Source organism: Bos javanicus, chromosome 2 (genome assembly GCF_032452875.1).
Source record: "Bos javanicus breed banteng chromosome 2, ARS-OSU_banteng_1.0, whole genome shotgun sequence".
NCBI lineage: Eukaryota > Metazoa > Chordata > Mammalia > Artiodactyla > Bovidae > Bos > Bos javanicus.
The window spans coordinates 90421121-90544308 of NC_083869.1; the positions used below are offsets into that span (position 1 = coordinate 90421121).

Here is a 123188-nt window from a genome sequence, read left to right on the forward strand (position 1 = left end):
TTCAGCTTTAGCATCATTCCTTCCAAAGAACACCCAGGACTGATCTCCTTTAGGATGGACTGGTTGGATCTCCTTGAAGTCCAAAGGACTCTCAAGAGTCTTCTCCAACACCACAGTTCAAAAGCATCAATTCTTCGGTGCTCAGCTTTCTTCACAGTCCAACTCTCACATCCATACATGACTACTGGAAAAACCATAGCCTTGACTAGATGGACCTTTGTTAGCAAAGTAGTGTCTCTGCTTTTGAATATGCCACCTAGGTTGGTCATAACTTTCCTTCCAAGGAGTAAGCATCTTTTAATTTCATGGCTGCAATCACCATCTGCAGTGATTTTGGAGCCCAAAAAGATAAAGCCTGACACTGTTTCCCCATCTATTTCCCATGAAGTGATGAGACCAGATGCCATGATCTTCGTTTTCTGAATGTTGAGCTTTAAGCCAACTTTTTCACTCTCCTCTTTCACTTTCATCAAGAGGCTTTTTAGTTCCTCTTCACTTTCTGCCATAAGGGTGGTGTCATCTGCATATCTGAGGTTATCGATATTTCTCCCAGCAATCTTGATTCCAGCTTGTGCTTCTTCCAGTCCAGTGTTTCTCATGATGTACTCTGCATATAAGTTAAATAAGCAGGGTGACAATGTACAGCCTTGATGTACTCCTTTTCCTGTTTGGAACCAGTCTGTTGTTCCATGTCCAATTCTAACTGTTGCTTCCTGACCTGCATACACATTTCTCAAGAGGCAGGTCAGGTGGTCTGGTATTCCCATCTCGTTCAGAATTTTCCACAGTATATTGTGATCCACATAGTCAAAGGCTTTGGCATAGTCAATAAAGCAGAAATAGATGTTTTTCTGGAACTCGTAAATGTTAGTTACTTTTATGTGGACAGAAGGAGGTCGGGAGAGGGAAGGAGAGAGGGAGAGAAAATATTTCGTGCAAACTCCTGTCTCTCCACTACTGGGTAACATTGTTAAGAACAACACAAGTGCTCACTAGGTAGTTTTTGAATCAGTGAATGAATGGGTACCCTCTGGGACTATTAGTTACACTGTTACTCGAAGGCAAAGAGATGGACTAGATATCTTCAGCTCTCTTTCAGTCCTAGGGTTCTGTGGTTTCTTTGACTACTAAAAATTGGTTAGGTTGCAAATTTATTCTGTAGTCTTAAAAACAAAATACCTTCACATAAAAGGCAGGGAGAAAATATTCCTCAACATGTCCAGGAAAATCTAATAAATATCTTCAGTAATATGGATAAGCAATGCAAATTCATTAAAAAGGTGTGTACCAGTGGCACTAACTTGTGGCTGGAAGAACTTGAGTTGTGTCAAAGTTTATTCTATCCAACATTAGCTGTCTTGGTGTCCATTGTGCACATATGAAGGCAGGCGGCTGCCTTTCTGAGGTATACTCTCTTGCACTGATCAAGAAAAACTGCTGAAGTCATGAGGCTGCTCCAGGCAGAGCCCTCATGTGAGTCATATGAAAGCTCCCGCACTGCTGACCTCTGGCAAAAAAGGGAGTGAACAAGGACAGGAGAAGCAGAGGGAGAGAGGTTCAAGTGCCGGTGTTCTCCTTGAACCTAGAAGATTATGGGTCAAGAGCTGTGTGCAAAGGCTCTGCAGCCTGGATGCAGCTGCCATCGCTGTTGGGAGGGAGGCAACGCACACAGCTGTCAGAGGAGTGCGCCTGTGATGACGGAGGCTGCGATCGAGGTATTCATATCCCAGGAGCATCTCCCTCTACTGATAAACAGAGTTCAGAGGCTCCCTTTCTGTAGCAGGGTCTGCTTTTCCTGCATTAGGACTAAGGCAATAAAAAGAAAATTCTATTAAAGTCACAAAGAATGTGTGGCTGTTGTTATCAAATTCGGGGATTTTCTTTTAAGCCAAAAGGGAAAAATAACCCTATGCTTTGGGCTGCACGAAATTCACTTGCCTTGCAGTCAAGAAAGTTATTCTCTTGAAATCTCTGAAGTACTAAATTAGCGAGCTGAACCTCAAAAAACAAGCTGCGGTATTTGGTATCCTATGGATTAAAATTTTCAGTTAATTAGCTCATGGCTATCAGCAATGCTGTACAGGAAAGTTATTCCCCTAAAGAGGTAAATTAAAGGGACAAGAAAAAGAAAAGTCTAGGTTTAACAGAAAAATTGGAACCCATCCATCAGAGAAATTTAGGTTAACCTAAGTGTCTAAAGACAGATTTTTTAGGTAAAGAAAGAATGTTGTGTTTTAGCAGTTGATATCATTATGGGTTTTTTGTTTTTTTAAAGGAACTGATGTTCAAGAAAGGTACATTTTGAAAGTGTGGGAAGCTTAGAAAACATTTGAAGAGTTAACATCAGGCAAATAAAGAAAAAGCGGTTTATGCTAGCCGTTGTCTTGACTTTGCATAAATTTTATTCCTGCACTTTCCTTTTTCTCTAGCTAACAGACCTAAAAGAAGCATCATGTTCCATGACTTCATTTCACCCCAGGGGACTTCAGGCTGTGCATGCCCGGAAGTTCAAGAGTAAAAGGCCACGGAGTAACAGCGATTCTTTTCAGGAAGAGGATCTGAGGCAAGGTTTTCAGTGGGTGAGTGAGCAGCTGATGTTGATCAAGAGGAATTTAATGTGTACTTATCTAGGAAGGCTGGCCCTTTTTCCAAGACAATTACTGAGCAGATCTTCCCAAGCACATTCTGCAACGTTGTCTAATTTCTGTGGGGGAAAAAGTCAACACTAAAAAAATGCTCTTTTCTTTCCCCCCTCCTCACTCCTCATTCCCCTTATGCAGAGGAAGAGCCTCCCTTTTGGGGCAGCTTCATCTTACTTGAACTTGGAGAAGCTGGGTGAAGGTTCTTATGCTACAGTTTACAAAGGGATTAGCAGGTAAGTGACTCATTAGCTGGGAGAGACTTTAGAGATGAGGATTTCACCCCCAGGATTTGACATTATGAAGCCAGCTGACACATGGTAGAAATTCAGGACCTATGCAAGACCCCACTGTCAATATGGAATGACATAATGACTGAAGCAGCCTTGAAAGCAGACAGACTTCCCGTGCCCCAATTAAAATCAGCCCACTAAGATGTTTATCAGCTTTTCCTCCTTTTGAGTCAATTCAAATTAAACTTTCTCAATTACTGTCCATCACTTGGTGGGGAGTACAGTGGATAAGGTGTCATATCCTTCCTGAAACACGACAAGGGTTTCAGTAGCACCCTTGAGTTTGCTCCTTCCTTCTTTTACTTTGCCTTCTTAGAAGATACTGAAGTTGGTTTCTACAAAGTAAGACCTAGTACGCAAAGATTGATTTATCCTGGGTTTTCTACACTTGCAAATTACACAAAAATGGCTGGAGAATAAAAAAGACTGTTAATCCAGAAAGCGAATACCCATTTTGGTTAATAAAAACTATGTTAAACATATTTGAGAGAGTCATGAATTTCACTGCTTTTTCAAGGTGGGATAGTCAAGAAGGTCTGATTTCCTTAATTTACGTTACTCCAGTGGAGAAAAATAATGGCTCAAAGTGGTTTAATGTTAATTTTTAACAATTTAATATAAATACTACAAAACTAAGTATTTATTATGTATCTTAATACTTGTGGTATTGTTTTTACTTGTTAAAGGCGAGTTTGGAAGAGATACCATTTTAAATATTTTATGTAGAAACAAGATTTAACTCACTTCCATAAAGTATCTTAGGAACTAAGAATATAAAAAATTTCCTTCAAAATATTCATCCTAGTAACAGAATGAAAAAATACACTAGAAATATATACTCTGTCCAAGTTCACAGAGATGTATGTAACAGTATATTAATTGCAGCAAGACTTATAATAGAAAGAGTGAAAGCCTGGTTACCAATATCCATTAATGGAGGACTGGCTAAATTATTACTATATAGTGAAATAGTATGCAAACATCTAGAGTATAAGATAGACATATATGAAGAAAAGCAAGTTACAGAACAATATATGATCTCATTTAGGAAAAAAAAGCACTGTTCATGTATAAATTTGTATGTGCTTAGAGGCATCTGGAAAAGTCTAAAAGGGACTATTGAAAGTAGCTACTTTTAGTGGTTGAAACTGGAATGGAGGAAGATCACTCAAACTTTTCACTGTATTTCTTACCATAAAAGTGTTACATTCATAATTTAAAACAAGTTAAAACATACCATAAAGATAGATGTCAAGAAAGCATTTTATAAATTCAACATCAATTACTAGTTTTTAAACTCTGAACAAAATAGGAATAGAATGATAATTACCCATCATGATGTAGAGTAATTTCAGATCAACAACTTCTATACTTTTTCTTTGCTCAATACTAGTGACATCACCATTAAGTTAGAGTAGGGCAAGACTGCCCATTATTTTCTATTGTTAAAGATTATCAGAAGGATTCTAGCTCATGCAACAAGGAAAAAAGACTGAATATAATTTTTATGGATTATAGAATTGTCTACTTAAAAAAACCCCAAGAGAATCATCTAAGAAACTTGAAATAGTGAGATAGAACAACTAGGTCATCAGTTATAAAATCAAAATATACTTGTTAACAATTGCCTTATGTATTAGCAATAAGCATTTAATGGAAAATATTGTAGGGGAAATTATTCTTAAAGTAGCAACAATAAAAAGTCGTTAGCATTAAAAAATGGGCAGGATTTATATATAAGATTTACTAAAGGATATAAAAGATTTGCAAAAGCCAGAAAGGCATTCATTCTACTCGTATTTATTAAGCACTTACTATGTTGCTGCTGTTGGTTAGTCACAACTTACCAACTCAACCAACTTACAACTAAATTAGTAAGTCGTGTCCATTTCTTTTGCAACCTCATAGACCGTAGCCTGTCAGGCTCCTCTGTCCACGGGATTACCCAGGCAAGAATACTGAAGTGGGTTGCCATTTCCTTCTCCAGAGAATCTTCCTGACCCACGGATCAAACCAGCATCTCCTGCATTGGTGGGGTGGATTCTTTACCACTGAGCTACCAGGGAAGCCCTACTTACTATGTGCCAGACACTATTTTAGCCAATAAGGATTCATTGAAGAAAAAAAGTGATAAGTACGGAGTGTATGTTCTAGTGATGATGAGAGAGGCAATAAACAAACTCTTTGACCAAGTTTGTCAAAGAGTGAAAATGTTGGGAAAGAATAAAACAGGGAAGAGGAATCGGGAGTGCCAGCATGGGGTGGTGAATTACATTTTAAACAGAGTGATGAGAGGCAGGCTTACTGAGAAGGGAACACTTGAACAGAGATTCTGACAAAGGTGAGGCATGAACTGCGTGGGTGTGTAGTGGAAGAGGACCTCAGACAGAGGGAACAGCAAGCAGCAAACCCCTGAGGCAGGAGCATGCCTGGCATTGGAGGCAGTGGGTGGAAGGACTTGAAAGTAGGAGGAGTTGCAGATACAGTAGGGCCATTGTGTAGGATCTTGTAGATCATTCCAGGGACTCTGTAAGGACATTTAGATTAAAAAATCTAGTAATACAAAGATGTTAATGATTCTATAATTTAGAATTTTAATGCATTCTAAATATGTTCAAACGCTATAATAATTAAAATAGTGTAGCATGAGTACAAGAAAAGACAGATCAAATAAATATGATTTGTAAAGCCCCAAAGAGTCACAAATCCAAATATTAGTAAGATCTAATATACAATCACTGTTCATGGGGTTCTCATGATTGTCGGGAGAAATATCAATAACCTCAGATATGCAGATGACACCACCCTTATGGCAGAAAGCGAAGAGGAACTAAAGAGCCACTTGATGAAAATGAAAGAGGAGAGTGAAAAACTTGGCTTAAAACTCAACGTGTAGAAAATTAAGATCATGGCATCTGGTCCCATCACTTCATGGCAAGTAGATGGAGAAACAGTGAAAACAGTGACAGATTTTATTTTTTGGACTCCAAAATCACTGCAGATGGTGACTGCAGCCATGAAATTTAAAAGACACTTGCTGCTTGGAAGAAAAGCTATGACCAACCTAGACAGCATATTAAAAAGCAGAGACATTACTTTGCCAACAAAGGCCTGTCTAGTCAAAGCTATGGTTTTTCCAGTAGTCATGTAGGGATGTGAGAGTTGAACTATAAAGAAAGCTGAGTGCCAAAGAACTGATGCTTTTAAACTGTGGTTTTGGAGAAGATCCTTGAGAGCCCCTTGGACTGCAAGGAGATCCAACCAGTCCATCCTAAAGGAAGTCAGTCCCGAATATTCACTGGAAGGACTGATGCTGAAGCTGAAACTCCAATGCTTTGGCCACCTGATATGAAGAACTGACCCGCTGAAAAAGACCCTGATGCTGGGAAAGATTGAAGGCAGGAGAAGGGGACGACAGAGGATGAGATGGTTGGATGGCATCACCAACTCGATGGACAAGAGTTTGAGCTAGCTCCAGGAGTTGGTGATGGACAGGAAAGCCTGGCATGCTGTAGTCCATGGGGTCACAAAGAGTCGGACATGACTGAGGGACTGAACTGAACTGAACTGAAAGGAGTTGAAAAAGAAAACATACAAGAACTAGAAGAATAAACAAGGGAAGTCTATATAACTTTTGGACTAGAAAGGTCTGTCTGTACATAACACTGAAGTCAGAACCTATTAGGGAAGATTGGACATGTTCATGGTGGCCCATCTATCCAAGTACATTCTGCTGCTGCTGCTGCTGCTGCTAAGTTGCTTCGGTTGTGTCCGACTCTGTGTGACCCCATAGACGGCAGGCCACCAGGCTCTGCCGTCCCTGGGATTCTCCAGGCAAGAACACTGGAGTGGGTTGCCATTGCCTTCTCCCATGTGTGAAAGTGAAAAGTGAAAGTGAAGTCGCTCAGTCACGTCCGACTTGTAGCGACCCCATGGACTGCAGCCTACCAGGCTCCTCCATCCATGGGATTTTCTAGGCAAGAGTACTGGAGTGGCTTGCCATTGCCTGAGGACCCCTCAATTCTGAGGTACTTCAATAGAGGTTCACTGAAACAGTTACCATGGTCAAATTGACACAGGTAACCCTAGATCAAAATATAATGTGATCCTTCATCATAGGTGCTCTCAGCATCTTTAAAATGTTGATGTATAGCATGACTGTCTAAAAAAGATTAAGAAAAATTTTAAAGTAAAAGCATTTTCTAAACATATTTGACTTCCCTGGTGGTTCAAATGGTAAAGAGTCTGCCTGCAATGCAGGAGACCTGAGTTCAATCCCTAGGTCAGGAAGATCCCCTGGAGAAGGAAATGAAAACCCACTCCAATATTCTTGCCTGGAGAATCCCCTGGATGGAGGAGCCTGGAGGGCTACAGTTCATGGGGTTGCAAAGAGTCAGACATGACTGAGTGACATCATTTTCACTTTCATATTTGACCAGAAAATTTTTAGCATAGGGGGTGGGGAATATTTCACAGACCTATTCTCTGAGTAAAGCATTTTAGAAAATACTGAATGTCATAAGAAATTGAAAGTTTAAAATTTCAAAGAAATGATAAGGCAAACAAAAGAAATTGGTAAGAGGTATATGCAAAATACCTCCCCCCAAAATGGACAAATAGGGAAACTACAAAAAAAATAAAAGACCAATAAGCTTATTAAAATTCAGTTCCACAAGTAGTTGAAGGAATAGAAATTAAAATGGAATCATCCTTTTAATCTTTTAAAAAGACCAAAACTGAAGATAAAGGCATGCACCTGATAAACAAGCCCCACATTTGTGGAAGTATGTCAAAGGGACCCAGAAGCCAAGGAAAGGCTCCCAAGGAACAAATGTGGAAATTGAGCAACAAAATAAAATAGTATTGGGTTGTAAGCCAAAGTATAAAATGAGTACCTGTGAGTCCAAAGTGCTATGAATAAGTAGTTTGGTTGATTAATAAATGGGAGAGAAGAGGCCATTTCCAGACAATTTAAGTCACTATTCTACCTTCAAGCTGGCAGAGCATAACTTTCTACTCTTTAAGTGTGGGCTACTGAGAGTGACATTCCCCCAAAATACAGTATGGAAAGGGATTAGGGCGAGAATGAATTTACAGTGAAGAAACCTGATAGATATTACCTGAGCCAAGTGATTAAGGCCACATCAAAAGTCATGTATTATGATGACAGCATGTACCCCAACACAATGTGACAAAACCAAAACCCATGACCATGGTCTAATCATAAGAAAAACATCAGAAAAATTCCAATAAAGAGGTATGCTACAAAATACTTGACCAGTACTCCTCTAAATTGTCAGTGTCATCAAAAACAAGGAAAGTCTGGGAAAGTGTCACAGCCAAGAGGTGCCTAAAGAGACATAACAACTAAATGCAATGTTTGTCCTAGATGATATCATAGAATAGAAAAAGGACATCAGGTAAAAACTAAAGAAATCCTGGTAAATCATATTTCAGTACCGAAATGTATCAAGTCAACCTGTTGTATACCTTAAATTTACAGGGTTATATGTATATACATTGTATATGAGTATACAATGCTATATATCTCAATTTTTGAAATGACTAAGAGGTAAATTGATTTTCATACATTTATACATATCTAGAAAGAATAGTTTCTGTGAGAAAGCATTTTGAAATGAAATTGGAAAGTTGTAATGTTATTTTAAAAGGAAATATGCAACAGCAGATGAATTTTTTAAACTTAAAAATCATCTACTGTGTAATCATTCCATCACTTTGGCATAGCAATATGCACACGTGCATTTTGTCTTTCACTTGCACGTAGATTGTTTAGTTACAAATATGGTGTGCTTGCTGTTATGTACTCTATTTTTCATATTATCATAAACTTTATGACTTTTTAAAATTTAATTAATTTAATTTTTTAAAAGACCATACTGAGTCTTTGTTGCTGCGTGGGCTTTTCTCAAGCTGCGGTGAGCAAGGGCTATTCTCTAGCTGCAGTGGCCTCTCCTGTTGCAGAGCACGAGCTCAAGGGCATGCGGGTTTCAGTAGTTGCAAGGTGTGGGCTCAGTAGTTGTGGTTCCTAGGTGCTAGAGCACAGGCTCAATAGTTGTGGTGCATGGGCTTAGCTGCTCTGTGGCACGTGGGATCTTCCCAGACCCAGGAATCAAACCTGTATCTCCCCCTGTATTGGCAGGCAGACTCTCTACCACTGAGCCACCAGGGACGCCTCATGTTTCTTTCTATATGCCTCTGGACTTAACTTTTGTTATGAATGCAAAATATTCTACTATACTGATGTACCACAAATTTTTTAGCTGTTTCTCTAATGTTGAACGTTTCAGTTATTTCTTTTTTTTTCTATTGTAACTAACACAACAAACAATGTCTTTCATTACTTGGAATTATTAAAATCTTTGTTAATTAACATTATTGGGAAAAATCCCGAGTATGATAATCTCAAGGCTTTTCATATGTATGATCATGTTATGGTGGTGGTTTAGTTGTTAAGTTGTGTTTGACTCTTGCAAGCCCATGGACTGTAGCCTGCCAGGCTCCTCTGTCCGTAGGATTCTTCAGGCAAGAATACTGGAGTGGGTTGCTATTTCTTTCTCCAGGAGATCCTTTCCACCCAGGAATTGAATCCAGGTCTCCTGTATTGCAGGCATACGTTGCAATACTGAGCTATGAGGGAATCCCATGATCATGTTGCAAAGTGGAAGTCATTCAGTCATGTCTGACTCTTTGTGACCCCATGGACTATACAGTCCATGGAATTCTCCAGGCCAGAATACTGGAGTGGATAGCCTTTCCATTCTCCAGGGGACCTTCCCAACCAACCCAGGGATCAAACTCGGGTGTCCCGTATTGCAGGCGGATTTTTAACCAGCTGAGCCCCAAAGGAAGCCCAATAATACTGGAGTGGGTAGCCTATCCCTTCTCCAGTGGATCTTCCCGACCCAGGGTCTCCTGTATTGCAGGTAGATTCTTTACCAACTGAGTTAGTTATACTCTCCCAAATTTTACCAATTTACAGTGCAACCCACAAGAAGCAATACAATTTTACTGCAAAAAACCCTAAAGAATTCCTAATAAACTATGGACTTTAGTTAATAATTATGTATCAATATTGCCTCATTAATTCAACAAATGTATGATACTAATATAAGTACGATAACAACAGAAGAAAATGGATGTGAGGTATATGGGAACCTTTTGTACTATCTTCTCAACTTTTCTGTAAATCTAAAACTGTTCTAAAAAATGAAATATTGAAGCAATAACAATGAAAAGCAAGGAATCTGTCTGGTGTCAGTCAGTGGGTGCTAGAATGGCCAGCCTCATGACCAGTTAGTGGTGCGACCACTCTGTGACACAATTTGGGAACATGTGTGCAAAACAATAAAAACTTGTGTGCTACATACTCTGATTTAGCAATTCTATCTCAACCCTGAAAAAATAACAGAGGCTATGTGAAAAGACTTATGTGCAAATACAAACAAATATGATTGTCAGGGTATTTTTATAACAGTCAAAAGTTAGAGACAATATTAAAATATTTGGATCTGGCAAAACACATTGTAACATATTTATCTGATAAATGTTATTATTAAATATCACATAATACAAGAATGATTAGAAGTCAAATGGAGAAAAAACTAATAATATGATATAAAACCTACTGTATTAAAAAAAAACAGTATAGTTACACTTGCATTAAAATCGTCTCTGTTTTCTGGCATTTAGCTCACATCAGTAAACAGAACAATGAATAACTGAAGAGTAGGAGGCGATGGAGAGAGAGAGAATGGTGGGACTGGGCAGGTTGGCACCCCACTCCAGTACTCTTGCCTGGAGAATCCCATGGACGGAGGAGCCTGGTAGGCTGCAGTCCATGGGGTCGCTGAGGGTCAGACACGACTGAGCAACTTCACTTTGACTTTTCACTTTCATGCATTGGAGAAGGAAATGGCAACCCACTCCAGTGTTCTTGCCTGGAGAATCCCAGGGACAGGGGAGCCTGGTGGGCTGCCGTCTCTGGGGTCACAGAGAGTCAGACACGACTGAAGTGACTCAGCAGCAACAGCAGCAGGATCTGATTGTAAGAATTTGACTTTTATTCAGGATGAGATGTGGAGACAATGTTGGGTTTTGAGCACAAAAGTGACTTGTTTTGACTTTCACTTTAAAAAGATTCCCTGGACTACCGTTGGGAGAAGATAGTGGGGGTACAAACATATAAGCAGAAACTCTGTAGGAGTTCATTACAATAGTTCAGATGAAAAATAAGGATGGCTCAGTGGTAAATAAAAGGAACAATATACATCGGAATATGAGGATGGCTTTGTTGGGTTTGTCTTCTGTGCTTTCCTGAATTCTCCATCTTTTCTGTAATGAATATATATCACTTTGGTAAAGAGAAAGCAATGGTTTGATATATACATGTGACTTTTAAAACTTTTTATTTTGAGAAAATTGTACATTTTATATGCTGGAATAAAATTTGAAGCAAAGTTACTTTTGTTAAGCCATCTCTAGTATAAATTGCTACTATGAGGCATGTCGACAAATGTATGCCCTTTCCCCCGACTCTTCCAGGATAAATGGACAACTAGTGGCTTTAAAAGTCATCAGTATGAATGCAGAGGAAGGAGTCCCATTTACAGCCATCCGGGAAGGTAAGAACAGTAGAGTGGACCCAAGAGATGTTTTAAGTTTTTGATTTGATAAAAACACATTGAATCTATCCATTCAGCATCTAGCTTTTATAGAAGTAATGTTGTAATTGCAATTTTATTCTTCACACCAGTTTTCCAAATCATTTTATTACTTACTCTTGAAGAAATTAGAATTCAAAACTATTATATTAATTGACCCAAACTATGAACTCAGTGAGTATTTACTAAATATTGTCTGTGAGCTTGGTCCCATGCTGCGTGCTAAGGCCATATCTATAAAACCCTAGAAATATCCATACAAAGGAGAAAATTAATGTACTTACAAATCCTCAGTAAGCAGCTTACCTGAAAGTAAGTTCTTTAGATAGTATTTGAAAAACTCTCTGGAAAAACATGTATTTTTAGTGTTATGCCTATATTTTCTCTGAACCTCAGGTGGTAGAGCAAGTAGATGAGAAGTCTGGTGTCGGTAGGACTTGGGCTTGAATCTTAGAGGTCTACAGATTACTAGTGCTGTGACCATGGGTAGATTACTTTTCCTATGTAAGACGTCTATTGCAGAAAGACGATTTGTTGGTCAGTCTCTCAGTCGTGTCTGACTCTTTGTGATCCTGGGGACTGCAGCACGCCAGGCTTCCCTGTCCTTCACCATCTCCCGGAGTTTGCTCAAACTTCTCTCCATTGACTCAGTGATGGCATCCAACCATCTCATCCTCTGTTGTCCCCTTCTCCTCCTGCCCTCAATCTTTCCCAGCATCAGGGTCTTTTCCAATGAGTTGACTCTTCCCATCAGGTGGCCAAAGTATTGGAGCTTCAGCTTCAGCATCAATCCTTCCAATGAATATTCAGGGTTCATTGACTGGTTTGATCTCCAATACCTATTTCTTTGAGTTATTATGAGGGTTAAGTGACAATATGCATAAAAACACTAATCACAGGATTCATCTTCAGAGTTCAACATGTTGGCAAATATCATAACCTTTTTGCTCCTTTCTTTTAGTGATGTCTCGTTCGCTATCAAGATAACTAAAAATTTATAATTTAAAAATCAAGAAGCCAGTACAGTGAAAATAAATCATTAAAATGCAACTTATTAGCCTTCTTACATGAGCCATTTGAAATAAAATGATAATAGAATAGTATCTTTTTCATCAAAAACCCAGAGAAATGGCTCCTCTCTGGTCTTGCTTGTCCCCTTTTAACAACTTCATCTTCCCTTTTTTAATGAAGCACATACTGTACACAAAGCATACTGCAAGGTGTTGTGAAAGATGAGAAGAAAGATCTGATCTTTGCTATATATCTTTTCAGTTGTAACAGAGCAGATGGTTCAGGTTGTAAGCAGTGTTATGATGAAGGTAAAAAGGACCTTGTAAACTGAGATGAGAACCAATCAGTCTCAGTATGGCTAATTGAGTCAATAGATTTTGAAGTGAGCTTGGAGGATGGGTCATGCAAACAGGCTTGGGAAAAGCAATTCAGAAAATGAGTTTATAACTGAATTTGATGCCATTTTCAAAAGACTTCCAGAGCCCCTGGGAAATATGTCATTCTGAATTTCAGTAGAAGGACCAAATGGCTGTCTGATTAGCCGGGGCTTCAACCTGGTAGGATCAGGTGCATTCTGGAGGAAAGCGTGTTTTTAAGTGTTTAATATAATGGACTCTGTATTTACTGATGGACATATTAGTGGTCCCCATGAAAGGATGATCAGATTTAGAAAGAGATGTGTGGACAGGCTAAGGAGCATTTCTGAGCATAGTAGGCATCCTCAGGCGGCCAGCATCAGGCCTGGGTCTCTAGGCCCAGGTTCGCCCTCTTCTCACAGCGTTTCCTTTGCGAGGTGCGCTTGCCTGTTGCTACAGGCCTGCCTTGCTCAGATTTTCTCCGCAGCCAAGTTTTTTTTCAGGTTGACATTTGACTTTAAACAGCGAAAACTTTGCCAGTTTTGCTAACAGATGGTTCTCAGCATGGTTCAGAAATGCTGGATCTGCATTGTTCTGTATGCTAAATGTTTCTTTTATTTCTTATTTACTGAGAAAGTGCCTCTCCATCACAGGTGTTTGCAATTACATTTAGTATTCAACTGTGGACTTTCTTGGTTTGTTTTATGGACTTACCTTACTGAATGCTTTGCTTGTTTAATATGAAAAACCACAAAAGGATTTTTTTTGACACACTGGAGGTTGTTAGGCATCCAGTTTCCAACAACGCATGTTTCTTTTTTCACCAATGTAAATGCTGGGAGCCCTTGATAGAGGAGCCCTCTCTCTTCAAGAAGACAGAAGGCCTCATTTGAAAACTTTGGCACTGTCCCATTTTTCCTGTAAGAACTTTAAGGATGTGAGGCCAGGGAGACAGGAGGTTAAATGAGAAGGGCTGGAAGGCAAAAGAAGAACAGCTGGAGTTTGTTAGTTAAAATCCAGGGTCACTAGCTAAAAAGGCAACCGAAAGCCACGTGCAGAAAAACTAAATGAGCAATGCAGACTTCTCTAAAAAGCCTTGAAGTAGGAATTACTTTTCCTGAGCAGTTTGGCTGCTCTAATGGTGTATCAGCCAAAGATTCATTGAGTAGGATTTTATTCCATGTGCAGTCTCTATATGTATAGGTAGAAAGCATGTGGCAATTTATTAATCTGGTCATTTGGAATATTATTTGATTGTAACATGTAATATAATGAAATTAGCAAAAGTATGCACAGTACTAAGGGCAGTATACCTTAATACATGTGCCAAATATTTTTCATGTGTTAACCTCTTCCAGTCCTTTGGAGGTAGATATTATTATGATTCCTGTACAGAGCTGTGAGTCAAGCAAAATCTGAGTCAAAATCCATATGGGAGAGTGTATGGATTTTGACTTCATACACAAACACCTGGCCACCTACTATGGCTAGGTATTTTGCCGACTGCTATATACACAACAGTGGACACAATAGGCATATTGCCCATCCTTATTCCTTTGCTAGTTAAAAAGATTAACCACCTTCATTGAAACTTACAGAATCTTTCCCAATGGGCTCTATATTTTAAACATTTGTTTTTGCAACTAGGAGATAGCACTTTCATTGGAATAGGCTAATATGATGTTTTTATATAAGAACATGTTCCCTAGTTTTATTAACCTATGTATCAATGTCTTAATAATGTACATTATTTTAAATATCTGTCTATAAAAATAGAAACTGTTTAAAAAGCACTTCCAGGACTTTCAGCCCCTTAGCGGGATTCATTAGGAAGCATTCATAGAAATAATCTTTTTTGAGGACTGGGCACATAATATAATCTTCCCCCAACTTCAATCTTTTTTTTGAACCTTTACGTCAACTCTAGTTGGTAAAGTGTGTTTTTGTCGTAGTGATGAAGGAGTTTGAACTTAAGAGAGGTTAGATAACTGGTCAGAGGTCACAGAGCTAGTAATCAGAGGCATTACATATTCAAATCCATTCTATTCTATTCTAAAGCCTTTCTACTTTATTACAGTAAAGTTAGAAATCCTTAACTCAAAGGATTTTTTCCTTTTGCAAAAGTAAAACTAAAAAATCAAAATAGAAATCTATTTTATGAAGCATGTTGTATAAACATTAAGTAAATGCAAGAGAAACATTTTAAAGAAAATATACAATATTGTGTATTTATCAATTCTGATTCTTTCATATGCTCTATAGCACTATAATTCCAAATCTTTAAGTTAGAAAATGGTTTCAGCTGAGAATCTTTTAATATCATTCTCTAGTAGAAAACATTACGGAGTAATTATTTTCAGTCCATATATAAGAAAAAGCCAAAAACAGACAAAGGCACCTCTACAAGGTGATACAGTGAAGTCTTGTTTTTGCTCACTCAGTCGTGTCCGACTCTTTGTGACCCCACGGACTGCAGCATGCCAGGCCTCCCTGTCCTTCACCATCTCCCGAAGCTTGCTCAAACTCATGTCCATTGAGTCAGTGATGCTTAGTTGCTTAGTCATGACTAATTCTTTCCAACCCCATGGACAGAGGAGCCTGGAAGGCTATAGTCCATGGGGATTCTCCAGGCAAGAATACTGGAGTGGGTTGACATGCCCTCCGCCAGGGGATCTTTCCAACCCAGGGATCAAACCCAGGTCTCCCTAATTGCAGGCAGATTTTTTTTACCATCTGAGCCACCAGTTCAGTTAGTTCAGTCACTCAGTCGTGTCTGACTCTTTGAGACCCCATGAATTGCAGCTCGCCCGGCCTCCCTGTCCATCACCAACTCCCAGAGTTCACTCAAACTCAAGTCCATCGAGTTGGTGATGCCATCCAGCCATCTCATCCTCTGTCGTCCCCTTCTCCTCCTGCCCCCAATCCCTCCCAGCATCAGAATCTTTTCCAATGAGTCAACTCTTCACATGAGGTGGCCAAAGTACTGGAGTTTCAGCTTTAGCATCATTCCTTCCAAAGAACACCCAGGACTGATCTCCTTTAGGATGGACTGGTTGGATCTCCTTGCAGTCCAAGGGACTCTCAAGAGTCTTCTCCAACACCACAGTTCAAAAGCATCAATTCTTCGGTGCTCAGCTTTCTTCACAGTCCAACTCTCACATCCATACATGACTACTGGAAAAACCATAGCCTTGACTAGATGGACCTTTGTTAGCAAAGTAGTGTCTCTGCTTTTGAATATGCCACCTAGGTTGGTCATAACTTTCCTTCCAAGGAGTAAGCATCTTTTAATTTCATGGCTGCAATCACCATCTGCAGTGATTTTGGAGCCCAAAAAGATAAAGTCTGACACTGTTTCCACTGTTTCCCCATCTATTTCCCATGAAGTGATGGGACCAGATGCCATGATCTTCATTTTCTGAATGTTGAACTTTAAGCCAACTTTTTCACTCTCCTCTTTCACCTTCATCAAGAGGCTTTTTAGTTCCTCTTCACTTTCTGCCATAAGGGTGGTGTCATCTGCATATCTGAGGTTATTGATATTTCTCCCAGCAATCTTGATTCCAGCTTGTGCTTCTTCCAGCCCAGCATTTCTCATGATGTACTCTACATGTAAGTTAAATAAGCAGGGTGACAATATACAGTCTTGACGAACTCCTTTTCCTATTTGGAACCAGTCTGTTGTTCCATGTCCAGTTCTAACTGTTGCTTCCTGACCTGCATACAAATTTCTCAAGAGGCAGGTCAGGTGGTCTGGTATTCCCATCTCTTTCAGAATTTTCCACAGTTTATTGTGATCCACACAGTCAAAGGCTTTGGCATAGTCAATAAAGCAGAAATAGATGTTTTTCTGGAACTCTCTTGCTTTTTCCAGATCCAGCAGATGTTGGTAGTTTGATCTCTGGTTCCTCTGCCTTTTCTAAAACCAGCTTGAATATCTGGAAGTTCACAGTTTACATATTGCTGAATCCTGGCTTAGAGAATTTTGAGCATTGCTTTACTAGCATGTGAGATGAGTGCAATTGTGTGGTAGTTTGAGCATTCTTTGGCATTGCCTTTTTTTTGGATTGGAATGAAAACTGACCTTTTCCAGTCCTGTGGCCACAGCTGAGTTTTCCAAATTTGCTGGCATATTGAGTGCAGCACTTTCACAGCATCATCTTCCAGGATTTGAAATAGCTCAATTGGAATTCCATCACCTCCACTAGCTTTGTTCGTAGTGATGCTTTCTAAGGCCCACTTGACTTCACATTCCAGGATGTCTGGCTCTAGGTGAGTGATCATACCATTGTGATTATCTGGGTCATGAATATCTTTTTTGTACAGTTCTTCTGCGTATTCTTGCCACCTCTTCTTAATATCTTCTTCTTCTGTTAGGTCCATACCATTTCTGTCCTTTATCGAGCCCATCTTTCCATGAAATGTTCCCTTCGTATCTCTAATTTTCTTGAAGAGATCTCTAGTCTTTCCCATTCTGTTGTTTTCCTCTATTTCTTTGCATTGATCGCTGAGGTAGGCTTTCTTATCTCTTCTTCCTATTCTTTGGAACTCTGCCCATTCAGATGCTTGTATCTTTCCTTTTCTCCTTTGCTTTCTGCTTCTCTTCCTTTCATAGTTATTTGTAAGGCCTCCCCAGACAGCCATTTTGCTCTTTTGCATTTCTTTTCCATGGGGATGGTCTTGATCCCTGTCTCTTATACAATATCATGAACATGAATGTCCATAGTTCATCAGGCACTCTCTCTATCAGATCTAGTCCCTTAGTTCTATTTCTCACTCCCACTGTATAACCATAAGGAATTTGATTTAGGTCATACCTGAATGGTCTAGTGGTTTTCCCTACTTTCTTCAATTTAAGTCTGAATTTGGCAATAAGGAGTTCATGATCTGAGCCACAGTCAGCTCCCAGTCTTGTTTTTGCTAACTGTATAGAGCTTATCCATCTTTGGCTGCAAAGAATATGATCAATCTGATTTCAGTGTTGACCATCTGGTTATGTCCATGTGTAGAGTCTTCTCTTGTGTTGTTGGAAGAGGGTGTTTGCCATGACCAGTGTGTTCTCTTGGCAAAACTCTATTAGCCTTTGCCCTGCTTCATTCCATATTCCAAGGCCAAATTTGCCTATTGACTTCCTACTTTTGCATTCCAGTCCCCTATAATGAAAAGGACATCTTTTTTGGGTGTTAGTTCTAAAAGGTCTTGTAGGTCTTCATAGAACCGTTCAACTTCAGCTTCTTCAGCGTTACTGGTTGGGGCATAGACTTGGATTAATGTGATATTGAATGGTTCACCTTGGAAACGAACAGAGATCATTCTGTTGTTTTTGAGATTGCATCCAAGTACTGCATTTCAAACTCTTTTGTTGACCATGATGGCTACTCCATTTCTTCTAAGGGATTCCTGTCCACAGTGGTAGATATAATGGTCATTTGAGTTTAATTCACCCATTCCAGTCCATTTTATTTCGCTGATTCCTAGAATGTCAACATTCACTCTTGCCATCTCCTGTTCGACCACTTCCAATTTGCATTGATTCATGGACCTAACATTCCAGGTTCCTATGCAATATTGCTCTTTACAGCATCGGATCTTGCTTCTATCACCAGTCACATCCACAACTGGGGATTGTTTATGCTTTGGCTCCATCCCTTCATTCTTTCTGGAGTTATTTCTCCACTGATCTCCAGTAGCATATTGGGCACCTACTGACCTGGGGAGTTCCTTTTTCAGTATCCTATCATTTTGCCTTTTCATACTGTTCATGGGGTTCTCAAGGCAAGAATACTGAAGTAGTTTGCCATTCCCTTCTCCAGTGGACCACATTCTCTCAGCCCTCTCCACCATGACCTGCCCGTCCTGGGTGGCCCCACAGGCATGGCTTAGTTTCATTGAGTTAGACAAGGCTGTGGTCTGTGTGATTAGATTGACTAGTTTTCTGTGATTATGGTTTCAGTGTGTCTGCCCTCTGATGCCCTCTAGCAACACCTACTGTATTACCTGGGTTTCTCTTACCTTGGATAAGGGGTATCTCCTCACTGCCGCCCCTCCTGAGCTTGAACGTGGAGTAGCTCCTCTTGGCCCTCCTGCGCCTGCGCAGCCACCGCTTCTTGGACCTGAGGTTGCTCCTCTCGGCTGCCACCCCTGACCTCAGACATGGGGTAGCTCCTCTCGGCCACGCTTCTGTGAGGCCCATTGCAGCCAGCACTCTTCTGCCACCAGGGAAGCCCAAAAATACTGGAGTGGGTAGCCTTTCCTTTCTCTAGGAGATCTTCCCAACCCAGGAATCAAACCAGAACCTCCGGCATTGCATGCAGATTCTTTACCAGCTGAGCTACCAGAGAAACCCAAAGGGGCCTTTAGTGACCTAATAATAACCTGTTATTGAAGATACAAGAGCCAGTCCTCAGCCCTTCCCACTCATCCGGGCTCCCCAAGTTTGGCTCTCTCCTCTTTTTAACTTTGAATTTCCTCCTTTCCACAGGTTTTCAATTCTCCCGTTGTGAAATGGAAATCCCCTCCACTCTCTGTATTATGCTTCAGCAATCCTTCATTCCATGCTCCTGCCCTCCATCGATCACGTCCACAGGCCCTGCTGACCTCCTGTGGGACTTTGAACTTTAGAGTATGGTCACATCTTGCAGTCTTGCTCTAGAAGGCAGAACACCCCTTTCCTGGTCCTCCAATGGCCTCTATCTCTCCAGGCTTCCTCTCCTGTAGCTCTGAAGCAGAGTTGATAAGCTTTCCAGAGAAAGGCATATTCAAAGTGCTCTGAGTTGATTGGGAAAATGGAATCTTTTTTTTTTTTTTTGCAACTTCTCTGGCCTGTAAGAAAAATAAGTTACGTAAATGCAATCATTGACTGACCATTTACTAAATAATGAAGTTTTAAAAATAGTTTTAAATATTATTTCACAACAAGTTTTTTCCAGGCTTGAAAAATCAGAATGCTTGATTTGAAATGTTTAAAAAACAAATGGTGCTTGATATTTTTAAAGCAGTATTTTCATGATCAAAGATTTAATTAAATTTTTGTTTAATTTTTCTAGCTTCACTCCTGAAAGGTTTGAAACATGCCAACATTGTGCTGCTGCATGACATAATACACACCAAAGAGACACTGACATTCGTATTTGAATATGTGGTGAGTTGTCCCAGCATTTTACAAAGTGTAAGGGAAAAGCCTGGTGCTTATATGATGAATATGTTAATATTTTATGGCATGACAAAACTTTGATAACCATGTGAAAAGTGTCATGGAAATTTTCATTATTGGAAATTTCTCTATTGTTCTTATGCTTTTTTACTCACTATTTTTGTTGCCTTTTTCCCTCTCACGAACAAGAATAAACATTTCAAGTTTGCCTCCTAAATAAAACTTTTGCACTTATTTTTTAATCTAGTTTTAATCACTATGTGAGGAGAGACCAAAATTTTTTTCATTGAAAATAATGACATAAACCACAGGGTTTTAAAAAACTCCATATGAGTTTACTAAAGAATAAATCATTTTGTATTTTTGAAAGATAAAAACCATTCAAATATAACAGAAAGAAAGCATAAGGTATGTGTACACAACTTGCTTTTCAGGACACTTGGAGAGTACAAATATCCCCACATCATTGTGTTCAGTGGCAGTCATTTAAAATGAACCTCTCTTGTATGATTTCAATACCTTTAGGCCATGAAATTTTTACACCTTGTTTTACATTCCTGGATATGTTCCAGTGTCTCCAGTTTACAGTCTATGGAGATTTGAATAGAATTTGTATCCTACTGGTGTGTGAAAATTGTATAAATCTTAATTATGTTGAATTGGTTGACAGTGCTTATCAGGTCTACTATATCCTACTGCTTCTCAGTATATTCATTCTATTAATTTTTGAGTATGATATTGAAACTCCAACTAAAAATCTTCATTTATCTACTTTAAAAAATTATAATATATAGAGGAACTATATGTAATCTTGTTCTGTATTTTCCAAGTCTCCTATAAATGTGTTATCATACTTTCATAATTAAAAAAAATAATAAAAAAAAAATAAGTAAAATGAGCCTCTCTTGTGTCAAGAAACAGGGTTCCTTCTAAGAGCAGCTAATTAGAAAGACACACTGTGTTTGACTTTAACAGTGGTGTCTCAGAAAACCTGGTTGTGTACCTTTTGCACATTATTCTCAAAAATTCTAAACTTTGTAATGCCTCTGAGAGTCAAGTCTGTGGTCTGCTTTGTGACACTGACCAAGCACTACTAACATCACCCTCTCCACTATTTTGTGTAGCACACAGACCTGGCTCAGTATATGTCTCAGCACCCAGGAGGGCTTCATCCTCATAATGTAAGGGTAAGTACTTTGAGGGCTGGGACTCCCCTCTGGCTTGCCCACGGCAGGAGAATTTGGAAATAGACTGCCATCACAAACTGAAAGCCCATGATACTAGGTAAGAAGATGGACACCACTGATATTCTAGAGAAAAGTTTTAAAAAAAAAAAATCTGCCCTCAAGATATGGAGCAAAGTCCAGCTGCTTTCTGGGCAAGCTAACCCTGTCAGTCATCACCATCAAGCAAATGTGTCTTTAGAAGTATAATCCAATTAAAAAGAATCGCCTTAAAAGGAAAGAAGTGAAGTTAAGCTATCATAAAATAAATACTTTCTTCATAGCAGACTACTGTGCTCTGTGATAAAGTTCATGTTGCACTTAAAGTTCCCAACTAGGACTAGCAGACTACCTTGACTGGTTCTTTATCAGTTATCTGTTTGCCTGTTCTATAAAATCGTATTACATGCAGGACCAACTTCCATTTTTCCAGTTATTGGAATAGAAATAATATTAAACTCTTAACTAGCTATAATTCCACATTTGTTATAAATTTTAGAAACCATTTGTATACCATATTTTTCATTCTCTAAGGTTTTATTGGCATTAATTGATTGGCCCTTAACATAACCATATGAGATTTGTATATGATGTACCCATTCATTTAACTAATATTTATGTGTTCATTTATTCATTCATTCAAGATATATTAGAGTACTCAGTACCATATTAAATCCTAAGGTTTCAATAATGAAAAAGTTGTGTTTCTTATTTTCAATGAGCTGATGCCCAGCAAGATATATGGACTTAGATAGGTAGTGAGAAGCAAGGTGATGAGGGCTATGGCCAAGTTAATTAGGAATACTATGAGGACTCATAGTAAGGGGACTGCAGTCATGGAGGCAAGGGGAAAGGAAGGTTTGAAGACAGGGTTTTGAAGAGAATGAAAACATTTAAAAATACTTAGAGGAAACTGAAATAGAAAACTAACTAAGGAGACCAAGAAGGAATGTCTAGTAGTGTGTTAAGGACTCTGATGAGGATGGAATCCATTAAATTATATGCATGATGATGGGATTTCTTTTTTATTTTTTTAATGGCAGCAAATAGAGGAGCAGAGAAAGTAGAAAGTTGGACTGATTGAGACATTGGGTCTGTGCCAGACATGTGAGAGGAAAAGACAGTTGGGCCACATATTTGGAGACTATCAAGAGAGAGGCTAAAGGGATGGTCAGGGGCTTCTACGCTGAGTCCAATCTGAGGGAAGGAAGTGAAGACTGATAGCTAGGGAGAGAGCAGAAGAGTCAAGGAACCAGAAGTTTGATTAAATAGAACAGTTGGAGAAAGAGTAACTGTGTGAAAGATAGAACATTTTCAGACTTGAGGGACTCTTGTAGCAAGCACTATGCTAAGTGTTTAGCAGGATAGAAAGATGCAGAAGACATGATTCCTATCCTCAAAGGATGTAGAGCCTAAAACAGGAGGTAAGACATACACACCACCACTATTCCAGGACATTTGTGAATAATATCAAGTAAGAAATAAGACCTAATGTTGTAGATGTGCAAGGAAAAGATATCTTCTCATTTTAAGAGGTTTTGATAAGCCAGAACTTACAAGCTGCAATGCTTTTCAGAGGCTGGAATAGGGGAAGATGTTAGAGGAGGAAGGAATGTTTTCAGCGAAGGTTCAGAGCAGGGAAGTAGAGGGTGTGTTGAAGGAAGAAGATCCCAGCGCCACACTGACTGTTGGGGTCAAAGGGACTATCGTGTTTTTCACTCTCCAGGTGCTAGTCCATTAGTGGGTTATGAAATCAATTGGTAATCAGCAACCAGCATTTTTTTAAAAAAATGAAATGGAATGGGTAAGAAGAGAATGTGTATCTGTGTGCTAAATCAATTCAGTAATGTCTGACTCTTTGTGACCCAATGGACTGTAGCCGCCAGGCTCCTCTGCCGATGGGATTCTCCAGGCAAGAATACTGGCTTAGGTTGTCATGCCCTCCTCAAGGGGATCTTCCTGACCCACAGATCAAACCTGCATCTCTTACGTCTCCTTCGTTGGCAGGCAGGCTCTTTACCACTACTGCCACCTGGGAAACCCTCCAGAGAAAGGAATAGAAAATATTATAGTATGCAACACTTAGTAAGAACAAGTTTTATTTTGTGCAGATTCTTTTCCATTAGAAACTGTGCTCATTTCTATGCATGAATGTGGAAACTGGAAGCATATCTATTTCTTATTGTGCAATGCAGTAAGAAAAAAAAAAACTTAAAACACTGGGTTGGTCTAACTTCCTTATTTTGCAGAATTAGAATTCAAGTTTGAAAAGAAATATTTTTCCTGAAGTTATAGAACCAGCTTTTGCCATTGCTCAAAGAGATTCTTGGTTGAGGTTCTTTTCCACTACTGCCATCCTGAATCTCTGGTCCTGTTGGCCTGAAACAGATACTGTCTTAGTGACATGGAGTACATGAGTCTGGGGGAATAGATTGGGTAGGTGGCTGAGAGCCTTACTTTCTAAGATGTGGACTTTATTTCTTAGACAGGAGAGTCATTAAAAGGGCTTGATTGAAAAAGAATAGCATGATCAGAAGGAAATTTATGTAATTGTGGTCTGTGGGAGAGATTAAAGAGAGGTGACTGGAATCAAGGATTTCAGTTAGGAGTTTGTCAATGTGGGCTAGCCCAGTGCTTCTCAAGCTTCAGTGAGCACACTAATGACCTGGGGATCTGATTCAGTAAGTCTGATTCAAAGCTCGAGGTTTGTGTTTCTAACATACTCTAAGGTGACGCAGATGCTGCTGGTTGAGGACTAAACTTTGAATGGCAAGGTTATAGGTAAAAAGTGATAAAGGCCTAAATTAGGACAGTGAAGGTACGAATGGAAAGGACTGTGGAAAACAATAACAGAGAAGGGTTCGGCCAGGACACGAGGACAGCAGTGGTGTAGATGTGAATTGGTGGTGGAAGAAAGTGGACATATGGGCAATTGATTACTTCACCAGAATTGTTGGGAGATGGAAGAATCAACAGTGTTTTTTCTAGCTTTAATTAATTATGTGGATGATGGTACCATTCACTGAAATAGAGAAATAGGAAAATAGATTCTGGAGGAACACAGAGAGTTAAGTTCTGGCATACTGGGTTTGAGGTGTTATGGGATGTCCAGGTGAACTTCAGACTACATGGGTCCAACAGTTCCGGAAAGAGATCTGAAGTGAAGCTAAAGACTTTCAAATTATCAGAATACAGTCGTTAATTGAAGCAATGTTAGTGGATAAGATGGGTAAGGGAAGCATGTATGGTGATAAGAGAAGGTCAATGATGGAGCCCTAAGGAATATCACCATATTAGATATCAGTAGAGAAAGTGGAGCCTATGGAAAGTACAGTCAGAGAAGTAGGAGAAAAATTAAGAGATTTTGGTACCAAGTAGGGGTAAGAGCATCAGGAAGGAAGATAGAAGCAACAAAGCCAGATCCTGTAAAGTGAAGGATCCATTGGATTTTCGTAGCAAAGGACATTGGTGGGACTTCCCTAGTGGTCCAGTGGCTAAGATTCCAAGCTCTCAATGCTGGGGGCCCAGGTTTGATCCCTTTCGGGGAACTAGATTGCACATGCTGCAACTAAATTTCAAACATCACAGCAATGATCGAAGATCCTGCATGCCACAACTATGACCTGGCACAGCCAAAAAAATGAATATTTTAAAAAGACATTGGTGAGCACCGTGGAAACATTATGAATAAAGTGATCGCAGCAGAAACCATTTTGTAGGGGAAGGAATTTCACCTTTCAGAGGACAAACAGTTCTATATGATGGTGGGACCCAGTGTGTGACCATGGGAGCCAAGGGCTAAAGTGGGTTGGAGAAGCAGATCGTTGGAGCATGGAGGTTGGCTGGACATATTCACGTGAGCACTGATGTCAAGGGAACAACAGCTGTGATCCAGGTGTCCAAGTCTTGAGTGAATGATGGAGAGTGGTAGGAGTTGTGTGGATGACAGTGAGAAGAGGGGTAGAGGGGTAGAGAAAGATGGCATGGAAATCCAAGGACAAGGGCTTTTACATGAGGCTGGGTACACTGGAATCAAGTTGATGAACACCAGGGTCTGGTCTGAGAAAAGTGGGATCCTGGGCAGTTTGCCTCCCACGGCACAGCTGTGGCTGTGTGGGCTCCATACAGGTCCCATATCAAGGTCCCCAAGCCATTTAAGAATGTTAAAATTTTCTTGAGGCTCCTACTTCAGATGTTTGCTGCTTCTATGAGTCTTCTCATCACAGTTCTTTCTCTTTCTGGTACTTCAAACATACACACTGTTATTCATTTTTACCATTCACTTTTTATTCACTTGTTATTCATTTTTACCATCACTCAACTGTCAAGGCATAAAAGTCCTATACCGACATGTAAACACATTCTTAAATGGCTTGGGGACCTTGATATGGGACCTGCATGGAGCTCACATGGCCACAACTGTGCCGTGGGAGGCAAACTCTCCAGGATCCTGCTTTGCTCAGACCATGGTGCATATCAACCTGATTCCAATGTGTCCAAGTCTTTGTTAGGTCATTACAGGTTCTATAAAAGCATCTCTGAAGTTCCTAGTTTCCAAGATGTGATGGAAAAAGTGAATTTATCTGCACAACTTTGTGTCTTCTATTAGGTCCATGTCCCAGAAATGCTGGGGCTGGATCTTTCTTTTCAAAACTGCCAGAACATGTTCTCAGTTGGCATAAGTCTTTGTAAACACTAACGTTGGTGTTTGCATTCTCAGTTGCCAGTTGCACTGGAAAATAGCAAAAGACACTTAGAATACTAAGCTTTCTTTTTTTCCCCTTAGGCTTCTATATTGGTGGGAATCTACTAATGTCTTTGGTTTCTGTGCCTTGTAATCACCAGCAATGTTTTAAAATTTGGATCCAGGATGTATTTTTCCTTTTGCTTCCCCCCACCTTTTTTTTTTTTTTATTCTCTCTACTATTTATTCCTTATTCTCTTTTGATTTTTTTCTTGGTCTGATTTATTTTGGTGTCTTTTCCCTCTGAATCTATACTGTATATTTCCCTTGTTTTCACTTTGAACTTAAGACTTTAAAAATATGTTTAAAAAGATAATGGTTCCTGTATTTCCTAACACCATCTAAGGATATACTTCCCAGTCTGGACTCCCTGTGTTCTGTTTTTAAAAGGGTTTTATATCAGAGAGCCTGGAAAACTTAAGCAGTTGTAAACCTTAGAATATCATTTCCAGGTCAACTTTGATCTTGTATGCCAAGTTCATTGGTGGGAAAAAAATTAAATCTTTCACATCTAAATCAATAACTAGTGTTCCAAAGGAAACTTCAAAGTTTCACTTTAGATTTTTAAGGAAGGGTAATTCCTTCAGTATCAAAGAAATGAGATGTCAGGAAAAACCAGAATCCTTTTGTTTAGGACAAGGTCTACTTATTTGACTTTCCTTGTCCTTTTTCTTCCTCTGTGAATGTAAAATCTTCTTTTTTTTTTTTTGGTCTCTTAAGAGACACTTTTACTATATTCTTTCAGATGACTGGTTTTGATTTAGAGGAGAAATCAACACATAATGGCTCAAATCTGCTTAGATAAGGTGTTCATTCCTTCCAGCTTTTCATGTTTCAACTTTTGCGGGGCCTGGCATACATCCACCACCAACACGTTCTTCACAGGGACCTGAAACCTCAGAACTTACTCATCAGTCACCTGGGAGAGCTCAAACTGGCTGATTTTGGTAAGTTACCCCCTGAGTCTCTTTCTGGGCTATGAACAATGATGCTTTTGTGAGCAAGTGTTTAAAGTATCAATTAGGCCTGGACTTTGAAAAGTGGGGACCAGGGAACTTGACATTTTTTAAGGATATCAAACAACCATACAGTAAGAGTGAGGCAAGACACTGAGAGAGACTGATCGCTTCTCAGGGTCCCATCAAGCCTCAGTGTAATCAGATCCTAAAATGTGGGCACCCCTATTACCTCACTGCTGTTTTTGATGCAGAGACTTTTGTAGAGTGAATGGTACTTCTTAGGTTTCCCTAAATCTGGGTGGATGTACAAATTCCATCAGACTAGATCAAAGTTATCCCAGGATGGCCAGATAAAAAGGTCACCCCTAGACTCTAGGCTGGACTCTTGCTGGAATGGAGGTTCCAGAACACCTATGTATTTATACAGGTGGGACTGTATGGTGTGTGTATGTGTGTGTGTTCAGTCGCTTAGTCCTGTCCAACTTTTTTGACCCTACGGACTGTACCCTGCCAAGCTTCTCTGTCCATGGAATTCTCCAGGCAAGAATACGGGAGTGGGTTGAATACAGAAGTGGGAGAATACAGAAATGGGAGTCTTCTGCATTGCATGCAGATTCTTTACCACTGAGCCACCAGGTACCTGAGGCTTTCATTCCCATCAGAGTGATGCAGACTTACCCTGAGTGTCACTGTATCTTTCCACTCTAGCAGTTATCACCATTTATAATTATACATATACACATACATACTTACTTATATGATGGTTTTGTCTCCTCCACTAGACTATAAGTGTTATGAGGGCAGCCTGGATCCATTTTTGTTTATCATTATATCCCTAGTGCCTGACACCATCACAGGTGCTCAGTAAATTTTTGTTGAAAAACTGGTTCCATACAAGCTGAGAAGACCCTCTTCTCTGTTTGGCAGAAGTCAAATGACACTGCTATAACTGCAGTAAGCATGTAACAGACATTCGTTTATCAAATTCCCTACAAAAGTAAACTCATCTATTGAGATTTCATACGGCTATAGATCATGTGATTCTGTGAGATAAATAGCTAACTGACAAATGTACTGTTTTGCAGAGGAGCGCTTGAGAATGACTCATCTAAGTTCCTGCCAAACTAGCTAATGTGGATTAACAGTCCCTACCCTTTATCTACTAAACTGGGGATTCCTGAACTGCAGAAATGGAGGGTGGTCACATTAGTCATGAATTGATCTTCCCTTGCTGTTATAGAAACCTCCAATTACAGAGGTGTAAACATGCTTGAAGCTTAATTTTCTCTCGTGTAACAGCTGACCTAGGCAGTCAGAGCTCTGTGGAAGCCCCCAGATGTCTTGGCTCATGCTCCTTCTGACACGTGAGCCCCACCACCCCTAGGTGTTGCCCGCTGGCATATTTCAAGATGGCAGCCGCCTCCTCCTCACCACAGCCTGGAGGAAGGAGAAAAGGGACCAACATTTAACCCCTCCAGGAAGTTCACACGTCACTTTTATTCGTATCAAATAGGCAAAAATTTAGTTGCCTTGCAACACTTAGCTGCCAGGAAGGCCACATCTAGCTGCAAAGTAGGCTAAATTTAGAGAAATTAATGCGATGAAGAGGTACACAAGAATCAAGATAGTTGAGTAGTTCTATTAAAAGCACTGAAATTTGTGTATCATTTTAAAAATATTGTTTACTCTGCCAGTTGCACTCTCCTTGGCAGACTGTATCACTGTGCCTCTCCGGGAAGTCTCAGGACAACAAGTTCTGTGCTTTCCCCCTTCGCTCAGGTCTTGCTCGAGCCAAGTCCATTCCCAGCCAGACATATTCTTCAGAAGTTGTGACTCTCTGGTACCGCCCTCCTGATGCCTTGCTGGGAGCCACTGAGTATTCTTCTGAATTGGACATATGGTAAGAGCAAGTGCCAAGAAAATGTGAGTCATCCTAGCCATGAAGATTGCTTTATTAACCGTGTTACATTTTAGATAGTCATTCTAATGGCTTCCCAGGTGGCTCAGTGGTAAAGAATCCGTCTGCCAATGCAGGAGATGTAGGAGACCCAAGTTCAATCCCTGGGCTGAGAAGATCCTCTGGAGAAGGAAATGGCAACCCACTCCAGTATTCTTGCCTGGAGAATCCCATGGACAGAGGAGCCTGCCAGGCTACAGTCCATGGAGTTGCAAAGAGTCAGACATGACTGAATGACTGAGTATGCACACACAAACATTCTAATGATGACAATCACATTTGTATACAGAAATATAAGGTACTTTCAATACATACCTCATTTGATTTTTACAATAAGTTTTAACAGTTAAATAAGTTGAGGCTCATAGAGGTCTTGCCCAAGGCATCTTCTGGATTCTATCCTTTTTTGTCAATGCTCCTTCTTCTAGCTCTTCTCTTAATCCTTTGTCTTTTCCTTTGTCTCCAGGGAAACATAACATATGCTCCCAAACCACAGATCTCACACACACACACACACACACCTGCTTGTCTACACATGGCCAAACACAGTTCAGAGCCTGATGGAAAAAAAACATAAATACCAAGATTCTGTAGACCTGATTTTCATGTCAGTTCTATTTCTAATCATTTCTTCTGGATTATGTTATCTTCAAAAAACCATGTACCCTCTCTGTGTTTATGTTTCTTTGTTTTTAAAATAAGGGCAATATACTTTTCCCATGAAGGTTAAGGGGGACTGTGGTGTGAATATAAGAAATCAGACAGATGCTGTCAAGTAGAAACACATTGTTGGGAGGCTCTGGGATTGAAGAGGTGCAGTGGTGAGTGTGGGATATCAGTCACTCAACATCCCAGACCTGCACTGTTATGTTGTCTGCTTCTGATTCCTGGAAATATCCCAGTCATTTGTGTGGTGAATTTACAGTCACAGCCAGCACCTCAAAGGTAACAGAGTATACGGACTTCTTTCAATTCTTTAGACGGTCTTATATACACTGAAGGCCCTGTTTAAAAACACTAAGAGGCGAAACTAAGCTTTTGAATTTCCCAAAGTCTTGAGAAAAGTTGAAGAAAATTTCCTGCAGTGTATCTGGAGTTGTTGATTTCCCGATACCCGGTACCATGTCTCAGAATATCACCTGCTAGTCAAAACCCCCCTGAAACTGTCAGTACTCACTGCTCCATGCTGTCACTTCAAAGGCTTTCAGCGGGCTCTGGTTTTCTCAGTTTTTAATGATCACTTCCTAGTTGTGCTTCACAGACAGTGAAACTTCTGCTCACCACTTTTAAACATTGCTTTATTACTGAGCATTTAAAACATTCAAAATACATAAACATATACATCAGTGATTCTTCACCAGGATCAATTTTATTTCCCAGAGACCTTGGCAATGTCTGAGACATTTATTGTCACACTTGGGTAGGGGCGGGGTGCTCCTGGCATCTAGTGGGTAAAGGCCGGGGATGCTACTAAATATCTTACAGTGCACAGGGCAGCCCCCCGCAACAAAGATGTATCCAGCCCCAAATGTCAATAGCGTCAAGATTGAGAAACCGGATGTAGATTGAAAGCATAATGAAGCGAACTCCATGAACCCACTACCCAACAAAACAACCAGAGCATGGTCAGTATTGCCACATTGGACTTCCCTGGTGGTCGGTGGTTAGGACTTTGCTCTTCCAGTGCAGGAGGTATGGGTTCGACCTCTGCTCAGGGAGCTAGGATCCCACATGCTGCATGGCACGGCCAAAAAATATATTTCCACATTCGCTTGTGTCTTTTTTCCATCCACCAGAGCCTGCCCCTCCACCGGAGGGGCTCTACCCTGAATTTTTATTCTTGTTGTCCATCTCTCACCTTTTTTTAAATAATACTTTTACATTTTTATGTATTTTAAAAATATTATTTTACCTACTCTTGAGTTTTTATAAAAATTGTACTATATTGCTTTTAGTTTTCTGTGATTTGCTTTTTTTAAACTCTGTGTATTTATAGGATTTATCCACGTTGATCTAAGTTACACTTTATTTTCTGTTGATGAACATTTCAGTTATCTAACTTGATGTTTTTGGTTTTGCTATTTTGAATATACTTGGTACTTATATTTAAGGATTTCTCTAAGAGTACTTCAAAGTAGATTTGCTGTGTCATGGGGTATATGAATGTTCAACTTCATGAAACAGTGTCCAGTTGTTTTCCAAGTGGTTGTAACAATTTATGCATCAGCAGTATATCATAGTCCCTTATCCACATCTGTACTAGCTTTATAAAATCAGATTTCTTAATTTTTGCTAATCTTGTGGGAAGAATGGTAGCATGCTGTGATCAAATGTGCATTTCCCTAATTACTAATGAGGTTGGAAGTCTTTTCATGGATTATTCGTGGGTTTTCTCCTATGAAATACCTCTGTGTGTCTTTCATTTATTTTCTTTTGGTCTCTATGTCTCTGACAGTCTCTCCCTTTCTTTCTTTATTGATTTATAGGAGTTCTTATACTCTGAATACTAATCTTTTATCAGTTATGTGTGTTGCAAGAAGTCTCCCCAGTTCCTGGCTTACATTTTCATTTTAATGTTGTCTTTTTAAGCAAGAGTGCTTTGTTTTAATATTACTGACCTTAGCAGTCTTTTCCTTTATGGTTAGTCTTTTTGTTCCTTATTTTAAAAATCCTTCTCTCCCTGAGACCAAAGTGATATTATCTAATACATTCTTTTAAAAGCTGTAGAATTTTTCCTTTCACTTCAAATCTTTAGTATATGGGAAATTGACTTTCTCTGTACTAACCAATTGTCTCACCTCAATTTCTTCAGTGATCTGCCTTGCCAAATATCTCATATATCAGGTTTCTAAAGATGCATAGGTCTGTTTCTGGGCTCTCTACTCTGACTGGGGTCAGTTTATCTGTCCCTGTACCAGTGTCCCACTGTATTAATTTCTGTAGCTTTCTAATAATACTTGATTTCTGCTAGGACAAGTCTCACCACTTACTTCATCTTCTTCCTCAGGAGTATCTTGGCTATTTTTCCCCTTTGGTTCTCCATATAAATTTTACTGAATGTAAAAACCCTAGTGGGATTTTCTTTAGAATTACATTGAAATTATAGAACATTTTGAGGATAGTTAACACCTTTATAATACTGTCTTCCAATTTTAAAACAGTATAGTTCTCCGTCTGTTTAGTTCATCTATAATACCTTTTAGTAAAGGTATTATAAGCTCTTACATATCTAAAGTAAATGTTCTTTTCTTGTAAGTTGATTTCTGTTGTTTATTGTTTCTTTTGGTTCTTGCATATGGTATCTTTTTTCCATGCGTATTTAGTTGATTTTGACAATGATATGCTAATTCTCCTTGGAATTTTATTTGTGGGATTTTTTTTTTTTTTTTGAGGGCTTGAATAAAGTGTAGTCTGTCAGAGAGGATTTGCATTTGATTCTGCTAGGTACATTTTTTTAAAATTATTATTGTGTTTTACATAAGTGTGGGTCTCCTACTAAGATATTATTTCTTAATACCATTCCCTACTGAAAATAACTATGCCTTTTTGGAGAAGTAGCCAGTACTGAGACTGGGGCAGGAAAAGTTTAAGATGAGCTAGGAACATCTTGTTAGGCCAGAATATTTTCTAATAAAGTGATCAAAAAATGATGGGAATATGTCAAAAGGATGTGGAAAGCAGCTTGAAGAGACTCCCACTGGCCAAAGCCAATACCTTCTGAGCATCCTAATAAATAGTGCGGACAATGTATTTTAACACTGAATAACATAAGAATATATGTCTATATGGAAGATAGACAGATAATAGATGGATAGATTGGATGGCATCACCGATTCAATGGACATGAACTTGGGCAAATTCCAGGAGATGGTGAGGAACAGGGAGGCCTGTCATACTGCAGTCCATGAGGTCGCAAAGAGTTGGACCCGGCTTAGCAACTGAGCAACAACAGATGGATGGATAGATGGGTGAATGGATGGATGGATGGACCCATAGATACATAGGAAGGGAAGCTCCTTCTTACAATATAATGCCAACTAATAACTGGGGAAGAAATGATAGAATTCAAAATATCACTATTTTGTAGTATATATAGTAGTAATCGGTTCAAATGAGAATCATCAATCCTAAATTAGTGGGGAAGTTTTCATGAGAAATAAAATATTTATTTACATAGTCTCAAAGTACCTCTATACAAATTATTTATAACAAAAGAAAAAATAACAACTTTATATCAGAGGAACTTGGCAAACACCACCTTAACCAAGTGATTAGAGTCAGTATCATTAATAATGGGACTGACTACAGTCCATAGGGTCACAAAGAGTTGGACATGACTGAGCAACTGAGCATACTGACATCATTTGCCTCCTAACACGAATCAGAGGAGACAGTATCACAAATGTGGTTTTCCTGAAAAAAGAGCATAACCGGAGTCAAATCATGAAGCAGCATCAGATAAACTCATTTTGAGGAACATTCTATGACATAACTATACGGTACTCTTCACTTTATTTTTTAATACTTTTATTTATTTATTTGGTTGCACTGGGTCTTCATTGCTGCTCCTGGGCTTTCTCAGTTGCGGGGAGCAGGGGCTGCTCTTTAGCTGTGATGTGTGGAGGGCTTTGGTTGTGTCGTGTGGCAGGCTTCTCGTTGCGGTGGCTTCTCTTGTTGTCGAGCACGCGCTCTAGGGTACATGGCTCAGCAGTTGCAACTCTCGGGCTCTAGAGCACAGGCTCACTATGTGTGGCACACAGGCTGAGTTGCTCCACAGCATGTAGGAGCTTCCCAGACCAGGAATCAAACCTGTGTCTCCTACATTGGCAGATGGATTCTTTATCACTGAATTACCAAGGAAGCCCCTAGACTATACTCCTTCAAAGAGCTGTAGAGGAAGAAAAAAATTTCTTCTATTCTCTGAGGTTCAGTGGATGGGTCTGTGAAATAAGCTGACAAAAGACAGATGAACAGAAGAAAAGCATACATGTTTTATTTTATGTTAAAAGTTTTATGTGACATGGGGTAAGTGGCTTCATAAAAAGGAGAGAAAATCCCCAAAGAAACAGCTAGACTTGGAGGCTTTTATACCATTCTGACAAAAGATGATATACTCCTCTGTAAAGAGAAGTAACAAGACAAAGGAAAAGGGCTTCTGAAATCTTTAGGGTGATAACTGTGAGAAGGTAAATATGTGTATGGGGAACCCTAGTGGTGGATAAGGGTAACTTATCAACAACTGTTTACATACATTCTTCTTGGTGCCATCTCTGCATCTGGTGATAAGGTTTTTCTCCCCTCCGGGGCTGGGAAAGGGGTCATCTTCACAAGGGGATTTTATGTCCTCCTTATGGGCTTCCCTTGTGGCTCAGATGGTTAAGAATCTGCCTGCAATGCCAGAGACCCAGGTTTGATCCCTGGGCTTGGAATATCCCCTGGGAAAGGGAAAAGCAAACCATTGCAGTATTCTTGCCTGAAGAGTTCCATGGACAGAGGAGCCTGGTAGACTACAGTCCATTGTGTCGCAAAGAGTCAGACAGGACTGAGCACCTAACACTTTCACACTTTCAGACAGCCCAAGAGAAGCAAAATCTCATCCTGTGTCTGCTTTTTCTCAATTGCCTTCAGCTCATACTAATCCTTATACCCGAATGGCATATTTTTGGGGTGGTATTTTCTGTTCCTATATAGAGTCAATGTTTGAATAGACAAAAAAAAAAAAAAATTTAGGGAAATGTTCCAGATTAAAGAGACTAAAGAAGCATGTCTACTAAACATAATGCATGGTCCTAGATTGGATACTGGGGGAGAAGGAGCTAAAGAACCCTCCTGGGACAATCAGTGGAACTTAAACATGGACTGTAGATTAGATAGCAGTATTGAGATCAGTATTAACTTTCCTGATTTTGATAATTGCATTGTTGTTGTGTAAAAGAATGCTTTTGTTCTTAGAAGATACATGTGGAAGTATGTAAGGGTGAAGAACCATGGTATCTGCCACTTATTCTCTATTGCTTCAGAAAAAAATTAGATAATAGATAGATGGATGATAGAAAAAATGATAAAACCAAAAAGGCAAAGTGTTGGCAATTGGGAATCTGTTTGAAGTATATAAGACAATTCTTTCTACTGTTTTTGTAACTTTAATTTTGAAATTATTTCAAAATTAAAGGTTAGCAAAAAAAAAAAAGTTGAAAAAAACCTGGTGTTTCACCAAAGAGAATGAAGTAGCACTGGCTTTGTTAGAAGCACTGGCCCAATACATAGTCAATATTTTCAGTTATTTACTATGTGTTTGAGAAGGATGTGTATTCCCAAATTGTTGGGTACAGGACTTTACATATGTTCAAAATTTCAAGGTTGTTACTTGTGTTATTCACAATTTCTTTATATAATTTTTGTCTGTTTAAGCTATCAGGGGAAGATATATTGAAGTTTTTGATTTGTCATATTTCTATTCATTTTTCCTTTATTTACTTTGAAGCTATTTTCAAGTGAAAATAAATTTAAAACTGTTCATCATCCCCTCATGCACTTCAAATATGACTTTGGAATAATTTTCCTCTTTTGATACAAACCCTTTAAAGCTTTCTTTAGTTGTTGGCCTGTTGGTGTCAAACTCCGCTTTTGTTTCTTAAGATAAACTCTCATTGTTAAAGGTATCCCATTGCTGGGGGTGTAATTCTAGATTGACATTATTTTCTCTCAGACCTTGGAGGATCTTTCCCCATTTCGTCTTCCAGTGCTGCTCCTGTGAAGATTGCTTTTAGCCTAATTGTAGGGAAGTTTGCTTTTGGCCTTATTGTCTTTCTCTTTTACAGGTGATCTCCCATTTTCTCTGGATATGATAAAGAATTGTTTTTGCCTTCATTATTACGCAGTTTTCACTATAATGTGTCCAATGTGGGCTTCTTTTTACTTACCCTGCTTGGTGTATATTGTGCTTCTTCTAATTATGAATTCATGTTTTCCATCAGCCATTTTCTTTTTAGTGTTGCCTCTATTCCAGTCTCTCTTTCTGGAGCTCCAATGAAAGATTATCTTTCTATCATCCTTGGCTCTTATCCTCTCTTTCATATTTTCAGTCCCTTTAACTCTCTGTGCTACTTTTGGGTAATTTCTTCATCTACCCATTCTTTAAACCCCTCTTAAACTATGTATCCCTTAGTTTTTACTGAATATACTAAAGTGTATGTTATTCCACTGATAAGTGTTTCATTAATTTAATCAGGAATAACGATGTGATGCTCACAGAATAAAAACTCAGTCATAAGTTAAAATTATTGTCATTACTGTTATTAATTTGATGATTGTTGTTTGTCCAGTAAAACTCAAAAAGTAATGTAGAAATAGAATAATCATTATCTTTCAGTATTTACTATAATGGTTTACTCTACATAACTGTTAGATATTAAGTGTTTACATTGGGAGGAGAAGGCAATGGCACCCCACTCCAGGACTCTTGCCTGGAAAATCCCATGGACAGAGGAGCCTGGTAGGCTGAAGTCCATGGGGTCACTAAGAGTCGGACACGACTGAACAACTTCACTTTGACTTTTCACTTTCATGCATTGGAGAAGGAAATGGCAACCCACTCCAGTGTTTTTGCCTAGAGAATCCCAGGGACAGGGGAGCCTGGTGGGCTGCCATCTATGGGGTCGCACAGAGTCGGACACAACTGAAGCGACTTAGCAGCAGCAGCAGCAACATTAGGAATCCTCTTCTATTTTTTTTCTTTTCAGGGTGAGGAAAATGAGCAAGGAAAAGATTTCCAATTCACAATGGAAGAAAAGGCCATGCAACCCCATAGGGTACAAACTGAACGCTTTTGTAAGGAAGCAGGTGACAGTGGTTGAGCATTAGAGCCTTTGTCCTAATGAAACTAATTTAACAAGAGCCTCTCATTCACAGTAAACCCTGGGAGCAACAGAGTCCATGGCCCAAAGCAAACACTTAAAATATGGAAAATACACCAGTAAGACACATTGGTTATTCCCAGCACTTACAACCAACATCCTCTAATCTCCCATCATCTTTTCCTCTCTTTCTGATACTTTTTCAGACCTAAAAAGATTTCATTAGCAACTTCAGTGGAAAAAAAAAAACAAAACACCTCAATGCTTTAGGATGATTACACTTTTTGTTTTTAATTTTTGTATTGTGTTAAAATATATATAACAAAAATTACCATTTTAACTATTTTCAAATGTACAGTTCAGTGGCATCAAGTACCACCACCTCCACCATCCACATCTCCAGAACTTTTCATCATCCCAGTATGACTCTTTGTACCCATTAAACAATCACTTCTTTTTGCTCCCTCCTCTCAGTCCCTGACAACCACTATCGTACTTCCTCTCCCTGTGAATTTGACCACTCTAGTACCTCATATAAATGCAATCATACAGTATTTGTCCCTCCATGTCTGGCTTTTTTCACTTAGCATAATATTTTCAAGGTTCATTCATATTATGCTAAACTGGGTTTTAAACAAGAATTTCCTTTGATAGTCAACTCCTCTATTCAAAACTAACTGCAGGCAGATGCTGGATTTTGAACTACAGAAAGTTATCAGTGCCTGAGGGATTCTTTATGGTCAAATCTCCTGCTGCAAACTGCCAAATATAAAGAGTGGCCCAGGGAAAAGCAAATAGAAATATCATGTCACTGCCATATATCAGGCTGCTCTGAGTTAACTTCAATAGTGAAAAGTGAAATATTGACTCACTTCTCCCAACAATGTTCTTATAGACTCCTTGCATCTCCCCAAACCTAAAACTCCTGAGATGGTTTATTTCTCCAGAGATTGCCTGAAGAATTTGAGGAATCTTTTTCTCTCTTATGGGAAGAATTTGCTCATGCTCAGAATAGAGAAAAGACCAGGAAGAAAGCCAGAAAAAGCAGAAAACATGTTAGCTGTTTCTTCTAACGTGACTGAAGAACCACAGTTGGAGCAATAAAATGACCCAGTGCATCTCTCCCTTCTGGAAGGATTCACTGTTTGATGTCACCAGCTCTTTTTTCCCCTGCGTGTGAAGTTTCCCTTCATCTACATGGGCTGCCCCAAGGGTATCTCCACAGAGCAGAAATCCTCTGAGAAGCCTAAAGATACGTAGGGTAATAAGAGCCACAGGAATGAAGATTTAAGAACAAAACAGAGGAATAAAAAGAAATAGGAGCTGGCTCCCTATCTGGACACGAATGTTCAGAATACTTAAAATGTTTGCTTTAAGACTAGTCTGGGGTGGACAAAATAGATGATAGCCACACAACTTGCTTAAGAAACAAATAAAAACAATGAAAGTCACACAACTTGTTCACAAAGCAAATTAAAAAAAAAACAGTTCTGAGGAATAAATGGAAAAAATAAGAAAGTGAGTTGTACATTTTTTAAAAAACAGTACTTACCTGAAAAAAATCTTTCCTTCTGCAAACTTAAGGTGCACAGACTTATTTTCTTTCCAGTGCACTGATATTTATGATACAAATAGTCCAGCTTCTGAAATACAATTGATTTAGGAATTTTGTTTGTCTTGTAAGTACTCTAAGTGCATAAGTGCATTGCACATGCACACACACACACACACACACACTCACACACACACACACATATTTTATTAGTCTGCCAGGCTCCTCTGTCCATGGAATTCTCCAGGCAAGAATACCGGAGTGGGTAGCCATTCCCTTCTCCAAGGGATCTTCCCCACCCAGGGATCAAACCTGGGTCTCCTCATTGTAGGCAGATTCTTTACCAATTGAGCCCCCAGGGAAGCCCTTATAAAAAACCTTAGACTCTAGATTGGTAGGTGAGGAAGGTTTAATCTGTCCCTAAGTGAAACTTAAAAAGAAAGACTCAAGAAAATGTCTATATGGCACCAACCGCACAAATGCAGATACAAATGGAATTTCAACCAATATTAGCATTTTATTCTTTTATGCAAACATCTCGTGTTATTTTGTAGTACTTACACAGAAGCCTTAAAGTCCAGCTTTCTCCAGTATATTTTACATAATTGTGCCCACTGTCCTAGTGGTGTAGAAGATAAAGGACACTAAGAAATTGTGTAATGAAAAGGACTTCCTTTTTGGTTCCTCTCAGCCACCATTATAAAAGGACATAAAAAGGCAACAAGCTCTTTCTTAGCCATGAAAGCCTTTTGAGGGGAGGGAAGGCTCAGTAAACTAGCAATGACTATGGTTTGAACCTTGTTTAGAACATCCTCAAGCCTTCTGGTAATTTGTGAGCTCCTGGGGTTTCTGGAGCTGTTGTGATACTGGATGGAGAGTTGGTTCAAATCTTCAAAAGCCAGTACATTTTCATTTCAATTTTGTGTCAGTTAATAAATAATCACTTGTGTTTTATACCCACAGATACACAAATATATATTTGTGTGTGTTTTTCTTTTTCACTTCAAATTGAAATGGCTTGAGATCTTTCAAGAACGCAGAGAAAGCATGAGGGGAAGTGGGTGGAGACCATTTGATGGTATTCACCATCTCAGTTTTTCAGCTGGCTTGTCTCATAGTTGACATTGCTAGCAACCAGGATGTTTTTAAACCATTTGACAGTTTGCTATTACTTTCATTATTCTCCATGTATTGTTTAATTTACACCTTTTATATCTGTTGCTTTAAAGACAAGAAGTAAAAAGAATATGAATATTTAAAAGCAAGCCAGTAAGGAGTCTTAAAATGATAATAAAGAAATAGAGGAAAACAACAGAATAGGAAAGACTAGAGATCTCTTCAAGGAAATTAGAGATACCAAGGGAACATTTCATGCAGAGATGGGCTTGATAAAGGACAGAAATGGTATGGATCTAACAGAAGCAGAAGATATTAAGAAGAGGTGGCAAGAATACACAGAAGAACTATACAAAAAGATCTTCACGACCCAGATAATCACGATGGTGTGATCACTTCACCTAGAGCCAGACATCCTGGAATGTGAAGTCAAGTGGGCCTTAGAAAGCATCACTATGAACAAAGCTAGTGGAGGTGAGGGAATTCCAGTTGAGCTATTTCAAATCCTAAAAGATGATGCTGTGAAAGTGCTGCACTCAATATGCCAGCAAATTGGGAAAACTCAGCAGTGGCCACAGGACTGGAAAAGGTCAGTTTTCATTCCAATCCGAAAGAAAGGCAATGCCAAAGAATGCTCAAACTACCGCACAATTGCACTCGTCTCACATGCTAGTAAAGTAATGCTCAAAATTCTCCAAGCCAGGCTTCAGCAATATGTAAACCGTGAACTTCCAGATATTCAAGCTGGATTTAGAAAAGGCAGAGGAACCAGAGATCAAATTGCCAACATCTGTTGGATCATCAAGAAAGCAAAAGAGTTCCAGAAAAACATCTATTTCTGCTTTATTGACTATGCCATAGCCTTTGACTTTGTGGATCACAACAAACTGTGGAAAATTCTGAAAGAGATGGGAATACCAGACCACATGACCTGCCTCTTGTAGGTCAGGAAGCAACAGTTAGAACTGGACATGGAACAACAGACTGGTTCCAAATAGAAAAAGGAGTTCGTCAAGGCTGTACATTGTCACCCTGCTTATTTAACTTATATGCAGAGTATATCTTGAGCAACGCTGGGCTGGAAGAAGCACAAGCTGGAATCAAGTTTGCTACGAGAAATATCAATAACCTCAGATATGCAGATGACACCACTCTTATGGCAGAAAGTGAAGAAGAACTAAAGAGCCTCTTGATGAAAGTGAAAAAGTTGGCTTAAAGCTCAACGTTCAGAAAACTAAGATCATGGCATCCGGTCCCATCACTTCATGGGAAATAGATGGGCAAACAGTGGAAACAGTGTCAGACTTTATTTTTCTGGGCTCCAAAATCACTGCAGATGGTGATTGCAGCCATTAAATTAAAAGACACTTACTCCTTGGAAGGAAAGTTATGACCAACCTAGATAGCATATTCAAAAGCAGAGACATTACTTTGCCGACAAAGGTCCGTCTAGTCAAGGCTATGGTTTTTCCAGTGGTCATGTATGGATGTGAGAGTTGGACTGTGAAGAAAGCTGAGTGCCAAAGAATTGATGCTTTTGAACTGTGGTGTTGGAGAAGACTCTTGAGAGTCCCTTGGACTGCAAGGAGATCCAACCAGTCCATCTTAAAGGAGATCAGTCCTGGGTGTTCTTTGGAAGGACTGATGTTGTAGCTGAAGCTCCAGTACTTTGGCCACCTGATGCAAAGAGCTGACTCGTTTGAAAAGACCCTGATGTTGGGAAAGATTGAAGGCAGGAGGAAAAGGGGACAACAGAGCTTGAGATGGTTAGATGGCATCACTGACTCAATGGACATGAGTTTGGGTAAACTCCGAGAGTTGGTGATGGACAGGGAGGCCTGGTGTGCTGTGGTTCATGGGGTTGCAAAGAGTCGGACACGACTGAGTGACTGAACTGAACTGAACTGAATTCTAAAAATTCACCTCAAGATACTATTCACCAGATTTTTAAGAGACATTCATCTCATCAAAATTCTGTTTTCCTTTTTTTGGCCATGTAGAACAGCTTGCAGGATCTTAGTCCTTTACCAGGGATTGAACCCGGGCCCTGACAGCAGAAAGGTGGAGTCTTAGCCACTGGACCACCAGGGAACTCCCAAAATGCTTGTATCACACATCAGGATGTCTCTTGTACATGAGAAATCAGTAAAACACATACAGTGGACATTTTATCCAATTAGTTTTTTTAGCAACTGGGGATAAAGACAACCTGTTGTTTGAGGGAAAGGATAAAAACCTACAAAACTCAGTCTGATACCTCTTATTTATGTGTACACAAAATTCTAAGAATAAGTTAATTGACTATTTTACATGCAAACCAAATATTAAGTCATGAAAATTGTCTCTTGAAATGGTAAGATATGTTTAAATGTGCATACTTTTAAAAATATATATATTCTCTCCCCAAACTAGACATAACATAAAAATTATTCTTAAGCTTATTTATCAAGAAATCTTATTTCTGCTACACAAAATAAATTAAATAGCATGTGTCTATAGTCAGATGGAAAAGCGGAAATGTATCATGAAAAAGTATTAGTCACTCAGTTGTGTCCAATTCTTTGAGACCCCATGGATTATATAGGGTTCTCTGTGCATAGACTTCTCCAGGCAAGAATATTGGAGTGGGTAACTATTCCCTTCTTTAAGGAATCTTCCTGAGCCAGAGATCGAACCTGGGTGTCTTGAGTTGAAGGCAGATTCTTTACTATATTAATTTGAATAATATTAAAAACCATTTAAAATTAATTTCATAATAAACCTTTAATAATATGATGATAATCAGTTCTGAATATTCATTGGATGGACTGATGCTGAAGCTGAAACTCCAATACTTTGGCCACCTGATGCGAAGATCTGACTCACTAGAAAAGATCCTGATGCTGGGAAAAATTGAAGACAGGAGGAGAAGGGGACGACAGAGGATGAGATGGTTAGATGGCATCACCGATTCAATGAACATGAGTTTGAGTAAGCTCCGGGAGTTGGTGATGGCCAGGGAAGCCTGGCGTGCTGCAGTCCATGGGGTCACAAAGAGTCGGACATGACTGAGCTACTGAACTGAACTGAACTGAATATGACGATCTATACTAAAATGTTTTACTTAAATTTTCTTCTTTATCATGCTACAGCAAAACATCAAGATGATTAAGGAAGTTTGCAAAATTATGTGTTATGGTGAAAGAGATTTGGAGTCAAAAATCAGAAAGTATTAGACCATGGGAATAATCTCTGTAATCAGTTATTTGAAGTAAGTGAAAGTTGCTCAGTCATGTCCGATCTTTGTGACCCCATGGACTATACCATGGAATTCTCCAGACCAGAATACTGTAGTGGGTAGCCTTTCCCTTCTCCAGGGGGTCTTCCCAACCCAGGGATCGAACCCAGGTCTCATTGGGTTCTGCATTGCAGGCAGATTGTTTACCAGCTGAGCCACAAGGGAAGCCCCTTGAAGCATTCTCAAAAAAGTTTTGTGAGAGTAAAAATGTGTGTTACCAGCAAAATCTTACTTCTTACTGTTCCTTAGGAATTACCCTCCAGTTTGACTAAGCAGAAAAGACAATTTATTTTAAGATGCATGTGCCTGAGTGCTAAGTCGCTTCAGTCATGTCTGACTCTTTGCAACCCTATGGACTGTAGCCTGCCAGGCTCATCTGTCCATGAGATTCTCTAGGCAAGAGTACTGGAGTGGGTTGGCATGCCCTCTCCAGGAGATCTTGCCAACCCAGGGATCAAACCCACGACTCCTGTGTCTCCTTCATTGGCAGATGGGTTCTTTACCACTAGTACCACCTGGGAAGTCCTTTAAAATGTGCATTCTCTGTTTAAATCAGGATGCATTTCAGTCAGTAACATCTTAGAATAGCCATCAACCATGCTGCAGTTGTGACTATAGTTACCCTTGTATGTGTGTGGACATCAAACATGTCAGCATCAAAACTTGCTGAATGGGAGTCAGTGCCTTTGAAGACAGGAGAGCTTTATTTCTTTCTTTATTTTTTAACTCTTAGGAAACCAAATGGTTGTGGAGAATAAGTGAATCAGACATATTTAGCAATATTTTTTAAGCTGGAATCAAAAGTGTAACTTGTAATTGCAAGGTCAGCCTAGGAGCCCAGCACCAATAACTCTTAGTTCTTTTATTTTAAGAAATAAGGATTATTTTAAGAAATGCTGTATCATCAAACTCCTGGACAATACCATCAAAAGACAATATCATGGATATAAACACAGACATTAAACAGTCTTTGTCAAATGCTGAATGTGAGAAAGTTTGATGAGTACCTGAATCAATTTCTTTCATTTAATATTTTTCATTGTACAAGTATGATAGTTGATGAAATAATCTATCTGATTAAATTTGTAACAGCCCTTTCAATGAGTATAAAAGAAACATTCTGATGATGTCATAGTTTAACTTGTGGGGGTTTTTTTTTTTTTTGGTTTCTTAAAAGTACATACAATAATGATGCTTCTTACAATGATAGCACCTTAGATTCAGTGAAAGAGGGTATTCAGTTTGGAGACTCAGTATTTTCTCCCTCTCTCATAAAATAGATAGTTAATGAGCTTGAATGAACTAAAATGTTTGCTATCTACACTGTGATCCTAAATGCCCAATGCGTTCCATTTTAACAAAAAGCTGCAAGCTGTTCTTATCTTTGTTTAACATAGGGACTTTTTTTGCCAAGACTTTTCATAGTGCATGGCCCGTATTTAATTATCCTTAAAATATTTCTTAAGGGATGAAATGCTAGTAGTTCGGTTTTGCATGTATGGTTTCCTTGAAAGTATTGGGTTGACTCTTATTTCCTTTGTTAGGGGTGCAGGCTGCATCTTTATTGAAATGTTCCAAGGTCAACCCTTGTTTCCTGGGGTTTCCAACATCCTTGAACAGCTGGAGAAGATCTGGGAGGTAAGAGAATTCCTCTTAGGAAGAAAAAAATATATGCATATAAAACTTTGAACCAAATTTGCGTTAGAAACAAATGAAGCAGTCCACCTGCTTTGAGAGATTAAGCCATATTTTGAGGTTGCGGAAACTGTGGTGTTTGCCAGGGGCTTAAGCACCTAGGGAATGAGTGGTTAGGAACCCCCCCCCTTTTGTCCCATGGATGCCCTTGAGTCCTCCTGCTCCTGATGACTATTATCTTAATGTCCCAGGGCAATTTCTGCCATTACTAACCTTCCCTGCAACCCCCAGGTCTAATTCTACCACATATTTGGCCATGGATCTTTGTCAACTGAAGATAAAACACTACATTTTCACAGAGCCCTGATAAAACAAAATGTTAGCTTTCCATGTTAGTGTGAGAGAAATATACTACTTATGCTCCAAAACTAGATTTCTAAGGTGACAGGATCCTTATGTATGTGTGTTTCCACTTCTTTATTCATTTTTTATCCCTCCCTCATTTGCACTATTGGGGCTTCCCTGGTGGCTCAGTGGTAAAGAATCTGCCTGCAGTGCAGGAGACTCGGATTCGATCCCTGGGTTGGGAAGATCCCCTTACGGCTGACATGGCAACCCACTCCAGAGTGTATTCTTGCCTGGAGAATCCCATAGACAGAGAAGCCTGGCTATAGTCCATAGATAGGGTTGCAAAGAGTCAGACACAACTGAAGCAACTTAGCACGCACATGCACGCAGTTGCACATTATGTACTTCATTTTTATGTCCCTTGTAGCTTATATTTTTGGATTTCCCTGGTGGTTCAGTGGTAAAGAATTTGCTTGCCAATGCAGGAGATGACAGTTTGATCCCTGGGTCAGAAAGATCCCCTGGAGAAGAAAACGACAATCCACTCCAGTATTCTTGTCTGGGAAATCCCAAGGATAGAAGATCTTGGCAGGCTACCATCCATGGGGTCACAAAAGACTTGGACATGACTTAGCGACTAAACAGCAATAGTGATAGTCATTTATATATGGCTCTCTTTTTCTGATGATTTTTAAATTGTGGTTAAATATATATATATAGCATAAAATTTACCATTCTAACCATTTTTAAGAGTACAGTTCATAACATTAAATACATTCACCTTGCTGTGCAACCATCACCACCATCCATTTCCAAAACTTTTCATCATCCCCAACAGCAGCTCTGTATCCATTCAATCAGCCCCCCATTTTCCTGCCCCTAGCCACTGGTAACCTCTCATCTACATTCTGTCTGCATGAAATTGCCCATTCTAGGTTTTCATATAAGTGGAATCATACAGTATTTGTCCTTTGTGTCTGGCTTATTTCACTTAGCATAATGTTTTCAAGATCCATCCATATTGTAGCATGTATCAAGTACTTTAAACTGGGGTGGGTAGGGTATTCCTTGTATCCTGGATTCGGATTCCTTTAAGTTTGCTTGTTTCAAGCAAGCATCTAGAGCATTCTTGCTAACAGCCTCCCAATCAGGTATCTGGGGAAATAATGCAAAGTGGGATTTTTGTGTGCAGGTGAGGAAACTTATCTTTTCTCAAACTCTTTGTGATTTTGACTTAATGTCATCAAACATTTTGCCTTGCAGGAATAATATAAAATTTCATTTTTGAATTATGTTTCCACTGCGGAGTCCTTCATTTATTAAAAATTTTAAAAAACTGGGGATTTCCCTGGTGGTCCAGTGGCTAAGACCCTGTGCTTCCAACACAGGGAGCCCAGGTTTGATCCCTGTTCAGGGAATTAGATATCACATGCCACAACAAAAGATCCGTTGTGCTGCAACTGAGACCTGGCACAGCCAAATAAAAATAAATAAATAAATATTTGTAAAAGCCCATGTAAAAAACACTTATATCATTTTTTTAAGTTGAATTTTACAACATGAAGGTGAAGATAATCCTCAGGAAACTTTAGGAAAAGGGAAGAGTTAGTTGCTAGTGTCTGGAGGGACAATGACTCACATTTATGAAGATATTCTGTGCAAACCAGTCTAGTGCCACAGATTCATGACCCAGAAAACACAGTGTGTTGTGAACACTAAAATAGAATGTCCTTTGTGAAATTCAGATGTTTTATAGAGATTAATCACTGCCATTAAGCTTTCTTTTGGAAACACGGAGGATATAATGGAGGAACACAGGACAAATTGGGAAACATTCACACACTAAAAAAAATTTCAAGCCAAAAGATTTTTCTTCCTCAAAATTTCCCCGCAAGCACTGTTTATAATAGCCAGGTCATGGAAGCAACCTAGATGTCCATCAGCAGGTGAATGGATAAGAAAGTTGTGGTACATATACACAATGGAGTATTACTCAGCCATTAAAAAGAATACATTTGAATCAGTTCTAATGAGGTGGATGAAACTGGAGCCTATTATACAGAGTGAAGTAAGCCAGAAAGAAAAACACCAATACAGTATACTAATGCATATATATGGAATTTAGAAAGATGGTAACAATAACCCTGTATACGAGACAGCAAAAGAGGCACTGATGTATAGAACAGTTTTTTGGACTCTGTGGGAGAGGGAGATGGTGGGATGATTTGGGAGAATGGCACTGAAACATGTATAATATCATATATGAAACGAGTCGCCAGTCCAGGATCGATGCACGATACTGGATGCTTGGTGCACTGGGATGACCCAGAGGGATGGTACGGGAAGGGAAGAGGGAGGAGGGTTCAGGATGGGGAACATGTGTATACCTGTGGTGGATTCATGTTGATATATGGCAAGACCAATACAATATTGTAAAGTTAAAAAATAAAATAAAGAAAAAAAAGAAGTTAAAAAAAATTTTTTCCCTGCAAGACTGATAAACGCTACTGATGAATGCTACCTTCAAAAATTATTACTGGATTCCATAACATCATCTAAGCTGGAGGTTCAGTTCAGTTCAGTTCAGTTGCTCAGTCGTGTCCGACCCTTTGCAACCCATGAATCGCAGCACACCAGGCCTCCCTGTCCATCACCAATTCCTGGAGTTCACCCAAACTCATGTGCCCCGAGTCGGTGATGCCGTCCGGCCATCTCATCCTCTGTCGTCCCCTTCTCCTCTTGTCCCTAATCCCTCCCAGCATCAGAGTCTTTTCCAATGAGTCAACTCTTCACATGAGGTGGCCAAAGTACTGGAGTTTCAGCTTTAGCATCATTCCTTCCAAAGAAATCCCAGGGCTGATCTCCTTCAGAATGGACTGGTTGGATCTCCTTGCAGTCCAAGGGACTCTCAAGAGTCTTCTCCAACACCACAGTTCAAAAGCATCAATTCTTCGGTGCTCAGCCTTCTTCATAGTCCAACTCTCACATCCATAATGACCACAGGAAAAAGCATAGCCTTGACTAGACGAACCTTTGTTGGCAAAGTAACGTCTCTGTTTTTGAATATGCTATCTAGGTTGGTCATAACTTTCCTTCCAAGGAGTAAGCGTCTTTTAATTTCATGGCTGCAGTCACCATCTGTAGTGATTTTGAAGCCCAGAAAAATAAAGTCTGACACTGTTTCCACTGTTTCCCCATCTATTTCCCATGAAGTGGTGGGACCGGATGCCATGATCTTTGTTTTCTGAATGTTGAGCTTTAAGCCAACTTTTTCACTCTCCTCTTTCACTTTCATCAAGAGGCTTTTGAGTTCCTCTTCACTTTCTGCCATAAAGGTGGTATCATCTGCATATCTGAGGTTATTGATATTTCTCCCGGCAATCTTGATTCCAGCTTGTGTTTCTTCCAGTTCAGTGTTTCTCATGATGTACTCTGCATATAAGTTAAATAAACAGGGTGACAATGTACAGCCTTGACGTACTCCTTTTCCTATTTGGAACCAGTCTGTTGTTCCATGTCCAGTTCTAACTGTTGCTTCCCGACCCGCATACAAATTTCTCAAGAGGCAGATCAGGTGTTCTGATATTCCCATCTCTTTCAGAATTTTCCACAGTTTATTGTGATGCACACAGTCAAAGGCTTTGGCATAGTCAATAAAGCAGAAATAGATGTTTTTCTGGAACTCTCTTGCTTTTTGGAGCCCCCAAAAAATAAAGTCTGACACTGTTTCCACTGTTTCCCCAACTATTTCCCATGAAGTGATGGGGCCAGATGCCATGATCTTAGTTTTCTGAATGTTGAGCTTTAAGCCAACTTTTTCACTCTCCTCTTTCACTTTCATCAAGAGGCTTTTGAGTTCCTCTTCACTTTCTGCCGTAAGGGGGGGGCGTCATCTGCATATCTGAGGTTATTGATATTTCTCCTGGCAATCTTGATTCCAGCTTGTGCTTCTTCCAGCCCAGCGTTTCTCAGGATGTACTCTGCATAGAAGTTAAATAAGCAGGGTGACAATGTACAGCCTTAACGTACTCCTTTTCCTGTTTGGAACCAGTCTGTTGTTCCATGTCCAGTTCTAACTGTTGCTTCCTGACCTGCATAAAGGTTTCTCAAGAGGCAGGTCAGGTGGTCTGGTATTCCCAGCTCTTTCAGAATTTTCCACAGTTTGTCATGATCCTCACAGTCAAAGGCTTGGCACAGTCAATAAAGCAGAAATAGATATTTTTCTGAAACTCTCTTGCTTTTTCCATGATCCATTGGATGTTGGCAATTTGATCTCTGATTCCTCTGCCTTTTCTAAAACCAGCTTGAACATCTGGAAGTTCACAGTTCACGTCTTGCTGAAGCCTGGCTTAGAGAATTTTGAGCATTACTTTACTAGCGTGTGAGATGAGTGCAATTGTGTGGTAGATTGAGTATTCTTTGGCGTTGCCTTTCTTTCGGATTGGAATGAAAACTGACCTTTTCCAGTCTTGGGGCCACTGCTGAGTTTTCCAAATTTGCTGGCATATCGAGTGCAGCACTTTCACAGCATCATCTTCCAGGATTTGAAATAGCTCAACTGGAATTCCATCACCTCCACTAGCTTTGTTCGTAGTGATGCTTTCTAAGGCCCACTTGACTTCACATTCCAGGATGTCTGGCTCTAGGTGAGTGATCACACCATCATGATTATCTTGGTCGTGAAGATCTTTTTTGTACAGTTCTGTGTATTCTTGCCACTTCTTCTTAATATCTTCTGCTTCTGTTAGGTCCATACCATTTCTGTCCTTTATCAAGCCCATCTCTGCATGAAATGTTCCCTTGGTATCTCTAATTTTCTTGAAGAGATCTCTAGTCTTTCCCATTCTGTTGTTTTCCTCTATTTCTTTGCATTGATTGCTGAGGAAAGCTGTCTTATCTCTCCTTGCTATTCTTTGGAATTCTGCATTCAGATGTTTATATCTTTCCTTTTCTCCTTTGCTTTTCTCTTGTCTTCTTTTCACAGCTATTTGTAAGGCCTCCCCAGACAGCTATTTTGCTTTTTTGCATTTCTTTTCCATGGGGATGGTCTTGATCCCTGTCTCCTATACAATGTCATGAACCTCCATCCATGGTTCATCAGGCACTGTCTCTATCAGATCTAGTCCCTTAGATCTATTTCTCACTTCCACTGAATAATCATAAGGAATTTGATTTAGGGCATACCTGAATGGTCTAGTGGTTTTCCCTACTTTCTTCAATTTAAGTCTGAATTTGGCAATAAGTATCTGATCCACAGTCAGTTCCCGGTCTTATTTTTGCTGACTGTATAGAGCTTCTCCATCTTTGGCTGCAAAGAATATAATCAATCTGATTTTGGTGTTGACCATCTGGTGATGTCCATATGTAGAGTCTTCTCTTGTGTTGTTGGAAGAGGGTGTCTGCCATGACCAGTGTGTTCTCTTGGCAAAACTCTATTAGCCTTTGCCCTGCTGCATTCCGTATTCCAAGGCCAAATTTGCCTATTACCCCAGGTGTTTCTTGACTTCCTACCTTTGCATTCCAGTTACCTATAATGAAAAGGACATCGTTTTGGGTGTTAGTTCTAAAAGGTCTTATAGGTCTTCATAGAATCATTCAACATCAGCTTCTTCACTGTTACTGGTTGGAGCATAGACTTGGATTACTGTGATATTGAATGATTTGTCTTGGAAATGAACAGAGATCATTCTGTCGTTTTTGAGATTGCATCCAAGTACTCCATTTCAGACTATTTTGTTGACCATGATGGCTACTCCATTTCTTCTAAGGGATTCCTGCCCACAGTAGTAGATATAATGGTCATCTGAGTTAAATTCACCCATTCCAGTCCATTTTAGTTTGCTGATTCCTAGAATGTCAACGTTCACTCTTGCCATCTCCTGTTTGACTACTTCCAATTTGCCTTGATTCATGGACCTGACATTCCAGGTTCCTATGTAATATTGCTCTTTACAGCACCGGACCTTGCTTCTATCACCAGTCACATCCACAATTGGGTGTTGTTTTTGCTTTGGCTCCATCCCTTCATTCTTTTTGGAGTTATTTCTCCATTGATCTCCAGTAGCATATTGGGCACCTACCGACCTGGGGAGTTCCTTTTTCAGTATCCTATCATTTTGCCTTTTCATACTGGAGGTAGCCTAATGTAAATAACAGCTTTTAAGTTGCACATTTGAATTCTAGCCATTTTCCAGCTAAATGAATGTGTGCAAGTTATATAGTCCGTCTGAGCTTCAGTTTCCTCTTCTGTTACATGGGGCTGGTGATAATGATTTTATAACCTTGCTTTGAGAATTTTAAAAGAGCACGTGAGTAACAAGCACCACGTGCCCTACGTGCTCAACAAATGTTTGCTGTCTTTCTCTTTCTCTCTCAGAAATTATTTTCATAGTGATGTTTCAAAGACCAACCCAACTGTTGACAGGCATTTCCTAATATTTAACCTAATTGTTCTATTCTCTCTGTTAGTTTCTTGTCCACATTAGAGGAAGCAGAATTAACCCTGCCTAGATCTGACCCTGTGCAGCTGCTGCTGCTAAGTCACTTCAGTCGTGTCCTACTCTGTGTGACCCCATAGACGACAGCCCACCAGGCTCCCCCGTCCCTGGGATTCTCCAGGCAAGAACACTGGAGTGGGTTGCCATTTCCTTCTCCAATGCATGAAAGTGAAAAGTGAGAGTGAAGTTGCTCAGTTGTGTCCGACTCTTCGCGACCCCATGGACTGCAGCCCACCAGGCTCCTCCATCCATGGGATTTTCCAGGCAAGAGTACTGGAGTGGGGTGCCATTGCCTTCTCCGTCTGACCCTGTAAAAGTGATCTTTTACACACTTGAAAAGTTTTTCCTATTCATTTAATCAGGAAGCAATATCATTGGGTACTCATTATCTTATAAGATGTTACAAAACATTGGAAAAATGGAAAGAATAGGAAAAACGCATAACCTGTGCTTTCAACTGTTGTTCAGTCTAGGTGGGGTGATGGGTGGTATATAAGTAAATACATGCAAAACAAACATGAACTATGTATAGATGCAAAAGATGTATGTATAACTAGATAGTTAACAACAATTATAATAGTGAGATAAGGTATGCCATTAGGATATTTGAAAAGTTGTATATAAATTGGTTTTTTAAAACATTACTTCCTATTTTTAAATGATTGTGTTCTTAAAGCAATCATTTTATAGTTCTTTGCATTTAGTGCAGCCTTTAGAAATCATAGAACACAAAGAATGAGTTACGACACTTCCCAGCATCTGATGGTTTTCTAGTTATTGGTTCAGGTTTCCAGGACTGGTCTTGGTGACTGTCCCTGACCATGTGAAGGATGTTTTAGGTATTAATAACTCGGTAAGTGAGAAGTTTGGACTTGTATCTGGACATAAAATACCCAAACATGAGTGATGCAACTAAAGCAAGCACATCTTAACAAATGAGTCCAACAGGTCTTACCCAGGAAGCCATGTTCATGTCTAACATTATGCTTATCACACTGCAATAAATCAGAAGGACTTTATTTTGACATTTATGACAACTCATTACACATTTAAAACAAGTAAACACATTAGAAATAACACTGGCATGATGTTAGAGTCGCGAGTTCAGAACTCAGCTCTAACTTTAGGTTAGGAGGTAAAGCAAGCCTCACAACCTAACTTCTTGGGTCTTTAGTGTCTTCTGGTGTATTTGGTTTTCTGACTCCTGAACTTGTGACCTCTTTGAACAAAGTGTTATGAGACTATTGTAGCGCCTATCATTTTTAATCATAACATTCTTCTCTGTTTATTAAGTCTCCCCCTCCTCCACTTCTGAAGTTATTTCTCAAGCTTATTGACTTGCCTAGCTCATTGTTGCACTCCAGTACTCTTGCCTGGAAAATCCCATGGGGGTCACGAAGAGTCAGACACGACTGATTGACTTCACTTTCAGCAACAGCAGCAGCTCATTGTTGAGCTTCAGACTGTACTGATGAGGAGATAGTTCCATATTGCTTAGCTCTCCTTACTGGGCACCAGGAGGTCAGATTCATTATGTCTCATTTCCCCCCTTCTTCTGTCCAAGCAGGTAGAGACCCCAGTTTTGTTACCACATCTATAGTTTCATGCTCTGAGAACAAGGAAGAACCATATTCATCAGTGTGTTGTCTATTATACTATTACATCCCAAGTAGTTTGGAAATTCAAACACTACAAATGGCTCCTGAAGTGTGTTTTACTAAAAATGGTGTACATAGACAAAAAAGGAAAGCTGCTTCAGGCTCTGTGATATTTGATGTAGGGACTAGTGGGTATCTCCCAACCTCTAATCACAACTTTTCTTTACATGTGTTCTGAGATCTCATTCTTGAGAAGTCCTGAATCTTTACTTATCATCTTTCTGAAATACCCCTAGGTGTGTATGTGTGTGTGTGTTTACACCTGAATGGCTGTTATTAATTTTTGATCAATTTTTTAGAAATCTAATTCTTTCAATAAGTATTTTTAGCAAATAATACCGGATGTAGCTCTAAAATCCAAATAAAATAAACTATGCAGACTTTAAAGCCATTAATCAAAATGCCTTCAGTTTCCATTTCAACAAAGGCAGAAAACAGCCTCTGCAGCCCACTGTGGTTTCAAACATAGCACTCACTAACTGCCTTTTAAGAGCCTTCAGGGAGAGAGTAAATCAACTATTTTTGGTTTTCAGTTTCCCAGTCAGTGAAGTGGAGATTTAGTAATTTTCTCAAGTGAAAATGAACTCAATAATTTTCAAATAAAAACTGAGCATCAAATTTCCAAATAAAGGATATTGAATTTTTGTTTAAACTTTTAAAATCTCAAAGCTTAAAGCTTTTAGCACAATCTTCTAAAATTGTTGGTATCCATTGTTGGCTTTAATTACACAATAATACAAAGTAGCCAACAATTCTGGTAACTTTTGCCTTAGAGAAAATATGGATGTGGTCATTTTTATTTCCTTTATTGCTTTCTCTTCATTATCTTTGCTTTCTTGTCATTTTCTTGCTAGGCAACAGAGATGTAGGGGTATTTGTGAATCATTCTGCCCACTTGTTTACACACACATCTGTGCAAATACATAAGATGGCAGTTTAGCAAAGAAGAATTAACTCTCCATCCTTTGGCCCTCTCCCACAAAAGAAGAATTAGTCCAGTTGGTTTTTCAAAATGGATTCCAGGATTCTCAGTGTTCCCTCTGGCTTGGGGTGGCTGATAGGAAAAGCTCACAATCCTCTCAGTAGCTTTTCAATTTGTTTAGGGAATGGATCAAAGAAAGAAGCTTCTACTGGGTGGCTTGATTTTTTTTTTATTATTATTATTATTATTATATGAGGGAAAATGGCACTTTGGTATCTTTTGTTTGAGGACAAGCTTAACAGGCACCACAAAGTATACTTGTCAGCCAGAGTCCTACTCAGCTAACTGGTGGTTATTAAGAGGCTTCCAGATTCCTCATCAATTTTCATCAGTCGAGGCTTCCCAGATGGTGCAATGATAAAGAATCTACCTGCCAGTGCAAGAGACACAAGAGACACAGGTTCATTGGTAAGATCACCTGGAGTAGGAAATCAGTCATTGTTGGGCAGTTGATTTCCTGCCATAACAATTGGGCCAGAAGATGGCGGAGGAGTAGGACGGGGAGAACACTTTCTCCCCCACAAATTCATCAAAAGAGCATTTAAACGTCGAGTAAATTCCACAAAACAACTTCTGAATGCTGGCAGAGGACATCAGGCACCCAGAAAAGCAACCCAACTCTTCGAAAGGAGAGAGAAGAAATACAGCTCCACCCACCAGAACACCGACACAAGCTTCCCTAACGAGGAAACCTTGACAAGCCACCTGTACAAACCCACACACAGTGAGGAAACGCCATAATAAAGAGAACTCCACAAACTGCCAGAATACAGAAAGGACACCCCAAACTCAGCAATTTAAACAAGATGAAGAGACAGAGGAATACTCAGCAGATAAAGGAACAGGATAAATGCCCACCAAACCAAACAAAAGAGGAAGAGATAGGGAATCTACCTGATAAAGAATTCCGAATAATGATAGTGAAATTGATCCAAAATCTTGAAACTAAAATGGAATCACAGATAAATAGCCTGTAGACAAGGATTGAGAAGATGCAAGAAAGGTTTAACAAGGACCTAGAAGAAATAAAAAAGAGTCAATATATAATGAATAATGCAATAAGTGAAATTAAAAACACTCTAGAGGCAACAAATAGTAGAATAACAGAGGCAGAAGACAGGATTAGTGAATTAGAAGATAGAATGGTAGAAATAAATGAATCAGAGAGGATAAAAGAAAAACGAATTAAAAGAAATGAGGACAATCTCAGAGACCTCCAGGACAATATTAAACGCTACAACATTCGAATCATAGGGGTTCCAGAAGAAGAAGACAAAAAGAAAGACCATGAGAAAATACTTGAGGAGATAATAGTGGAAAACTTCCCTAAAATGGGGAAGGAAATAATCACCCAAGTCCAAGAAACCCAGAGAGTCCCAAACAGGATAAACCCAAGGAGAAACACCCCAAGACACATATTAATCAAATTAACAAAGATCAAACACAAAGAACAAATATTAAAAGCAGCAAGGGAAAAACAACAAATAACACACAAGGGAATCCCCATAAGGATAACAGCTGATCTTTCAATAGAAACTCTTCAAGCCAGGAGGGAATGGCAAGACATACTTAAAATGATGAAAGAAAATAACCTACAGCCCAGATTATTGTACCCAGCAAGGATCTCATTCAAGTATGAAGGAGAAATCAAAAGCTTTTCAGACAAGCAAAAGCTGAGAGAATTCTGCACCACCAAACCAGCTCTCCAACAAATACTAAAGGATATTCTCTAGACAGGAAACACAAAAACGGTGTATGAACTCGAACCCAAAACAATAAAGTAAATGGCAACGGGAACATACTTATCAGTAATTACCTTAAATGTGAATGGGTTGAATGCCCCAACCAAAAGACAAAGACTGGCTGAATGGATACAAAAACAAGACCCCTACATATGTTGTCTACAAGAGACCCACCTCAAAACAGGGGACACATACAGACTGAAAGTGAAGGGCTGGAAAAAGATTTTCCATGCAAATAGGGACCAAAAGAAAGCAGGAGTAGCAATACTCATATCAGATAAAATAGACTTTAAAACAAAGGCGGTGAAAAGAGACAAAGAAGGTCACTACATAATGATCAAAGGATCAATCCAAGAAGAAGATATAACAATTATAAACATATATGCACCCAACACGGGAGCACCACAGTACGTAAGACAAATGCTAACAAGTATGAAAGGAGAAATTAACAATAACACAATAATAGTGGGAGACTTTAATACCCCACTTACACCTATGGATAGATCAACTAAACAGAAAATTAACAAGGAAACACAAACTTTAAATGATACAATAGACCAGTTAGACCTAATTGATATCTATAGGTCATTTCATCCCAAAACAATGAATTTCACCTTTTTCTCAAGCGCACATGGAACCTTCTCCAGGATAGATCACATCCTGGGCCATAAAGCTAGCCTTGGTAAATTCAAAAAAATAGAAATCATTCCAAGCATTTTTTCTGACCACAATGCAGTAAGATTAGATCTCAATTACAGGAGAAAAACTATTAAAAATTCCAACATATGGAGGCTGAACAACACGCTGCTGAATAACCAACAAATCACAGAAGAAATCAAAAAAGAAATCAAAATTTGCATAGAAACGAATGAAAATGAAAACACAACAGCCCAAAACCTGTGGGACACGGTAAAAGCAGTCCTAAGGGGAAAGTTCATAGCAATACAGGCACACCTCAAGAAACAAGAAAAAAGTCAAATAAATAACCTAACTCTACACCTAAAGCAACTAGAAAAGGAAGAAATGAAGAACCCCAGGGTTAGTAGAAGGAAAGAAATCTTAAAAATTAGAGCAGAAATAAATGCAAAAGAAACAAAAGAGACCATAGCAAAAATCAACAAAACCAAAAGCTGGTTCTTTGAAAGGATAAATAAAATTGACAAACCATTAGCCAGACTCATCAAGAAACAAAGGGAGAAAAATCAAATCAACAAAATTAGAAACGAAAATGGAGAGATCACAACAGACAACATAGAAATACAAAGGATCATAAGAGACTACTATCAACAATTATATGCCAATAAAATGGACAACGTGGAAGAAATGGACAAATTCTTAGAAAAGTACAACTTTCCAAAACTGGATCAGGAAGAAATAGAAAATCTTAACAGACCCATCACAAGCATGGAAATTGAAACTGTAATCAAAAATCTTCCAGCAAACAAAAGCCCAGGTCCAGACGGCTTCACAGCTGAATTCTACCAAAAATTTAGAGAAGAGCTAACACCTATCCTGCTCAAACTCTTCCAGAAAATTGCAGAGGAAGGTAAATTTCCAAACTCATTCTATGAGGCCACCATCACCCTAATACCAAAACCTAACAAAGATCCCACAAAAAAAGAAAACTACAGGCCAATATCACTGATGAACATAGATGCAAAAATCCTTAACAAAATTCTAGCAATCAGAATCCAACAACACATTAAAAAGATCATACACCATGATCAAGTGGGCTTTATCCCAGGGATGCAAGGATTCTTCAATATCCGCAAATCAATCAATGTAATACACCACATTAACAAATTGAAAAATAAAAACCATATGATTATCTCAATAGATGCAGAGAAAGCCTTTGACAAAATTCAACATCCATTTATGATAAAAACTCTCCAGAAAGCAGGAATAGAAGGAACATACCTCAACATAATAAAAGCTATATATGACAAACCCACTGCAAACATTATCCTCAATGGTGAAAAATTGAAAGCATTTCCTCTAAAGTCAGGAACAAGACAAGGGTGCCCACTTTCACCATTACTATTCAACATAGTTTTGGAAGTTTTGGCCACAGCAATCAGAGCAGAAAAAGAAATAAAAGGAATCCAAATTGGAAAAGAAGAAGTAAAACTCTCACTATTTGCAGATGACATGATCCTCTACATAGAAAACCCTAAAGAGTCCACCAGAAAATTACTAGAAATAATCAATGACTACAGTAAAGTTGCAGGATATAAAATCAACACACAGAAATCCCTTGCATTCCTATACACTAATAATGAGAAAACAGAAAGAGAAATTAAGGAAACAATTCCATTCACCATTGCAACGGAAAGAATAAAATACTTAGGAATATATCTACCTAAAGAAACTAAAGACCTATATATAGAAAACTATAAAACACTGGTGAAAGAAATCAAAGAGGACACTAATAGATGGAGAAATATACCATGTTCATGGATTGGAAGAATCAATATAGTGAAAATGAGTATACTACCCAAAGCAATTTATAGATTCAACGCAATCCCTATCAAGCTACCAACAGTATTCTTCACAGAGCTAGAACAAATAATTTCACAATTTGTATGGAAATACAAAAAACCTCGAATAGCCAAAGTGATCTTGAGAAAGAAGAATGGAACTGGAGGAATCAACTTACCTGACTTCAGGCTCTACTACAAAGCCACAGTTATCAAGACAGTATGGTACTGGCACAAAGACAGAAATATTGATCAATGGAATAAAATAGAAAGCCCAGAGATAAATCCACGCACATATGGACACCTTATCTTCGACAAAGGAGGCAAGAATATACAATGGATTAAAGACAATCTCTTTAACAAGTGGTGCTGGGAAATCTGGTCAACCACTTGTAAAAGAATGAAACTGGACCACTTTCTAACACCATACACAAAAATAAACTCAAAATGGATTAAAGATCTAAACGTAAGACCAGAAACTATAAAACTCCTAGAGGAGAACATAGGCAAAACACTCTCTGACATACATCACAGCAGGATCCTCTATGACCCACCTCCCAGAATATTAGAAATAAAAGCAAAAATAAACAAATGGGACCTAATTAACCTTAAAAGCTTCTGCACATCAAAGGAAACTATTAGCAAGGTGAAAAGACAGCCTTCAGAATGGGAGAAAATAATAGCAAATGAAGCAACCGACAAACAACTAATCTCAAAAATATACAAGCAACTCCTACAGCTCAACTCCAGAAAAATAAACGACCCAATCAAAAAATGGGCCAAAGAACTAAATAGACATTTCTCCAAAAAAGACATACAGATGGCTAACAAACACATGAAAAGATGCTCAACATCACTCATTATCAGAGAAATGCAAATCAAAACCACTATGAGGTACCATTTCACACCAGTCAGAATGGCTGCGATCCAAAAGTCTACAAATAATAAATGCTGGAGAGGGTGTGGAGAAAAGGGAACCCTCTTACACTGTTGGTGGGAATGCAAACTAGTACAGCCACTATGGAGAACAGTGTGGAGATTCCTTAAAAAACTGGAAATAGAACTGCCTTATGATCCAGCAACCCCACTGCTGGGCATACACACTGAGGAAACCAGAAGGGAAAGAGACACGTGTACCCCAATGTTCATCGCAGCACTGTTTATAATAGCCAAGACGTGGAAGCAACCTAGATGTCCATCAGCAGATGAATGGATAAGAAAGCTGTGGTACATATACACAATGGAGTATTACTCAGCCATTAAAAAGAATACATTTGAATCAGTTCTAATGAGGTGGATGAAACTGGAGCCTATTATACAGAGTGAAGTAAGCCAGAAGGAAAAACATAAATACAGTATACTAATGCATATATATGGAATTTAGAAAGATGGTAACAATAACCCGGTGTACGAGACAGCAAAAGAGACACTGATGTATAGAACAGTCTTATGGACTCTGTGGGAGAGGGAGAGGGTGGGAAGATGTGGGAGAATGGCAATGAAACATGTAAAATATCATGTAGGAAACGAGTTGCCAGTCCAGTTTCGATGCATGATGCTGGATGCTTGGGGCTGGTGCACTGGGACGACCCAGAGGGATGGTATGGGGAGGGAGGAGGGAGGAGGGTTCGGGATGGGGAACACATGTATACCTGTGGTGGATTCATTTTGATATTTGGCAAAACTAATACAATTATGTAAAGTTTAAAAATAAAATAAAATTGGAAGAATAAAAAAAAAAATAAATAAAATAAAATAAAATAAAAAAAAAAAAAAACAATTGGGCCAGCATCTGTCTCCAGCATTTTACAAATGGATTCACTAGGCTTCTTCTATGAGAGATGCTTGTATTGAGGTATGCTTCCCAGAAGAGCTATATTGTAGTGGTGTATGAAAGCTACTAATGTTTCATTAGTATTTCACAAAAACAATATTATTCTAGCTCCCAACTGACATTGAGCATTTATGATTATCTTAAAAGAATGGTAAGGTTTTGTCTACAAGGGAACTCAGAGTAACAGAGTCATTTAAAATCTGAAGTATTTTGACTTAAATTCTAAAAGATTTTTCTTTTCTTAGTAATTAAAAAGTAAAGCTTCAGTTTAGTAATCCAAAGCATAAGTGAGCTCTTTTTCAAGCAATGTTGTTACTATTATGATCCACCAGTTAAAAACCAAACACTATATTCCAAACTGCTGGGCCACAGAGAAAAGAAGCAGATAAGATGAATTCAGTAGAAAAGACTAGAGTTAGGTTTCGGATCATTTTTAGCCAACATTCCACTGCCTAAAGGTCAGTAATCTGAATCCTTTTTAATTTGAGCACATTGGTAAACAGCTGAATGCCCATGCTGAGGCATAATTTAAACTGTCAAATGTCTCCTGTTGAGATATATATATATATACAGAGAGTTATCTGATGTAAGGCAAAGGGACACTTTGCCACTCACGTCTTTCTGTATTTCCAACTCCAAAGATAGCATCCCAATGTATGGTGATCATGCACTACATACAGTAGGCAAACTTCGTTTTATTGCGCTCTACTTTATTGCACTTTGCAGACATTGCTTTTTTAAAACAAATTGAAGGTTTGCAGCAACGCTGTCTTGTCAGATGATGGATAGCAATTTTTTAGCAAGGAAGCATTTTTAAAATTAAGGTATGTACATTGGTTTTTAAATTAAGGTATGCACATTGTTCTGTTACACACTTAATAGACCATAGTATAGTGTAAACATAACTTTTATATATACTGGGAAACCAAAAAATTTGTGTGATTCACATTATTACAGTATTAGCTTTATTGCTGTGGTCTGGAATTAAACCCAAAATATCTCTGAGGTATGCCTGTAGATATTTAGGGATGAGAATATGACTTTAAGTAAGGTTATATGATCTGTATTAGTCAGGGTTCTCCACAGAAACAGAACTAATGGGAGATATGGAGGGGTGTGTGTGTGTGTGTGTGTGTGTGTGTGTGTGTGTATACACATGACGGGAATTGGCTCATGTGATTTCATGGAGGCTGAGATATGTCCTCTGCAAGCTGGAAAACCAGGAAAGCTGGTGGTATAAGTCAGTTTAAGGGGGCCACTGGTATAAGTCCCAGAATCTGAAGACCAGAGAACTAGGAGCTCCAAAGGCAAGAGAAGATGGATGTCCCAGCTCAAAAAGAGAGACAAAAAATTTGTGCTTCCTCCACTCTTTTGTTCTATTCAGGCCCTCTACCGATTAGATGATGCCACCCAAATTGGTGAGGGCAGTTCTCTTTATTCCATCTACTGATTCAAATACTAATCTCTTCCAGAAACACCCTCACAGTCACACTCAGAAATAATGTTTTATTGACTGTCTTGGGCATCCTTTAGTCCAGTCAAGTTAACAAGTTGACACACAGAACAATGGAAATATACTGCAATTTTGCCTGGGAAACTACAAATGTTGGAAACACTAAAATTTCTTTCTTGTACACATCAGCTGGCACAATGTGATATACATCCAGTTTTTCCCTGTTCCTCCCCGATGTGTCCTCCATGTCTCCACACCTGCTCCATCCACTTCATCTCTCCCCGCATCTTTGTCTTTATATAGGTGCTGGGAGTCCCTACAGAGGATACCTGGCCTGGAGTTTCCAAGCTACCTAACTACAACCCAGGTAATACTGATTTGAGCTTCCAAAAGCTCTGTGAGTTATCAGTGTAAGAGCACTGGCCACACAGACAAGGTATTTTCCTTTAATTGTTAACAGTATAGACAGATATTTAGACTCTTATATTCCCTGACTAATCTTTTTATGAGGAAAACATTGAAATAGTAGTTGAGGTTAGATCAGTTTTCCAACTCTGTAAAACACAAGTAACAAGCGGAATAACAATTGGGAATGACTATTACTGTGGACTCCACATCCATTTCCAAACACCCAATGGTTTAAATGGAAAACTCAAAAGAAGGTCTCATTTTTGAGCCCAATGACTATCATTGAGTCTATTTGCTAGATTATTGTACTTCATAAAGTATAAAAAGAAAGCTATAGGAGAAGCAGAGGCTCCCTGGGCCTAGGACAGGCCAGGTAAGATGTCTCTAGATTATACAAGAGTTCATCCATTGTCTCTAGACCTAACACTTTGTCATTTTCTGTCCCATATTTGGCCCTCCAAGACTGGCTCCTGGGGGTGGATTTGGAAGTGTTGCAAGTATTCCAAGGGAGATGTTTTTGAGAAATGGTCCCAAGGACATGCCAGAGAGGTCAGATTACCTAGTTGTCACTTCAAGGACATTGAAATAAAAGAGAGAAGGCAAGCAATGAGCTATAGGATGAAGGACCACATCATGGCCATACCAGAGCTGGACTCTTGCAGGCAGGATTAAAGGGGAGGTACATATGTATAGTGTGGGAGACCTGGGTTTGATCCCTGGGTTGGGAAGATCCCCTGGAGAAGGTAAAGACTACCAACTCCAGTATTCTGGCCTGGAGAATTCCATGAACTGTATTGTCCATGGGGTTGCAAAAAGTCAGACATGACTGAATGACTTTCACTTTCACTTTCAGATATGTACACAATTAGGGAGAATGTGGCCCAAGTTTGATTTTCCAGTCTTTTATATCCTTCCATTGTCCCATAACTAAAAATGGAATTTCCCCAAATTGTTGTATTACTAACTTTGGTATGAGGGGGTTTTTATGAGAGTAAGAAATTGTAAGAAAATTTAAAAGGCAATTAAAGTGGAAAACAAAAGACATAGAAGGCTAATTTTCTTTTATTCCTCCAGCATCTAATACTTTTACTCAAACAGCTGTATATAGGGTTCAGTCATCTTGAACTGACTAAGATTATGGAACACCTACAGCAGCTAAAGACCAACTCTAAAATCATTTCAGTTGCTTTGTGAATGATCTATATGCATTGTTAGATGGGGTTTGGATCATTACAAATAGTTTGCCATTTCTAATTAGCACTTGAGAAAAATGTCACTCTCTCACCTCAGGGCTTGGAATAATGCCTTTTCCATTTGGTCTGAGACAGAGAGAAAAAAGACCAGGCTTCTCATAGAGATGATGGTCCAGTTGACAATAAAGCCTATCTCCAGGTGCTTCAGTTTCTAGGAGAACTGGGTCTCATCTTTTTCCACCCTGCCTGTACCCCTCCCTACCTACTCTGCTCTCCAGGTGAAAATGGGACCCCTCAGCTTCCTAAAGTAGGTGCAGGCAGAAGTTTAGGGTCACAGATGGGTTGTAGAAAATAATTGGAATGATCTCAACACAAAGCTGCCACGGTGAGCATATGCTATTCCCTCAAACTTGAACTATTTGGGTTTCAGGTTGATTCCAGCAATAAACAGTGATCCTTGGTGAGAACAATAATGAAAGGAACTTGTCCAACATGCTTTCCTGCCAGATTCTGTACTAGATAAGATAACTGGGTTCCAATAAACCAGCGAGAAATATGTTGCATTTTTCATTTTGCTGTCATTTCAAAGTAATATGCAATTTTTTATTTATGAAGAAAATTCTCCAGGCCCAACATCAATAGGGTTCATATTTTGCATTGTTTTTCTAGTAAGGATTCAATTTAATTCAAATAAGTCAAAAAGTTTTGAGCACCTACTATCTGCCAGGCATTGTGTTATATGCTGGGCCTGCATAGATGAATTTGACACATTCTTGGATCTCTAAGAGGTTGGGTTTGTAGTCACTCAACCACAGTCTTTCACCAGCTCAGCTTATGAGAGGGTGTTCATTTGCAAACCCCACTTCCATGGGCTTGGACAGTGTATAGACCATGGGCCCGGCTAGGCTTATGGAGGGAAGCAAATTGTAACCTTAGTCATAGCCAAGATGTGTAAACCTGAGCTTATAAATCTTAGAAGTCCAGCATATCCTGAGCGTGCAGTCAGTACTATTGATAGCTCAATCATAAGGAGTATGTTTTAAAACAACCACCCACATATGTGTTCCAAGAACATCCCCTTATGTGAATTAAGAAGTCCCTTCAAGACATACCCCTCCTACCTCCATCCCCAAGCCATTGCTGCTACTTGCAGGCACTTGAGCTCCAGTGATTAAGGGACCAGAAGAGGGGATGGGAGCCAGATAAACATCACAGAGAACTGTTAACACTGTTCTTGATGAGATTTCCATTCCTTTCCTTTTCATTCCATAGGCCCTCAAGCTTTGAATTCAGCAGTACGATCACTCTGAGGGAGCTGGAGAGCTCAGAGCCTAGAGAGCCATCCAGTGTCCATTTGTATCCACTCTGCCCTTTCCAGACCTTGTCCGGACTATGTATGAACAACACAGTTTCTGTTTATACAGGTTTTTTAAAAAACACCTGGTACTGACCCAGCTGGACAGGTTTCTCTGACCAGTTACCTCTTTTCTTGGGGTGCTGATAAGCAGGTTGTCAGTTTTCTCACCATCAATTCAGACTCCCTTGCCAGATTAAATCTGGCCGAGGAAAGAGAGGTATATAATTTTATACCCTAGCCTTTCTTTCCTTCTTTCTTTCCTTCCTTCTCTCCCCCACCCCACCCCCCATTTTAAGCAAGCTGGCTGAGAACTCCGTGTCTTCCACTTCAAAGGGCCAGTTGTCTTATTTTGATGTGGGCAGATTGAGAAGTAGGCTTTGAAAAGTAGGCTTTTTTTGTTTAATCTTTTCTCCTGGGATAGCTTTCAGAGCAATATATCCAAGTGTCAGTGAAGGGGTTCTGACGAGCACGGATTCCCAGACTCTCAGCAGGATCATTCTCTAACAGAAATATAAAAGTGAAATATTAAAAACCCTGGAACGTGAACTCCATCTGCAGAGTAGCCAGTGTCTTGCCTTGCTTGCACCATGGGAAAAAAAGATCTCCTTGAAAAAAGAGGGAGGAAGAAAAAAGTGCTTTGAGTAAGAGGTTTACAGGTTTAGTAGAGCATAGTAACATCCCCTCAAAGAAGTGGGTGTTGCTCCGTGACCCCCCAAAACGCTCCTCCTTTGACTCAGCCGCCAGAACACTCACCCTCCCCAGCAACACACCCCCTTTTCACATGCTAACTGAGACGCCTGTGATTGGCTGAACAATAAACTGGTCACACTTGCTAAAGGCCTGCCATCTTGCACACAATCAGCCAAGACACATTAATCAAACTGGCGGGAACAGGGGTCTGTGCCGGCCTCCTGCAGGGGGGGAGGGGAGAAGTTCAGTGACCCTTAGTAAGAGTCCACAGGAAGCAATGATAAAGAAGGCATGCTGGAGAAAGTCTAAAAAAGGTTAAAGCCCCAATTGATGCCATGTCTGGGATGCACTGGGTTTTTGACACAGAGGATCCCAGAAGCTTAACGCAAACTGGATATTGGGCTTGACTGAAGTCTGCCAATGCAACAGTAGTGTGAATTTAAAGGGTGGACCCCTATAGACATTCTTACAGAGCTTTCTCAGGCCTCTTAGCTTCCCCTCCGGCTCCCAAGAAAATACCCCTCCTGTTTTTAGCCTCAAGCACATTGGGCCCAACTTGACCCGGTAAAAATAAAATGTACGAAAGGGGTAGAGATCCCTGGGTCAGGAAGACCCCTGGAGAAGGAAATGGCAACCCACTCCTATATTCTTGCCTGAAGAATCCCATGGACAGAGGAGCCTGGTGGGCTATAGTCCATGGAGTTGCAAAAGTGTGGACATGACTTAGCAACTAAAATAACAACAGCGAGGAACAGATGAACCTTTCAGGAATAATTAAGAGAAAGTATTGACTGGCAAGGTATTGGTCCTAAATTAAATATTTGGAGGACATTAAAAAGAGTTAATTTTGAGAGAAAAAGAAAAGTTAACATTTGTACTTTCAGTGGTAATATCTTCTGACTTTTCCAAATTCCCTTTAAAAAGCTCTGCCAATGGCAGTATAGAGCCAATAAGATCATACCTTAAAGACCAGTTTGCTAGAGGCTCACATAAGGCTTTTAAGAGAATCAACTAAATATTTAGACATTTCTTAGGTAAAGTAAACCGAGGCCTTACTCCTCTGGACCTTGTCCAGTCACCATCTCATTAGATGCAAAGATCCTGTGATAAAGAAAAACTTTTTTTTTCCTGCCCACATGATTGCAGCCCAGTTGTGGTTTTTTAATGTGTCATTGATTGTTTCATCCAACTCCTTTTGCTCCCCTGAAAGGGTCTGTCGTGGCTCTGTTTGCTTCCTTAAACACGGTTTTTGAAAGCGCTCACGCTGTGTGAGCTCAAATCCTAGCATTAATGTACTGCTGGGTTCATTTCACCACGCTCAAAAGCGCCTAGTTTAAATCCCTCTCAATTCCATTTGAGGCACCAGAAGACTTTATCCTTCTCCACTAATGGTTCCAAGTTTACATCTAGATACTGGGGGTCAAGGACAGGAGAGGATTTAGAAATAACAGTGCATGACATTAGTCAATGCATTTGCCAAATTGGCAATTAGTTCCTGATGTGCGTGCAAAGCATTTTATTCCTGTCTCTTTGATGCCTGTTCCTGTTGAGAAGGGAATAGAATCCACAGAGGCCTTCAAACTTTTAAAGAAATATCTGCTGAAAATCATGCCTGATTTGTGACATGAGCTCAGCTACAGGGAAGCATCCGGGATTATCCTGGTTCTTTCAGCCCCAGGAAAGAACGCCGCACATGGAAAGACTTTCCACTGGAAGAACTTGGTAGAAATCAAAAGGCAGGAAAACGGTTCTAAAAGCCCTGCAGGGACCCAGATTCAGATGTCCTATAAACGATAGGCAAATGGATCCTGCTGACACCTAGTTATTTTCAGTACGTCTGCTTTTTCAGTTTTTGACCACCAGGTGGAAGCAAGAACTAACATGGACGGAATACTGGCATCAGACAACATGAAAACAGCCATCTAGCCCCACCTTGGGAATGTTTTCTTTTGACCTGAAATCCAGCGTGAGCACTTCACTTCATGTGACACCGCTACAGGACAGAGGATGATTAAAAGTTTAAAATGATCTTTGTCCGTGTTGCGGTGACCAAAAGCTACCATGCTTTAGGCTCAGTAGGTCTTTGTGTGTTTGCTATGAACACAGCCTAAGCTGTGTGCATCGCATCCACTCGATTCAGTGAACTGTTAGACAAGAGAGTTGCTCAGTGGGCTGAACTAAGGGGAAGGATACTGATAAGAGAGATTTTAATTATCAGCATCAGTTCCAGGAGTGGCAGGTCCACGCTCCATCTGGCATCCTCTGGGGGTGCTTGAGGAAGTTATTCTTTTCCAGTTCCCTAATGTGTAAAAGGAGAAGGCAATGGCACCCCACTCCAGTACTCCTGCCTGGAAAATCCAATGGACGGAGGAGCCTGGTAGGCTGCAATCCATGGGGTCGCTGAGGGTCAGACACGACTGAGCGACTTCACTTTGACTTTTCACTTTCATGCATTGGAGAAGGAAATGGCAGCCCACTCCAGTGTTCTTGCCTGGAGAATCCCAGGGACGGAGGAGCCTGGTGGGCTGCCGTCTATGGGGTCACACAGAGTCGGACACGACTGAAGTGACTTAGCAGCAGCAATCTGTAAAAGTGAGAAAGATCCTATGATTTAAAATATGTTCCTCCTGGGTTGGGAAGATTCCCTGGAGGAAAGCATGGCAACCCGCTCCAGTATTCTTGCCTGGAGAATCCCCATGAACAAAGGAGCCTGGTGGGCTACAGTCCATGAGGTCGCAAAGAGACAGAGAGGCTAAGCACAGCATAGCACAGCATACTGTCTGCTGGGGTCCATGCTGGTCAGAATAGCATAGTTTTACACCTGAGGAAAGAGCAGCTTTCTCCCAGGTCCACCCAGAAGTATTTCCTAGGCTGGGAAATGGGTCCATCCAAAGCCAAACCTTGTTCTCCTTCTACTAACTATGTTATGTCCCTGTCTCATTTTGCAGCCAACATAATGATTTGATATGTGTATATATTGCAAAATGATTACCACCATAAGTTTAGTTAACATCCACAATGCCTAACTTTTAGGCAGTGCCCACTAAAAGGTAGTTCCCATCCTTTATTTTTTTTACACAGTGTGGAAGTTCATTCAGCTGCTCAGTGACGCGCCAGGGTTTAGACCCAATGACAGGTGTGTGAGAGATGATGCTATGCCTGTTTCTTTCTGTTTGTATGTGTGTTCAGTTGCTCAGTTGTGTCCAACCCTGTGACCGCATGGACTGTAGCCGGCCAGGCTCTTTTGTCCATGGGATTCTCCAGGCAAGAATACCGGAGTGGGTTGCCATTTCCTCCTCCAGGGGATCTTCCCAACCCAGGGATCGAACCCACATCTCTTATGTCTCCTGCATTGGGAAGTGGGTTCTTTACCACTAGTGCCACCTAAGAAGCCCCCTCTTTCTGTTTAGCTCCCTTAGAGTTCTGGACTTCCTTCTAGATGTCAGGCACACCTCCTAGGCCAGAACTGATTTGATTTTTGCTTGCTTGGGCTTAAACACTGCCTGAATTCACACACTGTAAGAGTTGACCGGCAATTTTCCAACACCTACCTGAGTCAGTCTGAGCACCTGTTAAAGCTGTCCCTTCTGGTGAAGGCTCTTTTCTCCTCATCCTGAACCACTGTGAGAGGCCAGCCCATGCTGTGGCCACAGGGCTCTTCCCCTGGAGACCCTTATTATCTTGGTGGGTGTCCAGTAAGGACCGCTACATCACAGACGGCAATCATGTTGTCATTGTTGGTTTCACCTAAATCTTGATACAGTGGAAAGAGCACTAAAGGTTTCTGCAATGCAAACCTGACCACTTCCAGTGTTTCTAGTATCTTACACTTGCCCCTGTAACTGTCACATAAGAGTAAATAGATATCTATTAAATGAAATCAATAACCAGAAGTGAGGAAACCTGGGTTCCAGTTCCAACTGCATCCTCTGAACTAATAATCCTTGTTCTGCCTGCTTTATCAAGGAAGTACATGTAAGTTACTATTCACCTTTTGCTGGGTAAAATAACTGTTGCTTATCTGCTAACATGGTTAGCAGAAGGAGAACAAGGTTTGGCAGTGGACTGACCCATTTCCCAACCTAGGAAATGCCTCTGTGTGGACCTGAGAGAAAGCTTCTCTTTACTCAGGTGTAAAACTGTGCTTCTCTGACCAGAATGGACCCCAGCAGACAGTATAAGTTAGTATGAGTTAGGCACTTTACTGTAATATTGAATGATTTGCCTTGGAAAAGACCCAAGATCATTCTGTCATTTTTGAGATTACACCCAAGTACTGCATTTTGGACTCTTTTGTTGACCATGAGGGCTACTCCATTTCTTCTACGGGATTCTTGTCCATAGTAGTAGATAGAATGGTCATCTGTTCACTCTTGCCATCTCCTGTTTGACCCCTTCCAATTTACCATGGTACATGGACCTAACATTTCAGGTTCCTATGTAGTATTGTTCTTTTACCGCATCGGACTTTACTTTCACCACAAGACACATCCACAGCTTGGCATTGTTTCTACTTTGGCTTAGCCTTTTCATTCCTCCTGAGAAACCTGTATGCAGGTCAAGAAGCAACAATCAGAACCGGACATGGAACAACAGACTGGTTCCAAATTGGGAAAGGAGTGCATCAAGGCTGTATATTGTCACCCTGCTTATTTAACTTATATACAGAGTACCTCATGCAAAATGAGCATAAGCTGGAATCAACACTGCCAGGAGAAATATCAATAACCTCAGATATGCAGATGACACCACCCTCATGGCAGAAAGTGAAGAGGAACTAAAGAGCCTCTTGATGAAAGTGAAAGAGGAGAGTGAAAAAGCTGGCTGAAAACTCAACATTCAAAAAACAAAAGTCACAGCATCTGGTTCCATCACTTAATGGCATATAGATGGGGAAACAATGGAAACAGTGACAGATTCTATTTTCTTGGGCTCCAAAATCACTGCAGATGGTGACTGCAGCCATGAAATTAAAAGGCACTTGCTCCTTGGAAGAAAAGCTATGACAAATCTAGACAGCATATTAAAAAGCAGAGACATCACTTTGCCAGCAAAGGTCTGTCTAGTCAAAGCTATGGTTTTTCCAGTAGTCATGTATGGATGTGAGAGTTGGACCATAAAAAAGGTTGAGCATTAAAGAATTGATGCTTTTAAACTGTGATGTTGGAGAAGACTCTTGTGAGTCCCTTGGACTACAAGGAGATACAACCAGTCCATCCTAAAAGAAATCAACACTAAATGTTCATTGGAATGACTGATGTTGAAGCTGAAGCTCCAATACTTTGGCCACATGATGTGAAGAGCTAACTCCTTGGAAAAGACCCTGATGCTGGGAAAGATTGAAGGCAGGAGGAGAAGGAGACAACAGAGGATGAGATGGTTGGATGGCATCACTGACTCGATGGACATGAGTTTGAGCAAGCTCTGGGAAATGGTGAAGGACAGGGAAGCCTGGTGTGCTGTAGTCCATAAGATCACAAAGAGCTGGACATGACTGAGCAACTGACCAACAAGGCACTTTACATACATAATTCTACTTGGCTTCACTACAGCCCTATCAGATGGGGCAGTGCTATCATTTCTACTTTACAGATGAGAGAGCTGAGGCTTGGGGAGGTATGTGACTTGCCCAGGGTTACCTGGCCAGGGTGACCCAGAATATCCAATCTGTTGGACTCCAAGTTGGTGCTCATAGGTGATTCCATAAGCAAATATAACTTCCAAGGACAAATATAATTTGGTAATAAAGCAATGCCCTAGGCTGACATTAGCCAATAACATTTTTCCATGTTCATTTTCAAATGATTATGTCCTTTAACCCAGATTTGCTTTTAGAATCTGTGAGCTTGGCAATAGGTTTCTGGAGTGTAATATGAGTGGAACCCTTGCCCTGGGACCCCAGGAGGCAACCCCTCCACCCCTCACTGCAGCTAACGAATCCACGATGTTCACAGAGTCTGAATCACCATCAGGCTAATCGCTGTCACGCTTCTGGAGTATGGCAAAAGCTCCTGGGAGTTACAATTAACATCTTTATTAACCTGTCCCCCAAATAAGGCAGTGAAATTCGTTTATATACATGGCCCACTTTGATCTTCATTAATAGTCTCTACATTTATTTTTAGTTTTCTCATCTTTAATTTATTTTATTTCAATAATTAGTTTTTATTGGGGGAACTGGATGATCTCAGAGTAATTAAGACTATGAAAAATTGCAAATGAAAGAAAGCAGGTTAAAAAGAATTTTTTTCCAAGCAACATCCTGCTGTGTTTCTTCCCAGTTCAAGAAAAAAGCCTTAAGGTCATAAGTATCTTGGATCTGGTTCAAAACAGGCTCCTTCCCCAGCCCCATAGCCAGTGCCTGGCATTATGGATCTCTGTAAGATATACAGTGGGAATCACAAGTGGGCTGTCTTGAATTACTTTTACATTTTAAAAATAAGGTTTAGTAAATTTATCTCACTTTTTATTTTTTTACCCAAGCATCGATTTTTCATTTGTTCAACAAATATTTATTGAATGCTAGATGCTGGGACTAGGATTCAGAAATAAATAAGACATTGATACCTGCCTTCAAGGCATACAGTCTAGAGGGAGAAACAAATAAATAATACAATGTGGCAACTATTACTATAACAGGGTCCCCTGAGGACCTCTAGGAACACTAGGAAAAAATGCCTTGGTTGTCTGGGGAATCTAGGGACTGTTTGGGAGAAAGAGACATGCACTGGGTTTCAGGAATCATGAAATGGGCTTTCTCTATGTGAGCAAGAGGGGAAGGACATTCCAGACAAAGGAACTCAACAGAGGAGTAGGGAAGCAGGTTTACTTAATATAAAAGTAGGTGAATTGCTCAGGGAAGCTAGAATGTTGGCTTTTTGGCAACTACTGCTAGAGATTGGAGCTTCCCAGGTGGCTCATTGGTAAATAATCCACTTGCTAATTCAGGAGACAGGTTTGATCCCTGGGTTGGGAAGATCCCCTGGAGAAGGAAATGGCAACCCACTCTGGTATTCTTACCTTGGAAATCCCACGGACAGAGGAGCCTGGCGGGGCTACAGTTCATGAGGTCACAAGAATCAGACACAACTTAGTGACTAAAACAACAATTGCTGGAGATTAACCTGGAAGGGTAGACAGCAACCAGACTGGAAAATTATTTGTAAACATCCTAAGGATTAGATTTGACTAATAAGCAAAGAGAAGGCATTGGATGGTTGTTCGTAGGGAAGAGATACGGCAGGATTTAAATTTTAGAAAAAATTGCTTGGAAGGCTATATGTAGAATTAAATTGGTGGTAGTCAGTATGGCAATGCTCTAGATTCTAGAAGATAAGTAGGAAGTCTCAACCAAAGCAGTGGCAATGGATGAGGAATGTTGGGACAAATCTAAAAATCAAGAGGGAGGTACAGTCAAGGCGAGATTGTAGCTGACTGGATTTGACCTGTGAAAGAGAAACTGAAATCCAGTGGGTGAGAGAAGGATAGTGCCATTTACTGGCACAGGAAATAAAGTGGGGAAGGAACAGATTGTGGAGAACGTAATGAGTATAAGGTTTGAACATTTTGAGTTTAAGCTATCTGTGAGACCACCAAGTGGGGATATCTAAAAAGCTATTATAATAGAAAGACAAGCCTGTGGGGACCTCCCTGGTGACCCAGTGTTAAGGACTCCATGTTCTGACTGCTTAGGGCCCGGGTTCTATCCCTGATAGGGGAGCTAAGTTTCCCACAAGCCACTCAGCATAGCAAAAAAAAAAAAAAAAAGAAAGAAAGAAATAGAAGCCTGTGATTATAGAGGTCTAATATAGAAATACAAAATTGGAAGTCATCGGCTTAAAGTGGTATTTAAAACTCCAGGTGTGAATTTAGTTGCCCAAGGGAGAGTGTGTAGAGAAAGACTACAATGGAATTCATGGGAACCAATACTGAAGGATCTGGTAGAGGGGATGGGTTCTTTGAAAGCTGAGAAAGAAGAGCCAGAGGGGCTGGCAAAGACCATGATCCCATGAAAATCATAAATTAGGGGGGAGCACCAACTACCATGTCTGTGCATTTCCAGCACTGAACACAACAGCTGCATGTGGGGGCCCGTAAACGTTTGTAGAGACTACAGGGGAAATGATACATGTTGCCAAATGATGAATCATTAAATACCATAAACACTGAATGGCATGATCAAGCTATAGCTCAAACATCGATTTTGAAGGTGGACAGACATTAAACAGAGCACTGCCTCCAGGAGAGAAGAGACTCCTGACACCTTCTGTCACCTCCACCCTCTCCATCCACGCACCAGGAGCAAAGCCTAGCTTCCCCTTCTGCTATATAGACCATTACCTTAGGAACAGGCTTCTGAGGATGGAATACTTTCTTAGAGAATCCACAAAAAGTTTTGATGCATGGTTAGAATGGTGGGTAGGGCTTCCCTGGTGGCTCAGACAGTAAAGAATCCACCTCCAATGCTAGAGACCTGGGTCTGATCCCTGTGTTGAGACGATCCCCTGGAAAAGGAAACAGCTACTCACTCCAGTATTCTGGCCTGGAGAATTCCATGGACAGAGGAACCTGTCAGATGACCCCTGACAGTCCATGGGTCGCAAAGAGTCAGACACAACTGAACGACTTTCACTCTCTCTCTCTAGAATAGTGGTAAGCCTCCAATGCAAATTGAAGTGCCAAGTAGCGCCCTGCATGAGAGCACTGACTTTCGGTATCCCAATGATTCTCAAACAGGAATTGAGAGCCTGGTAATGCAAAGCCAAACTCAGACGTCTTGAGCAAAAGACTAAGGCAATTTCTAAGCCAGCCACCTGAGAAAGGAGGGCGAGCAGTTGGGAGGGTGTGAGTGTGTGTATATGGGCTGAGGCTGAGGGTGAAACAGAAGAGCTACAGACTTTTTGCAAAGCCACTTTAAAGTTCCTGCTGGAGATACCAAAATAAGGCTAACAGCATTATCAACTATCTAAATATATGGTATCTTAAGAATGCACTGGGTTCGGGAAATTCCAGAGGTGTAGATCAGTAGACCGGGCTGTAAGATAAGCGTAGGGTAATTGTGCTAAGACTATAGTAACTAGAAAATGTTTCACTTTGAGCTAAGGCTCCAAATGGTCATGGTGATATTTTATCAACCAACCAACAAACCTCTATTGACTTGAATCACTTGTGAAATGAGCTTTCTTAAAGGTTTATGAAAAATGCATTATTTTACTGTGGTAGCAACAGTTGGGCCCTCATTTTACTTTTATTCCATTCAGTTGGGAAATTAAAATGTTCAGCTTTTTTTAATTTATTTGCCACTTTACTTTTTAATTGAAGGATAATTACTTTACAGAATTTTGTTGTTTTCTGTCAAACATCAATAAGAATCAGCCATAGGTACACCCATGTCCCCTCCCTCTGGAACCTCCTTCCCATCTCTCTCCCCATCCCACCCCTCTAGATTGTCACAGAGCCCCTGTTTGAGTTCCCTGAATCATACAACAAATTCCTATTGGCTATCTATTTTACATATGGTTTGTAAGTTTCCATGTTACTCTCTCCCTATATCTCACTCTCTCCCTCGTCCCCTTCCCCTCGTCCCCCTCCCCCATCCATAGGTCTGTTCTCTTTGTCTATTTCTCCATTGCTACCCTGCTAATAAATTCATCAGTACCATCTTTTTAGATTCCATATATATACATCAGTATACGATATTTATATTTCTCTTTCTGACTTACTTCAATCTGTATAATAGCCTCTAGGTTTGTCCATCTCATTAGAACTGACTCATTACAACTGACTGCGTTCATTTTTATGGTTGAGTAATATTCCATTGCATATATATGCACCACAGCTTCTTTATCCATTCGTCTATTGATGGACATCCAAGTTGCTTCCATGTTCTAGCTGTTGTAAATAGTGCTGCAATGAACATTGAGTTACATGTGTCTTTTTCAATTTTGGTTTCCTCAGGGTATATGCCTAGGAGTGGGATGGCTGGGTAATATGGTAGTTTTATTCCTAGTTTTTCAAGGAATTTCCACACTGTCTTCCATAGTGGCTGTATCAATTTACATTCCCACCAGCAATGCACGAGTGTTCCCTTTTCTCCACTGTCTCTAGCATTTATTGTTTGTAGACTTTTTGATGATGGCCATTCTGACAGGGGTGAAGTGATATCTCATTATAGTTTTGATTTTCATTTATTTAATAATAAGTGATGTTAAGCATCTTTTCATTTATTTGTTATCCATCTGTATGTCTTCTTTGGAGAAAAGTCTGTTTAGGTGTTTTTCCCACTTTTTGATTGAATTGTTTGTTTTACTGATATTGAATTGTATGAGCTTGTATATTTTGGAAATTAATTATTTGTCAGTTGTTTCCTTTGCTCTTATTTTCTCCCATTCTAAGGGTTGTATTTTCACCTTGTCTATAGTTTCCTTTGCTGTGCAAAAGCTTTTACGTTTAATTAGGTCCCACTTATTTATTTTTGTTTTTATTTTCATTAGTCTAGGAGGTGGGTCATAGAAGATCTTGCTTTGATTTATGTCATTGAGTGTTCCGCTTATGTTTTCTATGAGTTTTATAGTTTCTGGGCTTACATTTAGGTCTTTAATCCATTTTGAGTTTATCTTTGTGTATGGCATTAAGAAGTGTTCTAATTTCATTCTTTTGCATGTAGCTGTCCAGTTTTCCCAGCACACTTATTGAAAAGGGTATCTTTGCCCCAATGTATATTCTTGCTTCCTTTGTCAAAAATAAGGTACCCATAGGTGCATGGGTTTATCTCTGGGTTCTCTGTCTTCTTCCATTGGTCTGTATTTCTGTTTTTATGCCAGTACCATACTGTCTTGATGACTGTAGCTTTGTAGTATAGTCTGAAGTCAGGAAGGTTGATTCCTCCAGCTCCATTCTTCTTTCTCAAGACTGCTTTGGCTACTTGGAATCTTTTGTGCTTCAATATGAATTGTGAAATTTTTTGTTCTAGTTCTGTGAAAAATGCCATTGGTAATTTGATAGGAATCACATTGACTCTGTAGATTGCATTTGGTAGTATAGTCATTTTCACAATATTGATTCTTCCTACCCAGGAACATGGAATATTTCTCCATCGGTTTATGACAACTTTGATTTCTTTCACCAGTGTCTTATAATTTTTTGTATGTAGTTCTTTTTTCTCCTTAGGTAGATTGTTTTCCTAGATATTTGTTGTTGTTGCAGTGGTGAATGGGATTGATTCCTTAATTTCTCTTTCTGATTTTTCATTGTTAGTATATAGGTGTGCAAGTGATTTCTGTGTATTGACCTTGTATCCCATGACTGCTGATTTCACTGATTAGCTCTAGTAATTTCATGATAGTTTCTTCAGGGTTTTCTATGTATGGTATCATGTCATCTGCAAACAGTAAGAGTTTACTTCTTTTCTGATCTGGATTCCTTTTATTTCTTTTTCTTCTAATTGTCATAGCTAGGACTTCCAAAACTATGTTGAATAATAGTAGTGAGAGTGGACACCCTTGTCTTGTCCCTGATCTTAGAGGGAATGCTTTTAGTTTTTCACCATTGAGAATAATGTTTGCTGTGGGTTTATCATATCTGGCCTTTACTCTGTTGAGGTAGGTTCCATCTATGCCCATTTTTTGAAATGTTTTAATCATAATTGGGTGCTGAATTTTATTGAAGGCTTTTTCTGCATGTATTGAGATGATCATATGGTTTTTATCTTTCAATTTGTTAATATGCTGTATCACATTGATTGATTTGCATATACTGAAGAATTCTTGCATCCCTGGAATAAACCCAGCTTGATCATGGTGTATGAGCTTTTTAACATGTTGTTGAATTCTGTTTGCTAGAATTTTGTTGAGGATTTTTGCATCTATGTTTATCAGTGATATTGGCCTATAACTTACTTTTTTGTTGTCTTTGCCTGCTTTTGGTATCTGGGTGATTGTGGCCAGAATCTGGGTGATTGTGGTGTAGAATGTGTTTGGAAGTGTTTCTTCCTGTGCAATTTCTTAGAAGAATTTCAGAAAAATGTTTCATAGAATTCCCCTATGAATTCTGAAGCCATCTGGCCCTGGGTTTTTGTTTTTTGGGAGATTTTTGATCACAGTTTTGACTTTGTAATTGGCTTGTTCATAATTTCTGTTTCTTCCTGGTTCAGTCTTAGAAGGTTGAACTTTTCTAAGAATCTATCCATTTCCTCTAGGTTGTCTATTTTATTAGCATATGGTTGCTCATAATATTCTCCTATGATCATTTGTATTTCTGCATTGTCTGTTGTAACCTCTCCTTTTTAATTTCTAATTTTGTTGATTTGATTTTTCTCCCTTTTTTTCTTGATGAGTCTGGCTAGTGGTTTGTCAATTTTGTTTATCTTCTTAAAGAAAATATTCAACTTTCAAACTTGCCTCTTGCAATGTACTTTGCTCCTCCTGCCTCAAATTCCAATTGAACTCAAAGGAGAACTCCTTTAAAGAGAACTGCAGAAGGAGGAGATGGAGGAAAGAAAAGTGAAAGTGAAGTCATTCAGCCGTGTCCGACTCTTTGTGACCCCATGGATTGTAGCCCATGGAATTTTCCAAGCAAGAGTACTAGAGTGGGTTGCCATTTCCTTCTCCAGGGGATCTTTGTGACCCAGGGATCAAACCTGGGTCTCCCACATTGTAGGTAGAGGCTTTACCTCTGAGTCACCAGGGAGATGGAGAAGAATATGGTCTAATGATTTACCATCATCTTTGGAAGGAAAAGGATAATAAGCTACCTACAGATCTATGATTTGAAAGGTTATTGAAACCAGAGAAACAGACTTGTCTTGAAATGGCATTGGATAAAATGACTGTTTTCCAGTAGTCATGTACGGATATGAGAGTTGGACTATAAAGAAAGCTGAGTGCCAAAGAATTGATGCTTTTGAGCGGTGGTGTTGGAGAAGACTCTTGAGAGTCCCTTGGACTGCAAAGAGATCTAACCAGTCCATCCTAAAGGAAATCAGTCCAGGTGTTCATTGGAAGGATTGATGTTGAAGCTGAAACTCCAATAATTTGGCCACCTAATGTGAAGAGCTGACTCATTGGAAAAGACCCTGATGCTGGGAAAGATTGAGGGCAGGAGAAGAAGGGGATGACAGAGGATGAGATGGTTTGATCACCAACTCAATGGACATGAGCTTGGGTAAACTCCGGGAGTTGGTGATGGACAGGGAGGCCTGGCATGCTGCGGTTCATGGGGTCGCAGAGTCGGACATGACTGAGCGACTGAACTGAACTGAAAATGACTGTTTGCGGATCACTCTCTCATTGATCGCTTGCAGTTTAACTACTGGGAAAAATCAATGGGGGCAAGGCAAGGTCACTCAGCAGCAAATTATCTGCATAAGCGTGGAGGGCTGGCCACAGACAGGCACAGGGCTTGCCTTTATAACAGCAACCTGGCTGACCCTGGACCCCTCAGCCCCTCTTTATGGGCTCACGTAGCTACAGAAGAGATGTGGGGAGAGAGTCAAGCCCAGTCTACACAAGACACAGAACTTTAAGTTCAATGTTGTGTCATGGCCTCCTGGGGCCACTCCTACAAGTCATCCTCTACTTTTTAGGGGCTGATTTTTCTCTCATAATGCTTCCTTTTTCACATCCTTGAAAAACATGTGAAGTAGGCATCAGACATGATGTTCGGTAATTTTTATGTCCATTGATTAGTTGAATTTTCACAAGCCCACGTAAGGAAATGGGCCTCAGAGAAGTGTGTGGGAGTTGCTGGTGAGTGGTCCACCCTGCCCTCCTTACTAGACCAGTGTCCTCTCCTTCATTTAGTGCTACTCTATAAACATCTGGAGGTCATTAAACGTTGTGCATTTGTGTGTGCTAAGTCACTTCAGTTGTGTCCAACATTTTGTGACCCCATGCGCTGTAGACCACCAGGCTCCTCTGTCCATGGGATTCTCCAGGCAAGAGTACTGGAATGGGTTGCCATGCCCTCCTCCAAGGAATCTTTCCAACCCAGGAATTGAACCTGTGTCTCTTATGTCTCCCACATTGCAGGTGGGTTCTTATCACTAGCGCCACCTGGGAAGACCCCATTAAATATCATCATAACACAATAATGGACCGATGTGGGCCTCCCAAGGCTCATTGACGCAGGCTCTGTGGGGTGAAGCTGAGGCTTCCTTTTGGTTAAAAACTCTCCCAGGTGATGCTAGTGTGCTGCTTGGCTTGAGGACCACTGTGTGAGACTAGGTGTCTCTTCAAAATGAAAGGTAGAACCAAGGAGAAAAAGTAAAAGAAATAAGACTGATGTTGATTGAGCACCTACTACAGGCCAAGTGCTTAATCTTGTCTTATCCTCCCAGGCATCTGGAAAAGGGTTCCAACTTTACAGATGAGAAACTTCTGAGTCACTTAACTGTAGAGGTGGAGTAATTTCCCCCAAACCCCAGAGCTCAGAAGTGGCAGAAAGGAGATGTGTGAGCCCAGGCTGTGTTCATGTTGCTACACCACAAAGCTAAGGCACACACCTCCGGCCCACACCAAAGACTCAGAAATTAAGCCAGGCTTGTAAGAACTCAAGCTCGGAACACATTAGAATTTCAGTAGACTGAAACAGCAAGTTATGGGTTTCCAAGGAGAACAATAAGGCAGAGATACCTGGGAGGAAAGAGAAAGATGTGATATGCCACATGAGAGAAAGAGGCAGAAAGAAAAGCAGCAAAGGGTAAGGAAATACTTATACTACACTCACTGTTCTAATTCTCACAATAACCCCATGCAGTAGGAGCTCTAATTGTCTCCTTTCTACAGATGGGAAAACTGAGACCCAGTGAGCAACACCCTCAAGTCACACAGCTGGTTAAGTGGCGTGTTGTTGCTCAGTCACCAAGTTGTGTCCAACTCTTTGCAACCTCATGGACTGCAGCAGGCCAGGCTTCCTGTCCTTCACCATCTCCCAGAGTTTGCTCAAATCATGTCCATTGAGTCGATGATCTATCCAACCATCTCATCCTCTGTCGTCCCCCTCTCTTTCTGCCCTCAGTCATTTCCAGCATCAGGGTCTTTCCCAATGAGTCGGCTCTTCTTCACCTCAGGTGGCCAAATTATTAGAACTTCAGCTTTAGCCTCAGTCCTCCAACAAATATTCAGGGTCGATCTCCTTTAGAATTGACTGGTTTGATCTTGTGGCATTAGTGTGGATTCAAAACACAAGTCAGAGTCCCAACTACATACAGTTTACATTTCCCATCGCTTTTCAAAGGAAGAGAAAGAAGGAAAAGCCAAGAGGATTTATTTTGTTTAATGCTGAGGCCAGCACATTCCATTCATTATCTTAATATATCCATAAATTCAACAAATCACTTTGTCCTTGTGAGGTGACTATGACTTCCAACTTGAGGTACAGAAACAGGCTGGCCATAGTGAAAATGTCTTGCTTAAGGTCTCCATGAACCTGAAGCAGCAGTTTCAAATCCATGCTCAACAAGAATACTAAAGCCAGCAATTGTATTAAAAAACTAAATACCCAAACCCCAGCACCTAGGGCTCATCTAAGGGATAAATACAACATGGGAAAGCTTTGAACTGGATTTCACTACACTGATTGGAAATTGAGATATGACTGGTGAGGACATATTTTAATTTTGTTTGGCCAGGGAAAACTATTAATAGGCAGCAGAAAGTGGTTTGGAAATGAACGTTCTGAATGAATGCCAGGTATTCTGATCTTTACTGGTTATTTGAATTTGGGCACAATCACCCGAGAGAAAGTAAATAACCAGTTTAGACAAGGACTTCCCTTAGTGCCCACCTGGGACTGTAAAATGACAGCACAGTGGCTCACTTTTCTTTGAGTGGGGAAGGTATCCTTGCTTTATAATGTTGTGTTAAGTCTCCACTGTACAATGAACTGAATCAGCTATTTGTATGCATAGATCTCCATTTTGGACCTCCCTCCTAGCCCCAGCCCCCCACTCCACCCCTCTAGGTCAGCACAGAGCACTGAGCCGAGTTCCTGTGCTATACTGCAGCTTCCCACTAGTGATTTGTTTCACACATGGCAGTGCACAGAGGTCAAGCTCAATCTCCCAAGTGGCTCACATTTGATTGTATCTGATCTTGAAAACTCAGCTTAAATCATGTTCTTTGATCATGCCTCTCACTCCCCAACTCTTAACACCATAAAGTCCATCTTTAATTGAACTTCCTTTTGAAGTTACACAGTAATATGTGATTTTTGTTTAAAAATAAATGTAAGAAAATAAGCGTAGAAGTGAATAGGGTAAGCCCCCATAACCATTATCACAATCAGGTGAGTGGTCTTCCTGGGTTCTTTTCTGTACACTTACAGACACCAATAGGTTGGTATTATCAAAACCATTTTTTGCCCGCTACATTAGATTCTTTTTTGAATAAACAGTCTTGGTGTATCCCAATCCTATAAGAGTTGGAAGAAGAAAACTTTTAAAACCAAAATGATTACATTTCAGACCCAAGGAAAGTATAAAGCAAAGATATAATTGTGGATGAGAGTTGAAATACTCTTTTCTCAATTTGGAGTCAGAAATAGGATTGAAGCAGCCCCAGCTTGTGTCATTGCAGCCCCTTTTATCACTTTACACAGAGTAAGCATTTAATAGTATTTCTTGAATGAATACAAAGTCATCTCCTTTTATAGATTTCATTTTGGATTAAACAGTGTCAATACAAAAAAAAAAAAGAAAACCATGCATCCACATGTAAATGTAGTAAGGAGTGCTCCAATGAAAATTAAAAATCTTATTATCATCCATGTTGGATTATTCAAGCCAGGATTCACTTCTGTACGTGAAGTATACTGTACGTGACATATAAAATTAGTCCCATTCCTTTTTACCGTTTTTGAGTCTTTGAGACTTTGCCGCCTCACTTGTCACATGAATTTTCTTGGAGGGGAGCACTTTTGTTTTCTCAAATGAATTATAAGCTTGGTAAGAGTGGGCAAGTTTCTCACGATTACCTGTGTGTTCTCCCAGCACTCACACGTGTTCACACACCAGATGTCGAGTATTGTGACTGTATTAGTTTAGTTTGCTAGGAATGCCATAACGAAGTGCCACAAACTGAGTGGCTTAAGCCATGGAAATGTATTGTCTCACACTCTGGAGGCTAGATATGAAGCTGAGGTGTTGTCAGGATTCCTTCCTTCGAGGCTCTGACAAAAGGATTTGTTCAGGCCTCTCTTCTTGGCTTGTAAATGGCTGTCTCCTTCTGTCTCTTCATATTGTCTTTGTCTTCCTCCATACATGTCCATGTCTGTATCCAAAGCTTCCCTTTTTATTTGGACCCCGGTCATATTGAATTAAAGCCCACTCTAATGACCTCATCTTAATTAATTATATCTATAACAATCCTATGTCAAAATAAAGCCCAATTCTGAGGTATTTGGGGCTAGGACTTTGGCATATGAATTTGGGAGAAGGACACAATTCAACCCAGAATAGTGACCATCCACAGAATCATAAAATTTCAGAGGGAGACAAGCCCTTAATGTCATTTAGTTTGCCCATCTGATGACTGGATTCTGTCTTACCCAAAGCCAAGAGGAGCGTTTAGAATTTTAATAGTATTTTTGGCAACAGGATTTTAGGATTGTTTTTGTCTTTTAACATGTCCGTGTATGTTTTTCAGAATGGTTCCCACTGCCTAAGCCTCAGAGCCTTCAGAATGTCTTTAACAGGTAAGAACTGCCTTGGAAAGCTTACCTTTCAGCAGGGCTGAAGGGACATTTCACTCAGCCTCAGTCCACTGAACACTCAGCCCCTGAGCACCTTGATCTGGGGGCCCAAACCCCATGAAGATGCCTCTTGAAGAGGCAGCCACCTGTGAGTCTGTTAGTTTTTCTCTATGAACCATTTTACTTTCAGTGAGTTTGGTCATTAAAATTGTTTTGTGCCCCTCAACCATGCCCGAGGCCCTGAGAACGAGGGAGTGTTGGCCTGTAAGAAAACCTCGTGGGTTTATTATTCTTCGACACAGAGAAACCAAATAACATCATTGAGTGGCTATTGGAAGAGGGGGGCAACGTGATTCATGGAGGTCATGCTTTCCCAGGCCCTCTCTACGCAGTCTCAGCTCAGACCAGGGCAGACTTTTATTACCAGCTTTCAACAAATCCCTAGTTTCTTTTGCAAAGTAAAACAGATAATAGAGACATTCCCGGAATAGTTAGCTAACTAAGCTGTGCCAGGCAACCTCAGGGCTAAGAAGAACTCAGTGTTTTCGGACAATGACCAATTACAATAACCAGTATTATTTGATCTGAGAGTAATTAGCCAAGGCTCTGTTCTTTTTGCTTCAGTGAGGAGGCAAAAAGGGCAGTGAGGAAAACATCAGAGACAGGGGAAAGGAGCTCAAATGTCAAAGAAAAACACACTCTCGCAGGTGGGGAGAAGGGAAAGACATCCCAACAGAACGTTTGAACGCTGTCCTTCCCTGAAAATGTGGTAGGGTTTAACCCAGCCAAAGTTTGTTTGATTTTTTTTTTTTTCATAGTTACTGTTCATGTGCTTTAAAAAAGCCTCATAGAGAGTGAATATCAGAGCACAAAGAGTAAAATAGGTCGGAACACAGAACTGTGGACTAGCAAAGGATCTTTTTTTGGGAGGGACGATTCTCCCCAGGGTATCCCCGCGCTCCACTCTTATTTTCAAATGCACTATATCACCTGAAACTCTCCTGTTTGGAGACAGGTTCCAGGGAACTGCTGTTTATCATTTCATCCAAGAAGCGCAAACTTTCTCTTGCTAGCATAGTCAGGCTCCCCAACCCCTAGCTAGAGAAATCTGGACTTTAGTGCTGTCCTGTGGCTTTCTTCCATTTCACCACTGGCTTCCAAAATAATGGTAGCTCCAAACCTGCACACCATCTTACTACTCTATGCTGCTGCTCTTGGAACCGTCGCATGGCAGGAACATTGCTGCAAGCCCCCCGCAGTTACCCTACCAGCCTTTCCTTCCAGGCTGAGTGGGACTTGGATTGGCCCAATATCCCTCTGGCTTTTCTGACAGTACGCAACACCTCTGCCTTAGCCCAGCTGCCTTAGCTCAGACTGTCTTTGCTCAGATTCTCAGAGTAAGGAGTAATGTCTAGAGATGCGCTATCTCATACCATAACCACTAACCACATGTGACTATTTCAATTTAAATTATTTAAAGTTAGATAAAAAATTGAGTTACTCTACAGATTGATTGTATAGCATGAGAAATTATATCCAATATCTTGTAATAAACTAGAATGGAGTAAAATCGTCAAAAGAAAACCCCCCAGACTGAATCACAATGCTATACACCTCAAACAAGTGCAATTGTAAATCAGTTATACTTCAATTCAAAAAAACAAAATGAGTTGCTCAGTTGCACTAGCCACATTTGAAGGGCTCACTAGGCACACGTGAGTAGTGGTTACCATATGAGATGGGGCAAAAATAGACTATTTCCATCATCATGGAGCAGGTGGCACTGGCAATAGGAGAACTTGACTGCCAGTGCAGGAGACACAAGAGACGTGGGTTCAATCTCTGAGTCAGGAAGATCCCCTGGAGAAGGACATGGCAACCCACTCCAGTATTCTTGCCTAGAGAATCCCATGGACAGAGGAGCCTGGCAAGCTACAGTCCATGGAGTCACAAAGAGCTGGACATGACTGAAGCTACTTAGTTCATCATCACCAGAAGTTTTGTTAGACAGCACTGGCCTAGATTATCACATGAGAAAACTCTTGGTTTTGAGAAGGGTTTTGTCGTGGAAAGGGGACTAACATTAGGACGGATGCCCTGGTTTGAGCACATATCCAACTCCACCATCCTATAGTGAAAATGGACTGCCTAAAAATTTTTTCAGAAGATTTCCCCTGATTCTCCTTTGAGACTGATACTGAGTCCTACTGATTTGTACCCGCTTACCCACTCCAGACTCCTATTTCATTGACCTGAAAACCTGTGCCTGGGCAGGACACCCGTGATAGAGAAAATATCCGCCAACCCTTTGGGTTACAGTCTCTTAAACCAGCCTCCACCTCTGGTTCCCTTCTCTCCTTACTGGCCTGGAAATTTGCAAGGACTGGGGGTTTGAAAATTTCTTCTCTGCCTTAAGTCTGTGAAGCAATTACTCTTGAGTTTGAGAGTAAAGTTCTCTGGTTGCAGAAACAGCTTTATGTCATGGGAATCAAATACCTGAGTTTTTATGCAAATCTTATGCAAAAATTAGGCAAATTCCAAGTCAGGGTCAGGGCTTCCAGCATCGCTGCATCATGGTACCTGGGGAGGAAAGGGTATCTGTTGATGACTTCAGGTTGGTGTGTACATTCAGCATTAAGAAAGCCCATCTGTTTTTGTTTATTTGAGGAGTTGCATGGCAATGCAACTTAGTTCTGAAAGTCAGGCATTAGTTCTGCAGCTAACTGCCTCTCAGAATCAGCAGTTTTCTGTCTTGTGCTTTCCACTTGTAAACCTGTCTGTGGCCTCTAGAGATGGGTGTACTTGAATGATTGGCACTAGATTAGCAAAGACTTTCAGACTTTGTAAGTAAATAGGAAGCATGAAGACCCACCGGGCTTGCAGGGTCAGCCCCTGCCACTCTCCATGGCTTCATAGCAAGCCCGTCTTCTCTTTATCCCAGGCCCACCAGCTGGCCTTTCTTTCTTTCTTTCTTTCTTTAAAATCACTTTTCTCCATCTCACGCTGGGGGTCTGCAACACCTGCCCCTCCCCCGCCCCAGATCCTCAGTTCTCAGCCCAAATGCTGCTTCCTCAGGAGAGTCTTCCCTGACCCCCTCCTAAGTCAAGTATCTGGACCTTCTTCACAGTTGTGTTTATGCATCTGTATGACCATTTAATTAGTGTCTGATTCCTCTACTGGATTAAGCTGCCAGAAGAGAGCATTCCTGTATCTCCCAGATCCAACCACCTACATAGTAGTTGCTCAACTAATGGATTTGCTCTACTCCAAATTTATAATTCAGCATAAGGTCAACTTGAGGACTTGTCCTTACTGTAATTTGGGTATTTAATTATCTTTCTTGCTTATGCTCTATCTTAGGGGAAACCAATAGAGCTTCTTAGAGAAAGCCCTGGGAGCTGAGCTTCAAAAATGCTGTAAACAAGCCTTTTTTCCCACTCAAGTTTCACCTTCCAGGATCTCTTCTCTCCTTCCTCCCATTCCAGAATTCTGTGCTCACCACCGTTGGAGCCTATTTCCAACTGGGCTTTTCTGCTTGCAAGGGGCTGCTGTATCCCTCAAAGAAAGAATCCTTAATTATATATTTCTGTTTCTATAATTACAATTTTCAGGTCTTTTATGTATACAGGGTACCCAGAGCCATCGTGGAGGGGATGGGCTGGGGCCTGAATGATGGAATGCTGAAGTTTTGCCTTCATCTTAGTCACAGGACAGGTAACAGTTTCAGTGTGGGGGTTATTTTTCCATTGCCATCAACTTTACTAGTCCCAGGAAAACTCTATCTATCTGAAATTTTTCTAGCCACCTTCTTTTCTTTACTATTCTTCTTTCCCCCCTGACTTTTCAGAAATGAGGCCTCTGGAGAAATTCTGTGTCTCTCTCACTTTTCCAGGCTAGGCAGGGCTCCCGAAGCGGAAGATCTGGCCTCCCAAATGCTGAAGGGCTTTCCGAGAGACCGTGTCTCAGCCCAGGAAGCGCTGGTTCACAATTATTTCAGTGTCCTGCCGGCTCAGCTGCACCAGCTTCCAGATGGTGAGTGAAGGAGTGTGTGTGTGTATGTGTGTGGTGGCGGGGGGTGGGGTATACATGGACGCACATAAGTCTTGGTGTCTGTTTTCTTGAAGCACTGGAGAATCATAGAATTTGCAACCAGAAACATGCTTAGAGCTGGGAAAAGCAAGATGGGACAAAGTCTTGCCCAAGTTTTGTTTGTGGTTTTCTAAAACTCAAAAGTTGAGAGTTGAGGTGACACAGGCCTCCTTGTAACCATCCAAACATTTCCCCTATACACACACCTAGAAAGTAGAAGAGATGAAAGTTGCCTTTGAGTTTGCTTTCGCTAGCATCTGCCAGGAGAAGCCAAACCAAAGTTTCTAACAACCCCCTTTGCTCTTTCCGTTGAGTAAGATGATAGGTGACATGGATACATCAGGGGAGGAGAGCTGGGCCTGTCTTGATTGGAAATCTGATGCTGCCCAAGGAAGTGCGGGTGGGGCATGGGGAGCGGGGAGCATCCTCCCAGGCTGGATGCACACGGAAAGCACAAGTTACTCTGAAATCAGCCTTGCTGCCTGGGCCTGAAGTCATCCTCCAAATCTGAAAACTGCTGAGGGGTCATGTGGCTGGAGCGCTCCTCATGTTTCTCAGAATGTGGCAAGGAAGGGCTGTGCGGAGGTTGTGGGTACTGCAACCACGGCCCTGGCTGTTTGCCTGGGACCCTCCTTAGGTGGGATTGCTTTCAAAACACCCACCAATCAAGTGAAAACAGTTTTTAGAAGTCCTGAGCCAGAGAAAAGAAAGCTAAGGAAGGTTGTAGGGGCTCTGACTGAGAGGAGGGAACTGGGATGGGGTGTGGTCAGGAACTACTGTCCAAGAGGCTCAGATGCAGGGTCTGACTGATGTCTCCAGGATTTGCAGGCACAGCTCCACAGTATCTGGGATGTGATTTTGCATCTGTCCAAAGCTTTTAATTTGGGGTTTCTCAAGGTATTTTATTATTAAAGTGAGTCATTTAGAATCTCCAAAAATAACCATAATCATACAACCAGGGTTAATGTCATACTTAACCCTGTAAGAAAAATCGGTCATCAGTATTTATTAAGTTGCCATTAAGTGTCGAGAACATATTAAGTGCTATAACATTTGAGCGAAAAAGGAGGCTTGTCCCTGACCTCAAGGAGCCTATGAAGTGGGAGGAAAAGAGGGTGAGGAAGAGGAAACAGGACACCCTCGTACACATATTAGCACAAATCATATCTAAACAGCTAAAGTCTGTGCATAATCAGCTACAGATGTTCAGAGAATATGTGTGCACTGAAGGCAGTCCTCGGAGGAACCGCTGTAGAATAACTCCGGTAAGACAGATGAGACTGGAGGTGACTCCGGAGAGGAATTTGGAAGGAGGGGAGGGACACGGCTTGGCAAATGGGTAGACTAAGAGACATTCCAGGCGACTTAACAATTCTTACTCCCTTCTTGGTACCTCCTCCCAAGCTTTATCCCCACCCCCCACTCCCATCTCAATACCCTCTTCCCAGTCTGAGCCCCAAGATCCCCCCTTCTTAGCCTTCTCCTCTTGAGATTGGGACTTTTCTAACTCCCACTTCATGCAAATATACACGCTGGGGGTGTGCACACACACATTCACACCCCTTCTCTCCACTTAACAACATATCTCCCATGAGAGACATATATAAATAAATAAATATAAATAAATCCTCCTCCAGGATTTATTATTCTAGGTCCTGAGAACTAATGAGGACCTTCAGAGTTTTCTGGGTACCAGCTTTTCCTTTAGAGTAATTAGCAGGAAACAATCACTGTGCAAACGGGATGTGTTTGTTAGAAACTCGGGTTTTGATTCTTCCTGGTCATCTGAAGCAAAGCCACCAACAGAGGGGCTCCATTGTACGTGTGTGTGCCTGTGTGTGCATACACGGGCACAGGAGAGGGACCCATCTGTATTCCTTCTCTGTTCACCCAGCCACAGAGCCCAAATCTACTTTGACACTTTTAGAAAAATGAAAAGATGGAATCTTGCAGGAGCCTGCCTGCGCTAAGGGGGGAGATGAGGAGTGCTCACAGCAGGAGGGAAGTTGACTTTTCTTTATACATATAGGGGTTTTTCCATGCAGAGTTTAAATTATGCCTGATAAAAGGAGTTTCGTGGATGTTTCAGTTCTTTCAAATTCTCCTGGCTTCCTCCCAATTAAATGAGGTTTGTCAAAGCCACAGGGCTCTGCTGCTGCTGCCTCGGCCGACAAGCACTTCCTGCAGCGACATCTCGAATCCCCAAGGGAGAAGATGAAAGGGCCAGCGCCAAGAGACAGGGGAAGGGGGGCAGATTGTGTGTGTGTGTGTGTGTGTGTGTGCGTGTGTGTGTGTGCGCGCGCGCGTGCTTGTGGGGGTGCAGTGTGCAGAAACAGGTTTAGATACAGATTGACAGATAGGACGTGGACAAGAAGGTGGGGAAAGCACAACTAACTACCAGAGAAACTGGAAAGAAAAACAGAGGAAGAGAGAGCAGCACTGAAGCCAGTTTGGGCACCTTGAGAACAGTGGCCACCACCACGTGTGACATGACGTCACCATGTCTTCTAAGGGTGCCCTCTCTTGGCCTGGCAGTGCCAGTCTACGTTTTCATTGTTCATGGCAATGAGCCTTTATTAAGAGCCTCCTTTGCAGATAGGGTGCACCAAAGGGTCCTCTCAGTTCCCAACCCTCAAGGACCCAGAGTCTCCATCCCAGGGGCAGGCTGTTCCAGGCATAAGGACTGTGCAAAAGTCAGATATACTCTTGTGAGTGCTTTGTAAAGAGAGTTTCCCTGCCATAATTATGCAAGAAATTTTGCTCTCTGGTGGCAGTATGGAATCACTTAGTGGGTTATATTTGTATCATTTTATTATTCTGGCTTTATTCCGGTTGCAGGATAACAAAGTTGTCACTTTAAAATATATTCTGTTTCCCCTTTGATCTGGGAGATGCCAGCTCTTATTGTCTGCCCTCTGACGATTTAAGCATGAAGCCTGAGTCTGGGAACTGTGAGAAGAGTGGAAGGACAGCCTACATCCCAGCAAAAGCATGGCACACGAATCCGCCCCCCAAACGCCAGGGCTGTTCCTATCCATCCATGTGTGTTTCCATGAAGCTGAGAGGTCCCAGATACCACTGTCCCGAGGCTGTGCCAGTAAGCTTATGGCCAGAAGAAATCGAAGGGGAAGGAGTCACTTGTCACAAAATCCAGGAATTCTAGGCTTAGTTCTCCTTCGGAGAGCAATCTTAAGTGGAAAAGCGTGATTACTAGAATGGCAAGCATGTGGAAATTTCTGCCAAGCACTGACATCCTCCCTTATTGACTCTTGAACACCTGAAGAAACATTTGTGGAAGGAGAAATTATTGGTAGTCTCTCTCAAAACACACCCAACAGCAAGCTAATTGCTTTTGCAGATGGCCGGGGAGACGTTGTACCCACACAGCCATCGGCTTATGGCCACACTTGTGGTCCTCACAGCTGAGCCAGCAGTGCAGGACGTCAGCTGGGGCAGCTAGGACCTAAAATTAGGCCCTTGGCAACTCTCTAATCTTAGCTGCAGGTTCAGCTTCTTCGTTTAATTCCCTTTGCCCTCAGCATGAACTTGGGCTCTGGGAAAAGAACGCTGCTTAACAATTTGAAAGTGAGGGGAGTAGAAAATCATTAAGCTGCCCCTTCTAGAAACTGGCTCCACTCAGTTCTTGCCAGGCTTCCAAATGTTACCCTTGGAAAGTTAAAACTAATTTTGGAACGGAGCCATTTGGAACCACAGACACTGATCCAGAAAAGTTTTTTTTTTTTTTTTTTTTATCTCGGGCAGTAAATGCCACGTGATTTAAGAGTCTGGTGCTTAAGCCATGGTCCTTGATCGTCAGAACATCAAAGGCTGTCTCTTTCTGTGGGTTGGTCCCATTTTGCTTTCCAAATCCCAGGCTTGAGCCTCTCCCATTCCTTCCTGGACTAAATCCCCCTTCTCCTTTAAAACAGGTTTCAGCATCTTAAAAAAAATTAAAACTTAAAAGTTTGCAATTGTTTCACAAGTAATTTTGCAAAAACAATTTACCAGAGTCCTTTTTGTCATCACATACTTTGGTACCTGTAGGCATGGCATTGACCTCTACCCTGGAGAAGGAAATGGCAACCCACTCCAGTATTCTTGCCTCGAGAATTCCATGGACAGAGGAGCCTGGCAGACTACAGTCCATGGGGTCTCAACGAGTCGGACTCGACTGAGAAACTAACACTTCATCACATCACTCTACTATCTATACTCTGGTAATTCATCAGCAGGCCTTATTCATTTTGCCCCCTTAAAATCTGAGAAATTTTTTGTTTTGCTCCAATAAAAGAACTTCCAGCCTTCTTTTAATAATATCTCCTTAATATATTTGAAGGTTCCTCAATATCATATTATAAAGCTGGGTTCCCTTGACCTCTCTCTCCACATACACAAACCCCCAATATAGATTCTGTTTCTTTTACCTTTTAATTATTTTGTTTCATTATTCTATTCTGAACCTATTCCAACTATTCTGCTTATCTCGAGACTATGAACCCACCATAGGCTCAGATTTCTAACAGAGTGGGAGAATTATTTTCATTCATGGAAGATTATTTTCATTTTCATTCATTCATTATTTCATTCACGGAAGATTTGCTGAGGGTCTATTAGATATGAGGGGCTTCACTGGTGGCTCGGTGGTAAAGAATCCACCTGCTAATACAAGACATGTAAGAGACTCGGGTTCAATCCTTGAGTCGAGAAGATTCCCTGGAGAAGGAAATGGCAACCCACTCTAGTATTCTTGTCTGAAAAATCCCATGGACAGAGGAGCCTGGCAGGTTACAGTCCATGCAGTTGCAAAGAGTCATACAAGACTGAGCGACTAAGCACTTGAAGATTAGATAGGAGATTGAAGGACACAAAAATGAATTAGTCTTAGACTCTGTCCTCAAAGAGCTTACAGTCCTTAAGGAAATGAGACAAGAAGATAAACAGCCATAGACCAAGTGTGAAGTGCTCTGGGAGTTCAAAGGAGGCGAGATTAAACTCCAGCTGTAGAGGCCCAGGATGGGTTGGTGAGGTCTTGAAAGATGATAAAGTGAAAGTCGCTCAGTTGTGTCCAACTCTTTGTGACCTTGTGGACTATACAGTCCATGGAATTCTCTAGGCCAGAATACTGGAGTGGGTAGCCTATCCTTTCTCCAGGGGATCTTCCCAACCCAGGAATCAAACTGGGATCCCCTGTATTGCAGGCAGATTCTTTACCAACTGAGGATCAGGGAAGCCCTGAAAGATGATGGGGAGGAAGGATATCCAGGGAGAGGAAAGTCATCCTCCTCTGAATGCCATCTAATGTCATCCACAGGTGTCTTCTTTGTTAAAATAGTGCAATCCTGACTCATATTCCATCCTAAGTTTTACTCTTTGTCACTGTATGCCTTCTTGCAATGACATTCAATTTAAACATTCTTTAACATGTACTAGAAAAGCTTAGTTTAACTGTTTGTGTGCTAATGATATCAAATCTTACTCTGTTTATTGTTTTTATTGTCTAGTCTAGTCAAAGTTTAACCAGAATATTTTGTCATTCCACAGGTCAGGGTTTAGAGGCTGGGTTTGGTGGGGAAGGGAGATTCCAAGCCAAGTCTCTCAATCCTATTCTGTTTCTAGGAGTTTGTAATTTAACTCAGACTACTCTGTCTACACCGTTTGGAAAAGACTCTGATGCTGGGAGGGATTGGGGGCAGGAGGAGAAGGGGACGACAGAGGATGAGATGGCTGGATGGCATCACCGACTCGATGGACATGAGTTTGAGTGAACTCCAGGAGTTGGTGACAGACAGGGAGGCCTGGTGTGCTGCGATTCATGGGGTTGCAAAGAGTCAGACATGACTGAGCAACTGAACTGAACTGACTCTGTCTACTTTTTAAATCCTCCACTAATCAGTACTTAAAAAGCAAGTTATCCTCTATAACACACTTCTCCACCTTCCATGCTCAGTGTTGTCCCCAGCCCATTTTAATACACTAGAATACAAGTTGTTGGGTTGTGATTTGCCTTATGTGTTGTGTAGAGTTGCCTTGGTAGGAAAAATCTGACTTAACCAAGTTCCTCAGCTCTACCAAGCTCTTAAGTTGGTTACATTTGTTAGCATCATGAACTGAATCTCCAAATAAAGATAAATGCTTCAGGAAGGAGTCAGAGACCTTTTGACAAGAAAAGGATCTTGGGACTCACTGTTCCGTATCTTCATTATATGGATGAGTCCCTAACACCCATAGAAGAAGAATAGTGTCTGCTATTTCTTGGACATCTATGTGTTTTACATAAATTCTCATTCAGATAGTAACTGGCAAGGATGGAGCTGTTTTCCTAATATTACATATTAAAAAATTGGGTCCAATTACTTAAAGTTACACCGCTAGTAAGTGGGAGAGGCAAGATTTGACTGTAGGTCAGCCTCCCAAGCCACTCTCTTCCACTCCTCATCCTAGGGAAGATGTCACATGCCCCCAGGTAACATATTTAATATCTCACAACTAAGAGGACTCAATCTTATCTTTAATAAAGACTCAAACCCCTGATCTCTTCCTTAATCTTTAATGTCATCTTGTCTTTGTTAGGGTTTTGTTTTGTTGGGGTTTTTTTGCGTGGGGTGGTGGTAGAGAATAACACAGTCACCCTTGGGTTTTAAGATTTCTTAATCAGTGGTGGTTATTATTTTTTCCTTACTATTACTTATTCGGAGAAGGAAATGGCAACCCACTCCAGTACTCTTGCCTGGAAAAGCCCATGGATGGAGGAGCCTGGTACGCTGCAGTCCATGGGGTCGCTAAGAGTCAGACACGACTGAGCGACTTCACTTTCACTTTTCACTTTCATGCATTGGAGAAGGAAATGGCAACCCACTCCAGTGTTCTTGCCTGGAGAATCCCAGGGACGGCGGAGCCTGGTGGGCTGCCATCTATGGGGTCACACAGAGTCGGACACAACTGAAGCGACTTGGCAGCAGCATTACTTATTCAGTTTTGTCAGAAAAATATCAGGAATCAAATCCAACAGAAAATTGGGCAAACATATAAAACAGCAAATTACACAAAGGAAATGAAAAGAGCACACTAACACGTGGGATAAATAGGCAGTCGAACTAGTGATTAAATAAATACAAATAACTGTTAAAGTAGTTATTTTTCCCTTCAACTTAATGACTCCCTGTGCTGGGAAGGTTGTAGTACGATGATTCTCTGCAGGCGGTGGTTTTAGTTGGGGCAACCTTTGCAAAGCATTTTGCCATACCTACCAGGAGCCATAAAAATAACATTCAACCTTATACTTAGGTTCCTGGAAATCATCCAAAGAAACAATTGAACAGGGGAAAAAAAAAAACCCTAGATGCATAAAAATGTTCATTGCAGTGTTGTCTATAATTTTTTTTAAATAAAGAAACTAAATATTCAACAGAAGAACTGGTTGGATAGATATTATTATATTGACTCAGCATACAGTACTATGTAACCATTTAAAATGGTAATTCGCAGGAGTGTAGAGTAGTATGGAAATGTTTATGCTAAAAGAAAGTGGGATACAAAATTGCATATTATAACGCACCAGTGAAAATGTATTATGCATATCAACAAAACTGGAATGTAGAGTACAAAAATAAAAATGCTCTTCTAGTTAAAGGGAATGGTGGGTAATTTTTTCCTTTTTTCAGTTTTCTTTCATGTGGATGTTATATTGCCTTTAGTGTTTAAAGGAATGAGGTAAGACAAATGGTACAGGGAGTTCAAGCTCTGAATTGAGAGCTAAAGAACCTAAGTTTTCTTCTTTTCTCCTCCAGCATCACATGTATTATTGGCCTTCATAAATCTCAGTTTCTCAGTCTGCACAATGGGTTAACATTAGTTTCCTGTACCCCAGATTAACAGAATGTTTATTTTATACAGCTTTTAACTCACTGAATTCAAGAGTTCAATGTAAATGTGGTCCTGGGAGAATGAGAGGAGGGAGGGAGAGGAAAAGATAAATAGGCACTAATTAATTTTAAAAGGAAAGATCATCTGCTTTAATCGGAAATGCATATGTGCTGTGCCCCTAGTCAGAGTTTTAAGTGCACTCCGTGTTAGTTAGCAACTTCAATTTAAAGTACTGTGTGATCCTTTGGGCTTTGAAGATATGAAGCCTATATACATACACATGAGCTAAAATTACCGCGCAGTCAGGGAGGCTGTGTGCACTCTGAATAATTAAATGCACTAAGCAACTCCAGCTGATGGATTGATGATGTGTAAGAGCAGCGCAAAAACCACGTGACAAGGGAAATTACAAGACATTTAGAAATGATGGTTTAATTTCCAAGCTTTCTTTTCTACTTGTGCTTTCTCTTTCAGCCATTACAGGCTAGTAGAAGAGATTTGATTATCTTGTTTCCTGTGAAAGGTTATTTAGCCCCTCAATCCCATTAAGTCACTCTCTGCACTCCAGTGCACTGAGACTCCACCAGGTTATCAGCCCAGGAAGAGTAAATGGAGACACCAGGATCAGATTTCTAAAGGAAGGAAAGTTAAAGCAAAGTTTGAAAGCGGTGACAGCCAACAGCCAGGAGCTTAGAACTCAATTAGACTGAAAGACAACTATGGCATTATCTCATTCCGAAATGATCTAAATACATAAGAATCTAAAAGTTTTAAATAAACTTGTCGTACTGTCTGGATGACTGAATTTCCCTTCTCAAAAAATTTTTAAACACTCACTTTTGTATTTATTTATTCTAAGTGCAAAGCAGCTTCGATAATTATGCTGTCAGATTCAGTAAGCTAATGAGCAGTCAGCGAATGGAAGGTTTTGCATTTGTGAGATTGCTACAGGAAAACCACTCGGCTGCTTTTTTCCTTCTTTTTTTCTTCCCTCTTGTTTTCTTTTTCTTTTTCTATGAGTTGGGAAGGAGAGTCGGGCAGTCCATGGCCAAATTGGAATCCCTTTGATTAACTGGTTGCTTTCCCAGCACTGTTCTGCTGCACGTGTCCCCCCCACCCCCATCCTCCTTCCCGTCTCCTCCCTCCCTCTCTTTCTCTTTCTCTCTCTCCCTCCCTCTCTCTCTCTCTGCCTCTCTCTCCCTCCCTGTCTGTCTCTCTCTTCCTCTTTCTCCCTCTCTCTCCCTCTCCTCCCCCTTTTTCTGCTCTCTCTCCCCCATCTCCCTCATTGCCGCTGAGGAACTGTTGCTTTTGAGGGACATTTTTCATGTCACTGTCCCCAAGGCAAGAGGATGTATCTCCCTGAGGGAAGCTCCCAAAATGGTTTGGACTTGAGCCAATTTGAGAGTTATCTGTAAAGTTTAATATGCACTGCTTATTTGAACTGTTTATGCTACAACAGGAGCTAAAAAGAAAGTAGAATACAAAATTGCACATTATAATGTGCCTGGGAAAATACATTATGCATATCAACAAGACTTGATGCCTCCCCTTTCCAGTCTGGCAAATATGTAATTCCAAACCCAAGGAGTCAGGGTTTACCCCAGGCAGCCAAGGCAGAGCAGGCATTGCAAGTTTATTTCTCCCCTTTTGGTGTGAGGAGCTTCGAGCAAACAATATTGATGCATTTTATGCTTGTGGTGCACCAAAGCTGGAGCTTCTCTTTTTGTGAAATTGTGCAGTATTTAGAGCAACCGCTTTGTGCAGCTTGTGAGCCTTGAAAAAGTGATGCCCAGGTAGAAAGATGTCCTGAGCAGGTTTTATCGACGTGCTTTCGTGACACTGTGGCTGTTGTCCCTGGATATTTTTCTCAGATGGTATCTGTGCTGATGCTACTAGCTAATAACAGTGGCTAGTTAACTAGTTAATAACTAGTTAATAACAGTGGCTACTAGTTATTAAGAATACATGGTGTGGGACTTACTTGGTGGTCCAGTGATTAAGACTCCATGCTTCCACTGCAGGAGCCCAGGTTTCATCCCTGGTCAGGGAGCTAAGATGCCACAAGCAGCAAGGTATAGCATGTGTATCTTATTTCACTACTCTGGAAACCCCAATAAAAACTATAATAAGGGAATTTAACTTAATTAATTATATACATAAATGGGCTTCCCAAGTGGGCCTAGTGGTAAAGAACCCACCTGCCAATGCAGAAAGACGCAGGAGACATGGGTTCAATCCCTGGGTTAGGAAGACTCCCTGGGGGAGGGCATGGCAACCCACTCCAGTATTCATGTTTGGAGAATCCCGTGGATGGAGGACCCTGGTGGGCTGCATTACTTAGGGTCACAAAGAGTTGGACATGACTGAAGTGACTTAGCATACACACACACACACACACACACACATATATAGTATCAGAACAACCGAAGATGTTTGGCATGTATTATCTTCTTTAAACTTACAGCAATCTGCCCAGAAGTTTTATTATCCCCATTTTGCAGGTGAGCCCCTTAAAATGTTAACTTTTAGGGAACTTGGCCCACATCTTTAGCATAATAAGCACCCAGGAATAATATCCACTTAACAAACAAACAAATATTACCCATTTAACTCATTTATAAAAATGCAAACTGCCAGCATTCTGAGCTAACCAAATGTATAATATACATATATTCTGCCCCCCCCCATTTTTTAATTTATAAAAGTTGCAGTTTAGAGTCTACTTAAATAGATTGCCAAAGCAATCTAATGTAACAGAAATTTGAAACTTTCCAAAATGTATCTGACCTAGCACCAGGCTCACTGCCTGTTGTCGCTGGGACTCCTTGGCTTGATTTTGGCCCTTGTTGTTAGTGTGTGTGCGCCTCCCAGTTCCACTCCTAGTTTTACCACCTTCAACACCAAGCCTAGTGCCTTACCCAAGTGTTCATTTGGTAAATATGCATTGAAATGAATTGAATTGAACAGAAGGCACTTAACAGCTATTCAGTAAAGTGAGTTATCTGTGAGTCAGTATAAGTTATTGGTGGATAAATCTGGCTCACATTTTGACATCTCTTTGGGTGACAAATATTACAACAGACATAAAAAAACACACCGTGAAAGATTCCCAGGAAATAATATGTTGGTGCTTTTCTCTTTTGTTCCCTACAGAGGAATCATTGTTTACAGTTTCAGGAGTGAGGCTGAAGCCAGAAATGTGTGACCTTTTGGCCTCCTACGGGAAAGGTCACCACCCAGCCGGGTTTAGCAAATGCTGGTAAAAAGAAAGGGTAAGATTACCAAGATCTTCCAGGTAAGTGGTTCCAACAGTGTGGGTCCTAGGATGGAACTGAAAGTTATTCAATATCCAGTGAAGACCTGGTTCCTGGGTTCAGAGATCTCTGTCCTGTGCCTGGCTCTTCATTCTCACTCTGGGCACAGAGGCCTAAGCTCCACAGGCTGTGAGAGGAGGTGGCATCAGTGTGCATCAGCTCCCCCTCCTAGGGGAGGGACAAGACTCCTAAGATGACCCGTACATGTCATTGTAAGGCCTTGAGCTGGTGCCCCAGAATACAGGACTCCATTGGCATGTTGCTGCTGCTGCTGCTGCTAAGTCGCTTCAGTCGTGTCCAACTCTATGTGACCCCGTAGACGGCAGCCCACCAGGTTCCTCTGTCCCTGGGATTTTCCAGGCAAGAACACTGGAGTGGGTTACCATTTCCTTCTCCAATGCGTGAAAGTGAAAAGTGAAAGTGAAGTCACTCAGTCGTATCCCAGTCTTTGAGACCCTATGAACTGTAGCCCACCAGGCTCCTCTGTCCATGAGAGTCTCCAGGCAAGAATACTGGAGTGGGTTGCCATTTCCTCCTCCAGGGCCATTGGCATGTTAAGTTCCCTGAACTATGTAATTCTCACTGTCAGCTGACAAGACAAAAATCAGATGTCAGGGTGACCAGCTTTCCCCATTTGCTCGAGACCAAGGGGTGCCCCAGGATGTGGGATGTTCAGTGCTAAAATTGACACAGTCCTGGATAAACCAGGATGGTTGGTCACCATAGCGGTGCAAATTACCACCTGGCTTGCCCCCAAGTGCCAGAGAAGACCTGATTCAGAGTCTAGCCCCACCTAGGAGGTGGTTTTGAAGGATTGTGAAAACCCAGTCATCACCGCTACAGGCTTTTGCACCACTGGTTACAGAGTGTCCTCTCCAGGGTGCAGTCTGGGAACCACCAGGACCTCATGGTCCTGGGAGACAGGAGCCATCCACAAATGTCACAGACTCAGCTGCTCTCAGGAGTAAGGCAGCCCAGGCTTCCAAGGCAATCCTGAGGGAGAAGGGTGCTGTCGAGGTTTTTCCCAAAGCTTCCATACCCTAGAGTTCTGCTGGCAGGCACAGGAAGCCAGGAGGGACAACTCCTAAATCCACCACAGTCCAGACATTCGTAGATCTTATAAGAGCATTTCCACAGTGAGTAGAGGGGACAGTAATCCAGACAGAGGAGTCAAGGTGAGACCCATGCACAGAGCCAGCCATCCCTGTAGGTGACTCTGGCTATATCCCAGACCACAAACAAGCCTAAGGTTTGATCATACATCAGGCAACTACAGCTTGTCATGCTTCCCGACAGAACTTTTGGGGTCTAGATGGCAATGACTGGCATGCTCCCTGCACCACCCTCGCCCCAACGTCATTCACATAGCAGGATTCAGTTCTTTGCCAGTTTCTCTGTTAAAGACATATACACATCAAGAATGTCTGCCTTTCGGATTTTCTAAGATCATTGTGTTTAGAAATTTGGGGAGATCAGGGAAGTTTAGAATTATAGTTCTTCCTCAGGTATAATTCTGAAGTTTATATTTTGACAATATACAACTGGAATTACAATGGGCAATACAATAATAATATGGTATTTTGATAGTAAAATATTTCTAGAGCAGAGATTTTACTATGTAATTATGCCATTTTTAAACCCACTAGTTATGAGAGTAGGATGTACTTTAGCTACATTCTATAGCATGAAAGATTTGCCCTTGATAAAATTATCAAAGACATTGATGGAAATGGTCTTGGATGGTAGTGCTGCATAAGAATTAATAATTATTTCTATTGAGTTGTTATTCTGTTTTACTAAGCAACCAGAAGGTAGGGAGATAACCCGCCTCTCTGAACTACAGTCAAAGAATTGTTACCTGTAGGTGTAAATTGGTCACAATAGAAAATCAATTAAAAGCAGCATGACAAATTTTGTGATGCCTGTGCCAGCAATTGAAGAAGGGAGAAGGCAGGCTGAGTATGCATTGGAGTAATCTGATGTCCCTAGGCCTCTGGTACTAATGCAAGGAGATAAACCCGTAGGAGATGAACCACAATAAGGAAAAGCTGGAGCAATTAAACTGTTTAATAAATGGCTTGGGATGATCAAAATCTGGAAGTGCCAGAGTGAGGGACTAAAAGTGGGTATCACATGGACACTTGGGGCCTGTAAATCTTTTCCACTAAATTAAATTTATGTTAAAATATTCACTTTTCAGGAGATTCAAAATGTAAATTGGGATATTAGGACTTATAACTAGCAGCAATGCCTGAAAATTAAGACTCTGAAAAGATCCTCAAAATGTCAGTTTCAGGTATGGAGAAAATGTACACTAACATCTACAATAGAGAAATGGGACTAAACTCTGCTGGGAACATAACATGTGCCAAGCACTTTACAAATAGTTTCAAAGCTTTGTGCGTTTTGAACAGTTAGGGTGTGGTGAGGTGTAACTATAGTTTGTACATTTGGAGATAAATTTTGATTATTTTTAAAGCTTTCTCAGGGAAAGCTTTCTTAGTTCTTATTACCAGGGTAAGATGCTACCTCTGTTCATATCTGTTATCAAGCTTTCTGTCAATATCTATGTAATTCCATCAATAACTTCGCAACAATATTGCACAGAATTTCCCCACTCAATCTGTAAGATGTTACTCATGATTTTCATTTTTTTATTCTTCATTCACTTCCAGGGCTATTTTACTGTTGCTTCAGTTTTAATTTGCTTCAGCTTACTAAGAAGCTACAAATCTAACTCCACACTGGACCAAGGGTTTTATGCCATCACCTGTGATGTGGAACATTTTAAATACAACGTCCTAGGCAACAGCGCATAATACTTGAAGAAAAAGCAGTGAACAGTTATCGCTATTGTCATTTGCCTAGAATTTAACAGGGATTGGCTCAAAAATGAGACATAGACAGAAATCATCTGAGAAGAGAACTTCTGGATAATTTCATCCATTTCATTATTTGATAGAGAGATCCCTGGGCCAGAAGGAGCACAGGACAGATGGGGACAACAATTGAAAGACTTTGGAGACAGAGCTCAGGCTTAACAGAGGCCTGTCACTCCTGTGTTCACTTACAATTTTCCCCAACAAAAGGACTTCTGTGGCCAAGGAGAGGATTAGGCTAAAGTTTAAAAAAGCCTCCAGGGAAGGTGGTTTCTTGGATAAAGTTGTCAACAAAAGTACTTGCTGAAGACTCTTTGTTATGATTTCCTAGGGGGCGCCTCTTCCTTTGCTAACTGGATTATCAACACACATTACCACTCCATCCCAGCCAGACTTCAGTAGGAGTTTGGATTGAGATGCTGGTTAGAATTAAATTTCAGGCTGTCCTCTTCTGCTGAACTCTATTGTCTGTGATGATAGCAAAAGTGATGAGGAATCTCAGCTCTGATTTGATGGCAGAGATACCGAATAAAGGCCAAGAGTTCCAAAGTAGTAATTCAAGTCCTATTGCACCATCAGACACACATGCATGTGTGCACACCCATAAGCCTCAAATGAAATGAGAGACCTGTCTCAGCTAACACGTGTTTCATTTTCTACAATGGGTCCTGCTGAAAGAAGCTGGGAAACTCAAATTACTTCATCTGAGGATCATCTACCCAGGAAATGTAGTAGCCTAGAAACCAAAGACTTCTATATGGCCTTTAGAAGAACAAGGCGGAACTAATTAAGAGAGAATTTAAAAATAGTACCTATGCGCTCAAAGTCTGAGATGAAACTATATACAGATAGTCCAGAGAAATCTTCCTTACTGAGTATTCAATTTTAGTGAGGCATTTGGTAAAGCCTGCTCAGATATACCTGAAAGAGGGAACTGTGTGGGCTGGATGATGGGGTGTGTGTGCTCAAAGAACAGTGGCCTTGCTGGAGAAAGGCTGGCAGTGGTGTGGTATGAGGTTCAGCCCTGAGTTCTATTCTGGTCAAATGTTTTTATTAATCACTTGAATAAAATCAGAGAAGGCATGCAATTTATTCATACAACTCATTAAAGTAAGTACTGTGGCCATTCATTTATTACTTCCATTTTACAGAAGAAGGAAACTGAGGCTCAGAGAAGTTAACTAACTCCTCCACAGTAGCACACCAGAGTTAAGGTACAGATCTTAGGCCTGGCTGTCTCCAAGGTCTATGATCCTTCCAGTCATCATGTATCTATCAAATCTGTAGAACACACAACTCTGGAAGAAGCAGCTGATGTTTAGCATTGGATCATGATTCAAAAGACTGAGATATTGCCAAAAGCTGATGTGTACACTACACATTCGTCCTGGATTTAGAATGATCAAATTCCAGAACACTGACAGCACCAATGCTGTGTGGAGCAACAGGAACTCTAATTATTGGTGGGAATGCAAAATGGTAGAGGCCACTTTAAAAGGCTGTTTAGCAGTTTCTTACAAAACTAAGAAACACTCTCTAAGATCCAGCAATCATGCTCCTTGCTATTTACCCAAAGCAGTTGAAAAATTATGTCCACAAAAAACCTGCACACAGATGTTTATAGCAGCTTTATTCCTAATCACCAAACCTTCGAAACAACCAAGATGTTGTTCCGGTTGAGGATCATCTACTCAGGAAATGTAGTAGCCTAGAAACCAAAGACCTCTATATGGCCTTTAAGGCCATATGCCGTTCAGTCACAACATATGAATAAAACAGACTGTGGTACATTCAAAAAATAGAGTATTATTCAACAGGAAAAAGAAATGGAGCTGTCAAGTCATGAAAAGACATGGAAGAAGCTTAAATGAATATTACTAAGTGAAAGAAGCCAATCTGAAAAGGCTACATCGTACATGAGTACAAATGACAATCTGAAAAAGGCAAAACTATAGAAACAGGAAAAAGATTGGTGGTTGCCCGGGGTTAGGAGGAAGGGAGTGATGAATAGGCAGAGCACAGAGGATTTTTAGGACCGGGTAACTACATATGACACCATAATGGTGGATACATGTCATTCGTTATAAATTTGTCCAAACCCAGAGACTATCACCAAGACTGAATCTAATGTGAAACGGACTTTAGATGACAATGATGAGTGTGTAGGTTCATACAGTGTGACATATGTAGCATTCTGTGGGGGATGTTGATAATGGGGGAGGCTGTGCATGTGTGGGGGCAGGGTGTATACAGGAAATCTGTAACTTCTGTTGAATATTCCTCTGAGCCTAAAGTTGCTCTGAAAAGTATTAAAAAAAATTTTTTTTAATAAAATAAAAAAACCTGATGAACAGCAAGCCAATACATTTCTACCAAATTTCATGGTTTAATTTTTAAACTTTAGGTTTAAAATGTCAACAAGTTAAATAAAGTTGTGACTTAGTGGATATTGGATGGTGGATATTGGCTTAGTGGATATTTATATTTAAAGTATAATATGAATTAATAGTATGTTTGTGTGTTTGTGAACTCAGTTGTGTCTGATTCTTTGTGACTGCATGGACTGTAACCCACCAGGCTCCTCTGTCCATGGGATTTTCCAGGCAAGAATACAGAAGTGAGTTGACACTCCTACTCCTGAGGATCTTCCCAACCCAGGAATCAAACCCGTGTCTCCTCTGTCTCCTGCATTGCAGTGGATTCTTTACAACTGCGCCACCTGGGAAGCCCCAATAGTAGGTTTGACTGACCACAAAAATAATGCTAATGCTTGTAGGTGATTGGAGAAGGAAATGGCAACCCACTCTAGTACTCTTGCTTGGAAAATCCCATGGACGGAGGATCCTGGTAGGCTACAGTCCATGGGATCATAAAGAGTTGGACACGACTGAGCGACTTCACTTTCACTTTCACTTTTGTAGGTGATATAAATAAAGGAATAGGATGGTGTCCCAGAGAAGGGAATTAGTCAGATCACATCTAAATTATTGTTTAATTTAACTCTATTCATCACACTTTAAAAAAAATATTAATTTGGCTGCTTCAGGTTTTAGTGTGGCACATAGGGTCTTCGTTGCATGATGTGGGACATAGAGTGGTAGGATTTTCATGAGAGTCGGTAATGTTGTCTTCTAACTTTTCTTGGTATTTTTCAGTTCAGTTGCTCAGTTGTGTCAGACTCTTTGCGACCCCATGAACCACAGCACGCCAGGCCTCCCTGTCCATCACCAACTCCCAAAGTCCACCCAAACCCATGTCCGTTGAGTCGGTGATGCCATCCAACCATCTCATCCTCTGTCATCCCCTTCTCTTCCTGCCCTCAATCTTTCCCAGCATCAGGGTCTTTTCAAATGAGTCAGCTCTTCGCATCAGGTGGCCAAAGTATTAGAGTTTCTGCTTCAGCATCAGTCCTTCCAATGAATATTCAGGACTGATTTCGTTTAGGATGGACTGGGTGGATCTCCTTGCTGTCCAAGGGACTCTCAAGAGTCTTCTCCAACACCATAGTTCAAAAGCATCAATTCTTCGGTGCTCAGCTTTCTTTATAGTCCAACTCTCACATCCATACATGACCACTGAAAAAACCATAGCCTTGACTAGACAGAGCTTTGTTGACAAAGTAATTTCCCTGCTTTTTAATCTGCTGTCTAGGTTGGTCATAATGTTCCTTCCAAGGAGTAACCGTCTTTTACTTTCATGGCTGCAATCACCATCTGCAGTGATTTTGGAGCCCAGAAAAATAAAGTCTGACACCATTTCCACTGTTTCCCCATCTATTTGCCATGAAGAGATGGGACCGGATGCCATGATCTTAGTTTTCTGAATGTTGAGCTTTAAGCCAACTTTTTCACTCTCCTCTTTCACTTTCATCAAGAGGCTCTTTAGTTCCTGTTCACTTTCTGCCATAAGGGTGGTGTCAGCTGCATATCTGAGGTTATTGATATTTCTCCCGGCAATCTTGATTCCAGCTTGTGCTTAATACCACCTTGGAGTTATTCTCAAAAATTTTTGCCTTTTTTATAACAAGATACCTGGGAACATCCAATAGAGGTTACCTCTGGAAGAAAATAAATGACTCTGAAAAGTTACATTTCTTAGAACCAAAGTGCTTAGACTTTCCTGAAGGTTATGTTGACTAACACCTTTTTGTTACTCTCAATGCCCTTCATAAATAAATTCCCAAGAGTAGTTTTATTTTAGTTCTCTTCTCTAAACCTATTCACATTTTCTCCTTCTAACTCCTCTCCATCCCTAAGTAGGTTCATGGGCACCTGGTAAATGATCTGACATACTAGATAATGAATTCATTCAAGTTTATTAGCATCCTTGTAAACAATTGTTTCTTTTGAAAGAATTTTCATTGGGTATTACAAGAAAATATTGTGGGAGCCCCAAGCTGAACTGAAATATAAAACTGAACCATCTATTCATTGATTTATTCCACAAACATCTGGACAGTAGAAATATAAAAATTAAGGTTCCCCCAAGGATCTTGTAGTCAAATGGGACATTAGCTGGAAATCAATACAAGATCTAATGACATTTCAGTCTTCCCTGTCATAAAGGAGATGACAATTAATCTTTGTCTTCAAATAAAAGTTGGCCAGGCAGGCGATTGGGAGTAAGGGTGAAAACAAGAAAGGACAGATGGTTTTGGCTGTAAGGAATAGAAAAACCCCATCCAATGGCTTAATCCATGAGAATATTAGTTCACATAAGAAGTCTAGAAGTATATGGTTCAATGATTGATTAATTGATGGGTCAACGACATTATCAACAATCCAGTTTCCTTCCATCTTTCTTTAATTCATCTTCATGTCCTTTGTTGCCTTAATTCTCAGGCTGGTTCCTATCATGGTTACAAGATGCTGCCACAGTCCCCAGGGATCATATGTAGGTTTGACAATGCCCAGTTGAAGAGAGGGTGTCTCTTCCTGTCTGCTGCTTTTTCAAAGAAAGCAGAACCCTCTTCATATCTTACTGATCAAACTGTCACATATCCACTCCTAAACTGCTAGCAACAGAAATTAGATGACAGCTTTAAAATAGTCAGGATTTGCTACTCATCTGAAGCAGCGAATCACCTTTCCTGAGAGGCAAGTTCCTGAATAATCAGTTTTCTTTTAGTTGGAGAGGAGGGGAGAATGGCTATTGGACAGTCAACCAAAGGAACTGCCACAACATCTAATTGGCTGTGGCGTCTAGTGGTACAGGCAGCAGAGGAAGAATGATCGCAAGGCTTCCAGTCTGGGAGCCTGGATGACTTGTTATATCATCTTAAGTCAAGCAATTAGTTCAGCAGAAGAGGCTATGAGCTCATTTCTGGACATCTTGAGTTGTAGGTGTGCATCAGATAATTGGAACTGCTGACCTGGGACTAAGGAAATGAAGAGTAGCTACATGTGGTTGTCACCTACATGCACGTCCCCGAAGTCCCAAAGATATGAGTACCCCAAAGAACATACACAAAGAGAAGAAACACAAGGGTGGGAGAAGGAAGAATCTGCAAAAGAGACAGGATATTAATGGCTAGAAACTGGAGGGGCAGGGCAGGCAACTAGAATCGTTCTGAGTGACAAGAGTCAAGAAGACTGTTTCAGTCTACAGTTTCTCTGTAGACTGCGGGGCCTACAGAGAAAATATCAGGAGGGTGTAATCCAAGGCAGTCCATGGATTTTATGGCTACTGGTCAGGGTTACCTCAAAGGGTTGGGGGGCAGTTTCCATGGAATTGTGGTCGCAGAAAAATGCAATGGATTAAAGAAGGAGTGATAAGAAAGTAGCAGCAGGACATATCTTTCAGAAACTGTCATGAAAAGATAAATAAGATGGAGTACTAGGTAGAATACGAAAGCACTGAGAGGGTCCTTCTTTTTTCTAAGCACAGGAGAGATCTCTGCACTTTATGAAGTGAAGGAAAAAGAAAAAAGTTGGGAGAACCAGCAGCTAGTCTAAATACACAGATGTGCTCCCTCCTTAGGCTTCTGCCTGGCTCCTCTGTCTGGAACTCTTTCCCGCAATTACCCACGCAGTCAGTGCTCTTACCAATTTCAAGCCTTTGCCCCAATGCCATCTATTAGTGAAGCCTACCCCGGCCACCCTGTTCAACACCCAAGCCGCCTGCTCACAAATCCCTCTGACCCTGTCCGGTTTTTCTAAAGCAAGTTATCACAGGATTTCATACTCTATAATTTATGGTTTACTTATTTATGGTGTTCATTGTTTTTCTGACCATTGCTAAAATGTAAGCTTCATGAGGATAGGAGACTTTGTTTTATTCACTGATGTATTTTGATCACCTTGAATAGTCTCTTGTACATAGTAGGTCCTTGATAAATATCTTTTGCATGAATGAACTCCTCTGCCACTTGTTTAATTGTGACCCCACCCTTCTTTAGCCCATTGACTCTGGGTTTTTTCCTTATATATTGCACATTGATGTTTTATATTTATTGTTTACAAGTGACCCTTGAAAAACTCAGGGGTTAGGGGCATCAACCGCCCCCCCACAGTCAAAAATTTGAATAAAACTATAGTCAGTCCTCTATGTTGGTGGTTCCTCCATATCCACGGATTCAACAAACCACAGATCTTATAGCACTATACTATGGACTACTGAAAAAAAAAAAAAACCAGTCTGCATATAAGTGGACCCATGTTCGAACTCAGGTTGTTCAAGGGTTCTTTCTCCCCCTACTAGAAAATGAGTCCTGCAGGAGCAAGGATTTTAATGTTTTGTTCACTGATGTATCACAAGCATCTAGAATTGTGCATGACACATAATCTGTGTTTAATAAATATTTGTGGAATATATAACGAATGAATCAGTGAAGAATCAGAGATTGAAGGAAATGAGATTAAGAACTTACATTTGCCTGGAAGAGGATAAGAGACATGTATCCACTATGACAGGGAAAAAAGAAAAGTGCATGGGTGAAGATTGAGAAAAGACTGAAGACTACTCCATGTGGAGCAGGAGTAAGAGCCAGACTGCTTTTGGATCTGGCTGTGTGACTTTGAACAAGTTCCTACACTTCTCTGTGCTCTCATTTCCTCCTTTGTAAAATTGGGATAATAATAATGTTTATGTCACAGCGTTGCTCGGGAGGATCCAATGAGTTGATACATTTAAAGTATTTTAAACAGTGCCTGGCAGACAGTAAACACTATGAAAATCAGCTAACTTGTGGTGGTGGTGCTGTTCAGGGATGGTGGTTGTGATGGATGTCAGGTTGGTTCCAATTATGGTCATAAGAAAGTGGAAGATAAAAGGACCAGGGAAATGGTTGAAGGAAAGTTTCAAAGCCATAGGGTTCTAGCTAGCAAGGTGATGCAGGAGGCCAGAAGGACAATAAGAAACCAAGTAAAAGAGGTTTCTCATTCCTCTTCCCTGAAGGTCCAGTGGCTAAGACTCTGAGCTTCTAATGCAGAAGGGCCGGGTTCAATCCCTGATCAGGGAACTAGGTCCTACATGCAGCAACTAAAAGACCCTACATGCTACAGTGAAGAGCAAGTGCAGTCAAATACATAAATAACAAATAAATATTGTTTAAAAAGAAATCAAGTAAAAGAGTTAAATTGGGATTTAGAGTGAAGTTGGGGGAGGAAAAGCCACAACACCCAGCGCTGGTTTGTGACTGTGGTTCTCTGTGGGAGCCTTGCTAGTTAAAGCCGCAGGCATTCTAAGAAGTGTGTGTGTGTGAGTTGCTCAGTCGTGTCCAACTCTTTGCGACCCCATGGACTGCAGCCCGCCAGGTTCCTCTATGGAATTTTCCAGGCAAGAATATTGGAGTGGGTTGCCATTCCCTTCTCCAGGGGATCTTCCCAACCCAGGGATCGAACCCAGGTCTCCCACGTTGCAGGCAGATTCTTTACCATCTGAACCACCAGGGAAGCCCATAAACAAAGTGCACTTGGGTTTTGTTAACCCCCTGCTCTAATAAACATTCAGAAATGAAGATTAGTGTTCTACAATTTGTTTCTCTCCAAATTCCAAATCCTGATAACTTGTATGAAATATAATAACAGGACTGATGTGTTTTGCCCTCCCTGAGATTTTTTTTTTTTTTTGTCTTTTAGGTTTGGAGGTTTTTTGTGATTTATCATATTTAAATAAGGTTTGAGGAGACATCTAGGGGATTCAAGGCAGGAAATGCAAAAGGCCAGGCTGATGGCACTGACAGAACCCACTACAATGGCCACCACGGCCACGCATCTCTGGAAAAGACAATTCCCCACAAGGGTGGCTGGGGAAGGCAGATAAAAGACGGAAGTTGGGTCATGTGACAGGTGTCACTTGAGTAACGGTACTGGGGCCAGAGATAAAAGCACGCTCCTCTTGGTCACGTGATGCAGCTTCATTACACTCCCAGCAGGGGGTTAGAGAGTCTGGTTGCCATTTTTACTTATTTATTTATTTGTGTTTTTTCCCCCCTTATTCTGTGATAATGAGAAAATGTTTAAACTCCCATCTCTGTGTTTAAACATTCTCCCTGCTGACAGCAGCGGGATACCCCTTGATCAACTGTCAGATTGGAAAGTGCAATTTCTCTGGAAAGTAAACAGCATGTTAGCTGGTTGGAAATAATTTTCTGTTTATTGGTAGCTGTTAGGCCAGGAGTGATGGAGCTCTGTGACAGCACTTGTCAAGTAAGGAATAAGAAACAAGTTTGGAAATACCTTTAAGGACAGAGCACTGACAATAGGGCCTTACTATTTTTTGATAGAAATGTACTCTGAAAAAGTTAAAGTCATATGGGCAAAAAAAAAACCCAGAAACTTTACCAGTGTTACCAGCTCCTGGAGATCCTTCTGGTAAAATTGACACTGACTCAAAGGAAAACTGGAAGAACACTGGAGTTGAAAAGCATCCTTAGCCATTGCTGGGCTTCCCAGGTGGTACTAGTGGTAAAGCTCATGCCTGTCAATGCAGGAGACATAAGAGACATGTGTTTGATTCCTGGGTCAAGAAGATCCCCTGGAGAAGGGCATGGCAACCCACTCCAGTAAATCCAACCCACTGAAGAACTGAGGCTCAGCCAAGGGTCCTGGATTCTGCTTGCAAATGAGAGGAAAACATAAAATTACCAATATAATAGAGAAATAAAGGGTTTTTTTTGTTTGTTTGTTTGTTTTTGCTTTTCACATTCATGTGTGAAGATAAATACAAAAAAATTGAGGGAGGTGGTTTTAACTTTTGACTTAGGCATATTTAACTACCAGGTTTAATGGGTTTTGCGTAATGTGGGATCTTTGTTTTTATAGAGTGGTTCCAAAGACATCACCACTGTCTTTTATTAATTAAACATAACCAGAAAAAAGTGGCTCCAGTAGAAGTAGTATATACTCTCAAGCAATACAGAGTCAACAGTTCATAACTATCTTGAATTAGGTTAAATCTGAGGTCCTGATTTGTCCCAGAATTTGCCTCACTTCTTCCAGATAGCTAGAGAAGTATTCCCAGCTGCTGCCTAGTTGCCTTCACCTAGATCTTCCCAACAAATAAGTCTAGTCCTACACGTCCAATCGTCTTCTCTCCCATATCATAAACAGAACAAAAAGGCTTTCTCCACTCCCATTTTGGTTAGTATCAGTGCCTTACCATCAGATGGTTGCCAGATCCCCCTCTCCCTGCCTCCAAAATACCTCCCAGTCCTTTTTCTCCTCTCCATCCCACAGCCTGGCCACAGACCTGTGGTTCTCAAAGTGAGGTCCCTGCACCAGCAGCATTGGCACCACCTGGGAAATGGCTAGAAATGTAAGTTCTCTGGTCTCACCCTAGACCTCCTGAAGCTTGGGGCTGGGGCTTAGCAAATTCACAAGGCTTCCAGGTGATCCTGATGCACTGAAGTTGGAAAACCACTGCCCTGGAGCAGTTCTCCAGGCCTCCAGTAGTCCCCTAACTGGCCTTCTTTCTTCTTTGGAGTAATTCTCCACACCAGTAGTTTTCAGCCTTGGTTGCACATTGGAATCGCCTGGAGAGCTTTTTAAAACTACCGAATACCTGAATTCTACTTCTGGGAATTCTTGCTTAATTGAACTGATGTGCAGCATTTGGCATCAGGATTTTTTTTTTAAAGCTCCCCATGCTATTCTGATGTGCAGCCAGGACTGATAAACACTGCTCTGCACTGAAGCAAATCAGATGATGTCACCATCCCCCCGGGAAAAGACTCCATCAGTCAAAAGATAAATTCTGAACGGGACCCTTCAACACCACCCCTTCCAACCTATCCATCTGGCTCCTCCATCCTCACGGCTCATTCACTCCCTCCATGCTCAACCAAACATGCTCATCGTTCCCCAAATGCCGTGTTCTGTTCAAATCACTAGGCTTTGTATTTTCTGTTTCCTCTGCTTGAAGCATCCCACCTCTTTCTTCTGCCTAATGAATTCTTCCTATTTATCCTTCAAAACTCAGCTCAAAGGTCAACTTCCCTGACTACTCCAGCCCAGAGTTAGTTGCTGCTCTCTCCTCTGGGATCCCAGAGCACTCTGTTCCATTTTGGTGTAATCACTAGCTGACATTTCTTTTTCTCCTTTGCTAAAACCATCTGCACCAGGAGCAGGAGAGAAGATTACTTAGTTTTAAAATTTTAGACACTGAAAAGATGCACAATAAACGTTGATTAAGCGAATGAACTGAAAATAAAATCAACCACATTTGCTGCCTTTCACTGAGATGGAGTTATGGTGTCATTTGGCTCTTCTTTCCAGAATCAGTAAAGCTCATATAGCTCTTCTCACATCTGTGGACGAGGAGTTAACCAGACACAGGTTCTTGACCTTTGTTTTCTAACCTTTAATAATAATACTTTGAAAGTGAGTATGAGGACTCATTGTACAACACCCATCAGATTGCTTGATGCAGAGAAGGCATGAAATAAATTAAAGCGTTTATTATCATAATAAGTAAAACTAACTGAAAAGAAAGTCGAACTGAGCAGCACATCTGTTTACACATCTGTCTCCCCCTTCAGAGCATGAGCTCCTGACAGGCAGAAACTGTCTTATTTATCTGTGTGTTCCCTGGGGCTGGGAACTCAGTAGGTATTCATTAATTAATTCAGTCCCTCACTCAGCAGCATTTATTAAGCTAATGAATGCAATAAATGGTATTTGGGTTAGAATGATGGCTTGCTGTGTGAGGGCAGAGAAAGACTCACACATTCGCCCATCTTATAGAACAGAATCACAATCTTGGCAGAGGGAAGGTATCTTAGAAATCACTTTAAAGCTCCTTATTTACAGATGAGGAAATGGAAATACCACCACAGGGAAGCCATTTTCATTTCAATATTTAACAAAGACTTCCTGGGTTACAAATTGGTGCTGACCCTGCAGCAATATGTCTGTATTCATAACAGTTGATGCTCACGGTAACTTGTTGAGTGAGCACTAGGACTAGGACAGCACCTGATTTTCCATGAGGTGAGAAACTGACAGATGGAGAAGAATTTCAGAAGAAAAATCATGGGTGGCACCTCTGAGTATGGTCAGTTCCAGATCATATAGTTGCTTTCCTGGAAAATAAAGCACATTTACTCAATATGCATTTAAGTTTGTGACTCTGACCTTTCAAAAGGCAGGCAGAAAGTCCAGTTTGGGTCATTTGCTGCTAAGTCACTTCAGTCGTGTCCAACTCTGTGCGACCCCATAGATGGCAGCCCACCAGGCTCCTCTGTCCCTGGGATTCTCCAGGCAAGAACACGGGAGTGGGTTGCCATTTCCTTCTCCAATGCATGAAAGTGAAAGTCAAGTTGCTCAGTCATGCCCAACTTAGCGACCCCATGGACTTCAGCCCACCAGGCTCCTCCGTCCATGGGATTTTCCAGGCACGAGTACTGGAGTGGGGTGCCATTGCCTTCTCCACTGGGTCATTTAACAGGTTCTTATTCAAGCAACAACAAAGAATGGATAAAAGCAATTAGCAGATAGGATCATGTAAATAAGCCTCTTTTTGTAAAAAAAAATTAATCACTTCAGTAGAGTGTCCTGGTCTGAGTCACTCCCAAGAGGTCTTGAAAGCCACTTTCAGTTTTCAGGGCAGTCTAGTGTGGAGTTACCTGGGTGAGCCGCCTTGGACTGGCTTGGAAGTCAAGAAGGCTGCTCAGCAGGTACAGACAGAATGCCCTTTGTTAGGATGCCCTAACAAAATATCACAGGCTGGGTAGCATAAACATAGGAATTTATTTTCTCAACAGTTCTAGAGGCTAGTAACCCAAGATCAAGGCATCTGCAAGGTTTGTTTCTTCTGAGGCCACTCCTTGGCTTCCAGAAGATATCTTCTCACTGTATCCTCAGCCTTTTATCTGTGTCCTAATTCCTTTTGCTTATAAGGACACCAGTTATGGTGGATTAGGACCTACCTACATGACTTCACTTTACCTTAATTACCTCTTCAAAGGTCTTATCTCTGAATACACTTACTTTCTGACATATTGAGAATAGGACTTCAACATGTGAATTTGGGGGAGACACAGTTCAGTCCATAATAGGCCTCTTAGCTGCAAGATTGTTTGCTGACTTCTCTCTTGCATAAGATGAATGAATGAATGAACAAATGAAGACCAGCGGGACAATAAGCTGCAACCGATGCTACGTTTCCTCTGGCCACTCGGGGTTTTTCTTATGTCACCGTGTGAGAAGGGACTACATGAGGAGGTGGGGGGCAGTTCCAGGCAGGAATGGGGGTGGGCAGCCAGCAGCCCCCTCCACCCCAGATAACAAACTGCTCTCCAGGAACATGTGTTAGGAAAAGTGCTCGATCAGAGTGTCAACTTGTGGGCCGAGAAGGAACACTAAGTGGTTCTGTCTGTCACCTCCTCCGCCTCCACTGGAATTTGGCCACAATCTGATGGAAACACTTTGCCCACTTTCAGGAGAATTTCCCACTATCAGTGAGGCTGTTTTCCATACTTAGGCTATCACCAGAGGCTTTCGGAGCAGCGATACTGCTCTCTCCCTGGAAGGTGTGTGTATCTTGAGGGTAGCCTCCTATTCAGATGAAGAAAATGAAGCTCAGAGAGGATAAGTGACTTGCTTGAGGTCATACAGCTGAAAAAGTATGGAGCTGAACTTTGGTTCCAGGATTGACTTTAGAATCTGTGCTTTTACTCACTAGGATGCAATGTCTCTTTGAAGTAATAAACTTTAAGACAAATTCTAGAAGTTACTACTCTCAACTGTGCACAAAGTCTTAATGAAATCACTTTGAAAAGTGTCAAATAACCCCCTCAATGAGGCCATTGTTCTTACTCAGAGCCATCTACAATCCTCAGGAGAAAACTAGTCTCATTCAATTATATCAGACTCATCTTTAATCTAAAATGGTATAACTTCATTTGATTAGTCAACTGATTTCCCAGACTTTGATACAAATGAGTTTTGACTGTTGGTAAAAATCAAATCTACCTTTAAAGGATAAGCATTTGCCTCCATCAAGATACTCCAAAGTATGCACTTAAGTGTCTAAAAAGAAATGATCCAGATTGTATTTAACAGTATCTTTGGAATAAGTGATTCATCTTCCAAGGGGACTGTGTTAAAGGAGAGAGTCATGTGGGATGCATATGCTCTGGTATGTTTATTTAAAACATATCTTAGATTTCCTTATATATATTCACAAGTAACTTGCCTGGAAGCCCCAGACATTCAGCTCCGCTAAGGCAGAGGAACCTGATCAGATCATCCAGCCTTTTTCAACTTCATCTTGCCTGGACTTTTAAGCTCTTATTTAGTGGATTATAAATGTGAACAAAAGGGTTCATTAAGGAAAGGGACACCATCCTCATACACACCTTGAACCCGCTCTCTGTCCTGCAATGCTGAGCCCTAATAGACGGGGAAACAATGGAAACAGTGACAGATTTTATTTTCTTGGGCTCCAAAATCACTGCAGATGGTGACTGCAGCCATGAAATTAAAAGATGCTTGCTTCTTGGAAGAAAAGCTATGACAAACCTAGATAGCATATTTTAAAAGCAGAGACATTAATTTGCCAACCAAGGTTTGTCTAGTCAAAGCTATGGTTTTTCCAGTAGTCATGTATGGATGTGAGAGGTGGACCATAAAGAAAGTTGAGAGCCGAAGAATGCATGTTTCTTAACTGTGGTGCTGGAGAAGACTCTTGAGAGTCCTTGGACTGCAAGAAGATCAAATCAGTAAATCCTAAAGGAAATCAAGCCTGAATATTCATTGGAAGGACTGATGCTGAAGCTGAAGCTCCAATACTTTGGCCACCTGATGCCAAGAGCCAACTCATTAGAAAAGACCCTGATGCTGTTGAAGGTGGTTGAAGGTTGAAGGCAGGAGGAGAAGGGGATGACAGAGGATGAGATAGTTGGATGGCATCACCGACTCAATGGATATGAGTTTGAGCAAACTCCAGGAGATGGTGAAGGACAGGGAAGCCTGGCATGCTGCAGTCCATGGGGTCACAAAGAGTAGGACATGACTAAGCGACTGAACAACAATAAGCCAGAGATGGCAGTTACTAATAGTAACTAGAGAGTCTTGGGCTCTAAAGACACAAATAAGAGTATTGGAAGTCAGCAATTCTCTCACTGATGGAGCTACCCTGAATTTAAGTGCCTCCCAATTGCTAGAAATCTGGTGTTGCATCTGATCCCAAACAGTGCTGGTTAAATTTAGACAAGATTTCTTCATGTGGCTGGCCCATATGACAATCAGTTTCATGTCAGACAAAGGGTACCATCCTTCCATAGCCTCTCTCAGCCTCCAGCTCTTGATAAGTCAGGATAGCTAACATAGCCCAAAGACATAACTGGGCTTAGCCATTACATTAGACTCTCCTTTCAAATATATTCAAAGCACAACCTTCTAGTTTTTTGCGTTGCATAAGCTGGGTACCTTCAAGCTTTTGTCACTTTTAGTTTTGCCTATGCTACTGCCCACTTCCTCCCAAAGCTCCCCCTCTCACCAGACTGTGCTTCCCAGATGTTCGTAACCTTGAAACATCCCAGACGACAAAATGTATACACATTGTAATTGCCCAAGTAAGTCCATCTTGGCTCACTTTGCTCTGCTTCCCATTTGTCTTATCAAGTTAAACAATAAAACTTTGATTGGTGTGGTAGACAGAATAATGACCCTCTAAAGATGTCCACATCCTAATCCAGGAACCTGTGAATATGTTACATTACATGACAAAGAGGAATTAAAGTTTCGGATGGAATTAAGGTTGCTAATCAGTTGACTTTAAAACAGGGAGATAACCCTGGATTAACCAGGTAGGCCTAAATGTTATCCCAAGGTCCTTAAAAGTGTAAGACAGGCAGAAGAGGAGGTCAGAGTGATGTCAAATTTAAGTAGATCCATTACTGCTGGCCCTGAAAATGGAGGAAGAAGGCCAAGAGCCAAGGAACCTGGGCAGCTTCTAGAAACTGGAAAGATCAAGGAGATAGATTCTCCCCTAGAGCCTCTGAAAAGGAACAGAGTCCTGCTGAGACCTTGATTTTAGCCTGGTGAGACCCACTTCAGACTTACAGACTATAGAATTTAAAATAATAAATGTGTGCTGTCTTAAGCCACTAAATTGATGGTGATATGATTTGTTACAGTAGCAATAGGAAACAAATGCAGATAACTGAGACCTAAATAACCAGAAAATACAATTTACTAATATTTTTTTCTGCTTACCACTTTTAAGAGAAACATACAAATCTCAAGAAAAATTTAAATCAACAATGTACTTTCAAGCAAGATCTTAGATTGAGATAGGCTCTCAACTGGAAAAGTTGGGGGCCACAGGTTTCCTGGGGAGAGCACTCAGCAAGTACACCTGTAAGGGGTAAACTCACAGCAGAAGGAGACACTGACCTGCTTCTGAGGCCTTAGCTGATCCAACAGGCAACTCAGGAGCTGGGGCAGCCCTTCAAAATTGTACCAAACTGAGGCAATGGGACTGAATTTTTGTCTCTAGGTCCTCCAGCCTGGGAGGGAGTATAACCTTGGGCCAGACAGTGCCTGATGGCTATGGGCCGTATCCAGCCAGGAACACAACTGTGAATGGTCAGCAGCTGATGTTCCCAGCTGCGAAGGACAGGTGGCCAAACCCTGAGGAGGGGATCTGGGCAAGCATTATAGTATTCACTACCAGCAGTCAATATTTCTAGGGTAGGAGAGATCTATCTGAGCTCTATTTGCATTCCATCCTATCTTGACACAATAGATAAGAAGTCTGATTTGTTTGGTGCTTCTTATGTAGCAGATTGAAGGCAAAAAGAGAAGAGGGCAGCAGAGGATGAGATGGTCACATAGCAGCACCGACTCAATGAACATGAATTTGAGCAACCTCCGGGAGACAGTGAAGGACAGGGGAGCCTGGCATGCTGGAGTCCATGGGGTCAGAAAGAATTGGACACAGCTTAGTGAATGAACAACAAAGGCATCAGGTACTATGATTAAGGATCTACACTCATCATCTCTAATCCTAGCCAAGGAACTACTATCAGTTCCATTTCACAGATGAGAACACTAAGGCTCAGAAGCTCAGCCTGGTGACACAGCTTGCCCCAGGCCACCCAGCTTGTTTGAGTTAAGCAACAGAGCCATAAGCAACAGAGCCAGGTTTTGACATCAAAGCCAGTCGCCTTAATCCCCAGTCCACCACGGAGTTCAGGGAGCAAAAGAACATGTACAAACATCAGTCTGACACCGCAAGATCCTTGGCCATCAAAGAAAGATAAGATTATAATTGGTAAACTCTGCTTCCTAAATAGGAAAGGGGGCCCAAGACCAATCTATAAGGTATTAAATGACTGAAACAAAAAAGAACTTCTGGTGGCCCAGAAAGGTTGAGTAGATCGAAGTTTGTACTACACGCAATAAATCAAAGTTAATTACATTTTTGCTCCACACTGTACATGGTGAATTGGGTCATAATTTTTACGTATGCTTCAGTGTTCACTTTCCAAATGGAAGCTCCTAAGGGAAAAGCCTCGAGACGGTCTACCTTTCCTCATATGGCCCTTAGCACCACGTCAACACGGGACCGCACATCATAAATACCATTCGATGATTTTCTTGCCTGACTGCCGAGGCCCAGACCCCATCTAACGGCCTATAATGCAATACCACTCCCTGTAGCGGTCTCCCTGCGGGTTGGGTCTAGAAAATATGGTGCTCTGGAAAATGCTGTAAAAGCTCGCTCTTTAATAAGGAGCCCGGTGTCCCGTGATGGATGCTATAAAGTTTGGACCGGCTGGTGTGTTCATAGCCGTGTGGGCCCATTAACAGTGTCTGGTTCTGCAGTAACATACTTCATATCCTGGGAAGGGGAAGGTGGTCACCAGAGAGCAAAAGCGAAAGCATTTATTATAAATAACACTAGGTGACCCTGGAGTAAACACAGCTGTGCCCTCACAGTGTCTTGTCGGGCTGCTCCCTCAACAGATTAAAGAAATCCATGTTTTATGGGGCCATCACTTATTCTGTATATACACCACAGAAGGCGGCTTTTCCATCAGACCTTGCTGGCTGTGTATAAGGTTTCAAACCCTGGAATTGTATGAAGTGGAGAGGCTTCATGAAAAAAACTTATTCTTGCCTGTTCTAATATTTTAAAAGGGGGATGAGGATCACTTCCTATTTGTTCCTAAACGATTTACATGGCATTTCTGGCTCTGGACAACTTGTAGATGCCCTTCTGATTTCTCAGGCTCTTCTCACTCACCTCTTGCCCCTGTCCCAGCACGCTTCCCTGCAGCCAGGGTGAGCAGAGTGAGCAGGAGACTTTATCTAGGAGGGGTTGGGGGAATGGGTCTGTCATCCCCCAGCTGTGAGGCTTGGGCGATTCCTTCAACTCACTGAGACTTATTCTTCTCATCCTCAAGTTGGGAGAAGGAACTCTGCTTCCTAGAATTGTGCTTAGTTAGATCAGTTGTCCCCAAATTGGAGAGCAGAGTGGGAAGGGAGTAGCAACACAGAGAAAGGCTCTTTAAACTGCTGGGAAGAAATAGAGTCACAGATTAAAAAACAAACTTATGGTTATGGAGAGAGGAGAGGAGATGGGGAGGATAAATTGGGAGACTGGGATAGACATGTACACACTCCTATATACAAAACAGATAACTAATAAAACCTACTGTATAGCACAAGCAACTCTATAAAAATGCTCTGAAATGACCGATATGGGGAAAGAAACTGAAAAAAAAGTAGATACATGTATCTGTGTAACTGATTCACTTTGTTGTACCACAGAAACTAACACAACACTGTAAAGCAACTATACCCATATAAACTGCTGGGGGAAAAATTTAAATGTACAATAATGTAAGAGTCTGAGTGAACTCCGGGAGTTGGTGATGGACAGGGAGGCCTGGCGTGCTGTGATTGATGGGGTCACAAAGAGTCAGACATGACTGAGCAACTGAATTGAACTGAACATTACTATATGATTATATACATGTTGCTGCTGCTGCTGCTAAGTTGCTTCAGTCGTGTCCGACTCTGTGCAACCCCAGAGACGGCAGCCCACCAGGCTCCCCTGTCCCTGGGATTCTCCAGGTAAGAACACTGGAGTGGGTTGCCATTTCCTTCTCCAATGCATGAAAGTGAAAAGTGAAAGTGAAGTCGCTCAGTCGCGTTCGACTCTTAGCGACCCCATTAACTGCAGCCTACCAGGCTCCTCCGTCCATGGGACTTTTCAGGCAAGAGTACTGGAGTGGGGTGCCATTGCCTTCTCCATATACATGTTAATAAATATAAATATTTATTGGGTTTCCCTGGTGGCTTAGATGGTAAAAAAAAAAAAAAAAAAAATCTGCCTGCAATGCAGGAAACCCATGTTCAATCCCTGGGTTGGGAATATCCCCTAGAGAAGGGAATGGCTACCCATTCCAGTGTTGTTGCCTGGAGATGAATTTAAAATCACACAAGGGCTATATAGATATTGTGTGTGTGTGTGTGTGTGTATATATATATATATATAATACATATACATGTGTGTGTATAAAACCCTCGAGTGATTTCACACGTATGCAATTAGCACAGCAGTACACACAAGACTTACAAGTATACATGCCCTGGGGTTAGCTGCCAGGGGTGCCACACAGCACAGATGTGGCAGAACATTTACACTGCCCACTGTGGTGGTGAGTCAATGTCCTTATGGGGGTTTTCTCTCAAGTTTCCATTACTTCTCCAACCGCTTCCTCCTCACTGGTCAGAATTAGGCCCAGAGAAGCTGGACTGTCTTCTCCACCTTCCACAAACCATGTCAAAAGGAGGAGACATCCTTAACTAGGTATGTGAAAGTGAAAGTCGCTTCAGATCAGATCAGATCAGATCAGTCGCTCAGTTGTGTCCGACTCTTTGCAACCCCATGAACTGCAGCACGCCAGGCCTCCTTGTCCATCACCAACTCCCGGAGTTCACTCAGACTCACATCCATCGAGTCAGTGATGCCATCCAGCCATCTCATCCTCTGTCATCCCCTTCTCCTCTTGTCCCCAATCCCTCCCAGCATCAGAGTCTTTTCCAATGAGTCAATTCTTCACATGAGGTGGCCAAAGTACTGGAGTTTCAGCTTTAGCATTATTCCTTCCAAAGAAATCCCAGGGCTGATCTCCTTCAGAATGGACTGGTTGGATCTCCTTGCAGTCCAAGGGACTCTCAAGAGTCTTCTCCAACACCACAGTTCAAAAGCATCAATTCTTCAGCGCTCAGCCTTCTTCACAGTCCAACTCTCACATGCATACATGACCACAGGAAAAACCATAGCCTTGACTAGACAAACCTTTGTTGGCAAAGTAATGTCTCTGCTTTTGAATATGCTATCTAGGTTGGTCATAACTTTCCTTCCAAGGAGTAAGCGCCTTTTAATTTCATGGCTGCAGTCACTATCTGCAGTGATTTTGGAGCCCAGAAAAATAAAGTCTGACACTGTTTCCACTGTTTCCCCATCTCTTTCCCATGACGTGATAGGACCGGATGCCATGATCTTAGTTTTCTGAATGTTGAGCTTTAAGCCAACTTTTTCACTCTCCACTTTCACTTTCATCAAGAGGCTTTTGAGTTCCTCTTCACTTTCTGCCATAAGGGTAGTGTCATCTGCATATCTGAGGTTATTGATATTTCTCCTGGCAATCACTTAGTGGTGTTCAACTCTTTGGGACCCCATGGACTATACAGTCCATGGAATTCTCCAGGCCAGAATACTGGAGTGGGTAGCCTTTCCCTTCTCCAGGAGATCTTCCCAACCCAGAAATCAAACCCAGGTCTCCCACATTGCAGGCAGATTCTTTACCAGCTGAGCTACAAGGGAAGCCCAAGAATACTGGAGTGGGTAGCCTATCCCTTCTCCAGGGGATCTTCCTGACCCAGGAATCAACCGGGGTCTCCTGCATTGCAGGTGGATACTTTACCAATTGAGCTATCAGGGTGGGTAATGTATCTATAATTTCACACAACTGGATTTTTGCAGAAAAAAGTTATCAGAGATCACTGGAACAAAAACAAACTCTCAAAGGTTCTGTTTATGCTTGAATTAGGTTGCCTCTCCTCCATTCCAAAAGAAAAAACCCAGCACATTATCTACTCAGATAATGCACTTTCACTGTCACGAGCTCAGGGCCATCAAGTGTTATCAGTCTGCCCGTGCTCTGAAGGCCCACTCTGTGTCAGGCATGCTGCTAAGCCCTGGGATTTCATAAGTCTCCACAACATCACCCCTGCCCTTGATGGGGAGGAGGCAGACAAGTCCATAAAGCATGTGTCAGCGATGAGATCTGTACAGAGTTATGGGCACAAGTCGGTTGTCTGGAGATCCAGAGAAGACTTCGTTTCCTAAGAAGTGAGTTGCATTTTACCAGATAAAGAACAACAGGGTGGATGGAGCAAGGTGTAAAGGACAGGGGGAATCTCATCTCTGAAGGCACGAAAGTGTAGAATTGCTCAGGTGGACTGCAGAGCAAGGGTGCGCCATTCTGAATGACAAGAGAACAGAGGGTGTTAGAGAAGGCATCAAGAGATGCCCTGCTGCTGCTGCTTCTAAGTCTCTTCAGTCATGTCCGACTCTGTGCGACCCCATAGACAGCAGCCCACCAGGCTCCCCCATCCCTGAGATTTTCCAGGCAAGAACACTGGAGTGGGTTGCCATTTCCTTCTCCAATGCATGAAAGTGAAAAGTGAGAGTGAAGTTGCTCAGTTGTGTCCGACTCTTAAAGACCCCATGGACTGCAGCCCACCAGGCTCCTCCGTCCATGAGATTTTCCAGGCAAGAGTATTGGAGTGGAGTGCCATTGCTTTCTCTGCAGGAGATACCCTACTTTGTTGAAGAAGGGCAGCTTGTTGAGAGCTGCATATGTTCTGACTTTATCTTACAAGCCAAGGAGAGGGGTTAAAGTCTTATAAGGAGGAGACAGGCATGATGTTGGGGGTTAAATATATATATATTTCTCGTTTCTTGTCAGTAAATGAAAGGCATAGGGTATGGATTGGGACCCATTAGTCAAGCCTTAAAAAATCAGAATAGTATCTAGCCATGTTAATTACTGGAAGATCATAGGACATTTTGTAGGACGCTATTCTATTATTGGGCTTCCCTGGTGCCTCAATTGGTAAAGAATCCTCCTGCAATGCAGATGACCCCAATTCCATTCCTGGGTCAGGAAGATCCCCTGGAGAAGGGATAAGCTACCCACTCCAGTATTCTTGGGCTTCCCTTGTGGCTCAGCTGGTGAAGAATCCACCTGCAATGTGGGAGACCTGGGTTCAGTCCCTGGGTTGGAAAGAACCCCTGGAGAAGGGAAAAGGGTTCTCTCCAGTATTCTGACCAGGAGAATTCCATGGACTATATAGTCCATGGGGTCGCAAAGAGTCAGACACAAGTGAGCGACTTTCACTTCACTTCATTCTATTATCACTGTTAGGACACATAAACACATCAACGTACAAACACAACCTTTAACTTGTCACATGAAGATTTCCTCAAAACTGGAAACTGCTAATTTTATTTTTAAAGTTTTTAATATGACAGCTTTGCTTTTTAACAGCTTTTTTGGATATAATCCACGTATCATACAATCCACTCATTTAAAGCATACACTTCAATGGCTTTTGGCACATTGACAGTGTTGGGCAACCAACACCACAGTCCATTTTAGAACATTTTCATCACCCCAAAACCTTGTAGCCCTTAACCATCACCCCCAAACCCTCCAGCCCCCTCAACCGTAGGCAACCACTAATCTTTCTTTGTAGATCTATCCTGGATATTTCATATAGATGAAATCACACAG

The 123188-nt window shown here is 40.9% G+C and overlaps 1 protein-coding gene across 1 annotated transcript; it reads left to right on the forward strand.

The window, feature by feature from the left end:
* The first annotated feature begins 1369 nt into the window (after positions 1-1369).
* Positions 1370-103477, forward strand: CDK15 (cyclin dependent kinase 15). Its single transcript, XM_061381692.1, has 14 exons — positions 1370-1715; positions 2430-2579; positions 2781-2875; positions 11498-11577; positions 20030-20124; positions 21261-21323; positions 26927-27050; positions 28842-28962; positions 44365-44458; positions 61750-61813; positions 82737-82785; positions 86675-86814; positions 97888-98029; positions 100724-103477. The coding sequence occupies exons 1-13, from the start codon at positions 1593-1595 to the stop codon at positions 97995-97997; spliced, it is 1308 nt and encodes a 435-aa protein (XP_061237676.1). The 5' UTR covers positions 1370-1592; the 3' UTR covers positions 97998-98029; positions 100724-103477.
* Positions 103478-123188: the final 19711 nt, after the last annotated feature.

Coding starts and splice junctions, on each gene's coding strand:
- CDK15 (XM_061381692.1), top strand. CDS start 1,593: ATGGGTCAAGAGCTGTGTGCAAAGGCTCTGCAGCCTGGATGCAGCTGC. Junction 28,963..44,364: donor TCTTCTGAATTGGACATATG/GTAAGAGCAAGT, acceptor TTCCTTTGTTAG/GGGTGCAGGCTGCATCTTTA. Junction 86,815..97,887: donor GCTGCACCAGCTTCCAGATG/GTGAGTGAAGGA, acceptor TGTTCCCTACAG/AGGAATCATTGTTTACAGTT.